We start from the raw sequence: 111,116 nt of genomic DNA, 5'->3' as shown, positions 1-111,116 counted from the left end.
AGTAGCCCCCGCTTGCCACAACTAGAGAAAGCCCGGGCACAGTGACAAATACCCAGCACAGTCAAAACAAAACAAAACAAAAAACTGTGTTCTTACTAACATCCCACCTCGTTTGGGGCCAGATTGTCCTCTGATAGTCCATGATCAGGCAGGGTGTCACCATGCTGTCTCTGTGCTGGGGTCTCCCTAGCAGGTGTGAATTCAGGTAATGTATTAGTTACCTATGGCTGCATAACAAATTATCCCCAAATTTAGCAGCTTTAAAGAAGGAATATGTAACACCTCACACAATTTCTGTGGGTCAGGAATTGGAGCATGACCTAGCTGGCTGAGTCTGGCGCTGGGGTCTCTCACAAGGTTCAGTTAAGACGTCTTTTGGTGCTGCTGTTGTCTAGAGGCTTGACTGGCTGGAGAACCTGCTCCCTGGAGGCTCAGTCACATGGTAGGTAAATGAAGTGTTGGCTGTGGGTGGAGGCATCAGTCCCTTGCCATATGGACTCCCTCACAGGGTGGCTTGAGTATCCTTACACCATGGCAGCTCATCTTCCCCAGAGCGAGGGATCCAAGAGAGAGCATGGTGGAAGGCACGGTACCTTTTATGATCTAGAGTCTGAAGTCACTGTGTCATTTCCACAACATCCTATTGGCTGCACAGTTCAGCTCTAGTCACCACACCAGGATGTGAATACCAGGAGATAAGGACCACTCGGGCCATCTTGGAGACTGGCCAGCACAGACACATCTCCCCTAAGCTTATCTCTGAACAAGAAAGGAGATGCTTTGAAGAGCATCATGTCAAGTCACAGAAAGGCCAGTACTCACATTTTCAGGGAGGTTTTTTTTTTTTTTACCAAGAAGGGAAGGAGAAAGGCATATAGGCTGTATCTTGCATACCTTTGCATGTTGATTGGCAGTGGCTGTCTGGAAGAGTGGGATGAGAAGAATGAATTCTGGGCTCAGCAATCGAGTATGGCAATTGACTGGTGATGTCTGCCATGAGCATTGGGCTGGAGACTGACATAGAAGCACCTTCATTACTCTGCCAAACTCGGCAGGGAAAACGCGAGCAGTCAGACACGGTAACAAACCACAAGCACTGGGTTGATTAGGATGCAAGATGAGTCACAGGACACCACCACCGGACAGTGGAGGTGACCCTCCCCTGATATTCTTGTCCCTGAAGTTCCCAGATTCACAATCTCCTGGAGAATAGATTCAGAAACATCCTCAGAAGCCATTAAGTCGAGCGTATTTTAGTTTTTGGTTTAGATTCCCTTTATCTCTCCCTCCCTTCCCCACAACATACAAAACAGATAAAGGTAGAATTGTTTGGGTGGGGGACTTCCCTGGCGGTCCAGCAGCTAAGACTTCACACTCCCAGGGCAGGGGGCCCAGGTTTGATCCCTGGTCAGGGAACCAGATCCCACATGCTGTAACTGAGAGTTCACATGCTGCAGCTAAAAGATTCTGAACGCCACAATGAAGATTAAGATTCTATGTGCTGCAACTGAGAGCTGGAGCAGCCAAATAAATAAATAAAAATAAATATTTTTTTAAAAAATTGTTCGAGTGGAAATCAAGGTGGAGAGCTTGGAGCCCCTGGATCACCACAGGAGTCGCTGAGGTGCCTCTGCTAGGGTTCCTTGGGGCACAGTTTGAAAACCACCGATTTCCCCACCACTTTACAGCTAAATTAACTGAGTCCAAGAGAAACGAAGGAATTCTCAGGATCACCGTGGAGAGGGGTTACCGGCTTGGTTTGCCGTGTAGATCCCCAGATGGTCATTGCTCCAAAGCAGGTGTTACGCACATGGACATTCTGCTGTGGCCAGTCCTGAGACTGGCTGACTCTGGTCTCCAGCAGTAGGACCGGAGGACAGGCGGGAGGCGGGCTGTGATGGGGACCAACAGCGCCTGGGCGGGTACCGAAGGCGCCTCTCACTTCCAGCCTCCGCGCTCAGCTTCACGGGTGCACACGTGTGCACATGCGCAAGTGTCAGTTACGCCTAACGGGGAGCACGCACTGGGGATTTTTTAAAGCCGGATGAGTCAGTGTTCCAAGTATGTCTTTACCTTTCCCTTCCTCGCTGAGTTAAAGCAGCAGGCAGGGCTCCGCGCAGCTTCCGCGGAGGGCTAATGTAGTGGTGATTTGTGGCGAACATTTATGGTTTAATAAAGTGACTTTCCAGCTGCTGTTTTGATCACAACTCAAGTGAGCAGTCTCACTGGTGGAGCGTCTGGTGCTAATGATTATTAAAATAAAACACATCGGTGAGCCATCTTGTCAAGCTCCTTCAGTGTGACTCAACCTCCCCCAGTCCCGAAGGTAAGAAAAGAGTGAAAAGGCTCAGGGCTGGAGAGGTGGATGCCCAGGGAGGGGCTCTTGTCCGGGAGGGTCTCAGTGGGGCAGGGGAACGGGGAGGACAGAGCCCTCCTCCCCACGACTCAGGGGGCCACCCCACATGCCACCTCCTTAGACCCCAGAAGTAACACCATACTGTTTGCAGAGCATGTGGAAATGACTTTGTTTCACTTGTCTTGTGGTACCCAGGAGACCATAGGAGCTGCTATAGCTTTCTGGGTATAGGCTCCATTTCAATGAATGGGGACTCACAACTCCTTGGAAATCAGAAATTTCTCTCTTTTAAAAAAACATTTATTTGTTTACGTGGCTGCTCTGAGTCTTAGTTGCAGGATTCAGGATGTTTAGATGTGGCAGTCAAACTCTTAGTCACAGCATGTGGGATCTGGTTCCCTGACCAGGGAGCGAACCCAGGCCCCCTGCGTTGAGAGCCGCATCTTAGCCACTGGACCACCAGGGAAGTCCCGCGGGTGGCACCTCTCAGTTTGGATGCGCCACTTTTCATGAGCTCAGTGGACACATGTGACCGACGGCTGCCACGTTTGACAGCAGAGCTCTCGATAATCAAATGGGGAAGCCGTGCAGGCCATGGAATATCAGCCATCGTGTGACCACAGTGAGCGGAGAGGGCAACTTATCACCCTCCCCACCCCCACAGGCAAGCACAGAGGAGGGTAACTCAGGCCTGGGGGTGGAGTGTGGGGCCTGACCACAGAGGAGGGCCAGGACCTGGGTCTGGTGAGTGGCACCCACCTCAGATACTCAACTGAAGGGGTGCCCTAAACTCAGCAACTGAGCTAAATATCATTTTAATGCAATAGTTTTTTTTTTTAAATTAAAGTAATGAAAAAACTACTCACACTGACAAAGACAGCAAAATGTAAAACAGGATCGGATCCTACCTGTGCACTGACTGCGCTCACTCCCCTCCCCTTAACATCTCCTCAGGCCCCATAACATCTATTGGCATCAATGTCTTGTTCCTTCCTTCCCATTCAGGCCTGAGGTTTGGGTAGCAAGGCCCACAAGCTTGGCTCTGGGGCTAAGCTTGTGACCAGGGCCTTTCCAATTAAGGGCATCATTTGTATTCATTATCTGTTGCTGCATGAAAAGTTACATCAGAATAGCGGCTTAAAAGAACAAACGAATATCTATTATGTCATGTTTCTGTGATTCGGGAACTCAAGGACCTCTTTGCTGGGTGGTTCTGGCTCCAGGTCTCTCATGAGGCCGCAGGCGGGCGGCCGGGCCAGGCCTGATGTCTACCTGAAGTCTTGACTAGGGCTGGGAGAGTCACGCGTGTGACTGGCACGTTGGTGTTGACGATTGGTGTGAGGCCTCAGCCCTTTTCAACGACAACCTCTCCACAGGAGGGACTGCTTGAGTGTCCTTACAACACAGTGCCTGACTTTGCCCGGAGTCGGTGATCTAAGATGAACAAGGCAGAGGTACAACGTTCTTTATAGCCTAGCCCCAGAAGTCATGTTCCAGAGACTTCCCTGGTGGTCCAGTGGCTAAGAGTCTGCACTCCCAATGCAGGGAGCTGGATTCGATCCCTGGTCAGGGAATTAGATCCCACATGCCGAAACTAAGACCCGGCTCAGCCAAATAAATAAATATCAGAAACAAAAAAAAACCAGAAGTCACTTTCCATCATTTCCACAACATCCTCTTGTTTACATAGATCAGCACTGTTTGTGGAGAGAGGGGTCACACAGTACAAACACCAGGAGGCAAGAGAGACTGGGCGCCATCTTGGAGGCTGATGACCACCCCGCTTCAGTTTCAGGGGCATGTCTGTGTCCCGTGGTGGTTCTAGGACTTTCTCTGAAATCCCTGAGAACGAGGTGGTCTTCTTTGCTGCAAGGCTGGTCACTTAGGTCGAAGGCCTGCCCAGCATTGATCCTGGAGGGCTTTCTCAGGCCTTCTTATCCTTTCTGTCTTTACTTAACACATACTCTTTTCTGATTATAAAAAATAATACATATTCTTTATAAAGATATTTTAAGATTATCCCTAATCTTGAGACCTGGAGGAAATCTCTTGCTCACACTTTGATATATTTCTTCTCTTCTTTCTCCTCATCTCTGTCCGTCCAGGTCTGTCTGACTTTTTCCTCTCTTCTCCCCCACCCCCTCCCACCGCCCTTTTACTCCCCATCGGCCTTTTTATATAGCAAGACATTTAAGCTGATCTCCTTACTGCGCATCTTCTGTGGCATAAAACTAAAAATAAAAGCTAATGAGTCATGTAATCTTCAGGCCCTGGTTCCCCAGGAGCGTGGATGGTGGGGGTCTTGGAGCAGCCTCGCTGATGGCTCCTGAAGAGTCACCTGGGCCCTGGTCTATCTGCTTCCCGTGGGGCCTTCAGCCTCTGTCGGGGTCAGGGTGACAGCCCAGAGGCCACACGCATCGTTATGACTGAGGGGCGTGGGCTGCCTGCCTCCAGCCTTCTGCCAGCCAGGGCGGGGGCGGGGCAGAGCCCGGGAAGCCCCGCCTCCAAGGGGCGGGGCTCCTGGTGGCCCTTCTGCCCTGGCTTCTAAGGCTGGTCTCTTCCCTGGGGTCAGCCACAACGGCGGCGCTCTTGGACCAAACTCCGGGTGCCTCTGATGGCAGCTGGACTGACCGACCGTCCTGACCTTGCGCCTGGCCACCTTCGTGACTCTGCTCTCTGGGTCCCTGCCTCTGGTAGCCGTGTGGGCCTGGTGGCCCTCCGCTCTCCTCTCTCGGCAAAGCTGAGTGCCCGCCCAAGGGAGGGGCCCTTCTGGGCCATCTGGGGCTCCTGGTCTGGCCGGCTGCCCCCCTGATGCCAGCCTCTGCACAGCCCACTCTCCCTTCGCCTCTTCCTCCACTTTTGGTGCCCAGGTCCATCCTCCCCACCCCCGCTTCAGGCCCTCCCAGCTCATGGCCATGCCTCCATCCTGACCTCCCCCGTCTTCCAGGACTCCTGCCTCTCCCACCCCCTTCCAGGAGCGCGGGTCACTCCCTGCTATGATCCCTTTTCCACCACACCTGAATTTACACCACTGAGGTGACCCAGGTGGTAAAGAATCTGCCTGCAATGCAGGAGACCCAGGTTTGATCCCTGGATCAGGAAGATTCCCTGGACAAGGGAATGGCTACCCACTCCAATATTCTTGCCTGGAGAATCCCCTGGACAAAGGAGCCTGGCAGGCTACAGATCATAAGGGGCCCCAAAGAGTCTGACATAATGGAGCGACTAACACTTTCACATTTTTCTTTCTAGGTGGGGCTCTACCCTAGGTAGTAGCTTCAGGATGGGGCTGGTCACCAGAAAGAACAAACATAGGATCAGGGGCTGGGAACTTTCAGCCTTACCGCCACAGCTAACCTCTGGGGAGGGGAAGGAGAGGGAGATTGAGCTATAAACAGGTAACTGAGGTTTTGTGAGCTTCTGGTTTGGTGAATACTGTTGACTTATGGGAGGGCAGTGCACCTGGAGGGCGTGGAGGCTCTGTGCCCCTCCCCCATACTTGCCCTGTGCATCTCTTCCATTGGCAGTTCCTTGTATCTTTTATAATAAACCAGTAAATGTAAACAAAGTGTTCTCCCGAGTTGTGTGAGTTGTTGTAGTGAATTATCGAACCTGAGGAGAAGGCATGGAAACTTCTGGGTTTATAACCCATTGGCCAAAAGTACAGGTGGTTCCTAGAATTTGCCAGTGGCAGTCTCGTGGGGCTGGGTCCTTAACCTCAGGGACACCCATTTAGTGGGGGAGGGGGGAGATGGAGAATTGGCTGGTGTTGGAAAAGACATCTGGTTTTGGTGTCAGGAAGGAAACAGGCATTAGAAAGCCCCAGCAAAGGAACAATGTGGAAGTGGACTGGAGAGAGAAGGAGGGAGATCTGGGGGCTTCTGACACGCAATGACGGGCCCCAGTCCCGACCCCTGCGTGTTTGTGCCTTCCTGGTTCTTCCTAGAAGGGACCAGGGTCGTTGGCCCTACACAGGTGGCATCATGGCGTGTGAGCAATGGAGCTGGAGACGCCGATCCTCTGGGAAATTTATTGAGTCAGTTGATCCAGCAGCCCCTCCACGCAGCAGCCTGAGTGCTCCCCTCTTTCTTTGGTTGTTGATGAGGTTCTGACGCTAACTCTGCTCGAAGTGTCTCATGCTGCCCGTATTTGGAAACTAGCTTTTTATGTTGCTCATTTAGAGGAGAACGCAGGCTTCCTAGGAACCCAGGTTGCAATTATTAAGTCACAGCCAAGGAAACACAGCCAATATCTCAAATTTGCAAGAAAGCAGAAGCTGAGCTATTCATCCGGATCCAGTCTAGCCAAGCCCTTGGTAACCTCGCCCCTCGGTTCCTGCCATGAAATCACGCACCCACTCCAGTAGGGGCCCATTTTTCATCCAAGTAATTCTTGGCTCTGTCAAAATAATAATATAACCCCCCAACATCTCAGCATGAGTTCTGGCCAAGAAAAGCAAAGAAATTTCTGCTCTCAAATTCTTCCCCTGAGCTAAGTAGGCCAGCATTCATCAAAAAGTATGCAGAATTTGTTTCCTTAAAAAAAAAAAAATGGTTTGCCTTCCTTCTTGTTTTTTCAAAGAAAGTGCTTGTTTTCCAAAGGAGAATGAAAGGAGAGAATGGAGGATAGAGGAGCGAAAAGGAAAAAAAGAGCAGGAAAGAGGGAGGGGGGAGGAAAGGGACTGGATGCTGATTGTGGCTCAGAGCACAAGCTCAGAGGGCAAGCAGGCCTGGCTGGGCACGGGTCCGGGGCAGGGGAGAGGGGCCTGGGACCAGCCGCATGGCCTGTGACATCACAGTCTCATTTCCTCATGTATAAAATATGAGTCATCAAATCTGCCTCACAGGTACAGGACTTCAAAAGGAAGGAAATAAAAAAAACATCTATAGTACAGATTATCATGGTAAAGAATCTGCCTGCAATGCAGGACACCTGGGTTTGATCCCTGGGTCAGGAAGATCCCCTGGAGAAGGGAATGGCAACCTGCTCCAGTATTCTTGCCTGGAAAATCCCATGGACAGAGAAGCCTGGCAGACTACAGTCCATGGAGTCTCAAAGAGTTGGACATGACTAAGTGACTAACACTTTCTCTTTTACTTTCAGAGATTATCATACTAAGTGAAGTAAGTCAGACAGAGAAAGACAAATATCAGATGATATCACTTAGATGTGGAATCTAAAAAAGTGATACAAATGAGATTATTTACAAAACAGCAATAGACTTGCAGACATAGAAAACAAACTCATGGTTACCAAAAGGGACCCTGACCTACTCCTTTGAAACACAAGCTGGAATCAAGATTGCCGGGAGAAATATCAATAACCTCAGATATGCAGATGACACCACCCTTAGGGCAGAAAGTGAAGAAGAACTAAAGAGCCTCTTGATGAAAGTGAAAGAGGAGACTGAAAAAGCTGGCTTATAATTCAACATTCAAAAATGAAGATCATAGCATCCGGTCCCATCACTTCATGGCAAATAGATGGGAAAACAATGAAAACCATGACAGATTTTATTTTCTTGGACTCCAAAATCACTGCAGATGGTGACTGCAGCCATGAAATTAAAAGACACTTGCTCTTTGGAAGAAAAACTATGATCAGCGTAGACAGCATATTAAAAAGCAGAGACATTACTTTGCCAACAAAGGTCCGTCTAGCCAAAGCCATGGTTTTTCCAGTAGTCATATATGGATGTGAGAGTTGGACTATAACGAAGGCTGAGTGCCGAAGAATTGATGCTTTTGAACTGTGGCGTTGGAGAAGGCTCTTGAAAGTGCCTTGGACAGCAAGGAGATCCAACCAATCAATCCTAAAGGAAATCAGTCCTGAATATTCATTGGAAGGACTGATGCTGAAGCTGAAGCTCCAATAGTTTGGCCACCTGACATGAAGAACTGACTCATTTGAAAAACCCTTGATGTTAGGAAAGATTGAAGATAGGAGGAGAAGGGAACAACAGAGGATGAGATGGTTGGATGGCATCACTGACTTGATGGACATGAGTTTGAGCAAGCTCTGGGAGTTGGTGATGGACAGGGAAGCCTGGCGTGCTGCAGTCTATGGGATCGCAAAGAGTGAACTGAATTGAACCAAAAGGGAAGGGGGAGGGATACATTAAGAGTTTTGGATTAAAATATGCACAGTATTATATAAAAAAATAGATAACCAACAAGAACCTACTGTATAGCACAGGGAACTATATCCAATATCGTATAATAAACTACAAAGGAAAATAATATAAAAAAGAATATATATATATATATGAATCACTTTACTATATTCCTGAAACTAACACAATATTGTAAATTAACTACATTTAAATAAAAATTAAAAAGATTTTTAAAATGTTTGTAGTAAGAAAACAACTCAATTAAACATGGGCAAAAGATTTGAACAGACACTTCATTAAAGTAAGTACATGGATGGCCAATAAGCACATAAATAGACACTCAACATCATCAGTCACCAGGGAAATTAAACCACAAGGAGACACTATGACACACCTCTTATTACCTATTAGCAGAGCACAAATCTTAAACAGAGAGAGAAACCATCTAATGCTGATGAGGATGTGAAGCAATGGGAACACTCACTGTTGATGCAAAATCGTACCACCACTTTGGGAGGCATGTTGGAAGCTTCTTAAAAAGTTAAAGTTGGACTTCTTTCTTCATCTTTTTTTTTTTAAAGAAATATTCTTAAATTTATTTTATTTGGCCACCCGTGAACATGTGGGATTCTAGTTCTCCAACCAGGGATCAAACCTAGGTCCACTGCATTGGGAGCGTGGAGCCTTAACTGCTGGACTTCCAGGGAAGTCCCTATTACCCTAAGCTCTATTGACATTTGGGCCCGATGGTTTTCTATTTGGGGCCTGCCATGTAGGCTGTATGATGTTTAGCATCGCTCCATCCCCTGCCCTGACCCCCAGGTGTGACAACCAAAGGTGACCCTAGCATCCCTGAATGTCCCCTAAGAGTCAAGGTCACCCAGAGTTGAGAACCACTAAGTGAAACTTAGTTAGCATCCCACCCAGCCGTGCCTTCCTGGGCGTCTGTCCAAGAGAAATGAAGCCTCGGTCCTCTGATCTCCACAGCAGTTCTAGTCATCACTGCAAAAACTGGAAACAACCCCGAGATCCCTGAGCTGAGGATGAGATAAACAATCTGTGGGACATACGTGAAATCGCGTATGTATTCTGCTGAGTGAAGGAGGCCAGGCCCCAAAGGCAACATATTGTATGATTCCATTTATAGGGCAGTCTGGAAAAGGAAACACTCCAGGCTTGGAGAATGCATCGGTGGTTGCCAGGACGGGGGAGGTGGAGGGGTCGATTCCAGGGGGATGAGGGGGGATTTTTTAGCATGATGAAAATACACTATATCTTGACTGTGGCAGTTACACCCTGTGGGTGTTTGTCCAAACTCACAGAAACGCAGAAGATAGAAATGCACGAGAAGAAGAGTGAGTTTTATTGTCTGTGAATTATGCCTCCATAAGTCTAGTCTCGAAAAAAAGAGAAAAGAAAAGAAAGGAGAAAATGAAGCAGCAGGGGAGGGGAGAGAGCGCAAGACAGAGACAGAGACTGAAAACCGTTGCAGCCTAGGGCCAGGCGGCACATACTCCACTAATTGAAGCTTTTAAAATCAACTTTTTATTTTACAGATTTATTTTCTGTAACGTCTTACAGAAAAACTCGAACGTTTCGGCCAACCCAGTACCAGACAGACAAGAAGACAAGGACAGTTGGACAAATCTCATAACCTGACGAAGCCCAGTGTTAGACTCTGGTTTAGGTTGGGGAGCCAAGGGGCACCCACCTGGGGAGGTCCCATAGTCGGGAACACTGGGGGATGAGCCCCCCAACAATCTGAAACTTATCTGACATCATGTTTTAAGGAGACCCAGTTCTGGAAGGTGAGGGTCAGCGTCTGGGGAACCCTCGGCGATCTGCGTCTCCCAACCCCCCACCATGTCCAAATGGGCAGACACGTCCAGGGCTTGGATTTCCATGCCAGACAGGGGGTAGGGGTTGTCGTTTACCTGCCTGCATTCCCTTCCCCATGGTGAGGTCCCTGAAGACAGGAGACCCTCCGGCCTCACCCTTGTTTCCACCAGTGCTCAGTTCACGGTGGGGAAAATGTAGGAGGTGGAAACCCAGTGAATGCCCCATTCTCCACTGACAACGAATAAAGAAATGAACACATGACTCAGCTAATCGATACATGAAATGGGTTTCAGCTCTGCTGATGACAATCGCCAAGTAGCTCTGTTAGAAACATCTCTGGGGCTCCCCTGGTGACTCAGTGGTAAGAATCCACCTGTCAATGCAGGAGACAAGGGTTATCCCCGATCCAGGAAGATCCCACATGCCGCAGAGCAACTAAGCCCATGCACCACAACTACTGAGCCTGTGCTCTAGAGCCCGAGAGCCAAAACCACTGAAGCCTGCATGCCTAGAGCCCACGCTCTGCAAGGAGGAAGTCACAGCAGTGAGAAGCCGGTGCTCCACAACCACAGAGTAGCCCTTGCTCTCTGCAACTAGAGAAAAGCCCGTGCAACAACAAGGACCCAGCCGAGTCAAAAACAAATACAATTTTTTTTTTAAAGAAAGAAACAACTTGAAAACTTGGGCCAGCTGATGGTTGGCACCATAGAGGTAAAGCCTGCTTGGCCTCCCATCTTTAATCATTGGCTTGGGCTTCACATAGTGACAGCCACCATGGGTTTCCCAGTCCAGCAGTCCGCCACCATTCAGCATCACGTCTTCCCTCCTGTAACCGGCGGATTGCAGTGGGCAGGCCCTGGAGACAGAGAAGAGAGGGGTCTGGGTGAGGTAGTCCCCCATCGATCCACGCGCTCACCTGACTGGTGATCGAAGGCAAAGTTCAGAGAGCTCCTGCACCCTTGTCTTAACCAGGACACACAGGGGCTCTGAGGGGATCAGTTTCCTGGACTGTTCTCAGCTTGAGAAGGCAACTGCAATGAAAGTTTCCTTTATCAGCCATGCCTTTTGAAGACGATTTTTCTCGTTTCACAGCATAAAGAAAAGTCTCTCTGCCTCTACCTGGACCCGTACTCAGTGCAGAGGGAGAGCAGTGCAAATCCGAGTGCTTCCAATACCGAGCTTTAGTCTGCTTGAAATAAGGCCATTTGATGATGTCAGCCGATGGAAATGTTTTTGATGATGGACCGTGATGTTAATTTCAGCACACAACTCTGAAGGAGTTCAAATCATCAAACGAAACCCCTTCCATTCCCATCTCATTTTATGAACCTGTATATTTTTTAAGGGCTTCCTTGATGGCTCAGTGGTAAAGAATCTGTCTGCCAATGCAGGATACACGAGTCTGATCCCTGGGTCGGGAAGATCCCCTGGAGTAAGAAATGGCACCCTACTCCAGTATTCTTGCAATCCAATGGACAGAGGAATCTGGGGGGCTACAGTTCATGGGGTCACAAAAGAGTCGGACACAACTTAGTGACTAGCCAATATACTTTTTAAAGCTTACATTAAAAAACATTGAAAAATTGATGTTGAATTTCGGCCCCTCAAAGCAAGAGTAATGCTCAATCATGGACTCATGAACTAAGAGCCAGGGGAGAAAACAGACAGCCCCCATCTAACTTACTGAGAGATGCAATTCTAAGGAAATTTTGTTTTTATGCTTAATAATTATTTATAAAAATGTGTAGTGAATTGGTTTTGATAGGTGGTGCCGTGCGCTGTGCTGAGTCGCTCAGCGTATCAGACTCTGTGACCTCATGGACTGGAGCCGCCAGGCTCCTCTGCCCATGGGGATGCTCCAGGCAAGAGTACTGGAGTGGGTTGCCATGTCCTCCTCCAGGGGATCTTCTCAACCCAGGGGTAAAACCCAGGTCTACCACATGGCAAGTGGATTCTTGACTGTCTGAGCCACTAGGGAAGCCCTTTGATAGGTTGGCTACTCACAATTACACAATTAGCTTGAAATAGAAATCAAACAATTTTTTGTAACTCCAGAGTTTACGATCACAGGTAATTTAAAAAATGTAATTTTAACTTCCTGGCTTTTTGTTGAGAGAATTATAATAGAGTGATTAATAAAATACTTTCAAGCGTTAAAATATATTACATTAGAATGCAATTCTGTGGGGGAAATGGAGTGGAAGTGAATTCAAGGAGAGACATGAAAGTTACAAAATTTGTGCTGGAATAGAGATTGTCCATGTATCTTCCAAATGAATGACAATGGACCTTGGCCATTAGGCTTTACTGGGGGAAATCCAGAGCCTGGCTTCTGGGGTCAGGTGGAAGTATTAGATTCCAACTGATACAAGTGTGATACAAATTTTCTTTTTAAAATGTCAATATTTACAATGCATAGGAAATTTTATCCTTTGCAACCATTTGCATTTATGAAACAGTTTAGATATCAATTACAAATATGTGAAAGGATACAAAGTGTTTCAAATTCTTTGTGATGGTGGAGGAAGGTACTTAGGCAAAGGATGATAATGATGATAATAATAATAATAATAGTCCTGGAGAATGGCTCAGAATCTTACCTCGATACTATTAACCTTTTTTTTTTTTTTTCAAAAAGTGGTAACAAACTTCAGTTATCTTGCTTCCTAGTCCCCAGGTATTAGAAGCAGCAAAATAAAATGATGGGGATATCTGCCTGTAGGATGGATATCTGCAGAGGAAAATTCAAAATCAGAACCCAGTGTCATATGGACATGGTGTATTCAGCTTGGAGCAGACACTCACCACCTCTCCCCCTCATAGGCTGGTCCAGTGACAGGTGTGCACAAGGATCACATGACAAGAATCGGATGTTGGCTAAAAAAGACTGAGCTACAGTCCTAAGACTATTGGGGAATACACAGCACATTCCAGCAACATTTCCACAGAAGATCTAAACACACAGGCATTTCAAAGGGCAAGCTTCAATGCTTCAGAAAATGTTTACTCCAACAAACTCTGGTGGACAGCTTTGCTTTATTGCCGGCAGGCACGAGTGTCTGTATGCGATATAATCCTTCATCCCCTGGGGACTGCACGAAGCAGGCTCCTCTGGACAATAGTCAGGCTCCCAGCCCCAAGGACAGGGGGCTCATGAGACTCGAATGGAGAAGAGGGTGCTGGGAGAAACTCAGAGCATGTCCTCAGTGACACATAGAGATGCTGAAGGAAAGCCCAGAATAGTCAAATACTGAGAAACAGCTGAGAAGGTTTGGAAAGGGTGATACCTCCAAGGGGGCTGAGACACTGGGTAACAGCACAGGGACCCCCTTGGAGGGGCAGAAGCTTTCCAGTGAAATTATTGCAAGAGTAGGTGTGAACATTAGGACCAAGGTCCTCAAGCTGGTCATATACATATGCTATTTAATAAACATAAGCTATTTCCCTAGGGGGTGGAGGTTGGAATCACGTTTCTCCCCAGAAAAAAAAAGTCTATTGTTGATAAGGCATTTCTAGCAAGCCAATTCAAAAACTGACTTTTGAGCTTGATTAAAAAGTCATCACTGAACCAGAATTGAAAGAGACGCATGTACCCCAATGTTCATCGCAGCTCTGTTTACAATAGCCAGGACATGGAAGCAACCTAGATGTCCATCAGCAGACGAATGAATAAGGAAGCTGTGGTACATATACACAATGGAATATTACTCAGCCATTAAAAAAAATACATTTGAATCGGTTCTATTGAGATGGATGAAACTGGAGCCCATTATACAGAGTGAAGTAAGCCAGAAAGAAAAACACCAATACAGTATACTAATGCATATATACAGAATTTGAAAGATGGTAACGATAACCCTATATGCGAGAATAAGAGACACAGATGCATAGAACAGTCTTATGGACTCTGAGGGAGAAGGTGAGGGTGGGACGTTCTAGGACAATAGCATTGAAACATGTATATTACCATATGTGAAACAGAACACCATTCCATGTTCGATGCATGAGACAAATGCTCAGGGCTGGGGCAATGGGATGACCCAGAGGGATGGGATGGGAAGGGAGGTGGGAGGGGGGTTCAGGATGGGGAACACATGTAAACCCATGGCTGATTCATGTCAATGTATGGCAAAAACTACTACAATATTGTAAAGTAATTAGCCCCCAACTAAAAAAAAAAAAAAAAAAAAAGCTAGACTAAATCAAATAAATAAATTTACACACACACACACACCAAAAATGTCATCACTGGCCTGTGAACTTCATTGCATCTGGTGTACTAAATCCAAGCACATCATTTTGTGTAGCAGTTGAAAGAAAACCCAGAAATTACTGAATTTCAACTGCTACACAAAACGATGCGCTTGGATTTAGTACATAAATTATATCCTTACAGTGCAAACGATTACTAGCACAATAAGAAGCCTGCTTTCATTGCATTATAGAGAAGTGGATCCGTTTGCCAAAACCTTATGCTTTGGTGAAAGTGTCCAAACCTCTTTACAGTTCTGAAACCTGTATTTATGGGTGGGTTCTGTTAATTTTGCAGTTTGAATCTCACCAGAACACAAAAAGTCATTTCCTGATTTTGACACACGATTCGCTTAAACTGAGAGACAGCTGTTCATATCTTTAATGCATTCTCTTTGCTGTGTGACAAAAGTCGTTCCTTGGTAATTGCTGTAACGTCAATCTATTTATTTAATTTAAATGCTTAACTACATTTTCCTTCTTGAAATAAATGGGACCACACGAAGTATTCCTTTACATGGAGCCCTGGTACGTGATGTGATTAATTTCCTGCCTTGAGATGAAACACAAATCTCAGCTTTAATAATCCAGTGGCGTGGGAAAGAAATCACTCACTGCTAAGTGAAATTGACCTGGAGCTTATATTTATGGCAAATCCTTCTTTCTGGTGCCAAAGGGTCGGCTGGATTCCCAAAACACAATTCAGTAAAGGGATTGTGTTTCATGGCAGAACATCAGCCATGATTAAATAGTGTTTCTCACATTCTCAATTATTTCTGTAATTTTGGTGTGGCATATGGAGTATTCTGTTAAAAGGAAATCACCCCTTTCCCTTCATTTGCAATGTTTAGTGTAAGTGATAAACTTTGACTCCAGCTTATTACAGAATGACTAACGAGCATTTATTTTGAGCCACAGAGATGGATGATCACCAAATTACGTGAAAATTAGTCTTTTCCAATGTAAAATGTCATTTGGTTTGAGATTTTTAAAAAATCCGTTTGAGGGACGTCCCTGGTGGTCCAGTGGCTGAGACTCCACGTTTCCCAATGCAGGGGGCCATGTTTGATCCTAGGTCAGGGAACTAGATCCTACTTGCTGCAATTAAAAGCCACACATGCTGCAACTAAGACCCAGTACAGCCAAATAAGTAAATAAATAAGTAAATAAAGTCTTAGAAAGAAGCTCAAATCTTAAGGTCTGGGATTCTTTTTTTGTAACTGTAATAACATTTCAGCTAAATGGAAATAACAATAAATTGCATACTTGCCTGCATTTGAAGGAAGGTTGGCTTATTGACTTCCTGTGTGCTAAGCTTGTTCCAGAAAACACACGATGTTCTCAGGGCAGCAGTAAAATTTACTGTATTGCGTTTAATTCTCAAAGGTGATACATGGCAAATTACACGCAAACTTTTTATCTCCAAACGCAGTCATCTTTGTCGATAAGTACCTGTCTGACATGGCTTCTCCTATGAAGATGAAGTCAGTGCCAGAAATGCTGTTAAGCTTCACTTATATGAAGCTGAAAACCAGGGAAGACAAATCTTAGGCCATAGAGGTCAGGATGGTGGTTACCTACGGGGATGCTGACTAAGAAGGGACCTAGAAGTCCCTCCGGGGCAACAAATGTTCTACATCTTCATCTGGTGGCAGTTAAATGGCCCACATGCATAAACATCCACCCACCTGGACACTTAAATCTGTCCACTTAATCGAAAGTTTTTTTCTCAATTAAAGGAAAATCAAAAGGAGAGAGTGGGATGAATGAAGAAAGTAGCATCGACGTATCTACACTATTGTGTGTAAAACAGATGGCTGCTGAGAAGTTGCTGTATAACGCAGGGAGCCCAGCCTGGTTCTCTGTGATGACCTAGAGGGGTGGGGGTGGGGGGATGCTCAAGAGGGAGGTGATATATGTGTAATTATGGCTGGTTTGGTTATTGTACGCTAGAAACCAACACAACGCTGTAGCAATTTTCCTCCAATTAAAAAATAAGCAAATTAAAAATCAAGTTGTTAGGGGAAAAAAGGAAGTGGAAAGAAAGGAGGAAAGAGAGAGAGAGAAGAAGAACAGTGTGCGACTCTGAATCCACGAGCTTCCCAGGCGGTGCAGGTGGTAAAGAATCCACCTGCCAATGCAGGAGACACGGGAGATGCTGGTTCGATCCCTGGGTGGGGAAGATCCCCTAGAGGAGGAAACAGCAACCCACTCTGGTATTCTTGCCTGGAGCACCCCATGGACAGGAGTCTGGCGGGCTACATTCCATGGGGTCGCAAAGAGTCGGACAAGACTGAGCACTTGCATAGCCCACCCTGAATCCAGTTTACACCAACTATCTTGGGCTTAGTGCCAGCTAGACCCTGGTATCACCCATCTCCAGGTCAGAGGGGTCAGTGTCCCTGCCCTCACAGGGACAATCAAATTCTCTCTTAGGATGGGCTGAGTCCCCCCCGCTCCTGTGTCCTGCCTCCCGACAGGGCACCTGATGATAGCACTTTGTGCTTGTAAAACTTGAAAGGAAATGAATGAAAATATCAAGGCGGTAGAAATGAGTATTTAAAACACGAAATGCACCCAAACATCAGTCTGAGTTTGGAAATCAAGTCTGACTTTCTCGAACATTGATGTTAAGAGCTGGGGTAGCTCCCTTTCATGAAAGGGCCGTTTAAATATTGCATGCAGGGCCCCCATCTCCTCGGGATTTGAGGCAGCCTGCGTTTCATCTTCTGTTTCCATCAAAGGCGCGATGGCTTCATCACAGATTCAGAGCTTGCGTGTTGTCTGTCCCCTGGGGGCCAGCCCGCAGAATTAGCATTTTCTGCATGCAACCGATGAAATGTGGAATAAAACAAGGCAGCTGTGATGAAGAGAGAAACGAGGGCTGCAGCCAACAGATGCTGTGGCTTTGTAGGGGAGGGTGGTCTCAGCTGTGGATGCAGTCAGAGGAGGCTTCCTGGAAGAGGTGGTGATGGAGATGGGACCCTATTTACTAATATAATCAGGCACCAGGCTAATGCTTTACCAGTACTTCCCATTTCCTCCTGGCAGCATCCCACATGAAGACATTATATGAAGAAATCCAGCCCCAGAGAGGATGAGAAGCTGGCCCAGGTTGGAACATTGGGATTGGTCTCCAGTCCGTGTAAGCCACAGGTTCAAACCACGGGACATGCTAAAAAGTGTGGGCCATCTTCCCTCCATCCCCATCCCCAGCTGTTCTTCCTCATCTTCGGCAGACCTTCTCTACTGCAGACCCGGAATGTCCCCAGGACAGACTTTGAGTCCTGATCAAGGAAAAGGTGTCATCTGAGGCTGTGAGACAGCTTCAGGGCCTCTTTCAGCACAAGTGAAATTTGTTCTGAAACAAAGAGGTGCCAGAATAGAAGCCTAAGCGAGGACCTGCCTGACACCAATCCAATAGATGAAATGATTACTGGAGAGGGCAGGACAGAGGTGTCTGGGCTGGGAATGAGCTGCTATGACCCTGTGGTACCATTTGTAATAATATAATGAAAGTCGCTCAGTCGTGTCCGACTCTTTGTGACCACGTGGACTGTAGCCCGCCAGGCTCCTCTGTCCATAGGGTTCTCAGGCAAGAGTACTGGAGTGGGTTGCCATTTCCTTCTCTGGGGGAATCTTCCTAACCCAGGGATGGAACTCATATCTCCTGCATTGCAGAAGGATTCTTCACCACTGAGCTACCAGGGAAGCCCAACGTGGCTCTTAGAGAAGCAAATAAACGTTTGTTGCCCTTCCCCCTACTCCTCCCCCAAATCTATTAAGAGATGATTAAAAAACACACAGCCGGTCAGAAACCATGGCCAGAGGTGTCAGATTTCCCTCGCCCCACCTTGGAAGAAGCAATGGGTGGCAAGTTAAAACCTGGACCCATTGAAAGGTAAACCTTGGCCCTTCATCAGAATCTAGAATTCATTGCTGATGTTTGAAGAATAGCAGTGGTTGCTAGAGACAGACATACCGAGAAGCGAATGGAATTCATTTGTTCTCTCTCTTTAAAGAGAGACCCCCACCCCCACCAGATCCTATACGCTTCAGATCTGGCAAAACCTGCACCCACCCCTGGGGAATGCTCCCATCAGGTACTTAAGGACTGTGTCAAGTGCACGGTCTACCTTTGAAACTTGCAGCAATTCCCAAAGGAAAAATCCTGGAGAAACTCACACAGCTGCATCTTCAGTTAGTGAGCCTTTGTTCTCTTGTTCTTATTCTGTCCAGAGCACAGAGGTTAGCGAAGGGAAAGAAGTTGGGAAATGGAAAATGTATTTGCATGCTATCAGATTATTAAAAAATAAATACTTACGATTCTGTATTGATTTTCCAAATCCAAATGCAAATGAGGGCAGAGATCCAGGCCTTGGAAGACAGCCCTCTTAAAAAAGGCAATTATAAGATTTCATTTGCAACAGTGTCTTTTATTGTCGAGGCCTTTGGCAAAGAGTTTGAAAGCAAGCCGGCAATGGCCATGGTGATGGGCAGCACGCTAATTCAACAGTTCGCATTCTCAGGGAGAAAGTCAGAGTCTTCCACGTTCCCAGGACACCAGGAATTTGACAGATTCAACTCTCCACTGGGAGAGACTCATGCTCAAGGCCACCTACCGTGTGTTCAATGCTGTGCCCGAATAGAGAGGATAGAAATGGACTTGGTGGATGTGGCTGATGCAAGAAGGAAAGGAGGTTGGGTGATTCCAGGATCAAAGGCGGGACCTGGGGAGGCTGGCTCAGCGTCAGCCACAGAGCTGGCTTGGTGACACTGCAGCTGGGCCCCCCAAATCCAGCAGGTTGGCCTCCACTTTTATGCTTGACTCAGGTCACTGGCCTCTGGATGTGGCCATTGGTATCATGGCAGCTACTGTTCCCCTTGATGCTAAAACGGACCCTACCGGCCTCACTTGATCCGTCCATCAGCTCCTGAAGTACATACTGGGCTGGGTGCATCTGATTGGTCAAGCCTAGATCACATGACTACAGGTTAGTTACAAGCAGGGCCAGGAAAGTGACTACAACACTTTTTTTTTTTTGGCTTATGTAGGAGGCAGACTTCAAAAACATTAATGCATGAAAGGCCAATAAACACATGAAGAGATGGTGAAGCTCATTAGTCACCAGGGAACCACAACATAAAACCACAAAGAGACGCTGCTATATAGCCCCTTGAGCGGCTAAAATGTCAAACTGACCATGACAAATATTGATAAGGAGCTGGAGCAACTAGAATTCTCATATGCTGTTGGTCGGAGTGTAAGATGTACAACCGGTTTGGAAAACAGTCTATCTTATAACGTCAAACATACACTTACCACACAACTCAATGATTTCACTCCTAGGCATTTACCTAAGAGAAATGAAAATATACGTCCACACAAAGACCTGTACATGAATGTTCGTGGAAACTTTATTCTTAATAGCTCAATATTCTTAATATTCAAATCAGGGATAGTTCAAACGTCCATCAACAAATGAACAGACATACAAGTTACAAAGTGTGATGTATTCATGAACTGGAGTACTATGCAGTCTTAACAGGTGGTGATAGTGGTAAAAAACCCACCTGCCAACACAGGAGATGTAAGCGACACGAGTTCGATCCTTGGGTTGGGAAGATCCCCTGGAGGAGGGGATCTAGTGTTCATGCCTGGAGAATCCCATGGAGAGAGGGGCCTGGTGGTCTATGGTCCACAGCGTTGCAGAGAGTTGGCCATAACTGAAGTGACCTAGCATGGATGCAGTCTCAGCAAGGAACGTAACCACACGGATGGATCTGTAGGAGGACAATGCTGTACATGCCGCCTTGCACAATGAGAGTATGTCACAGCAAGTCACAGTTGAAAGTAGTAACATCATTTATTGTGCACTTACTACATGCCAGGCATTTTTACATACATTATCCAACTGAATGCCCCCTAAAAATCCTATGGTTGTATTATCCACCTCTCCTTATGAATGAAGAAGCAGGGTATAAAGAGGCGAGGTTGTATTTCACAAGGCTTACCATTAACCTGAGGCAGACTCATGATTTGAAAGCTGATCTGTCTTTATGTGTCACGGTTACAACTTTCTGATTATGATTGTGTGTGTGTGTGTGTGTGCTCAGTTGTATCTGACACTTTGCAACCCCTTAGACTATAGCCCACCAGCCTCCTCTGTCCATGGAATTTTCCAGGCAAGAATCCTGGAGTGGGTTGCCGTTTCCTACTCCAGGGGATCTTCTCAGTCCAGGCATCGAACCCGGGTCTCCTGTATTGCAGGTGGGTTCTTTACCACTGCACCACCAGGGAAGCTCTTTGATTATAAGAGCAAACTTCCATTGGTCCTAGAGGGCTCACCTATCAGGGCCCCAGGGTTGCTGAGGAAGCAGGTCTGACCCCTTGCTGACAGCTTGTCTGGTCCTGTAGGTCCCGGGGGGAGATGTAGCCAGGAGTCAAGTTGCCACCCAGCACCCAGGGCCACCCTATTAGAGTATGGGGTTCCCCTTCTGTCCGTGGACCCTCTTCCAAGCTCTTCCACGCTGCTCTCTGCCAAGGGCTGCCCTGTGAGGCCACACCTGTTGGCTCCCTACCCTCTGGCTTCTCATTTGGTTCAGTGATGGGGAGCCCAGCTGGTGATAGAGAGTGGAAGGTCTGTGTACGGAATCCTCAGCTCTCTTTAGGCAGAGTCACCACAGGCTGGCTGCTTCCTATGACCAGGGCCAGGCCCTCTCCCCTCGAGCCTCTGCGGTGTCAGTCTCAGTGATCACGGCTGTCTCCTGTTAGAGTGTGGGATTCTCTCTGCTGCCTCTGGACTCTCTGGAAATCATGGGGTCCAGGGCACTGCCCCAGCCTCCTGGTTTTCCTGTCCCCAGCTCACGCCTTTGACAAGTCCCTGGCAAGCTCTCCTCAGATAATCCTGTTGTTTAATGTTTCTAAATATTGTCGGTATCAATACATTCCTCCTTTCTCATCACACTCAGCATTTGCTTCTCCTGGTGTGGCCCCTTGAGTTGGTACAGATCTGGGTCAGCCACCTACCCCAATCAAAACCCAGCTATGGTGATATAATCAGAGCAGAGTATAGGACATTTTGACTTTGGTTGTGGGAAGCTATTCTCTAACTCACCCTCCACATCCTCTCCCTTCCCACCCCTCACCATGAGAAGAATGACACCTGCAGCTGCAAGTCTGCTGGCAGCTATCTTGTGACCATGAGGGAAACCAGCCCAAGGAATACGCCAAAAAGCAGAGGAGAGAAGATGAGAGAACAGCAGAGAAACTGGGTCAGAGCCTGCTCAGACGGCCTGCTGCAGAACACTTCCATTTCATAAGATAACCAATCTTGCTTAGCTCAAGCTTGTTTGTATTGGATTTTCCACCATCTGCAAAATATACCCTCAGGTGATTTACTAAGGACAGTCCCTAAACCTCTTTACCTTCCTCATCTTTTCTCCTAATGGATTCTACTCTTCTTTTCATTTGCATTTCTCTCTTAGATACACAGCTGATTATTTCACTTCTAGAATGAAAACCCGGTGCTTATCTTGTTTAAGTAACCACTTTCATTTCAGGACTTTATAATCACGTTTATTCTTACCCCAGAGTCTGGCACCATCTTCCATTAATGTGTCAGCATCGAGTTCCCTGAAATAAAGTACCAGAGCCCAGTTGTTGAGTTGGGCTAATTAAAGATGTGTATCATGGGTGGGATTGTCTCTTTGGAACCAAGAAATTAATTATGTTTCTTTGGCCTGGTGACCAGATTTGGAAAACAAACCAGCAGATACACATAATTGTTTGCTATCTACAGTCCTCCCAATAAATTATCTCTGGTCCTCATTTACTTCCTCAGATTCTAGGGGTGCCTGAGGATGAAAGTCTGATGGGCTCTAAGGAGACTGACTTCAGATGGGAGCTTCTCGGAAACACTCTTTCCTCCCAGGACACGTGACCGAGGAGGAGGGGGAGCAATCTGGAACCAAAGGGTGAGGCTCGCAGGGAGAGAGGGTCCACGGAGGGTCCATCTCTCAGTGCCTCAGAAATGGGTCTGCTTGTTTGCTGAAATCAACAGAGAAGTGGGACTTTGTGATGAGACCCAGGTGGTAGCCCCCTGAGGTTCTGAAGAGGGGTAGCTGCTGCAAAGGCCCCCGAGGGACTCCTCCCCACCCTCCGTCATGTGCTCCACGGTCAGGTGTTCAGTGTGTGCCTTGGGAATGGGCCGCAAGACCACGCGCTTCTTTTTTGAAAACAATTTATTTATGATTATTTCTTGCTTGGCTGTGCCGGGTCTCCGTTGCTGCGCCCAGGCTTTCTCTGGTTGTGGTGGGTGAGGGCCACCCTCTGGTGTATGGTGCGCAGGCTGTTCGTTGCGGTGACTTCTCTCGTGGCGCACGGGCTCTAGGGTGCACTGGCTTTGGTAGTTGGAGCACCCCAGCTCCCCTTGTTGCCCTGTGAGGGCTTAGTTGCCCTGTAGCATGTGGAATCTTCCCAGATCAGGGATTGAGCCCAGGTCCCCTGCGTTGGCAGACAGATCCTTAATCCCTGAGCCAGCAGGGAAGTCCCACTCTCACTTCTGACACTGGCAAGCCCCAAGAACACCCTCTGGTTGGGTAATTCACTAGAAGAATGCGTGGAACACACTCGGCACTGTTACATGCCTAGTTGGGATCTGTTGCATACAGCAAAGGACACAAATCCATGAAAGGAAAAGGCTCCTGGGCAGAATCTTAGAAATCCCAAACATGGAGCTTCCAGCTGTCCCCACCCAGGGGAGGCGGGACAGTGCTGACATCTCCCAGTAACAACGGGCAGGGGTACTGCCCACTGGGGGAGCCCCCCGAGCCCTGGTGTCCAGTCTTTATCAGGCCGCATCACACAGACACAATTGACTCGGCATGACTGACCTCAGTCTCCAGCCCCTCTGGAGGTCGAGCTGACCCCATATGAACCCAAACCTCTCCCTAAATCACATTGTTAGACCATCTGGTATGGCCCAAGGCCCCCCAGGTAAATGAAGACACTCTTATCACGCAGAACATTCTAGGAGCTTAAAGATCACTTCCCAGGAGCTAAAGGCAAAGACCAGACCTCTCTGAGCAAAAGTTAAAATTCTTCAGTATATACCATCCCATTGTTTTTTTTTTTTCCACCCATATTTATCAGGGTTTAACTCACCTACAATAAAGCACATAAACCTTAAGAGAGGAGCTTAATGAATTTTCACACAAATACTATCAGGCAGTCATCACCCACAGGAAAACACAGAGTATTTTCAGCCCCTAGAAGGCCCTGCAGATGGGGGCACCCCCACCCAGTCACCCCCCGAGAGGCAGCCACTATCTTGGCTTCTATCACCACGAAATAGCTTTGCCTGTGGTCTCAGGTGGCTCAGCGGTAAAGAATCAGCCTGCAGTGCAGGAGACACAGGTTCAATCCCTGTGTCGGGAAGGTCTCCCGGAGGAGGAAACGGCAACCCACTCCAGTATTCTTGCTGGGGAAATCCCATGGACAGAGGAGACTGGCGGGCTAGAGTCTAGGGGGTCACACAGAGGCAGACACAACTGAGTACAACTTTCAAATAACCACCCCGTGGTTTGGGATCCTCGCGCTTGGTTTCACCGGCTCAGCATCCAGCCTGTGAGATTCAGCTGGGCTGTTGTGTCTATTGGTGCTTTGTTCCCTGTGATGGCTCACGTGGTTTTCCACTTGCATGAAAGCCCCACAATATGTCATGCATTCTGCTGTGGATGGACGTTTGAGTTCGTTCCGGCTTGGAGCAGTTCATACAAAAGCTGCTGAGAATGCTGGTGGCCCGGTCTGTGGAGTGGAATCACTGGGCCACGGGGCAGGGTGAGCGTCAGTAGGTACTGATGGTTTTCTAAACTGGTTCTACCGATTTACTTATCTGATGCTGCTTGGAGCCATATTCCAGGATGAGTTGGGATAAGGGGACCTGAAGTCAGAAGTGGATTAATTTGCTGGGGCAAGGTGGAGCCCCCACTGCTGGAGGCGAGGTATGGACCCTGGAGCACCAGGAGACCAGCTCCTCTTCAGGGCCCATTTCTGCCATGGACTGTCCTCCTGGGGGAGGACACCTGGAAAGCGGTTCCTCCCCAGCCGACCAGGCTCAGCACCTTGAGTGCACCACTGGAGACGTCCCTCTCCTTCCTTCACTTGCCTTAAGGAAGGTCCTGGTCCAGAGGGGTGTCCTAGGGGTGTCTGGCTGTGACTTGTTTTTTTTTTTAATTTATATAAAATTAGATTATATAATTATATAAATATTTTATATAATTATATAAAAATTTACTATTTTTTATTTTATTTATTTGGCTGCATTTGTTCTGAGTTTCCTCACCCAGATCTTCACTGAGTCAGGCGGCACATGGACTCTCTAGTTGTGGCTCGTGAGCTTAGTTCCTCTGTGGCATGTGGGATCTTAGCTCCCAGGCCAGGGATTGAACCTGAGTCCCCTGCATTGCAAGGCAGATTCTTAACCACTGGACCACCAGGGAAGTCCCATGTGACTTGCTTCTTTAAACGAACCCACGACTCTAAGTAGGCACACCAGCCAAAAGTTCTTGGGTCTTTTCCACTTGCAACCCTTCACTCACGCTGCTTTTCTTCTCCAAAATCCTTGTCTCTTTCCATCTATCCAGTCAATCCCACCCATCTGATGAGGTTACCCTAACCTACCTCCTGCTAGAAGGCCTCAGAGACCCTCTTCAGCCTGGTTTCCTCCCCACAACCTCCCCAGAGGACAGCTTATCTTGCTTCTGCAAGAACAGCTACAAAAGGCACCGGGAAATTTGCCCAGAAGGTGACCCCAAATGCCCCAGCTCATCCCCTAAACAGACTCTCTCCAGGATTTCAGAGTCTGTTTGAGTGCTGGGAATGAGTAACAGCATTCCCCCAGAGTTATTTGAGCATGGCATAGCCAGAATGTCCCAGGAGTCTGTGTTTCAGCTTTTCCACCAATGTCCAAATCCACTCATACAACATGGGGCTAAGACAAGCTACAGAAGTCATGTCCTGAGGAGTAAATTGGAGTTTTAGAATTTTAAGGGGTCTTACACGGAGAGTACTTATATGCAGAGTACATCATGAGAATCGCTGGGCTGGATGAAGCACAAGCTGGAATCAAGATTGCCGGGAGAAATATCAATACCCTCAGATATGCAGATGACACCACCCTTATGGCAGAAATTGAAGAACTAAAGAGCCTCTTGATGAAAGTGAAAGAGGAGAGTGAAAAAGTTGGCTTAAAAACTTAACATTCAGAAAACTAAGATCATGGCATCTGGTCCCATCAGTTCATGGCAAATAGATGGGGAAACAGTGGAAACAGTGACAGATTTTATTTTTGGGGGCTCCAAAATCTCTACAGATGGTGACTGAAGCCATGAAATTAAAAGACTCTTGCTGCTTGGAAGAAAAGTTATGACCCACCTAGATAGCATATTAAAAAGCAGAGACATTACTTTGCCAACAAAAGTCCGTAATAGTCAAAGCTATGGTTTTTCCAGAAGTTATGTATGGATGTGAGAGTTGGATCATAAAGAAAGCTGAGCGCCAAAGAATTGATGCTTTTGAACTGTGGTGTTGGAGAAGACTCTTGAGAGTCCCTTGGACTGCAAGGAGATCCAACCAGTCCATCCTAAAGGAAATCAGTCCTGAATATTCATGGGAAGGACTGATGTTGAAGCTGAAACTCCAATACTTTGGCTACCTGATGCAAAGAACTGACTCACTGGAAAAGACCCTGATGCTGGGAAAGATTGAAGGTGGGAGGAGAAGGGGACAACAGAGGATGAGATGGTTGGATGGCATTACCGACTCAATGGACATGAGTTTGAGTAAGCTCTGGGAGTTGGTGATGGACAGGGAAGCCTGGCATGCTGCAGTCCGTGGGGTCACAAAGAGACAGACACGACTGAGCAACTGAACTGAACTGAACGAGGAGAGAGCCTGGACCCAGCCCCTCATTTATATAGATGAAGAAAGTGGGCTCAGACGAGGACTCAGGCTTACCACCAATTCCTCCCCACCAGCCTCTATCTGTTTGCAGATAGAATCCGAAGTTAAAGGGTTTTACAATTAATGTAATGAATGTCATTCTGTGGGCCTTCTGCAAAATTGCCAGCTTAGAAAGGCTAAAGTGAGATCTTAGTCTGATCACATTTTAAGCTCTTTAATTACCCAACAACACGGCTCGAAGCCATGGGAAGTACAAGAATTGCTCCCAGCTAGCACGGAGCTTTCATGGACACTGGTGGCTGAGACATGGGGAGACCCCCAAGACTGGGCCACTGTCCGACTTTAAGAAGGAAGGGTCAGATTGGGGAGTAACAGAAGAGATCCCAGATGACAGAGTTCGTGGAAACAGACACTCCATCACGGCGGCTTTCATGCACATGTGCTAGGCACCGAGCATCTTTTGATGGCTTTGTTATTATTTTGCATTTGTTACCAAAAGCATCCTTTTCAGCTTTGGGTCCAATTTAAGGACACACATGTATAATTAGGCCGGTGTTATATGGTTGCACATAAAACCTGGTGACTGCGGAATCTCATTAGTTTTCACTTTGGTAAATCACCAACCTCGGTCCACTTACCAAAGCGGCGGTGTGTCCTCTAAGTACCTGTCAGCGGGAAGACTGCCCACTGGAAACTCCTTAATTATGAAGCACTCTCAAGAGCTCATTAGGAAATAAATTACATCCTAGTCACCGAGGAAGCCAACTTCTTGGTTTGCAAAGAAGCGCACTGGTTGGATGAAGGCTCAGCTTTGCTGTATTGCTCACGCACTCATTCATTTATTCATTTACACGATATCAAATTGGGTATTGCTTCCTGTGCCTGGAACGTCTTTTCCTAGCAAAACTCATTTCTCCTGCTCCTTCCAGACTAAGATCAAGTATTCATGTCTATGACGCCTTCCTGATGGAAAGAAGTCCTTATTCTAAGGTGGAACAGAGCATTCAGAAAGGGAGACAGAAACACAAGCAGCAACAGCCAGACCGACTAGGAGAAATAGAATTCACCTAAACCACAGCCTGAGACGGCTGGGACTTTATCTCCTGGCAACTTCCCTAATTTTGTCCAATTAGAGCCAACCAAAGAAAGCCAAATATACTCCCCAAACTAATCACATAGGATGCCTGCTCCCATGAGCCTCCCCCAGCTTCCAGGCCAACTGGTGCATGTCTGCGCCTTCCCTTTTGTCCACTCTAAATCTTTCCTAATAACTTCTGCTAAGTCAGTTCGGTCACGTCCGACTCTGTGTGACCCCATGGACTACAGCACGCCAGGCTTCCCTGTCCTTCACTATCTTCCAAAGTCTGCTCAAACTCATGTCCATCGAGTTGGTGATGCCATCCAACCATCTCATCCTCTGTTGCCCCCTTCTCCTCCTGCCCTCAATCTTTCCCAGCATCAGGGTCTTTCCAATGAGACGGCTCTTCACATCAGGTGGCCAAAGTAGCGGAGCTTCGGCTTCAGCATCAGTCCTTTCAATGAATATTAAGGACTGATTTCCTTTAAGATTGACTGGTTTGATCTCCTTGCAGTCCAAGGGACACACAAGAGTCTTCTCCAGCATGACAGTTCGAAAGCATCAGTTCTTCAGCTCTCTTTATGGTACAACTCACATCCATACATGACTACTGCAAAAACCATAGCTTTTACTATATGAACCTTTGTTGGCAAAGTAACGTCTCTGCTTTTCAATATGCTGTCTAGGTTTGTCATAGCTTTTCTTTCAAGGAGCAAGTGTTTTTTGTTTTTTTTGTATTTCGTGGCTGTTGTCACCATCTGCAGTGATTTTGGAGCCCAAGAAAATAAAATCTGTCACTGCTTCTACTTTTTCACCATCTATCTGCCAGCTTCCATAGGCACATCATAAAAGTCAGCCACACAGGGCAGTCTTGAGGATTCTGAGTGAATGCATGGAGGACTAACATGTTTCTGAGGATCTCTAAGTAGGGTTGTAATTCCATCACTGATCTGCACCCCCAGGGGACACCAATGACCAATTTTCCCCCATTCCCACCCCATCCCACTCCTCCGAGGCTGGGCCTGACCCAGGGGGCAGAGGCCAGAGCGGGGCATTCGTTCTGCCAAGGCTGGGAGCCTCTGTTGAAAACAGCCTCAAATGCCAAGCACCACCAATTATTCTGTGAATTTTACAGGAACCATAAATATTACATAGCACATCACTTCAGTTCTGCCAGCCCTGGAAGCAGGTGCTACACACACTCCAACACAGTAATTAGGCAGACTCGGCCAGGGAACAGCCTTGGCCATAAAAATATAGCCACTCATCACCTCCAGACTCGTCATTAGGAAAGACCAGAGTGAGAAGGGTCCGGGGTTGGACAATGTCCGGAGTCAAAGAGTCGAGTTTTTGGTTGTCTCCTAAGAACTCCAAATTTTATTTTAATTCTGATGCTGTCCAAGTCTGGTAACAGCCTCACCAAATCCAAATTAAATAGACATTTTAGGGATTTTTAATCTAAGCCATTCCAGCAAATGTGCCGCTTTGGGGATGAATTATTTATTTGTTTGGGTCTGAGGGGAGATTCCCAGCGGTAGACCAAGCCCCTGGGACAGTGGTCAATAAATTAAAAGGGTGGCCTGCGGCCGGCACCAAGTGCTGTCTGCCACTGGCTTGAGATCCTGACAACCCATCTGGCCACCCTCAGGTGTCATGGAAAATGGACCACTTGGCTCCGGCCAAGAATTGCTTACAGAAGTGCTCATCTCAGACTTGGCTTTTCCATGTGTTCTTGGAAGCATTTGTCTCTCAAAAGCGGACTTAAAATTTTTAGGCTTTGAATCCCCATCAATTCGAGGAAAAAACTTCTAGAGAGAATATCAGATCAATCTGCCTTCTCATTCTGAGCTGGAAAGGATCTGTTTTCTCACCCATGCAGTTTGCAGAATTTTGTTGGGGTTTTGTCAAAGCATTGCAAGTTTAGGTGGGGGCAGTTTGGGACCACGTGGAGTGTGTGCCCTGATCCCAAAACCCCTGAGAGTCTGGATCAACGTCCAGATGTGTCTTCATCATTAATCAGTCATGTCTGACTCTTTGTGACCCCATGGACTACAGCACACCAGGCTTCGCTGTCCTTCACTATCTGCCGGAGTTTGCTCAAACTCATGTCCGCTGAGTCAGTGATGCTATCCAACCATCTCATCCTCTGCCGCCCTCTTCTCCTTCAGCCCTCAATATTTCCCACCACCAGGGTCTTTTCCAGTGAGTCGGCTCTTTGCATCAGGTGGCCGAAGTACTGAAGCTTCAGCTTCAGCATTAGTCCTTCCAATGTATATTCGGGGTTGACTTCCTTTAGGATTGACTGGTTTGATCTCCCTGCAGTTCAAGGGACTCTCAAGAGTCTTCTCCAACACCACAGTTCAAAAGCATCAGTTCTTCGGCACTCAGCTTTCTTTATGGTCCAACTCTCACAGCTGCACGTGACTACTGGATGAACCAGCAGTCAGTGCCCCAGCCCAAAGAACACAAAAGCCCGGATTTACTCTGTCCAACAAAGCTTCCTGCCCCAGTGGAGCATTCTGCATCTGCACTATACAGCACACTGGCCACCTGTGGCTACTGGACACTTGAAATGCCAGATCGTGTGACCAAGGAGCTGAATTTTTCATTTTTAAATTTCAGTTGTTTTTAGTTCATTTAAATTTTAGAAGAGCTACTTGATATACTTATTGGAACACTCTTAAGAATGCTTGGGACAACTTGGACATTTGAATCTCCTTTTTCTCAACTGCAAAGTTTGTGGAGTCTAAATACAGACCAAGAATTTCTAATGAAAATTTAGGTCTGAATTGAGATACTCAGTGAGTATAAAATGTTTTGTTAATCATTCTTATATTGATTATATGTTGAGGTGATGAATGTTTTGGATAGATTGAGTTAAAGAAAATGTACTATTAAAATTCATCTCTTCTGTTTCATTTTGCTGTTTTCACGTGGCTCCTGGAGAATTCGGACCACCTGTATGGTTTGTACAATGGCTCTGGTGGCAGTATTGATGGCTCAGCCTCAGCCAGGCTCTGGGCACAGAGGTGATGAGGTCTCAGCACTGTGGGGGAGAGAGACAAAAATAAACAATCATGAAAATAGTAGGAAATAAGAATGTTCTGAAGAAACCCTCCATATGATTGGAACCCATGAGTCTTCAACCTGAGCAACTGTACACGGCAGAACTTGCTGGGGGCCCTGGACACTGCTTCCTAAAGAAAAAGAGGGAAAATCAACAGCTAAGGCCCCGTGGAAGTCCTGACACCAAGGCCTCAGTGCCCTCATTTTCAGAACGAAAATCAAACCCCAAGTCTAACAGCAAGATCTCCATTTGTAGTCTTAGCTCCTTTGGAAAACACGGACATCATATGTATTAATAAGATGGCCTGGGTGGAGAGTACCATCCCCTGCCTCCCAACTCCCCTCCTGACCTGACCCTGCCCATGACTGTCACCACAGTGACGCGTAGGGGCCTATGTTGCAACAGGTGGTCCCACTCTTTATAATGGGGTGGCCCCTTGGTGACGTCAGGAAAATCCACGTAATAGCCAAGGATGGCGGCTGTGCTCCAAGCATCTGTGCATTTAGACACTAGTAGAGAACAAAGTGTGACTGTGAATTAATTCAGGCACATTTTTAAAATAATTTGAAAGTTATTTATTGCAGCATTTACATACACTTGAGAATTAATCCCTGGTGGGCACACTTTCTCTGTACCAGCTGCAGAATGGTGGGGCGGATTTGGGAAGCCTGGTGGTAAGCCCTGGGCTCAGGTAAGGGGAGGGAGCTGTGAGCCGGAGGGAAGCTGGAAGGAGCCCAGGATACCCTTGGGACCCCCAAGCTGAGTGCTGACGCCTCAGCTTGGATTCAGGAGGCATTTTTTTTCTTTCCAAGGACCCCAGGAAGAGGGAAGATTCCTGGGAGGTGTGTTACCTGAAGGAGAAACTGGGCCCAGGACTCAGGGTCCATGGGGCTGGACAAGCTGTGTCCAGACGTGGTCTCTGTAAAAGCCATGGTTGAGTCAGTGATGCTGAGCCAAGGCCTCGGGGAGGAGCCTTTGAGCTCTCCGCATGTCTTGGGTTGGGGTCCCTAGAAGCCGGCTCTGAGACAAGAATTTGAGGACAAAGTGGTTTATTGGCAGAGAAAGTGAGGAAATGAGATGCGGGGATTAATCCCATGAGGGGACCCCAGGACCCCATCAGAGCCCAGTGCTGTCTCGTGGAGTATTTACACACTGTATTAGTTACCTATTACTGCAGGAAAAAAATCATCCCAACTCATAACAGTTTAAAACAACGAACATTTACCATCATGCTCTCTGTACTTGGGGAATTCAAGAGCGATGCAGTCAGTAGTTCTGACTTAGGGTCTCTTAGGAGGTTGCAGTTAAGATAGCAGCTGGAAAGTTCAGCTGGGGCAAGAGGATGTGTCCCTAAAATGGCCCCAAGGCTCGTGAGTCAGTGCTCCGTCACCTGGCTCCAGGGTTATCTCGGCAGAGCACTGGAGCTCAAAGAAAATAGGAGCCTCTGCCCAGGAATCCAGGAAGGCTTCTCAGAGGAGGTGGTCATGGAGAGAGGTTTTCCAAAGGAAGAAGGTGTTCCCACCAGGGGAACACAATTCTTCAACTGGTTGACTTCAGGTACTGTGTCAGGTGCTGTGGCCGAGGGGAGCGTAGTGACAAGGGTGAGAGATGTCACGTGGCCACACGGCCAGAGCTGGCTGAGAGCGCAGGCTGTCCCGACAGTGACGTTGGTTTTTTGCTACCCTGTGTTGAGCTTGGTTCTGAGGCTCCCTGTGTATGGTCTCACTTAACGTTTTGTTGTTGTGGTTTAGTCTTTCAGCAGTGTCCAACTCTTTTGCGACCCCGTGGACTGCAGCCCACCAGGCTCCTCTGTCCATGAGATTTCACAGGCAAGAATACTGGAGTGAGTTGCTATTTTCTTCTTCACGGGATCTTCCCGACCCAAGGATCAGACTCATGTCTCCTGCTTGGCAGGAGGATTCTTTACCACTGTGTCACCTGGGAAGCCACACTTAACATTTACGCACACTCTGAGACAAGCAACATTACTATCACCCCCCAATTTACAGTAGGAGACACTGAGGCATAGAAAGGTTAAGTGGCTTGTGTACAAGTTCAAGTTCATTATGGTTGCCGGCAGCGGGGGTGGCAGGGGGAAGGAATAGTTAGGGAGTTAGGGAAGGTCACGTACACACTGCTATATTTAAAATCGATGACCAACAAGGGTCTATCATACAGCACAGGGAACTCTGCTCAGTGTTCTGTGGCAGCCTGGATGGGAGGGAGGTTTGGGGGAGAATGGATACATATATGCATGTGGCTGAATCCCTTCGATGTCCACCCGACATACCACAGCATTGTTCATTGGCTATACCCCAATACAAAATAAAAAGTTTAAAGTTTGAAAAAAATTTTTTTTAAGTTCTGCCTTTCCTTGGCTGAGAGAAAAACAAATGCAAAGACCCTGAGGCAGGAATGACCTTGGGGGTTAAAGAGAATTTCAAACAAGTGGGTCGAATCTGGTTATAGGTCAGGCTCTGGGGGTGGGTGGGGGGCTGCTAGGGGGGATGGGCTGAGGGACAGTTGTTCCCGGGAGCAGCTCAGCCCACAGACCTCAGACAGAGGACTCATGTATTGGGCAAAAGCCTCTGATTCCCTCCCCCGATCCAGCCCTACATGGGGAGGCTGATTTCCCAAGAGCCAGCTGCGTCCTATCTGTTTGGATTTGCCGTTAGGACTCTTTTACTTCTGATTTAATTTTTCCTTTGCGTCTCTCTCCTAGTGACTGAACTCCGAGCCGTTTCTAAAGCAAACGTGCCAGAGGTGAAAATCAGTGGATTTTAAATGAAAATCGAGAGCTGCGTACAGACACTTGGCAGCCTCCGAGGCTGGCCGGCGAGCCTGTCTGGCCCGGGGCAGAGCACACAGTCGGTGTTCAATGTATGCTGAGTGTCCATGAACGACATCACCGGATAGGACGCTCTGTCTGGTCCCTCATAGAGCTTCCTACTGCAAAGGAGCGTTGGGCAGAGGGAGGACAGGCCCTGGAGGTTTCAAGACACAGGACGCACGCCAGAGTGAGTCAGGACGAGCATCGGGCCAGCTTCCTAGCGGCCCTGTCCATCTCTGGGGCAGCACCGGACACCTTCCACCCAATCTGAATTTCAGGAGCACCTGCCAGGTCCCTCCCGCTTGGGACACAGGGGTTGCGGCTGCTGCCTCCACACAACCCTGGGATGTATCCACGTTTATGGCCCCAGGACCAGGGGCTGACGAGGTTCTAGGATGCAAGCCCCAGCCAGGATGGTCTTGGGTGGCCCAGGGCTCATCAGTCTCGTCCACTCTCCCTCTCTTGGTCCCTTTGAGGGGCTCTTTGAGGCAATCGGACCAGATAAGTCAGGGCCGGAGCAGGAATTGTGTCTGCCTGGTCTTCTTACTCCCGGGTCCTCATCCCCCCAGGACCCCCGGGCTGCCCTGACCACAGCCCCCAGCTCCCGAGTGAAGCCAGCTCCTCCGCTGCTTCCTGCGTTCTGCACGTGAGCGTCAGAGCAGAAATGAGACGCTCCCACGGGGGATCCGCAGCCTCCAGCTTTCTTTTCATCTTTCTCCTGTTTGTTCAAAAACAGAAGAAACAAACTCAAACATAGGAAGTGAGGGTCGGGGTAGGGCCGGGGAGGGTTCTGGCTCCAAGAGGGAAAAGGGTGGGCAGGGCGTGCATCTGGGGATTCCAGCTCCGCGATGCTCCCAGGCAGGCCTCTCACGTGGCCCCAGGAGCTCGAGGGTCACACCCCTGCTCTGCTCACTGGAAGACAGGGTAGCAGTTTCCACCCTCCTCCGCCTCAGGCCTCGTCAAGTAAGACACCACGCTGCTTCGGCAGGGACACTTGAGAATATATTTCAGTGTCATTTGGGACAGTTCAGTAATTTTCCAGAAGTACATTAACTAAGCCTGCTGCCTGCCTTTCATGTAAATATTGTTTTCCCATTATAATAATTATCATGATATTTATCATGCATTAAATATGTACTGTATTCCAGGCACTGCCATCCTGGAAGGGAGGTGTTGCTACTGTCCTCATTTTCCAAATGAATAAACAGAAGTTCAAATGAATCCTCTGTGCAAGGTCATGTTCTAAGTGATGTTGCCAGATCTGCCCATCTCTGGCAGACAGTGAGGGTCGGATGCCCAAAGCCAATCACAACACCTTTTCTCTTGTCTTCTGCTGCTGCTGCTAAGCCGCTTCAGTCATGTCCAGCTCTTTGCAACCCCATGGACTATAGCCCACCAGGCTGCAGACCATGGCATTCTCCAGGCAAGAATACTGGGGTGGGTTGCCATGCCCTCCTCCAGGCGATCTTACCAACCCAGAGATCAAATCCACGTCTCTTATGTCTCCTTCATTGGCAGGAGGGTTGTTTACCACCAGAGCCACCTGGGAAGCCCATATCAGCAGGTATGAAAGGCAAAAGGGCCCGAGGGAGGGGCCCACACAACAAGGTCATGTGACCTGCTGCTGCCTGCTCTTCCATCAAAATACCTGATGAGCTCGGTGGGACAGAAAGAACAAACATCACCCATTTGGCCATCAGAAGGTGAAGGACCAGGTGCACCTCCCCCCTGCTCCCCAGGAAGTGCTCAGTGCAGACAGGTGCCAACACCAGCTTTGGACCTCACGACACCAGATGTCACAGAGCTCTGCCCCCATTTAACAGATGAGAACACAGAGGCCCAGAGATGCCAAGTCCCAACCAAGTCACATGGCTGTTTAGGCGGTCAGAGTAAGTTTCAAACCCAGGGCTGCCGAACGCAAAGCCTATTCTTCTGAAAGTGAAGTGAAAGTGAAAGTGAAGTCATTCAGTCATGTCTGACTCTTTGTGACCCCATGGACTGTAGCCCACCAGGCTCCTCCGTCCATGGGACTTTCCAGGCAAGAACACTGGAATGGGTGGCTTAAGGTCGGCGGCGGGCTGGACTGCTGGCAGGGGGATCCCTACCTCAGTGATCCAGAAGGCTGGCAGCATTCTGGGGGAAATGGATCAAAAGGGATCTGGACAAGGTCTGGAACAATGATTTAGGCTCGAGTCTGAAACCCCAGGGTGGTCCCCAGCCCGCCTTAGCCCTGGGAAGCAGAGAGAAACCTGAAGTACATGGTTGCACAGAACCAGCCCGGGCTTCAGAGACCCACCTGCAGGGGACAGATGGACTCAGGTGCTTGGTGAACCCTGCGTGCCTGACATTCCTTCTACAGCCTGTTAGCTGAAGGCCTGGCCCATTTCCCTTGGTACCTTTGCATTAAAATATTGTCTGCATATGGCAGACATAAATGAATGTCCCTTTTCCTTTTTGGAGCTTTAATGACTTAATATGCAACAAAAGGAGAATTTTTCTCCTGGGAGATACTAACAGATGCTGCTATTTCAATCCAGGCTGTGCGTTCCCTTCCAGCTGCTGATCCCAAATAATGTGGACACCACACTCCGGTGTCAGAGCAGAATCAGGACGTGGCTCAGCCTCGCAGTGGGGACTTGGAATCCAATCCGAGCTCTTTGTTTAAGGGAAGGAGATTTGAGCTTCTGTCAGGTGTTCCTGGTCTCCTCCCAAATTGAAAGGACAATAGAGTCAACGGGGATGCCGGCTCAGAACAGCTGTCTTGGGGACTCCTCGGCTGGCTGCAGAAAGTTCTAGATAAACAGACTTCCCAACTCCCACCCACTCCCCGTGACAGCCTTCCTCCTGGCCTCACCTCTGTTCAGATGGTGGTGTTTGCAGTCGCTCTCCCCTGAGTTCTTCCGATGACGCATGAGCAAATGTTCGGCTGCAGAGAGGAGATCTGGTTGTCAAGTGACAATGAAGGCTTGGAAATGAGCTGATCTAAGATTTCAAATCTTCTTCTGAGTGACCTGGGCCGAGTTCCTGTATTGAGAGCGGGTGATGCAGACATTTAAACATCCGGAGCCTTGTTGACCTTGGAGGGATGGCCCACAAATTCCTAGAGACGGTAAAGGACTCACCCTTTACTTCTATATGCAAACCAACCCATCCAGAGCTCATATTCTCAATCCTCTCCTCTGTGATGCTCTCACACTCTGGTCCAGAATCCATCTGCCCTCATCGCTCCAGGACCAGGTGCCAGGCAAGTAGGGACAGCCCTATTGCTTCAGAGCCACTGGAATTATCCACATTAGCCCATCCTAAGCCTGCCTCCCTGTGGAAACCACCCGAAGATTCTTGCCCATGGTTTTCCCTCATTCTCTCTGCTGCTTGGCTGACCCTGGTGCTCCCCATGTGGCCCTGCAGGACATGCCCCCTCCTCTTGGAAACTTCGTGTGACAAGCTCTCTTTTCTTTTTTTTTTTTTAATTTGGCTGCCCTGGATCTCAGTTGCAGCACGCAGGATTTAGTTCCCTGACCAGGGATCGAACCCGGGCCCCATGCATTGGGAACATGGAGTCTTAGCCACTGGACCACCAGGGAATTTCCCAAACTATCTTTCCAGTGGCAGTTGTCTCTTAAGCTGCTGGTCTCACCATATCTGAATAATAATAAAGTGTTAGTTGCTCAGTTGTGTCCAACTCTGCGACCTCATGGACTGTAGCCTGCCAGGCTCCTCTGTCCGTGGAATTCTCCAGGCATGAACACTGGAGTGGTTAGCCATTCCCTTCTCCAGGGGATCTTCCTGACCCACGAATCAAACCTGGGTCTCCCGTACTGTAGGCAGTTTCTTTACCATCTGAACCACCAGGGGATCCCAATTTTAAAACAGTCCCTTAGCTATCTGGGCCTTAATTTCCTCATCCTTAAAATGGGGATAAAAATAGTATTTGCTGGCTAGGGTTGTGATTAGGATCAGAGTTATTGACTGTAAATGCTAACCACACAGTCCAGCACACAGTAAGTGCTCAGTAAATGTTAGTGATGATGATAACAACTAATAGTACATTGGCTGGGCGCTTATTGTAGAAACAGCAGGATTCTGAGGTCACAAGTTCACTTCCTGACTCTAGCACTCCCGAGTGGGACGACCGGGAACTTAACCTTTGGGGCTTCAGTTTTCTCACCGGGAAAGTGGAAATGAGAACCATCAACTGCACAGTATTAGTGAGAGGATGAGATCACCTAAAGTGTCTGCTGAATGCTGGCACCTAGACCCGCTCATAAAAGCAAGTGCTGTGATGGAAACAGAGTATGTTTTTGGCAAATACAAAAGAACAGGTTTCAAGTCCAAAATATTGGCTGAGAGTTTATTTTGATCTCAGTCCCCAAGGGGCAGAGTTGATCTTTCTTTCATCCTTGGGCCTGATTTTTGCCACTTGGGATTTCTGAAAGCCAGCCTCTTGAGGGATGCGATAACTCAGGCTTCCCACCACCTGGTGGTTATAAAAAGCTCTCACCTTCCAGAAGAGTGACTCAGGGTGTTTACTCTAGAAGCACTGGAAAGTGAAAGTGTTAGGCGCTCAGTCGTGTCCTACTCTTTGTGACCCCGTGGATTGCAGCCCACTAGCTTCTTTTGTCCATAGGATTCTCCAGGCAAGAATTCTGGACTGGGTTGCCATCCCTTCTCTGGGGGATCATCCTGACCCAGGGATCGAATCTGGGTCTCCTGCATTGCAGGCAGATTACCGTCTGAGCCATGGGTTCAAATCCTATCTCTGACATTCTGAAGGTGCCATGTGGAGAAGGTGACTTTATCTCACTGTGCCTTGGTTTACCCATCTGTAAAATGGGCTCTGGGGAGGCCAAGATTTTCCAACCTTACAAAGTGCCCAGCGCAACACTGGCCTGTCACAGGCCCTGGTGTGTGTGGGTCAGCACGTCCTCTGGCCTTTCTGTTCCCCAGAGACTCAGAGCTCAGAGCACTGGTGGGGGATTAAGCAATGTTCAGCCTCTCGCTTCATAAGCGAAACTGCAGGACCTGGGGGTACTTAATCTGGAAGAGAAAAGGCTCCCAAACAAACATTTACTGAGCACCTTGTTGTTGTTGTTTAATTGCTAAGTAATGTCCGACTCTTCTATGACCCTCCGGAATGTAGCCCACCAGGCTCTGCTCTCCATGGGTTTTCCCAAGCAAGAATACTGGAGTGGGTAGCCATTTCCTTCTCCAGGGAATCTTCTTGACCTAGGGATCGAACCTGCATCTCCTGCATTGGCTCATTACCACTGAGCCACCAGTGAAGTCCTTGTTGTGGACCTACGATGTGCTAATTGCTGTTCTGGGTGCTGGATTTCAAACAGATGAGCCCAGTTTCTGCTCACATGGAGATGACAACCTATCAGAGGAGACAGGCAATAAAGAAACAAGTGAAACCCACAGAAGCATCACCTAAGGATAAGAGCTCTGGCTTCTAAGAGAAAGTGACGTGGAGGGGACAGTGTGAGATGAGAAAGGAGGGGGACCAAGACTGAGGCTGCCACCCCAGATGACCAGGATCCAAGTCCGATTCCTATTCTCAGCCTGTCCGGGAAGCAGGGCAGGATCACGTCCACCTTCCCTGCGGGGGCCTCCAGCCAGGTCAGGGTGGAGGAGCCCAGAAGGCCCCAGGAGAGCGCGAGAAGCCCCTCAGAGCTGTTTTAATTGAAAGATGGCTTCTTCCCTGTGTTCTCTGTAGGCAGCGAGGGCTTTGAATTAAACATGAGCCGTGATTTATTTATCAAGTCTTTGAAAAAGTCTCTCTCTGACTGTGACTCGGTGCGGCCCTCCAGTTAACCCTTCCTGGCCTCTGATCGGGGGTGCTGAGAGCCTCCCCATCAGATCCATCTGCAGAGAGGCATGGGGGTTGGGGGGGAGGGGGTGATGCTGACTCACCCTGGAGGAGTGAAGAGGAGGCTGATGAGGGCATCAAGCTGCCAGCTACTCTCTTTGATCAGCCCTCGGATCTCCACCGCTCCCTGGGTGCCGGAGCCTGACTCCGAAGACTTACCCCACCCTCCGAGTAGGCTCACTTCTGGGTCATGATTCTTCACTCCCCTGTAGCAGAAACACACTGCCAAACCCTTGCCGGGGTCCAGGGGCAGACAGAGTGGGCTTGCCCCCTACTAGCTGTGGGCATGGCCAAAGGCAGGCTAGCGCAGGAGCTGTACAGGGGGCAGACAGAGTGGGCTTGCCCCCTACTAGCTGTGGGCATGGCCAAGGGCAGGCTAGTACAGGAGCTATACAGGGGGCAGACAGAGTGGGCTTGCCCCCTACTAGCTGTGGGCACGGCCAAGGGCAGGCTAGTACAGGAGCTGTACAGGGGGCAGACAGAGTGGGCTTGCCCCCTACTAGCTGTGGGCACGGCCAAGGGCAGGAGCTGTACAGAAACCCCTACTGTGCTTGTGCAGCTCAGCCTGCCTTCTCAGGCTCCTGCCTTTCATGGAAAGAACACTCCCTGGGCAGCTGCAGCCCCTCAGCCCGGGCCACAGGAGGAGATACGAGATGTGAGTGAAGAGCTGCTGAGCGGTGAGAATGAGTGATTGTTCTGTAAGCCACTGAGACCTGGGGTTGTTTGTTACAGCCTCAACATGGCAACATCTGACTAATACACTCAGCGTCCACCGGAAGGCCCCAGTGGATCCGAGAGCTGGAGGAGACGTCCAGGGATCATTGCCGCATCAGCAGTGGCCTTGCTCCCTGTCTGCTTTGCTGCAGTTCTAGAAGCTACAGTTCCCCGCCCTTGCCCATCAGGCCTGGAGGTGGTGACGGCTTTCCACTTTCGGGAGTCTTGTGTGTGTATCAGCCTTCCTGGTTGATTCCTCAGTCCTGCCTCAACCTCTGTACACAGCCCCTCATTCGAAAATGCCAGGAAAGCACACCCATGCCATCGCAGCATTATTCACAGCAGCCAAAATGTGGATGCAACTCACGTGTCCCTCAACAGATGAACAGGTAAACAAAACGTGGTCCACTCACACAATGGACTATTACGCAGCCTTAAAAGGAAGGGATCTGTGGCACACGTGGCTGAATCCTGAAGACATCACGCTAAATAAAATAAACCAGTCATACACACACAAATCGAATACTGTATGATTCCACTTACATGACGTCCCTAGAGGAGTCAGAGTCCTAGAGACAAAAGGCAGAATGGTGGTGGCCAGCGGCTGAGATGAGGAAGAATGGAGAGTAGTGTTTAATGGGTATGGAGTTTCCATTTCAGAAGATGGAAAGAGTTCTGGGGATGATGGTAGTGATGGCTGTACAACGTTATGACTGTATTTATTTAACAATTCTTTTTGGTCGCATGGTGCTGCATGTGGGATCTCAGTTCTCCGACCAAGGATCGAACCTGGGACCTGGCAGTGAAACTGCCAACTCCTAACGCCTGGACCAGCAGGGAATTTCCCATTTTGACTGTGTTCGATATCACCGAACTGTTGGCTTAAAAATGGTTCAGATGGCAAATTTTAAGTTGTGCATATTTTACCACAATAAAAGAATTGGAAAAAAAAAAATCCCAGAGGAGGGTGTGCCTGGTTCCTGTGCAGACCCTGAGTGATCTCTGGGTGCCCTGAGTGCCCTCTCTCATCTCCAGTCTCCATCTCCTACCCCACCTGAGGTCAGGTCTCAGGGCCAGAAGCTGAAAGGGACCATGTGAGACTCCAGGCTCAAGCAGGGCTCTTTGGGGCCTGGAGACCGGCCCAGAGTGTCGCCCTCATACATCCTCCCCGACGCTGGTACCCAGCCACTCGGAGAGCTGAACTGTAGCCATGAGAATCTGCTGGTGCAGCAGGTGACACTGGTCACCCAGTGATGGACCCCGCCCCAAGGAGCCCAAGAGTCAGTCCTAAGGATCCCCATTTCGAGTGGTGAGAAGAAAGGTGTGAACCTGACCGTGTGATGGGAGAAGTTCTAGGGATGCCCTCATTGATGGCGGACTTCGGGTTACTCCTGTTTACTATCCTTTTGGCCTGCCAGGACCCACGGCCTGGGAGTCACAGACCTGCTGAGTCCCCACCCGTGAGAACATTTGAAATAAAGGGTCATATGAGTCAGAGCTCTTTAAGTGGTAAGGAACAGAAACCTCACTTATACTTCCTTAAACTAAAAGGGTCTTTAATGTGAGAGTGAAAGCATTAGTCACTCGGTCATGTCCGACTCTTTGCGACCCCTTGGACTGTAGCCCGCAAGGCTCCTCTGACCACGGAAATCTCCAGGCAAGAATACTGGAGTGGGTTGCCATTTCCCTCTCCAGGGGATCTTCCCGACCCAGGAAATCGAACCTGAGTCTCCTGCATTGCAGGCAGATTCTTTACCGTCTAAACCACCAGGGAAGCCCCCCAAAGGGTCTTTATTAACTGACAAAACTGAGAAATGTTGAGGAGGTGGGCTTTGAAGTTGGGCTCAGTTCAGCTGTTGGACCACACCAAGGACCCGGATTCTTCTGCCTCTCTGCTCTGTCCTGGGCTTCAGCCAAGGCTGGCTTCCCTCTAGATGGGGAGTCGGGCAGCCAGGGAACTTGGCGGGATGTGGGGGGGCATAGCCCTGCAGCTGAGAGGCGGTTATTCCCTAAGTTCCCAATTCTATGTGGACTGCCTCCCCCGCCTGGAATATCAGCCCTGTGAGGACAGGGACCGTCCAGCTGCCCCACTGCCTGGGGGTGGGGGTGGGGGGAGTTGGGAGCAGAGAGCAAGGGCTCCAGAGACGTGGTGGAAGGGCAGCGTCTGGGGGTCTAGCTTGAAGGCAGAGGAGTGTGAGAGCCGATGGGGGCTCCTGACCAACGCCGCTCCTCCCGGGCGTGGGATGATGAACTCCCAGTCCTCCTGTCCCGTTCCCTGGCCCAGCATCGCTCAGGGAGGGCCAGATGGCTCCCAGGAGAGGCGAGGCATGGTCGGGCAATTTGATTAACTTGCCTAATGAACTCTGAATTCGTTCCATTTTTTTTCCCCATGACAACTGCACTGTCTCCCTAAAATTGTTATTGACTCCTCGTACGTGGGGACGTAGATGTAACAGGAAAGCGTGTTCTGCACAAGGCCGACGAGAAACCGACTGGTGTGGGTGGGGGGAGGCAGAGGCGGGTGAGGGGCTGCATTGAGTCAAATGACAGTTGGGTAGCGTCTTCAGGAGACCAGCGTGGACCCGGCCACAAAGCCTAGATGCCAGATACAAGTGGAGAGGTGAGCAGGGTTGCTATATTGAGCAAATAAAAACACAGAGGGCCCAGTTAAATCCGAACTCAGATAAACAACAAAGTATTTTTTTAGTAAAAGTATAGCACATGTCGTTACGGCCGTTCATCCAGTAAGGAATCAAGGCAGGAAAGGGGCTCGCTGAAAAGCGGCAGAGCGGGACCCCAGCCCTGGCCCCCTGGACACAGAGGTCACCGGTGACCCCTACAGAGTCTCCCCACCGAGGGTCACTAGTATCCCAGCTGCAGAGGAGGGCCAGGGGGCCACCCTCTGGCTAAGGACGTCCCCTGGGGTGGACTGGGGTCACCTGGGTACCCACCTGTTACATTCCTAGGGCTGCAGGAACAAAGCATGTTCAAAACTGGGTGGATTAAAACAACAGGCATTTGTTCTCTCAGTGCTGGAGGCCAGAAGGCCACAGCAGGACGCTGTTGGGGCCACTCTCCCCCTCCAGACTCTGATGGAGCACCCTCCCCAGGCCTCGTCCGGCTTCTGGGGGCCCCCGGCAGCCCTTGGTGTCCTCGGCTTGTGGACGCATCACTCTGATCTCTACCTCTGTCATCACCTCCCTTCTTCTCTGTGTCTCTGTATGTCCTCTCCTCTTCTAATAAGATGCCAAGCAGGGCTTCCCTGGTGGCTCAGTGGTAAAGAATCTGCCTGCCAATGCAGGAGACACAAGTTCGGTCCCTGGTCAGGGAAGATCCCACCTGCCATGGGGCAACTCCGCCTGTGCGCCACAACTACTGAAGCCCATGCTCCACAACAAGAGAAACCACTGCAAAGAGAAGACGCACACACAACGAACCATAGGCCCCACTCTCTGCAACTAGAGAAAAGCCCACGCAGCCATGAAGACCCAGCCAAAATCAAAACAAAACAAAAAAGACGCCAGTCACTGGACGGAGGGCCCACCCTGATCCTGTGTGATCTCATCTTAACTGATCACACCTGCAAAGACGCTTTGTCTACGGTCACATGCTGAGCCTCCAGGTGGGTGTAAATTTGGAGGGGGTATGCCTTCCAGCGCAGGTTTCTCTCTCCTTCCAGAAACATGCTGAGTGCTTTTTCCCAGGACTCTACCCTCCACCTGTTCTTTCTGTGACCAGCAGCTCCTGCGCTGTTCCTCTGCTGTCCTGATCTCTCACCCAGGAGCACCCACCAGGACCCAGTGCCGCACCTCGACTCTATTCAATGCAACCTCCATGCCTGGACCTCCCACATTCCTAACCACGGCCAGACTCTCTCCCAAACTCTGGACACCTGCAGGCACACCTGTGCACACCTGCGCACACCTCCACCTGATGCCAACAAACACCTCTGTCTCCACAGCCGACACTTGACCATATCACCCCCCCTCAGTGCCCGGTCTCAGCTGATGGCATCGCATCGCTGTCCCCCGAGCTCCAGCCCAAGCCTGAGTCATCCTCACGCCCTCCTCCTCTCGCACCCACAGCCGATCTGCCAGGAAACCCTGTCAGTTCTACTTTCAGAATCGATCCAGAACCCAAGCCCTTCTCGCCACCCCCACTGCCGCCTCCCTGGGCTCAGCCACCGTCACTTCCCTCCTGAATCGGTAGGACAGGCTCCTCGTCCTCTTTGCGGACTCCCTGTCCTCACGGCAACGAGGACGGTCCCATGAACACCTGTCAGATGACACTGGGGTCTCCACCCTCCAGCGGCTTCCACGACGCTGAATAGAATCCAGAGCCCTCACTGGGGTGCCCCAGAAGCTTCGGCCTTGGAGACCTCCCCCACTCTCGTCTCACCACCTCCCTCCTTCTGCCACGCGGGTTCTTCCTACTCCGTGTTCTCGCTGCAGGGTCTCGGCACCTGCTGTTCCATTTATTTATATCCTGTTGGTTGTTTCTCTAGAGAACCCTGACTAGTACAATTACCAGCTGACAATTTTACTACATCTATGATAGACAGATAGATAGATGGATAGATAGATGGATATTGCATACATATCATCATGCAATACATTTACTAGAATATGAACTCCATCATAGCAGGAATTTCTTGGTTTGTTTTTTTTTTTTTACTCCACCGCATGGCTTGTGGGATCTTAGTTCCCCAACCAAGGATCAAACCTGCGCCCCCCTGCATTGGAAGCATGGGGTCTTCGCCACTGGATGGCCAGGGAAGTCCAGGGATTTCTTTTAATTTTCTGAAATAGTGCCTGGAACATAGTAGGTGCTCCAGTGTTGGCTAAAGTCATCATTATTGTCTTATTCTGCCCAGGCTGTCAGAACAGAACACCAAAGACTGGGGCCCTTAAACAACAGAAACTGACTTCTCCCAGTTCTGGAGGCTGGAAGTCCAAGATCAAAGTGCTGGCCACACAGGTTTCGTCCTGAAGCTTCTCTTGGCTTGCAGACGGCTCCCTTCTCACCGTGTCTTCATATGGCAAAGGGAGGGAGCACTGGTGTCTGTTCTTCTCTTTCCTTTTTTTTTAAAAAAAAATTTTATTGAAGTATAGTTGATTTACAATGTTTCAGGAGAACAGCAAAGTGATTCAGGTATACATATTCTTTTTCAGATTCTTTTCCATTATAGGTTATTAGAAGTTATTGACTATACTGTTCCTCTTTTTTAAAGACTTTTTTTTTTAATGTGGACCATTTTTAAAGTCTTTATTGAATTTGTTACAATATTGCTTTTGATTTTTTATGTTTTGTCTTTTTTGGCCGAGAGGCAGGTGGGATCTTTGCTCCCCTACCAAGGATGGAAATTGGACCCACCGCACAGTAAGATGAAGTCTTAATCACTGGAACTACCAGGGACGCCCCTGTTTCTTTTCTTTTTTTTTAAAAAAAGAAATATTTACTTTTATTTATTTATTTGGCTGCACTGGGTCCCAGTTACAGCACATGGGATGTTTAGTAGCGGCATGTGGGTCTTTTAGCTGTGGCATGTAGGATCCAGTTCCCCGACCAGGGATTGAACCCGGGCCCCCTGCATTGGGAGCTCAGAATCTTAGCCACTGGACCACCAGGGAAGTCTCCCTGTTCCTCTTCTTATAAGAGAGCAATCTTATCAGATTAGGGCCCCCACACTTGTGACCCCACTGACCCTCCTCAAGACCTCATCTCCAAATACACTGAGAGCCATGCAGCACAAGGTTTATACAGTCACCAAAGCGTGGAGAAGGGGAACTTTGTTCACAGATCAACTTCTTGCCCACTTGGCGATGGGGACTTAATTTTAAAGAGTAGAGACAAAAGGAGGAGGAGTGGGACTCATAGTAAGGAGGCACAAACGTTAGTCTGTGGGGGAGGGAGCGGGGCTTTTCGATGGAGTGGGGTGCCCCTCCTTTTATCCTTGTTTGGTCTTCACTGTCTGGTCTGTGTCGTTCAATACACTCGTGTAGTAAAATCAGTGTGAGACTCAGGGTCTGTTGGAGGTCAGATTCGTCCCCATCTTGGTCTGTTTGGTTCCACCTGGATTTTTTTGTTTGTCTCTCTCTATTGCTTCCTTTCTTATGTCTGGACCCTGCAACCTAAAGAGTTATGCTAATTCCTGCTAAAGGTGGGGGTTGGCGAATTTTGAGCAAAGACCTAGGACAGCACTGGCCACATTCCCTAGCTCTGATTCCCCACAAAGAGAGGCGCTGGGGCAGTCAGCACTGCTGGGAACGGCACGGGTCAGCCACCTGTGGGGGGCACCTAGGGAGGCCAGCCAAGGCTGTTAGAGCCCCAAGCCCAGCGTCCTTCCCAGGGGGCTTGAGACCCCATCCTCATGCCATTGCCCAGTGGGTCCAGGGCGGAATGTGTGGCACAGTCCCTGAGGCCCTTTCCTGCCTCTCCTCAGTAAGGAAGTGACCTCAGGGCAGAGGGAGGTCAGGGGCTCAGCCAGCCTCCTTCCTGGATGTATCCATGATCCCAGGAAGGCCCCCTCCAAAAGAAAGCAGCCCCTGGCTGTGTCTGGGGCAAGGCCCAAAGAAAGCAGGTCCACGCTCAGGTCATAGCCACTCCTGGGGCCCTGGTAACGCCTGCAGGTAGAGTCTCTGGCCCACCCACACAGGACAGGGCCAGTTTCTCGGAGACAACAGAAGCCTGATGACACACTTTCGGCCTCCAGCGTGCCCAGCACCCAGCGGGGTTCCTCTAATTGGCTTAGGACAGCCAGGGCCCAGCCCTGGGGGCAGGTGTGGCCTCCCCTGCCGGACACAGTGGAGAAGGGGGTTAAAGAATGCTGGGGGCCAGAGGATCCAGCACACTGTGAACCGCTGTGCGGATGCAGGGGAGAAGTCAGTGTTCAGGGACACTTCCTGGAGGAGGCGGAAAGCAGCAGGGTCTGAGGATGCGCTGAGTTTAGAGTTTGGAGGGATGGGGACGTTCACTTGGAGCCATAGCCTGAGCAGCCCTGACATCTTGGGACCTTACCAGGACCTTCTCTGGGGCTTAGCACACAGCAAGCGCTTAATAGTTGCTCAGCTGGCAATTGTACCCACAGTAGCCAGATGGCAGACCAGTAGCGCCTTCATTCTTCTTGCTAAGTTACACTGCTTCCCCCACTTTTACCGGCGATCGCCCATATTTAACCAATAGAAAAGCCTGGAAACTCAGTGGGCTGAAAGAAAGGCTGTTAAAACGTTCATGTTGATGCAGGGAACATGATTGACATTCCAGCAAAGCTGGTGTTTGTCTCCTTTTTCCCTTTGCTTCCCTGCTAATTGGGGTTTAGTATTTGTTGCCCCCGCCACTCATTTGGGGGTGATTATGAGTCTGCATGCTAAGTCGCTTCACTCCTGTCCAATTCTTTGCAGCCCCTTTTGTAGCCCGCCAGGCTTCTCTGTCCATGGGATTCTCCAGGCAACAATACTGGAGTGGGTAGCCATTCCCTCCGCCAGGGGATCTTCCCGACCCAGGGATTGAACCTGCATCTCTTATGTCTCCTGCATTGGTAGGCAGGTTCTTTACCACTAGCGCCAATGGAGATGGAAATGGGGCAGCTTCTCCTGTGACTTAAAGGCAACATGGTCTGGGTCTGAAATTGTAGCTGGAAAAACTGATCCCAGGTACCCTCAGAGGTCATGCTGGTCCTTGTCCCTGTCTCAAAATGTAACAGCCACTCCATCGGGCCTGGCAGGCGTTCTTCCCACCTAGAAGGTGTGACCTCTTCCCTCCTTCATTCACTCTCTGCAGACACTTACATGAGAACTTGCTAGGTGCTGCACGGGGCTGGGCTCTGGGGAGGCGGGATGGACAATACAGACCTGCTTCCTGCTTCTCCAGGAGTCTCCAGTCCCAGAGGAGACAATAATGATCAAGGCATCAATCAATCAATCAAAAACAAGCAATCGATATATCACTATATCACTTCATGGCAAATAGATGGGGAAACAATGGAAACAGTGACAGACTTGACTTTCTTGGGCTCCATAATCACTGCAGATGGTGATTGCAGCCATGAAATTAGAAGACGCTTGCTTTTTGAACGAAAAGCTATGACCAACTTAGACAGCATATTAAAAAGCAGAGACATTACTTTGCCAACAAACGTCCATCTAGTCAAAGCTATGGTTTTTCCACTAGTCATGTATGGATGTGAATTGGACCATAAAGAAAGCTGAGTGCTGAAGAATTGATGCTTTTGAACTGTGGTGTTGGAGAAGACTCTTGAGAGTCCCTTGGACTGCAAGGAGATCAAACCAGTCAATCCTAAAGGAAATCAACCCTAATTATTCATTGGAAGGACTCATACTGAAGCTGAAACTCCAATACCTTGGCCACCTGATGGGAAGAGCTGACTCATTTGAAAAGACCCTGATGCTGGGAAAGACTGAAGGCAGGAGGAGAAGGGAAGGACAGAGGATGAGATGGTTGGATGGCATCACTGACTTGATGGACATGAATTTGAGCAATCTCTGGGAGTTGGTGATGGACAGGGAAGCCTAGTGTGCTGCAATCTGTGGGGTCGCAAAAAATCAGACACGACTGAGTGACTGAACTGACTGACATGAGGGAATAGTGCAGAGTAGTCTGCTCTGGAGAAGGCAAAACAAAGTCGAAGTTAGAAAGCATGGTGCATTTGAGACACGGTCCAGGAGAGCCTCTCTGGGGCCATGTCATTTGAGTGGAGTCTCAGGCTATGGGAGGGCATTGGTGCATGGAGAGAATCTCATTCCAGGCTCCTGGCATCTCCCCGGCACTTCGATAATTATTGGATTCATTCCTGGGCCCTAAGGAGGGTGAATGATGCGGCAGGAACACAGGCAAGTAATGAGGCACTCAGGAAACTGTGGGCAAGGGGGCTGCTGCCTGAGGCTTGGCGCAGACTCGCACCAGAAAGCAACGGTCAGAAAGCAAGCAGGGCCGGCTCATCGGGCTGCACGTGAGCGTGGACAGAGCACACACAGCGACCAGGACTGTCTGCAGGGTGACGGGCAACTTCAGAGAGCGTCTCCAAGGACAAGAGGGTCCAGCCTGCCTTCCTGCTCCCAGAGTGCCCTCTGGGCTTTGGCCACTTTGGGAGAAGACGAGGCGGAGTGATTCCCCCCCGGCTTCTCGGCCATAACTGACCCAGGCTGCCTGATTCTACCTGCTCTCTGACTCCTGCTAGTCGTTCCTTGCTGGGGGGCAGCTCCTGCGTCTTCACTCCGGCCCTTGATCTGGTGGCCAGGTCTCTTGGCCTGGCCCAGGGAATTGTGCCTCTGTTGGGCCTGGAGCCCCAGTTGTGGGTCTGGTCTTTTCTTCCTGCCTAAGTCTCCAGCCTAAGTCATTTATCTTCTCCAGCCTGAGACGTTCCAGGGTCTGGGTTTGCCCCCTGCATAACGACTGGACCGCCCCCACATACTAAGCATTCACTTTGTACCAGTACCAGTCTTCCCTTGGGTGGCAGCCAACCTTGAAGGTGGCCCCCATGAATGCCACCTCCTGTGTGCGAGGCCTTGAGCAGACTCCTCCCATGTGTGGCGCCAAGGTTGGTCTGCGGGACCCGTAGAAGACAGCAGATGTGCCAGCATGCCGTTTCTGAGATTAGGTTACAGAAGATTCCAGGTGCTTGGAATAGCCGTTGTGGGAAGTCAGCTGCCCTGTCTGGAGCAACCCACTTGGTGACAGACTGAGGCCTCCTGCCCACAGCCATGTGAGGGTGACCTCTTGGAAAGGAGGTCTTCCAGCCCAGTGGGGCCTTCAGAGACTGCAGCCGGGCCGACATCCCAGTTGTGACGTCATGAAGGATGCTGAACAAGAACCACGTAGCTAAGCCACTCCCAGATTCCTGACCCATGGAGACTGTGCGATAATAAAGGTTTGCTGTCTTCAGCTGCTCAGTTTGGGAGGAATTTGTTATGTGGCAAGGGATGACTAACACATTCATCTCAGCTCTTACAATCCTCAGAGCAAGTCTACGCTGTGTAGTGATGGCTGTCTGATTATACAGGCAGGAAACGGCTGCTCCAACATGTCAAATCACTGGCCCCCAGTCTCTCAGAGAAGTTGTATAGAGGAGTAACCTTGGGCATTTGCGTCCATTGTAACCAGACCTCTGGATTTCTATCCACTTACAGCCACATGTTCCCACTCAGCGAGTATGTTCTCAGCTGAGGGCTTTACTCCTCAAAATAAGCCCCGGGGAAATACTATCATTTGCAGCAACATGGATGCAACTAGAGATTATCATACTAACTAAAGTAAGTCAGACAGAGAAAGACAAATACCATATGATATCACTTACACGTGGAATCTAAAATATAGCTCAACAACCCTGAATATTCATTGGAGGGACTGATGCTGAGGCTGAAGCTTCAATACTTTGGCCACCTGATGCAAAGAGCCGACTCATTGGAAAAGACCCTGATGCTGGGAAAGATTGAAGGCAAGAGCAGAAGGGGACGACAGAGGATGAGATGGTTAGATGGCATCACCGACTCAATGGACAGGAGTTTGAGCAAACTCTGGGAGATAGTGAAGGTCAGGGAATGCCTGGTGTGCTACAATCCACGGGGTCGTAAATAGTCGGACACGACTTAGTGACTGAACAACAACAACAAACAGAAACAGCCTCATAGATACAGAGAACAGACTTGTGACTGCCAAAGGGGAGGGAGGAAGGAGAGGGATGGACTGGGAGTTTGGGGTTGGTAGATGGAAATTATTACATTTATTTATTTATTATTTTTAAAATATTTATTTATTTGGCTGCATTGGGTCTTAGATGCAGCACTCAGAATTATTGATCTGCAACAGCAGCAGTCAGGATTTCTTCTTTTGTTTTTTAAGTTGTGGCATGTGGGATCTAATTTCCTGACCAGGGCTCGAACCTGGGCCCTTTGCACTAGGAGCTCAGAGTCTTAGTCACTGGATCTCCTGGGAAGTCCCTGAAAACTATTACATTTAAAATGGATAAACAACAAGGTCCTACTGTACAGCACAGTAAACTATATTCAATACCCTGTGATCAACCAAAAAGGAAAAGAATATAAAGAAAGGAATCTACGGAATGTACATGCATGTATAACTGGGTCACTTTGCTGTACAGCAGAGATTGGCACAACAATGTTTATCCACTATACTTCAAAAGAACAGTCCTGGGGGTGCTTATTTTATAATCACCCTTATTTTATGGATGAGCAAACTAAGGCTCAAAGAACCATGACTCACTCAGGATCCATAGCTGAGGTGGAGGGAGTCTCATTAGAACTCAGTCCCCTGGGGTCACTGGAAGCTGCCTAGGGGAGGCACTTTTCAGAGCAGGGGTCAACCCTGGGCTGGAAGTGGGGCCTGTGTGACCTCAGGCTCTCTTTCCCCTACTCAAGGCTATGGGGTCCCTCCTTCACCTCTCCCACACCTCAGCCAGCAAAGGGCTCAAAGTCTGGCATGATGGGGACTGTCATCTGCAAGACTGAGGTTTTGAGAAGCTGTTTACTCTAGGTCTTGAATTTTAAAGAGTTTAAAGTCCATCTAGGACCCTCAGCTCCCGGGATGCCTGTAACCATGGCAGCCGCTCAGGAGCAATAGCAAATATTTGCTGATGAGAGAGAGAAAGAGCCAGGTAGGGAGGGAAACAGGGAACAGGGCTTTGTCCTGGGTGCCTACAGATAGCCTGGGGGCTGTCCCCAGGGGGCACTCAGATGCTTTCAGTAACAACTCCTCTACCGAGGGGAGCACATGCCCCGTCTCTGGCCCATCCCCTGGGTTTCTGCATGAAACATGCCTTCAGGACAGCATGTCCAGGGCCAGATTCCAGGTAGGCCTCTGCACTAATAAGTTCCTTGTTTTTCTCAAGCCTCAGTTTTTCCATCTGTGAAATGGGAATAACAGACTTGTCTGCCTTTTTAGGGAAAGTCCAGTAGCTTAACTAAAGTCCAGCCACCCTGGAGCATCATCATGAGGAACTGCTGTAAAGACCACCCCTCAATCGGATTCCAGATTGAAGAGATGTCAGGAGCTCCAGGCTACCATCCAGGTGGCCCAGAGAGGAGCAGTGGCTTGCTCAAGGACACACAGCAAGAGCAGCTGGACCCAGAACCCAGCCACCCAGGCCTACTGTCACCTCAGGCCAGGAGGCCCTCCCTGACCAGCTGTTACCAGCTGAGAGGTTGTGAATAATGTCTGTCGGGTGCTTCCTCGTGGACATGCTTAGAGCTTAACTGGAATCTGGGTCAGGGCCTGGACAGTGTCTCAGCAGAGAGAAGCCAGAGAAGCAGACTCTGAGCTGCTGAGAAGGGGTTCGGCGTTCCCTGCAGAAGCCTGAGGAAGGAATCAGAGCTCTCCCCACAGGCCAGCCCCCTCACCTGGGGTTTCCAGGTCAGCCGCTTCATGTACACACCTTGATTTGTAAATAAGCCAATATTTTAAATTACATTCTAGTGGAAAAAAAAAAGATTGGCCTCCCTGGTGGCTCAGTGGTAAAGAATTCACCTGCCAAGAAGGAGACGCGGGTTCGATCCCTGGGTTGGGAAGATGCCCTGGAGAAGGAAATGGCTCCCACTCCAGTATTCTTGCCTAGAGAATCCCACAGGCAGAGGAGCCTGGTGTGCTACAGTCCATGGGGTGGCAAAGAGCCAGGCATGACTTAGCAACAAAACAGCAAACAAACAACAAAAAGGCTACATCATATTATTAAGAGAACACGGTGTACAGACCAAGCACACAGAATGTACTAAAGGCCTGGAATTGAATCTTAGCTGTTTTAGAAATTTGGGGCCTCAGTCTCCCCACAGGTAAACAGGGCCCCCGACTTGCCAGAGATGCGAGCGAGTCTGAATGTTCTCAGGAGACACTGCTCTGAAAGTTTCCTTGGAGCCCTCTCCACTCTGCCTCCTCTCTCGGCTGGAAGCAAGAATATATTTATTTATTCCATTTTCCATTTATTCCATATTTCCATTTGTTATTCTTGCACTGGAAACTCCTAAAATAGAACGGGAGGTGGGGCTATGAAGAGAGGTCCCTGAGCTCTGAAGCTCCTCTCTGAGGGACCACAAGCACCTGGGACTCTGTCCACGAGGTCGGGGGTGAGGGCGGGTGGAGGTGGGGGTGTTACCTGAGCTCACCCCGCCACACCCACGCCACACAGACCTGCCCTGGGTCCAGGAAGATATGACATTTTTGGTTGCAAACTATGGCCACGCCATACCTGGATTCTTCCACTTTGCCAGAGGCCCTGGCTTCTGGGTGGCTTGGGAACCAGTGCTGCTGCCCTGGGGAAAATGCAGCTGTGTCTGCAGCAACAGTGTGGCCCTGGTCCCCGGCGAGCCCGTGTCTCCAGGGGGCGTGACCGCACCTCCAGGGGCGTGGCCAATCTCTAGGGGCGTGGCCGGCCCCAGGGCCCACCCCCCTTTCCCCCCTACCCCCCAACTCCAACCCCAGGCCTTCCGGCCAGTAGGGACTCCAAGGGCTCATAGTGCCTGTGCCCAAAGGAAGGACTTCGGAGAGCCCCTCCCCCTAGTCAGATCCATTGCCCTTTTGGAGGCAGACAGACACCGCTCAGTCATTCCACTGTCCCTAGACAGGGACGCCTGGCCTGCTGCAGTCCATGGGGTTGCAAAGAGTCAGATACGACTTAGCGACTGAACAACAAGAGACAGGCAGGAACTCAGACTCCCTGCCTTGGGAGCACGGAGTCTTAGGCACCGGACCACCAGGGAAGTTCCCGGAACAAACATTTTCTTAAATAGAGTTATTGGTTGTTGGTATGCAATTTATGATTACTTTTTAAACTGTGCCTATGCATTACATGTCTGTTATATATATGGTATCTTATGATAAATAGCCTTCAAAGAAAGTAAATGCAGTATTTCTTGCCAGTCTTGAGTCTTGAGCCAAGATACAGACCCTTCATGACCCATGCCACTCCCTTAAGCACAGAAAGCCAGGGTTTGGGGTGCATTATTCCCGCAGGACATGGTCTCTGGTATATGATGAGTGACAGGAAAATGTCAATCTACCCACAAGCTTTAGTCTTCTGTGTTTTATTTCTGCTTGAACAGGGTTTTAAAATGTGCTCATGAATATTTGCACTGACAACTACAGAGACCAGGACTACTGCTTTGTAGAGAGAAGTAAAACCATCCGGTAAATTTGCCTAGTGCTTCCCGGAGAAAACAATGGGAAGCTAGCAGCCTGTCAAGGCCAAAGTCACATAACCAAACGCGCGCAGTCCTGGCCTTGACAGGCTGCCTTATTATATTGAAATCCCCGGTAACGATCAAATTGCTTCCATGTAACTGCGCAACACCAACCCCAGGCAGTCAACTGGTGGTTCTCTGAGCCATCGAGGTTGAGGTCAATGACTGGGTTGGTTCATTCGTAGCTGAATGTGGAGCAAGGAATCATTAAGGAAGAGGTCCCCCATGGAAAATGCCCAGCCCCCAGCACTGACCACCTACAGCCTTTTTTTTTTTTTTGGCTTTGTCAAGTCTCAGCTGTGGCACAGGATCTTTGATCTTTGTTGCAGTATGTGGGATTCTTGGTTGTGGCAGAGCTAAGTGTTCTGGAAGGAGTACTTTGTTCCCATGTTCTGGGTTCAGAGCTTCTCCAACTGCAGGAAGGGAATAACCTGACTCAGTAGGGGTTCAAAGCCCTGATGCAAAGGTTCACTCCTGGAAGAGGCAATGTCAGGGAATCAGGTAAGGTGAGCCCAGTGCCTGGCATGGGTAAGAAATAAGAAAACTCCTCAGCACTGTTCAGGGGGAGATCTGAGTAGCTGCTGATTTCATCATGAAGGAGCTTCCACATAAACCACTCTCCACCTGATCTCAGCACCTTGGATTCCACAGGCCCCCCAAGCAGGGAATCTGGCCCAATTTCATGTTCCGCCCAACACGAATGATTGAGTTCCTGCCAAGTCATAATACACAACGTTGAAAGTGGACTCCAGGGACCTCAGTGACCCAGGGATGAGCTTGGTTTTAGAAGTCACAGCTTCCATTGAGGCCTCAGTATCGAGTACACCCAGCACACGGTGTCGTTTGGTTCTAAGACTGAACTCTGTTCCCTTAAAACAGACATTCAGATACTTCCATTTGGGGAAGGGACAAACTGAGTTACACTCTGCAGCTACTGAAATGGAATAAAGGTGCAAAATAGAAAGTGCTGGTGAGGGGGGCATTCCTAACCTTGGGGGAGATGAGGAAAAAGATGGACACACCTGCCAGGGCCAGGTGGACACCGAGAGGGGCACTGGCAGGGCATGTTGGCACTAGGTCCCCTCAGTGGTGGGGGTGGAGGGACCTTCAGAGCCACAGGCTGGCTTGGGTCCCAGCTCCGCCCTGGGTCAGTTGTGTGTTCCCAAAGTCACTTTTAAATGGTTCCACATATTCACCTGTCAATTGGGATGAACTCTTTCAGGGAGTTGTGAACAGGATTAAATGAGATTTTACGGCAGAGCATACACACAGCAGGCCTCCTCTGTGGCTCAGTGGTAAAGAACCTGTCTGCCAGTGTTGGAGATGTGTGTTCGATCCCCGGGTCAGGAAGATCCCCTGGAGAAGGAAATGGAACCCTCTCGGCTATTCTTGCCTGGGAAATCCCGTGGACAGAGGAGCCCGGAGGGCTACAGTCCATGGGGTCGCAAAGAGTCGGACACGATTTAGCAACTAAACAACAAGAACAATACACAGAGTAGGTCCTGAACAGGTGTCCCATCTAGGACACGGTCATCAAGTGAAGCCGGATTCCCAGTTGAGAGGACACGGACAGGCTGGGGACAGAGAGACTGGGTGGAGCCTGATTGCACCCCCAGACTGAACCTGGCTGGGGTTGAGAAGGTGAGGGCAGTCCAGCGCCATAGCCTCCCCCAAGTGTTCTCCGCTCCCCTGGGGCTGCCCACTGGGGCCCAGCCCAGGCTGACCAGAGAAGCCGTCCTTCTGTCAGGGGTCGCGAAGCCCCATCCCTCCCTGCCCTCAGCCCCAGACATGGAGAAAGCAGACACCGAGGCTGTCTTCCAGTGCATTTTAATCAAAATTCCATCATCAGAAGAGTTCTTGTAGCATACAGTGTTAGGATGGGCATGTCAGCTTGGTCCTACAAATGGAACTTCCACAGATTTGCACTTTGAACATGTATGAAAAATAAAATATATAATATTTAGCTGTATAAATTTCTCCACTGAACCACATCTATCTTTTAAAATAAATGACGAACTCTGTCCAATAAATTAAGCAGCCTGGAGTCACTGAGCAGTCACCAGCCCAACGACATCCGTTTCCTGAAGAAGTTGTCCTGGGGGAAATAGTGGAGACAGTCGGATGCTCACAGGAATCCATGTGAATAAAAATGAGCACGTGCCTCACAGTGGGGCGAGACATCAAAAAAACGAGAGTGGGTTAATGGCTGCTCTTTTCTGTTTTGGGGGGGGTTAAAAAAAAAATCAGTTCCCCAAACCACATGGCATGATTGTAAAAGCTGCAACTGAACTTTTGGCCCCAGTGAGAAAAAGACACCTTTCGAAGCCAGCCAGGATTCCGCCAAAGCGCGGGTCAGAGGGTGAGCTGACGGGAGGTGGCAGGGGTAACAGTGGCCCCAGGCCCTTCTGTGTCCAGGTTCCCGTTCACAGCCCCCTCCCTGGAGCCTCGGACGCACCTTCCACCTTGGAGAAAACAGGGCAGTGTCCGGGCAGCCTGCCTTTCTCCGCAAGCTCAGGAGTTCCTGGGACAGAAAGATTCACAGCGTAAAGAACACCAAGAGAAAGGCCCTTTTTTGGGGGGGAGGGGTTGGGGGAGAAGGAAGGAGCTTCACTGCGTGCTCAGCTGACAGCAAGGGTGTACGCGACACACAAGGGACACGGCCACTCCGGCAGGACGATGCACAGCCTTCGAAGGAGACGGACAGACGGCACACACGAGACACCAAGGATCCGTGAGAGCGGGCAGGGCTGGGGTGCGCTAGCATTTACAGGGGTTTTTAGCAGGAGCCCCTCCACAGCAGGAGTCAAGAATCCGTCCACCTGTGGCTCAGGGCTTCCTCCCCACCCCAGACCAACAAAACTGTGGTTTGGAACAGATAAGCTGGTGACAGATGCCGCCACAGAGCCTCAGGCTTGGAGGTGCTCTGGGAGGGGGCTTCGGGGGCCCCCCGCCCACTGTGGCAGGAGGTTCGCACGCAGTTCCACTGGGGGCGTGAGGGGAACGGCCTGGCCCCTGCCTCCTGGACAGAGGGGCGGGTGGCTACAAGTCAAGGAGACGCTCCTCGCAGGTCTCCACCGGCCACTTGGAAGCCCCTCCGAACACATCCACGTTGTTATCCACCCAGGGGATGATGTTGCCTGGCATGTTCGTGGAGCAGTTGGCGATGTTGATGATCTCTTGCGCACGGAGAACGCGGTCCCAGATGTTGAACTGGCTGAGCTCCCCAACAAATGCCTGCGTGGCGTCGAACCTGCCGCCGACCGTGTCCTGGGGAAGGGGGACAGAGTGTATTGGGGCAGGCTCAGGGCAGACTTGTCTGTCCCCTCTCCCAAGCATGTGACTGGCCTGGCGGAGGAGCGCCAGCTTGGGAGGGATGTGGGGCAGGGGTGGACTTCCCTGACTCAGATGGCACCCCGTGACCACTGAGTTCTGCTGCTTTCAAAGCTCTAGGGCTTGTGAGGCCCGGGAGAGGGTGTGGCTCAAACCACCCCACTTTACAGAGGGAAGACTAATGAGAGAGATCCTTGCCCAAGGCCCCTGAGCTGGAACTGGACCTGGGTCGCTCGACTCCCAGCCCCTCCCAGGGGAGAAGTAACAGGGAATTTGGGGGGGGGGGCTGCGGAGAGAGCCAAGAGCCCCAACTCAAAGCCCCCAGAGGACCGGGGTCTATTCCCTTGATTTCCACCAGCAAACCCCAAACACCAGCTGAGACGTGAACTCTTCTCTGCCGGAAAGCAGACGGCCTCTGCCCCAGGGGCAAGCTTTCCGAGGGCAGCCTCTGAGGCCCCGCCCTACCTCGACCACAGATGTGATTCCCTAGGGGGCCATGCTGGGGATCAAGGTCATGACCCTGAGCCGGGAGTCCCTGGAAGATGCCAGTACCAGCCAGGGCCCGGCATCCCAAGTCAATACAGCGGCAGGCAGAGGCCAAAGGCCCGGAGATGGCCTGGGGTCCCTGGGGCTCCAGGGACACTCCTGCCCACCTGTGTTGGACAGACTCCACTCTAGAATCCGCCAGAACCCACCACACCAACCTGGTCCCTGCTAGGAAGGGCAGGATGTGTTCCCATCCCCACCCTCACCCTCTCAGGCCACAGGACAGCCCGAGCTAGGCTTGTGGGGACCCCAGGTGTCCAGCCTGGCTGTCGTGCCGCGGTGACCAAGGCCAGGTCCGGCACTCACCGCACTCACCTGCTCCTGCCCGAGGATGAGCACACCGCCCGGCTTGATGGGGTGCCACGGGGCCAGGTTCTCCCCGGTGCCCAGCTTCTCCCCATCCTGGAAGGCCTCCCACATGCCGTCCCGCGTCGTCCAGGTGACACAGATGTGGTGCCACTTGCCGTCACTGACAAACAGGGGCAGCTGGGCGACCTGCGGGCGGCAACATGCAGGTGAGGGCCCCTCGGGGTTCCCAGGAGTCGGACCTGGGGGGACTGGAGGCCCTGAGCCCACTGCTGCTCTCATCGGGGAGGGGGGTCCCTTCTGATCTCCCCCTGTCTCTGCTCTGTGGGTAACACGCCCGACCCTGCCAGCTCACGGGGACCCTTGAACTAGAAGACACCATATATGTCACAGACTCTTAAGGGGAAAGGGGCAGCCTGGGTACAAGCCCCTGACCCCAGGGTGGCCCTGCTCTCGACTGGACATGCCTGGATCCTGGCTTGGCTGAGGGTCTGGGATATTGTGCAGACCAAGCAGATGTGACGGACAGCTCCCTGCCCCCATGTGGGTCCTGAATGCCCCTGGCTGGAGAACCCAAAGGGAAGTCAGAGCTCTACTGGGCAACTTTGGGAAACAGACCAGGCATCTACACTCTGCTGGTAGGGTCCCAACAGCCATCCCACCCCACACCGTCTCCCCGCGGTCCTGTAAGTCCTCTACAGACCAGCTCTGCTGTCAAGCATCATGTTGTTACTGTTGGTGTCCTAGCAACCCCGAGCTCCCTCCCAGGAATTGGCTGTTTACACGACATGGAAACCGAGAGGAAAACAAGGCTCTCGGCTCTGCTTCATCCAAGCGCGTTACTTAGAACAATTAATCCCCAGCTCAAGGACGTGGTCACTGCCGGAAGGAGCCATGCAGGTGGATTCTGTAGCATTTCCCACTTAAACTCCAGCCAGAGCAGTTCAGGAGACAGGCAGGGTGGGGGCCAAGGGCCCGGTGAGCCCTCTGGGGCTGTGCAGCCGTCTACCACTCAGCCCCAGGAAGGAGGGTGTGAGGCTGCATTTTGGGTGATGTACAGCCCGCTTGACGTTTAAGTGAGGCTGCAGGAGGGTCCCACAGACACCCAGAGCTGATCTCTTAAGGAGACCATGTTCCTGAGTGTTGAAATAAGCCAGTCTATCAAAAAGGGACATTTACTCTGGAAAAGGCAGGACTGTAGGGACAGGGGACAGATGGGTGGTTGCCACTGGCTGCGGTACGAGCAGAAGGTGGCTATAAACGGGAATGAAAATCAACACAACATTGTAAAGCAATTATCTTCCAATTTAAAAAAGGGGAAGAAGGAAATTTGGGGAAAGAGGAAACTGTTTTATATTTTAATTGTGGTGGTTACACAGCTATGCATTTGTCAAAACTGGTTGAACTAAAAAGTATAAATTTTACTGTATGTAAATATATTTCAAGCCCTGCCCCACCTCCCTGCTGAAAGACATGCTCATGAGAAATATCACACAATTGTACACACATACACACCCTCCCCTATTTCTGGGGAACCGCCCTGACTGACTGGCCTGAGGGCCCGTGAAACCTCAGGCTGCCCCAAGGAGGCCCAGTTCATTCTGATCCTTCGTGGCTTCTGTGCCTGGACCCTCTGCAGCTTCTTGGTGGGACTCACAGCTTGGATCCCCACAAGCTACAGCTGCTTGGCCCCCTGTCCCCTGCCTGGTCACCTGCCCAGAGTGGGACTGAGTCAGGGCCAAACCGTCCCCTTTGGGGAGAGGACAGCCTTGAGGTCAGATGTCAGACTTCCTGCAAGATCCCAACTTTGGTGGCTGCCGGGATGGGGGGAAGGTGGCGGCCGACCCAGTGGGCTCACCTTGTCGTTGATGAGCAGCTCGATGGGGTTGTTGCCCCACTCAATCAGCACGATCTCGTTGGCCTGCCCAGGCACAGCATAAGAGAATGGGGTGCCAATGCCCGGCGAGGCACTGGACCGCAACCACAGGCAGATGGTGAAGGCGTACAGCTCAGGCAGCGTTTTCTTGATCTTGCCATATAGGTAGTTCGTGCGGAGGGGCAGGGACACTTTGAACGCATCCGGCGACTTGAAAGCACTGTTGCCTGGGGGGGGGGAGGAGGAGGGGTTGATAGCATGTGAGTGCCCCCCTTCTCTTTCCCCACAACCAGCACAGCCCAGAGCAGCAGCTGACCTGGTCCCCCTCCCTGCAAGCCAGTCCCCCAAGCACTGTGCACCGGCTACAGACCGGCCACTGTCCAAGGTGCTGAAGTGGGAAACTGGCATATCCTTGCTCTTGGAAGCTCGAGGAAGGGGGAAGAGGCACGCTGGATTTAACCTTCTGGTTAAATTAAGCCAGAAAGCCCTTCCTCAGCCAAGTCCTGTTGCCTCTGCTGTTTCCTGGAAATCTCAGCCCCTTCAGCAGGGCTGGGCGTGGGCCTGATGGACTTGGGCTTGGAGGCGGGACCCCAGCGCTCCATAGACACTCGTCCACCAAAGAGTTCCTGTCACTTCTCCCCCGGAAGAATTGCCACCACCCGAGGTGAAGGAGTCAAGCACCTGTGACTTGACACTACAGCTGAACTCAGAAGTGGCTTTTGGACTAAATCCCTGAGTGAATTGCTTTGTTCAGGATCTGCCCTTCCCTTCTCGAGAGAAAACCAAGTTTACTGACTGGTTTCCTGCAGTCAGGAACCAGCAGGAGGCAGAGACTCCTGACCCATCGAGGTGAGCCCACCCGCCCTGAGCCTTGATCCCTTGGGGACTACCTGGGGCTGTCCCCAAGCACATGGCACTTCCGAAATCTTTGGCAAACAATCAAAACTCTTAAACAGGTCTAAGTCATTTTCAATACAGTTTTGGTTGAAGCTCGAAATTAACAACATCATAACTAAACACACAGAGGACAAGCCCCTGTCTGCTCATCACAGATCCCAGCGTTTGCAGGGGACTGCAGACTCCATGAATTATCACAACAAAAGCTTCTCTCTTGTTAGGGACCAGATGCTGCTGGGGAAGGAATCTAAATGCCCGTCACTCCTTCAACAAGTATTTATTAAGCACTGACGAGGGGCCAGAGGATCCTCATTTCCATCAAAGACAGGCAGCCTCTCTCAGCCTGGAACCACACTGCCTGTGTCACTAGTGGATGAAATCTGCTCCTTCCTCACCCCGCTCTATAGAACAGGAGCCAGAATGGATGAACCATTCTCCACCACGAGCCCCCAGACTCATTTTTTTAAAAAAGATTTTTGATGTGGGCCATTTTTAAAGCCTTTATTGAGTTTGTTACAATACTGTTTCTGTGTTTTATGTTTTGGTTTTTTGGCCACGAGTCATGTGGGATTTTAGCTCCCCCAACCAGGGATTGAACCTGCACCGCCTCCATTGGAAAGCAGAGTCTTAACCACTGGACTGCAAGGGATGTCCCACCCCAGACTCATTTTCTGCCACAGTGAGGAACACAGACACGTGAGAGAAGCTCTTTGATGTCACAGTTCACACCCCACTCAAGGACCTTCCACCAAGGAAGGCTGCAGGGCCCACTGTCACCCTTCTGACCTCTCTGGAACAGGCAATGTAGAAACATCAGAGTCTAAGCCTCACACATAGTATTTATTTCTATCTGTTGACTATGCAGTCTTGCCTGATCCCTCCTGACCTTCCAAAGCTGTGGAGCACTGGGTGAGGCATGGGAAGACCTTGTTGCCTGGGGAAGCTGAGGGCAGGGCCAGGCCAGAGGTTACGCTGAGATGGGCCCCACGTAAGGCTGAAGCAAAGCTGAGAGACCCAGAAAGTCCCAACTCCCTGATTTTGCAAATTGCTCAGTGGAGGCACCAAGGCTCAGAGAAGGGCACCAACTTACCCCAGGTCACACAGCCCGCAAATGACAGAGCAAGGAATGGAAGATGCGCTTCCCAAGACATGCAACTGCAAATACTTAATCATATCTCATGAAAACACAAGATTTGCACATTATCTAATAGAGAGAAATGGCTTCTCTCCTTGCAGGTGGGCAGGCTTGCTAATTTGATCAGGCTCGGGGTCGGTAATATCGTTAGCCCAGTGATAACAGATTGGTTCCATCAGGGCTGGGAGAGCCGAGGGGTGGCCATACCCTGAAAGCCGGCGCCCTCTATTCATATAAAACAGCTTGGAGGTTCAGAGGAAACTTAGTTAAAACCAATTAAGGAATTAAAAGGCCTGACCGATAAATCAGAGACTGCAGGTGGCCGACAAGCCAAGGATGGGGAGCAGCCTGGGGCTAAGAGACAAGCGTTCCAGTGTTTACTTCAGCTCTGAGCTGGGCTCTGCCTGGCTGGGGCGCCCAGAGTCCAGAGGCCCCCACAGATGAGCAGGTTTCCCAGAAAAGAAAACGAGCACCCTTGGAACCTGGGTGGCAGGAACATCCACACGCAGGGTTGGAAGCTCAGCACTGGGCTAGGAGGAGCCTCCCACCCAGCAGAGCTGAGGCCTACGTGCTGCTTCAGGCTGCAGCCTCTGTGACTCTGGTCCTCGGGGGTCGCCGCTAACCGCCACCTCAGCTCTGCAGTCTGCCGGCCACGTGAATGCGGGCATCACTCCGCTCTGACTCAGCCCCTCATCTAACCAAATCCCATCTCACTGGGTTGTCACAGGGATTACAGAAGACACAGAACGTGGAGCTCAGAGCCCAGCATCTGGCACAGAACAGGCACTTAACAGGCAGCAGATGATGCCTCGAAGGCCAGAGCACCCCAAGGGCCCCACTCCGTGTGTGGTTGAGGTCCGTCTCCCCTGGGCTCAGCAGGATACTTCTAAGGAATACAGTGTGCTTTCTACTCATGGTACATTTGGGGGCTGGCAGCTTACGTCTCTGCTCACACCTGTCACATACATGACAGACACAGAGAACTGCTCAGAAGACAAATGATCACCTTCCTCAAAGACTCACCCTGGGGCTGGGTGGAGCACACAGGATTCCAGAGCTCTCGTCCAGGGGTGGAGAGGCAGCGGACCCTGAGCCACTGCTCAGTGCCAGGCTCTGCAGAGTGGCTCTGGCCTTGTGGAGTCCGGCTCTAGTTTGGACATGGACCTCCCCTCTGTGCCAGGTGAGCTCTGCGGGCTTTCTGAAGCACCCAAGAGCGTGGGTGCAGGAATCAGACTGGCTGAGGAGAGGGCCAACTGCGGCTTTCTGGCTGTGAACAGACACACCAAGGACGGGAGGGAGAGTCACAAAGAGGCAGCTCCTGGGTGGCCAAAGCCATGATGAAGGAGTTTGGAGGAAGCCATGTGAAACTCAGAACTGCCCTGGAGTCACAGAACAAGATGGGGAGGGGCAGGGTTATGCGCTTGTTGCCGTCCATTAGCTGGTGGCCTGGGCGCCACCTCGACCCCCTCTCCCCAAACAGATGACAGGTCTGGCTGAGAACCTCAGCGCACTCTTTCTCATCTGTGAAATGGGTATAACAAAGAGTCCTGTCTCCACACTCGAACTCAGCAGATTTCAACTAACCTGCTTCTGTTAACCCACTTCCTCGTAGCAACTCAGCCACCATGCCAAGCGAGGTACACCACCACCAAGGTCTCTGGCAAAGCCGTCCCCTTACTCTGCAGCCATCCCCTCCCATCAAGATACTGAGTGACTGCAGTGTGCCCACTCCCTCGGCCTGCAGGTCCCAGGTCCCACGAGGGCGAAGCTGGGCAAGGGAAGGTGAGCCACCCATCCCTGGCCCCAACGGTGCCTTCCTCTCCTCCTGCCCTGTGACAGAGACCTAAGCTGCAGCTGCTCTGCCTTTGGGGAAGCCCCTTGAGACCTAAGGAGCTTCCTGAGGTCACCCAGCAACAGAAGTGAGGCAGAGAGGACTTTTTTTTTAACTCAAGAATCCAAGTGCAATAATAATGGTAAGGAGGGAAGGATAGGCTTTTCTGGAAGAAGAGAACAGGAAAGGGATGAAGGAACCCTGTGACTTTTGGGATGCTGCTGAAAAAGCGACTAAATCAAATGAAACAAACACTTTCCCCTTGGATGACTCCATCTGGCCCAGCTGAACTGACGTGGCTGGAAGAGTACATGGACATTCTGCCACTGGACATTCACCTGCCAATTCATACAACTGAGTCATCAGAAACTGCCCTTGTCGGGTTAGTGCATTTGAAAGGTTATAATCCTATACCCACAACCAGCAAACCTAAAACTTCACACCCAGCACAGTCTGAATGATCTAGGGCTCTTGATCCCTCCCCTTCCTGTTTCCTGTGGGAGAAACTCACCCACCAGAATCTGAGCAGAGAAGAGACTCAGAGTCCGCTGCAGTCCCTAGTTAAGAAGGGACTGAAATGCCCGCGTGGCAGGAGGTCAGGAATCAGACTGGCCGAGCTGATCCTGAGTGTCTTGGTTTCTCATGGACACTGCCAGTGGGGCTGGGGGCGGGGTTAATTCCAGAGACGGCTGTTGTCAGTCACCCCGACTGTTGGCTCAAAAGCCAGGAACCACCAGGCAGGGCCACAATCACTGCTGACAACCCGGTCTCAGCACAGGTGATGAAAACCAGGACCCTCCCAGCCACTAGCAGCGCTCCCTCCATCTCCACTGAGTCTCTGACCAGTGTCGACAGGGCAAACTCTTTGTGCACCACGAGATGACTCAGGTTGAAACAGCAACACCTGGCCTGAGAGGTGAGAGGCAGAAGGGAGAGGCGGGCTGCGGCTGGGATGGTAAGGAGTCAGGTGGTTTTCTGCCCCCAGCATTGGAGGATCAGAGGTAAGGTCGGGAGAGCAGTCTCAGAACGGAGCAAACTCAGGAGCAGACTCCCCCCGCCAAGAGTCAGCAGGCGGGGTCTAGCAGCGACCACTCCCTCAGGGGCCCAAGTGGCCGCGTCTGTCAGGGGGCAAGATGGCAGTGCCGCGGGCCCTTCCGGGCCTGCCCTCCCTTGCTCTGAGCCCCGCTTACCCCCCTCACACGGGGCAGCCAAGTACCAAGACGATGGGCTGGGGGCGGGGGTTGTGGGGGTGGAGAGGCGCCTGATGGACAGCCGCCAGGGGGCGGCAGAGACACCAGCCAGCGCTCACCTCGTTCCAGCTCCGTCACCCTCTGCAGTAGCGCGTTCAGGGCGCTCTCCGTCTTCTGGCGGTGAGCTGAGGTCTCGTTGTGGAGCAGGGACTTCTCGTCCTCCAGCTCGGCCACCTTGTGCAGCAGCTGTCTCTCCAGCTCCCCCAGCCGCCGCTGGAGCACCTCCCGAAAGTCGCCGGGCAGCACCGCGTTGGACACGTTCGCTCGGAGCTGGTGCTTTCGGTGGTGGAGGGAAGAGGGTGGCGGGGAGGCACAGGTGGGAGAAGTATTAGGGCCAGTTTAAAAAGAAACTGAAATGGAGCTCTAGTGGCCCCCACCACACAGGGAGAAGCTTCCCAATGGGAATATTAAATCGTGCCAATGGCGGGAACGGGAGCATTTCGCTGATTTTTTTTTTTTTTTTTGGTACGGAAAGGATTTCAAAGTCAGACAGCAATTACTCTGCTGCAATATTTGAAATTTAGGAATCTCATTTCCCCTCTCAGGAAGCTGTGTTCCTCCTCTCACTAAAAAGTCAAAAATTTAACCAACATCTATCATTCTCAAGTAAGGACCAAAATACAGCTAGGATTTTTTTTTTTTAAGAGGTAATCAAATGGTCCTCAAAGCTGACGAGCTTTCATTTGGCCGCCCCCACCCCCAACCTCCAAGTTTCAGTAGAGCACAAAAGTGCATGACTATGCTTGCCGAGATGTTGCTGGGAAATGAGAACTCTAAAACAGGGCTAGTCTGAATTCCAGGAATCTTCACTTTTAATGCTGCTTTTAAATCCTCACTTCCTATTTCTTTTGTTCCCCTACCATTCTGCTGGCTCTGGAGGATGCCGGCTGCTGTCTAGCCACCAGTCCTTGGCAAGCTGTCTACCCCTCCCTCTAAGTGTTCCAAATTGTAAAATAGATTATAGGATCTGCCTGGGGGGTTGTTGCACGGGTTAAAATTAGATAATATGCCTGGCGCATATTTAGTGTTCCAGAAACGTTAGCTCTTATTAATCATAATGAATAGAGGGATATACAGATGCTGGAGATACTGTATTTAGCCATCATGCCAGAGGAAACTCTCAAATAATTTTGCAATAATTACCACCTGTAATTGAAATCTAGTTTTGCTAAGAAGTATTTTGGTGAGCGTGTGTAACAGAAACATCCACACTTCTTAAACGGGGCGGAGAGTGAAGATGGAAATTAAATGAAGATTTCTCTCAAAGTTCCAAACTGCAGACGCCTTCCGAGAAGGGAAGAAGGTCTCTTCCCCCAGAGCAATCGGGACGGGCACCCTAGGACCCGCGAGCGCAATTGGGGGACGGTGTCTTTGAAGTTAACCAGCTTCGAGGTGCGCCTGGTGTGAACCGTGACCAGCCCACGCTCGCCTTCCGCTGAGCCCACTCCCCACCCGGGCCTCCGCCTGCTCTGGTCCAGCCCAATTTGATTTATAAAAGGTAACACCGGACGCCCGGGGCTGCTGACCTTCCGTGGAAGCCCCCTGTCCCCTGAGACAAGATCCAGGAGCGCGTCTGGCTCGGGGAGACTGGGAGATTTGTAAAGCGAAAGAGGGGGCCGTCCTCATTCGCCAGGCTGGACTTCGGGGAGTGAACTGCCCCACAGCTGGCAGGCCTGGCACGGCTGGATGGGGTGGGCGGGAATTTAACCCTTTTCTTCCAGCAAAGGGGTGGGAAGGAGGAATGCGAGCCACGCAAGTGAAGTTTTGGAGCCGGACCGAGAGCGCCCCTGACCCCAAACCCAGGTCTTCTGGCGTCCGAGCGCGCCCGGGCGGCGGTGTCCCGCGCAGCCCAGAGGGCAGGACCACGCGCCCCTCTTCTGCCCCGAGCCTCGGGGGCGTCCTCCCAGCGACCCCGCGCCCTACTACCTCCAGGCTCTCCAGGCGATCTTTGAGGGTCTGCAGAGAGCGGCTGAGCTGCTCCACAACGTGGCCGGGGTCCCGCGGCAGGTCGCCCATGGTGTCCTTGCCCGAGGCCGCCCGCCCCGGCGCCTTGCCCCCCGTCAGCCCCTCGCAGCGCGCCAGCTTGGCCGTGAGCTCGCGGATGGCCTCGCGCTGCGAGCCCAGCGTCTCCTTCTGCTGCACGACGGTCTCACGCAGCTGCAGCACCGCGGCCCGTAGCTCCTCCTCGGGGCTCAGCGCGCCGCCCTGCATGGGCATCGCGGGCAGCGGGCAGCCAGCGCGCGCCGCCTCCGGGGGCAATGCCGTGCACACGAAACGGTTGCCGGGCGCCAGGCCGTCCTGGGCTGCGGTGGCCACGGCGAGCGCCACGCCGGCGGCCAGCAACGCCAGCATCCCGCCGCTGCCGCCGCGCTCACTCCAGCGTCCGCGGGCGGGCTGGCGAGCCGGTGCCGTCGGGGCGCGCGGCTGGAGGCGCCTGCGCGGCGGGCTGCGGCCGGGCTCGCGGCTGGAGGGTAGCGTGAGTGCAGAAGCCCACGAGAGCCGCGCTCCGTCCGGCTCTGCGCTCTGACCTGGCAGGGCCCGCGCGCCCTTTCTTAAGCTGGAGGGGCGGGGGCCCCGGCGCGTGGGGCGCGGCGCCGCGAGCTCTGATTGGCCCGGCCCGGCGCGCGTCACGCAGGGGCGGGGCGGGGGCGCCTACTCGCCGAGCGGCGTACCAGCTGGAGGGCGGGCGCGTGGGCTGGAGCCCGGGGCGCGAGCCTGGGGCCCGCGGCCCTCAGGAGGGGACGGCTGAGGTAAAAAAAAAAAAAGAGGTCCTGGGTGCCTTCAGGAGCCTCGGCCGACGTGTCCAGGCGCCCCCTCGGACCCATCCGAGGACGCCCGCGTCGTGGGCTGTGAAGAAGCCAAGAGCCCCTTGATGCCCCGGCGGCCCCTGAGGCGGCTCTGAGGGCGCCAGGCCTCGCTCTGCGGTCGCCTCAGCCCCCGAGCGGGGACGACACCCGTTTCACAAATGAGGAGGCGCCCCGGGCGGGACTCGAACCTTGGGCTGCCATCGCCTCCCGCCCGCGGCCGGCGTGGACCATCTGGGGCGGGGCCGCGGCCACCTCACCCCAAAGGCGGGAAACAGAGGCACGACGGGTCGCGTCCGCAGTCCCGTCTCGGAAAGAATTCTCAGGTCTGTGGGGACCAGAAACAGGTGGCAGATGCCGACGGCAAGGAGGGGTCGCCCGCGCACCCTCGCGCCACGTTCCGTCCAGCTTGGGGCGCGGAGTCGCGAGGCCACTCGCAGGGCTGCACGGCGCGGGTCCCGGCGACAGCCCGCCGGGTGGTGATCTTCGCAGCAAGGCCTGGGCCACAAGGGCCTTGATCCGACCCGCAGTCGTCGCCATGGTGCCAGCGTGGTGAAACAGCGCCCCACCCTCGGGAACAGGCTGCCCACCGTGTCCAGTGTACCCGTTAGAGACGCTTTCCTCAGATTCTTGGAGGGAACAGAGACAGACAGAACCCCCCCAAAGCAGGAGCAAATTGGTCTCAGAATCTGGGCTGTGGTTTGCAAACATGTTCACAGAGATTTTGATGCAAAGCAACAGACAGAGCTGGTTTACTGCACATTATAAATGGAAATCTTTTACTTTTTTTCTCCGTTTTTAAGAAATCCTGTGGCAAGGTCATTAATCATATTATCCATTATACCAGAAACAAATGGATTTGTCATTTCTGCACAGAAGCTGAGGTTGATTCTGAAAACAAACTATATCAAAATAAATGAAATTATTATGATAATATAAAATAGACTGCAGTGATTAATCTCCAGAAACCGAATTTTTGACCTGCTTTGCACTTCAAACAATAGCTTCTGTTATGTAAATAGTTGTGGTATTTTCAAGGATAATGTTGCTAAATTACCAGAAAAGTTCTATACATGAAAATCTCTTTGTGGATAAACATTAGAGACAGGAAATCTGGTCTACATAACACCCGAGGCAGAGGACAGTGGAAGTAATGATGGCTCAGGTAAGACTATTCATTAGTGGAAAATGTAGGGGATGGGGGTGGATGATGGGCTAATGTTTCTTGGTCAGCAACACCTGGAAGTATCCCTTTCAAGTTGTAAGTATGACCTTGAATAGATTCATTCCTCCCACATCCTTCTTACTTCAGCTCCTTAAAAAACTCCCCAAGTTCAAATGAGCCCTCTTATACACAAATTGCAAAATGAAGGTAACAAGGTTGCAAAGCACTTAAAATGTTACATTTTAAATGATTCCACAATGCACCAAATCCAGACATGTACATGTTCAGAATTATTCAGATAAGGCTTTGACTTTTCAAATTTTCACTCACAGGTTTGATGTTTTTTTAACTCACAGACCTTGGTGGATCTTAATTGGATGTGACAATTAGGGTAATATGCCTGTATTTTTCCATATAGCCTTTCTTGGCATAGACTGATAAAGTCATATTTGCAACTTGAAATAGAGGCTTGTTCCTTTAATAATTAAATAAAATCGACTGTATTTCCAGAATTCTAATTTCCTCCTGAATAAAGAAAACAGTGGACAAGAAGACTCAGAAATAACAAAGCATATATCCCAAAGTATTCACTCTTAAGTTCTCCAAAGATTTTCAATATGAGAAGTTACCAGTGAAACTGCCAAGGCCCAGATGGAACGACCCAGGCATTTAAGATGTTATACTCTTCGGAGGCAGTATAATTAGAGGGCTTACTGAGCAGGTTTTATGCTATTTGGGGCTTTGTTTTGTTTTCCTGGTGCAGTGGAAAGTCTGCTGGCTCAGGAATGAGCCCTCATACCAACTTTGTCACTAGCTAAGTGGTTTGGGAGGAGTCATTTCTCCTCTCTGGACATCAGTTTCTTTGTGTATGAGAAGAAGGAATTAGAGTAGACTCTCCAAAGGCCCTTCTAATGATGCTCAAGGACTGGTAATTTGAGAAAGAATCACTGTTCGGTATGATGAACGTTCCAGAGCATTGTTCTTTCTTGTTGTGTTGTGAACCACCTGTAACCAAGGGTGCTATGGGAAGGCAGGGCATTTGTGATACAGCAGGTAAGCCTTCACACAAGGAGAGACCATAGCTGGGGTTGAAATCTGCTCTCGACAACATGGAGGTTCATCCTCGATTTACTAACAGTACAGCAACCTCGTCTACCTGAAGGACCCTGCATAGCTGACTCATGCCACCCATGAGGGTGGTTACATGTGTGGCAGAGATCAGGGCCCACAGAATCTCCTTCACTTGAAAAGTCGTGCAGATCTGCAGCTGTGAATCAGCTCCACCTAATCTCTTAGTGTAACATGCTGCAACATAGTAACCACCCACTCATTCACTATGTCTCCTGGCTCCCAGGTTAGCTGAGAGCCCACTATGGAGGTAAACCGTGTGCTGGGAATCCTGATGAGCTCATTCCGCCTCCATTTTATTGCCCCATCTGTTTGGTTCTCCGGTTCTTCTCACATGCATTTTTATCTTGGTCTTCTGGGAAATGTGCTAATTTCCACCATGGTGTCAGAGGATCCCATCTTATACTTTTTTACATTTCCTCCTCTCTTTCTTAGTGCCACTTGGGAAGTCAAGAATGGGGGTGTGAGCTCACTAACAGAATCCAAGGACAAGTTCCTGCAAACATGACTCAGGAACTGTCCTCGGTTCTGAATTTCAATTAAGAGGGAGGACTAAGAGTGTGTGGTTGGTGGTGGCTGGTTCTTCCCCCCAACCAAATGTAGGATTCAGTGCAGATATAATAGAATTTGGAGGTTCCAGAGAATCCTAACTAATAATCTTTAAAAAATTCTAAATAATAATCTTTTATGCTTAAAATGCTAAGACCCTCTCAAGAGTGGATTTTTGATTAGAATGAACTGCATGGTCAAGTAGAAAGTGCTTGAGCTTTAGAGTCAGACAGCACTTACTTCAATTCTAGTTTTAACAACTTGCCATTTGACCTTGAGAGGATAGCTTAACCCCTGTGAGCCCCAGTTTTCTCAACTTGAACATCAAAGCTTAATTTACTACAAAGTATTGTCAGGCTTAAGATAATGTATGTGAACATGTTTGGCATAGAACAGGTGCAGAAAAGATCCTGACTATCTTTTTCTTCCCTCTTTCACCACTGAATTCAAAGATGAATTATATGTATTTAAAAAAAAAACTTTAAAACATTTCCTTTATTTTCTATGACACCAAGTAAGGAAGGATTCTTAGGAAAGAACACACCACTATCTTTGGAGGAAAGACAAGATGAGAATTTCAGAAAAATTTACTGGTGTCTCAACAAGAGAATGTTTTCCTAACTTGTGTGCGTTTATTTAAGATCGGTTCAGTTCAGTCGCTCAGTCGTGTCTGACTCTTTGCGACCCCATGAACTGCAGCACTCCAGGCCTCCCCCTCCATCACCAACTCCCAGAGTTTACCCAAACTCATATCCATCAAGTCAGTGATGCCATCCAGCCATCTCATCCTCTGTTGTCCCCTTCTCCTCCTGCCCCCAATCCTTCCCAGCATCAGGGTCTTTTCCAATGAGTCAACTCTTCGCATGAGGTAGCCAAAGTATTGAAGTTTCAGCTTCAGCATCAGTCCTTCCAATGAACACCCGGGACTGATCTCCTTTAGGATGGACTGGTTGGATCTCCTTGCAGTCCAAGGGACTCTCAAGAGTCTTCTCCAACACCACAGTTCAAAAGCATCAATTTTTCGTTGCTCAGCATTCTTTATAGTCCAGCTCTCACATCCATACATGACTACTGGAAAAACCATAGCCTTGACTAGACGGACCTTTGTTGACAAAGTAATGTCTCTGCTTTTCAATATGCTATCTAGGTTGGTCATAACTTTCCTTCCAAGGAGTAAGCGTTTTTTAATTTCATGGCTGCAGTCACCATCTGCAGTGATTTTGGAGCTCAAAAAAATGAAGTCTGACACTGTTTCCATTATTTCCCCATCTATTTCCCATGAAGTGATGGGACCAGATGCCATGATCTTAGTTTTCTGAATGTTGAGTTTTAAGCCAACTTTTTCACTCTCCTCTTTCACTTTCATCAAGAGGCTTTTTAGTTCCTCTTCACTTTCTGCCATAAGGGTGATGTCATCAGCATATCTGAGGTTATTGATATTTCTCCTGGCAATCTTGATTCCAGCTTGTGCTTCTTCCAGCCCAGTGTTTCTCATGATGTACTCTGCATAGAAGTTAAATAAGCAGGGTGACAATATACAGCCTTGATGTAATCCTTTTCCTATTTGGAACCAGTCTGTTGTTCCATGTCCACTTCTAACTGTTGCTTCCTGACCTGCATACAGGTTTCTCAAGAGACAGATCAGGTGATCTGGTATTCCCATCTCTTTCAGAATTTTCCACAGTTTATTGTGATCCACACACTCAAAGGCTTTGGCATAGTCAATAAAGCAGAAGTAGGTGTTTTTCTGGAACTCTCTTGCTTTTTCGATGATCCATCGGATGTCGGCAATTTGATCTCTGGTTCCTCGGCCGTTTCTAAAACCAGCCTGAACATCTGGAAGTTCACGGTTCACGTACTGTTGAAGCCTGGCTTGGAGAATTTTGAGCATTACTTCACTAGTGTGTGAGACGAGTGCAATTGTGTAGTAGTTTGAGCATTCTTTGGCATTGCCTTTCTTTGGGATTGGGATGAAAACTGACCTTTTCCAGTCCTGTGGCCACTGCTGAGCTTTCCAAATTTGCTGGCATATCAAGTGCAGCACTTTCAGAGCATCATCTTTGAGGATTTGAAATAGCTCAACTGGAATTCCATCACCTCCACTAGCTTTGTTCGTAGTGATGCTTTCTAAGGCCCACTTGACTTCACATTCCAGGATGTCTGGCTCTAGGTGAGTGATCACATCATCATGATTATCTGGGTCATGAAGATCTTTTTTGTACAGTTCTTCTGTGTATTCTTGCCACCTCTTCTTAATATCTTCTGCTTCTGTTAGGTCCATACCATTTCTGTCTTTTATGGTGCCCATCTTTGCATGAAATGTTCCCTCGGTATCTCTAATTTTCTTGAAGAGATCTCTAGTCTTTCCCATTCTGTTGTTTTCCTCTATTTCTTTGCATTGATCACTGAGGAAGGCTTTCTCATCTCTCCTTGTTATTCTTTGGAACTCTGCATTCAAATGGGAATATCTTTCCTTTTCTCCTTTGCTTTTCACTTCTCTTCTTTTCACAGCTATATGTTAGGCCTCCTCAGATAGCCATTTTGCTTTTTTGCATTTCTTTTCCATGAGGATGGTCTTGATCCCTGTCTCCTGTACAACGTCACGAACCTCTGTCTATAGTTCATCAGGCACTCTGTCTATCAGATCTAGTCCCTTAAATCTATTTCTCACTTCCACTGTATAATCATAAGGGATTTGATTTAGGTCATACCTGAATAGCCTAGTGTTTTCCCTACTTTCTTCAATTTAAGTCTGAATTTGGCAATAAGGAGCTCATGATCTGAGCCACAGTCAGCTCCTGGTTTTGTTTTTGCTGACTGTATAGAGCTTCTCCATCTTTGGCTGCAAAGAATATAATCAATCTGATTTTGGTGTTGACCATCTAGTGATGTCCATGTGCAGAGTCTTCTCTTGTGTTGTTGGAAGAGGGTGTTTGCTATGACCAGTGCATTCGATAAGCCAGTGTATTTATTAACTTTAATCAGAGGATTCAGTCAAAATGAACTATTTTACATCAACATTAACTTAATATATGTGCCACTTGATGCAAAGAGTCCACTCATTGAAAAAAACTCTAATGTTGGGGGGAAATGAGGGCAGGAGGAGAAGGGGGAGGTAGAAGATGAGATGGTTGGATAGCATCACTGACTCAATGGACATGAATTTGAGCAAACTCCAGGAGATAGTGGAGGACAGAGAAGCCTGACGTACTGCAGTCCATGGGGTCGCAAAGAGTCAGACACAACTTAATGACTGAACAACAACAAAAATAAATGTGCCTGGGCCTAAATAAAAGATTTGTAATCATTAACATTTCAGTGACTCTGAGTTTGTATTGCTAAGGGATCCCAGTAGAAACAGGGCCATCAAATAAAGCGAATGTTCTTTCTTCAGTGCATCTGGATTCTTCTCTGATAACATATTTGTGGTGTAATTTTTGGAGCATGTGATATGAGACACTGAGTTTCAGGAAGTGTCCCTGTACTAGCGTATGATCACATATGACTGGAAAGCCATGGTTTAGGGGGACTGATTATTAATATTACCCAACTGATTTCAACAAACGAAAAAGGGGCTTTTGGTGGCATTCTCTGATTTCAAGCATTAGAACAAGACACTGGATAAACTGAGGATAATGTCTTAGCTCAGTTTTTAAAAGTAAAGGATGATAGGGGATGGGAGGAACTGGACAAGGAAACCTCATCATCTTGATTTTCTTGGAGGAAATGCTCTGAGAACACAGTCTCAGTTTTTCTATATTAGGAACCAGAAAGGGCCTCGGTTTTACACAGACTACAGCTAATGAAATTGACACATATCTAATAAATATTTGTAGCTCAGTGTCACCGTGTGGTTTAGGCACATGAGTAGCTTACTTCAACCTCTGAAAGTGAGAGTTGACAGAGATTTTATAGAATTTTGAAGTTTAGAAAATAGTTTGAGAAAGGTCAAAAGGTCATATGGCCGCTTAACAGCAGAGCCAAGCTGACACTGAGGTTCTCTGGTTCCCAGTCAAGGGCTCTTTTCTCTGTACCCCTCCCTAGCTTACTAATTAACCCTTTAAAAGGCTTGGCTTGTTCAAAAATAGCTTTCTTAAAATTAATAATTTGCCATGCCTGATCCAATGATCATTTTCATATATTTCTCCTGGAACTCATTACAGCATTCAACATTGCTGGCTAAGTCTCTCTCTCTTTTTCAAATTAAAACTTTCTATTATTGGTTTCTATGATATTGTATTCTTCTGATTTCTTTTTCTTGCTTTCTGGGAATTTATTCTTTCTTCTCTGGATCTTCTTTCATTACCTGTACATGTGTCCAAACAGTTTTGCGCTTTTAGCTCTGGTCTCTATGTGACTCTTTTCCCTGATTTTTACAGAGTTTCATGATAAACATGATAAACCAATTGCATGCTGGACATCTCAAGGATATGCTACCAGCAGTCCTAACTCAATATGTCCTCAACTAAATTAATTTTTCTCTCCCCCATCTCTCTTTTCTTCATCTTTTCTTCATGTATTAATGCTTCTCAAGTCATCCAAATTTAAAACTTTGGAGTCTCCTTTCCAATGTTCCAAATCCATTCAAATTCTAGTCAGTTTCTAAGTTCTAATTCTACTTTTACAATATGTCAACTCTATCTTCACTGATACAACCTCATTACTTTTATTCTAAACTATATGGTTACCTCCTAACTAAACTCTGCAAGTCTGCCACCTCCATTTCAGCTAACATTCTATTACCAGATCAGTTTTCCTGAAGCACAACTCTAAAGCACTTAACCCTTCTGCTTAGAAGCCTCAGTATCTCCTTATGCATGTTTGTAAACTCTTTAGTCTCCATTATCTGTCTCCCAACTTCTTAGTCATCCCTTTCCCTACTATGTCTCTTAATTGACCCTTCACTCTAATCAAAGTAAACCATGCTTTTCATACATGACGCACACTTTCCATCCTTCAGATTTGGAGCTCTGGTCTTATCTACATCTGTAATGACCTTCCCACCAATTCTGAAGACACAAAACTCATCCATCCTACACATCTCTGCCATATGTGTCATCTTGTCCACAAAGTTTACTTGATTTTACTCAGTCTGAAATGACATTATAAAGGACAGTAGTTTGTCTTTATTCCTTATTTCTCTTGCTCCTTCAGCCTCTATTATATTTACTTGCTATACTGGGCTACGAGCTCCTTAAGGGCAACATCTAGGTCTGATGTACGTTCTCTTTTCAATAAACATTTTGTTGGGTATCTTTGTGCACAACAGTGGTGTGTGTTTGTGTATGCGTGCTCAGTCATGTCCTACTCTTTTCAACGCCATGGACTGTAGCCCACCAAGCTCCTCTGGAGCTTGGAATTTTCCAGGCAAGAATACTGGAGTGGGTTGCCATTTCCTTCTCCAGGGGTTCTTCCTGACCCAGGGATCAAACCCATATCTCCTGCATCCCCTGCATTGGCAGGCAGATTCTTTGCCACTGCGCCACCTGGGAAGTCCTCAACAGGGGCAGTGCTATGAAAGAGAACAAAGTTTTGCTCAATACATAACCAGTGTTTTTTGCAGGAAGAAAGTCATAGTATTGGAATTGCAAGGGACATTTTCATGGAGAAGTTGGGAATTAACACTTGAAAGGAATAATGAAAGGCATAGCAGATAGAAAGTGTTGAGGATCTGAAGGAGCAAGCAAGAGAAGGGAAGTTAAAACCGCTGGGAAGAAAACAAGAGATGTAGTTGGTAATCCCTGACTTTTAGTCCTCTGTTCCAAGTCTGTTCTCTGTTTCCAAGGATACCTTAAGATAAATTTATCTCATTTTGAATAGATATCACTTATCTAGCGTCCATAAGGAAAGACAGGGTCGTTATTTTGGCTAGGTGACCACAATTGTTACTTTCAAGAATGGACAAAGTGTGAGTAGTAACAATTTTTTTTTTAATTGAGCAAAGGAAAGTGTGTCTGAATTTGTGTCTGAAATGTCTACACATTCCAGACTTTCTGAAATGCTCCCATCTGGATACCCAGATGGAAGTGTCACAGAAATGGTGGGGAAGGGGGGAGGGTTAGTGATTTTTTTTTCTTCTGGGGGTTAATGTGAAATTACAAAAGAATGAAACTCTCTCCCAGCACTGTCAGAGGTTCTGAGCCCTAGGAGCGATTGAAGTTAGAGGGTCAGAGATAAAATAAATTCTCCAGTGACGTTTATTCTCAACACATTAGGTTCAATGCATCCTTGAGCTCCAAGCTAAAATTTTTATTGCCTCTTTCATCTCAGCTGAATCAGTTATTCCCCCTAGAATCCTGATGTTCATACCTGGAACAGACTCTTCCTTTGCTGGAAAAAAAAAAAACAAGGTGCAAAGAGACTGCATATTTTATATTGCTAATCAGAAAGGAACTGCACTATTACCTGCTTCCATCAGGGATGTAGGCTCATGTGTGTTCCAGATGTCTCGTCGCCATCTCCACTCAGCCCTGGACCACATGAAGGAAGTTAAGCCCTTCGTGTACATCCCTGCTTTTGTTGCAGAGATGGCAGCCTATTCCATCCAGACTCTTTCTTTTGCTCTGTGATTCAGTCCAGCTAATGAACAACCCTTCTGGGTGAAGAGAAGAGAGGACATTTTTCCTTAAACTTAAGAAACCTAAAACAAATAAATTCCCCAGCCATTTTTTTCCCCTCTTCAATAAGAACCAGTTAGACCATCTCTATTTTACTCCCCAACTCAAATGAATCCCAGCTGGGATTTATTAAGAAATATTTAAAAGTGCTTAGGACAAAGGAAAAATCTTTTGTGGAAAGAGATACTGTGTTATGATTGGTTTTTAAGTCTAGCTTCCTAAAAACTACATAAAGTAGTAAAAGAGTTCTGAGAACAAAGGAATAATGCTGTACTGCAGGCTTGAGTCTTTGGATTTGACAGATAAGGTCAATTTAATGCTAAAAAAAAAAAAAAAAGACCAAAAACCTCTCATGACATATGAAAGCAAAAGAATCTGAGTCAATGTGTGGTATTTTGGGTCAAAGCTTAGGCCTCATTCTTTTTATTATATTTCATATTTTTCTTTGCCATTTTGGCCCTGGAAAGAATTCTCTCAATTTCAAAACCCCATAACAAAATAAATATGTATTTAGTATACTACTTGAAATTGCAGTTCATGCTTTGATGTTTAATCCTTATTTTTAAACAAATAAGCAGAATCATGAGTCCTGATTTGAAAACAACCTAGGCCAGGAAGTGTAAAGAATGTGTGTTTGCTGAGGGCTATGGCAGGGGTGGGTGGTGGGGTGGGGAAACTGTAATTTCCTTTGCAATTGAAGTCAACATTAATCTTCAAATTATTGCATAAAAGCAATTCATGTTGCTTCAAATCTTGCTGAAGTTTTTGCTTATAGAGTAAACTGGCTAGGAAATATTACCTCAATTGACAATGATAAAGGATTAATACTTTGTTTAGTTCTGTGTCTCTAGCACTAGAATATTGCCTGGCACATCATAAGTACTCAATGAATATTTGTTGTGAAAGGTGTGTTGTGTAGAGGGGCTGTATGCTTCACCCAATATTTCCATGAACAGGTGGTATCCTAGCTTCTTGAGACAGAGGATTACTCGGTGGTCTGATTTGCTTCTGAAAACTTCAGGCAAGACTACCATGTTGCATTTTTAATTACATAGTGGAAATGTGTAAGTCCAGGAAAAACTAGAGAAACAGAAGCCCTCTTAATTTTGACTTCCTCTTAGGGAATTAGAGAATGGAGAAATGGCCTCACCCAAGAGTATCCTTTGGAAGGAGGGATCCAAAAACAGAATAAGCCTGAAAAGCCTTTTCCATGGGCATAAGCCTCAATTATTCTGTCTACATAATTGTAATTAACACTCCTTATGGAACCTCAGGCTTCCCTGGTGGCTCAGTGGTAAAGAATCTGCCTGCAATGCAGGAGACACACGTTCAATCTCTGGGTCAGGAAGACCCCCTGGAGAAGGAAATGGCAATGCACTCCAGTATTCTTGCCTGGAAAATCCCATGGACAGAGCAGCCTGGTGGGGGGCTACAGTCCGTGGGGTCCTGAAAGAGTCAGACACGACTTAGTGACTAAACAACAACAACAACAATATGGAACCTCAGCCACCACCCAAGCTACAAAGACACACAGACATTGCAAGTGGAATTTTGGAACTACAAAGCAAAATGATGATTTATCTCCAATATTTCTTGTACCCTGGTTGCTCTTATTCTGGAGCTGTAATGTTTATTATAAACACAACACTTGGGTTGACTTGGGTTGAACAGGAGTTTTTTCCTATGACCCTCCTATCCCCATGGGCCAATATTGATAGCGCGAAGATACAAAGGGCTTGTGTGTCCTCTTAGCCTAAATTAAAAGTGGTCCCCCCCTTAAGTCTTGAATCATCAATCATCATCACATGCCTTTAGAAGGCTATTTTGACAAATCTAAAACAGAAATGGTTTTGTTAAGAGCTAGCACATTGACCTGTATTCTGATCAGTATATGAGCTGATAATTTGGAAAAGAATGGTATTGAAACTCAATTTCACAACATGTCTTACTGGTGGAAGAAATGAAAAGCAACCAGAAAAGTAAGCAGCAGAATGAGGGGGAGGGCCTGCCCATCGAAATTTGACATCTTTTCTAGTATCTGTAGAAGGACTAGGGAATATGGTTTAAGAATTGACTGTGAAATAAGAACTTGAGATCATGTCAAGTAGTTGATGATCTAAAAGCTCAGCCAGTACCCTCTTATATAATGCCAATTTTCATTCCAAACTGAACGTCCTAATCTTTGAACACAACTAACACTAAATAAGGGATTCATTGTGGAAGTGGAGCCTGTTCTTTCGGTCATTATCGCATAAGTTGGGTGAAGATAAATTATGCCATCAAATTCCCAGTCACTGGAACACCCCTATCGTTAGGGACTTAGGGCAGTAATAAATCAATTCCCTTAGTGGGCAAGTGCGGTCTCGGTATTCTGCATGTTTCTCTCAGTTTCTGATTTCCCTAGGACTTCTTACTATCTTCTCAGGCTCTTTGATGTTTTAAAGGAGTTTTTAAAAAAACTGAAGTATAGGGATTTCCCTGGTGGTTCAGTGGCTAAGACTCCACACTCCCAATGCAGGGGCCCTGGGTTTGATCCCTGGTCAGGGAACTAGATCCCACATGCCACAACTAAGACCCAGTTCAACCAAATACATAAATAAATAATAAATAATTCTTAAAAATTGAAGTATAGTTGATTTACAATGTTGTATTAGATGCCAGTGTACAACAAGTTCAGTTCAGTCGCTCAGTCATGTCTGACTCTTTGCGACCTCATGGACTGCAGTATGCCAGACTTCCCTGTCCATCACCAACTCCCAGAGTTTACTCAAACTCATGTCCATTGAGTCAGTGATGCCATCCAATCATCTCATTCTCTGTCATCCCCTTCTCCTCCCACCTCCAATCTTTCCCAGCATCAAGGTCTTTTCAAATGAGTTAGTTCTTCACATCAGGTGGCCAAAGGATTGGAGTTTCAGCTTCACCATCAGTCCCTCCAATGAATATTCAGGATTGATTTCCTTTAGGATTGACTGGTTGGATCTCCTTGTAGTCCAAGGGACTCTCAAGAGTCTTCTCCAACACCACAGTTCAAAAGCATCAGTTCTTCGGTGCTCAGCTTTCTTTATAGTCCAACTCTCACATCCATACATGACTACTGGAAAAACCATAGCTTTGACTAGATGGACCTTTATTGGCAAAGTAATGTCTCTGCTTTTTAATATGCTACTTTTTAATGCTGTCTTTTTAATATACTGGCCATAACTTTTCTTCCAAGGAGCCAGTATCTTTTAATTTCATGACTACAGTGACCATCTGTAGTGATTTTGGAGCCCCCAAAAATAAAGCCTGTCACTATTTCCACTGTTTCCCCATCTATTTGCCATGAACTGATGGGACTAGATGCCATGATCTTAGTTTTCTGAATGTTGAGTTTTAAGCCAATTTTTTCACTCTCCTCTTTCACATTCACCAAGAGGCTCTTAAGTTCTTCTTGGCTTTCTGCCATAAGGGTGGTATCATCTGCATATCTGAGGTTATTGATATTTCTCCTGGCAATCTGGATTCCAGCTTGTGCTTCTTCCAGCCCAGGGTTTCTCATGATGTACTCTGCATATAAGTTAAATAAGCAGGGTGACAATATACAGTCTTGACATACTCCTTTCCCAATTTGGAACCAGTCTGTTGTTCCATGTCCACTTCTAACTGTTGCTTCTTAACCTGCATACAGATTTCTCAAGAGGCAGGTCAGGTGGTCTGGTATTTCCATGTCTTTAAGAATTTTCCACAGTTTGTTGTGATCCACACAGTCAAAGGCTTTGGCATAGTCAACAAAGCAGAAGTAGGTGTTTTTCTGGAACTCTCTTGCTTTTTTGATGATCCATCGGATGTCGGCAATTTGATCTCTGGTTCCTCGGCCTTTTCTAAAACCAGCCTGAACATCTAGAAGTTCACGGTTCACATACTGTTGAAGCCTGGCTTGGAGAATTTTGAGCATTACTTTACTAGCGTGTGAGATGAGTGCAGTTGTGCAGTAGTTTGAGCATTCTTTGGCATTGCCTTTCTTTGGGATTGGGATGAAAACTGACCTTTTCCAGTCCTGTGGCCACTGCTGAGTTTTCCAAATTTGCTGGCATACTGAGTGCAGCACTTTCACAGCATCATCTTTTAGGATTTGAAAAAGCTCAACTGGAATTCCATCACCTCCACTAGCTTTGTTCGTAGTGATGCTTTCTAAGGCCTACTTGCCTTCACATTCCAGGATGTCTGGCTCTAGATGAGTGATCACACCATCATGATTATATGGGTCATGAAGATCTTTTTTGTACAGTTCTTCTGTGTATTCTTGCCACCTCTTCTTAATATCTTCTGCTTCTGTTAGGTCCCTACCATTTCTGTCCTTTATAGTGCCCATCTTTGCATGAAATGTTCCCTTGGTATCTCTAATTTTCTTGAAGAGATCTTTAGCCTCTCCCATTCTATTGTTTTCCTATATTTCTTTGCATTGATCGCTGAGGAAGGCTTTCTTATATATCCTTCCCATTCTTTGGAACTCTGCATTCAAATGGATATATCTTTCTTTTTCTCCTTTGCCTTTTTCTTCTCTTCTTTTCATAGCTATTTGTAAGGCCTCCTCAGCCAGCCATTTTGCCTTTTTGCATTTCTTTTTCTGGGGGATGGTCTAGATCACTGCCCCCTGTACAATGTCATGAACCTCCATCCATAATTCTTCAAGCACTCTGTCTATCAGATCTAATCCCTTGAATCTATTTGTCACTTCCACTGTAAAATCGTAAGGGATTTGATTTAGGTCATACCTGGATGGTCTAGTGGTTTTCCCTACTTTCTTCAATTTAAGTCTGAATTTGGCAATAAGGAGTTCATGATCTGAGCCACAGTCACTCCTGGTCTTGTTTTTGTTGACTGCATAGAGCTTCTCCATCTTTGGCTGGAAAGAATATAATCAGTCCAACTTCAGTATTGACCATCTGGTGATGTCCATGTGTGGAGTGTTCTCTTGTGTTGTTGGAAGAAGGTATTTGCTATAACCAGTGCATTCCTTTGGCAAAACTCTATTAGCCTTTGCTGTGCTTCATTCTGTACTCCAGGGCCAAATTTGCCTGTTACTCCAGGTATTTCTTGACTTCCTACTTTTGTATTCCACTCTCCTATGATGAAAATGACATCTTTTGGGGGGTGTTAGTTGAAGAAGGTCTTGTAGGTCTTCATAGAACCATTCAACTTCAGCTTTTTCAGCATTACTGTCAGGCCATAGACTTGGATTACTTTGATATTGAATGGTTTGCCTTGGAAATAAACAGAGATCATTCTGTTGTTTTTGAGATTGCACCCAAGTACTGCATTTTGGACTCTTGTTGACTATGAGGGCTACTCCACTTCCTCTAAGGGATTCTTGCCCACAGTAGTAGGTATAATGGTCATCTGAGTTAAATTCACCCATTCCAGTCCATTTTAGTTCACTGATTCCTAAAATGTCAATGTTCACTCTTACCATCTCCTATTTGACCACTTCTAATTTGCCTTGATTCATGGACCTAACATTCCAGGTTCCTATGCAATATTGCTCTTTATAGCATCAGACTTTACTTCCATCACCAGTCACATCCACAACTGGGTATTGTTTTTTATTTGGCTCCATCTCTTCATTCTTACTGGAGTTATTTCCCCACTGATCTCCAGTAGCATATTGGGCACGTACCAACCTGGGGAGTTCATCTTTCAGTGTCCTATCTTTTTGCTTTTTCATACTGTTCATGGGGTTCTCAAGGCAAGAATACTGAAGTGGTTTGCCATTCCCTTCTCCAGTGTATAGCAAAGTGATTTATAATAGTTTAATATATAGTATATATATATATATATATATATATATATATATACTTCAGATTTTTTTCTATTATAGCTTATTACAAAATATTAAATATTGTTCCCCATGTTTAGCTATTTGTATCTGCTAATCCCAAACTCTTAATATATCTCTCCCCCTGAAAGGAATTTTTAAAAGCAGCTTTTAGTTGTTTTCAGTGATAAGATTGATCCAAATACTCTAGTTCCCTAACTCTGTTGAGCTCAAATTGTTCAGATTAGTTAACTCAGAGGGGAGAAGATGAACAGATGCTAGGCATGTGTGAGGATATGAGATTGCCATTCTTTCCTTCCCTCTCCTCTCACCAAAATTTACCCAGAATCAAAAATGGTGTAAATTAGAGGGAAGCTTGGGTGTCATTTGGAACCACTCCCAGAATGGAAACACGTGTACATGTGGCTGAGTCCCTTGGATGATTACCTGAAACTACTATAACATTGTTAATTGGTTATATCCCAATACAAAATAAAACATTTAAAGTTTGAAAAATAAAATAAAAGCAGACTTGTAAATGAGAAAAAGAAAAGAACTACTCCCAGATTCTAGGGTTGAGAATGTTGAGATCCAGAAAGATATAGGGACTAACCTAAAGCCACATAGTTAATTTGGTGCAGTTTGAACAAGGAACTTTGGACTTTTCATCCAGCATGTTTCCCATCTCACCTTGATTATTTCTTTGTCCACCTCTTCTGCAAGGATGTATCAAAGACCAATTGCATTGACTTCACTATGTCTTCTCTGTGGACTACAGTTGTTTCTCTTTTGGGTCATCTAAAATAAGCCAGTGAAGTCATTGGAGTCTGGGACAGAGAGAAGAAAGAAAGGGGGAAGAAAAAAATGTTTGAAGAAATGATAGCCCAAAAGTTTCCAAAATTGACAAAAACTATAAATGCATAGATCAAGGAACTCAGTGAATCCAAGGCATGATAAATATGAATACAATTACACTGAGACACATAGTCAAATTTCTTAAAACCAGTGATAAAGAGAAAAGTATTAAAAGCTATCAGGGAAGCCCTAAAAGCAGCTAGGACATCTTTAAATTACTGAGAGAAAAATCTGTCAATCTAGAATTCTATAACCCAATAAAGTATCTTTCAAAGACTAAAGAAAAATATAGACTTCTTCAGACATTTGAAATCACAGAAAATTATCACCAGCAGATCTCAGTATAAGAAATGCTAAAAGAGGGGACTTCCCTGGTGGTCAGTGGTTAAGAATCCAACTTGCAACACAGGGGATGCAGGCTCGATCCCTGGTTGGTGAACTAAGATTCCACATGCCGAGGGGAAGCTAAGTCTGTGTGCCCACTAGAGAGCCTGCGTGCCACCCTGCTGAAGCCCGTGCTCTCTGCAGCCCACGTGCCACAAGTAAGACCTGAGGCAGCCAAGTAAATTTTAAAAAGAAAATAAATGTTAAAGGAAATCTTTAAGCATAAGAAGAAATATTCCAGGTGGCTATATAGATATAAATGAAGGAATGAAGGGATAGTGAGCACCAGAAATGGTAACTATGTAGACTACATGATTGTCTATGGAGAAAATCCTATGGAATCTACAAAAAAAAAAATAGCTACTGGAACTAAAAAGTGAGTTGAAGATTTCAGGATTCAAGATCAATGTACACAACTCTGTGATATTTCTATATACGAGCAGCAATTGGGAATTTTAAATTTATAAGAGTGCCACAAGTATGAAACACTTAGAAATATCTGTCAAAAGATGTGCAAGACTAGTACACTAAAAACTACAAAATGTTGCTGAGAAAAAAATTAAAGAATGCCCTAGTAAATGGAGAAATATGCCATGTTTGTGGACTGGAAGACTCACTGTTGTTAAGATGTCAGTTCTCTAAGGTTTCACCTCAAGATTCAGTGTAATCCTAATAAAAATTCTAGAAAGCTATTTTGTAGAAATCAATAACCTACTTAGAAAACTCATATGAGATTCAAAGGACCTATAACAGACAAAACATTTTTGAAAAAAAAAAGAACAAAGTTAGAGGACTTACACTATCTGATTGCAGCTCTTATTTTAAAGCTACAAGTAAGCAGGAAAATGTGGTTTTGGAATAATGCTAGGTAAATAGATCAATGATACAGAGTAAAAAGTCCATAAATAGTCCCCGCATATATAGTCAATGGATTTCTGACAAAGGTGCAAAGTCTAATGGAGAAAGGAAAAGTTAAAAAAAGTTTTTTTGATTCCCATGCCAAAAAAATAAAACGAACTTTGGTCCATTCCCCACATAATATTAAAAATAGATTATAAATCTAAATATTATGCCTAAAGACCAACCTAGACAGCATATTAAAAAGCAGAGACGTTATTTTGCCAATAAAGGTCCATCTAGTCAAAGCTATGGTTTTTCCAGTAGTCATGTTTGGATGTGAGACTTGGACTATAAAGAAAGCTGAGTGCTGAAGAATTGATGCTTTTGAACTGTGGTGATGGAGAAGACTCTTGAGAATCTCTTGGACTTCAAGGAGATCCAACCAGTCAATCCTAAAGGAAATCAGTCCTGAATATTCATTGGAAGGACTGATGCTGAAGCTGAAACTCCAGTACTTTGGCCACCTGATGCATAGAGTCAACTCATTAGAAAAGACCCTGATGCTGAGGAAAATTGAAGGTGGGAGGAGAAGGGGATGACAGAGGATGAGATGGTTAGATGGCATCACCGACTCAATGGACATGAGTTTAAGTAAGCTCTGGGAGTTGATGATGGACAGGGAAGCCTGGCGTACTGCAGTCTATGGGGTCACAAAGAGTCAGACACGACTGAGCAACTGAACTGAACTGAAAGCTATAAAAATTTCCAGAAGAAACATAGAAAATCTTTGTGACCTTGGGTTAGGCAAAGATTGCTTAAATACAACACCAATAGCACAATCCATTTTTTAAGAATAATCAATTAGATTTCACACAAATTGAGAACTTTTGCTCTTTAAAAGGCACTAGTAAATGAGTTTTTTTAAAAGCCATAGACTTGGAGAAAATATTTTCCCTTTATAAATCTGACCAAACACTTGTATTCAGAATATATAAAGAATTGTTAAAACTTTAATCATAAGGAACAAAAACCCAGTTAATAAGTAGCAAAAGATTTAAACAGATACCTCACCAAAGATACATATATATACATATGGCTAATAAGCATATGAAAAGATATACAGCATTCATTAGTCATTGAGGAAATGCATGTTTATACCACGAGATACCACTCACACCCACCAGAATGTCTAAAATAAAGAGACTTACCCTATCAAGTGTTGGCAAGGATGTGGAACAGCCTGAACTCTCATACACTGCTATAGAGTATAAAATGGTACAATCACTGTGGAAAGGTTTTGTTTCCTAAAAAGTTAAACATATGCTGTACATATGGTCCAGCCATTCTGCTGCAAGGTATTTACCAAAGAGACATTAAAGCTATGTTCACACAAAAACATTGTACATAAATGTTTATCACAGCTTGATTTGTAATAGTTGGAAAGTGAAAATAATCCAAATGTGCATGAGTAAATTGATGGGTAAGTGAAAGGCGTTCAGTCGTGTCTGACTATTTTTGACCCCATGGACTGTATAGTCCATGGAATTCTCCAGGCCAGAATATTGGAGTGGGTAGCCTTTCCTTTCTCCAGGGGATCTTCCCAACCCAGGGATTGAACCCAGGTCTCCTACATTGCAAGTGGATTCTTTACCAGCTGAGCCACAAAGAAAGCCCTGATGGGTAAGTAAATTATGGTTAATACTGATCAATAAGTTGGAATGAGCTATCAGTATAGATGCATCAATAGGGGTGAATCTCAAAATAATTATGCTGACTGAAAGGAGCTAGAGAAAGAAGAGTAAGCCTTGTGATGCCATTTATATAAAATTCTACAAAGTGCAAAATTAAAGCAGATAAGCAAGGAGAAGGCAAAGCAAAGAAGGGCAGTGCCAAACAATGTTCAGACTACCACACAATTGCGCTCATTTCACATGCTAGCAAGGTAATGCTCAAAATCCTTCAAGCTAGGCTTCGAAAGTATGTGAACAGAGAACTTTAAGATGTACAACTGGATTTAGAAAAGGCAGAGGAACCAGAAATCAAATTGCCAACATCTGCTGGATCATAGAGAAGGAAAGGGAATTCCAGACAACCATCTACTTCTGCTTCATTGACTACACTAAAGCCTTTGACTGTGTGGATGAAAATTCTTAAAGAGGTGGGAGTACCAGACCACCTTACCTGCCTCCTGAGAAACCTGTATGTGGGTCAAGAAGCAACGTTAGAACCGGACATGGAGCCGCAGACTGGTTCAAAATTGGCAAAGGACTACGTCAAGGCTGTATATTATCACCCTGCTTATTTAATTTCTATGCAGAGTACATTATGTGAAATGCTGGGCTGGATGAAGCACAATCTGGAATCAAGATCGTAGAGAGAAATATCACAGCCTCAGATATGCAAATTATGCCACCCTAATGGTTAGAAAGTGAAGAGGAACTAAAGAGCCTCTTGATGAAGGTGAAAGAGGAGAGTGAAAAAGCTGGCTTAAAACTCAACATTCAAAAAACTAAGGTCATGACATCTGGTCTCATCACTTCATGGCAAATAGATGGGTAAAAAATGGCAACAGTGGCAGATTTTATTTTCTTGGGCTCCAAAGTCACTGCGGATGATGACTGCATCCATGAAATTAAAAGGTGCTTGCTCCTTGGAAGAAAAGCTATGACAAACATAGACCACATATTAAAAAGCAGAGACATCACTTTGGCAACAAAGGTCCATATAGATATGGACCTCAGATATGCAAATGATGCCACCCTAATGGTTTTTCCAGTGGTCATGTATGAATATGAGAGTTGGACTGTAAAGAAGGCTCAGAGCCAAAGAATTGATGCTTTCAAATTATGGTATTGAAGAAGACTCTTGAGAGTCCCGTGGACAGCAAGGAGATCAAACCAGTCAATTCTAAAGGAAATCAACCCTGAATATTCATTGGAAGGACTGAAACTGAAGCTGAAGCTCCAATACTTTGGCCACATGATGTGAAGAACCAACTCACTGAAAAAGACCTTGATGCTGGGAAAGATTGAAGGCAAGAGGAAAAGGGGATGACAGAGGATGAGATGGTTGGATGGCATCACCAATTTAAGACATGAGTCCATTTGAGAAAACTCTGGAAGATAGTCAAGGTCAGGGAAGCCTGGTGTGCTGCAGTCCATGGGGTCGCAAAGAGTCGGACACAACTCAGCAACTGAACAACAACAAGAAGCAAGGAGAATAGGGTACTAGAAAGGGGCTAAGAGGGATTACACGTGGCTAACAGAAGACTTCTAGAAGTGATGATATATTCATTATATCAATAGTGGTGATGGTTTCACGGGTGTATATGTATGTAAAAACTTAACCAAATTGCATGTTTTAAATATGTGAAGTTTATTTCATGTGAAGTTTATTTCATGTCAATTATACCTCAATGTGGCTTCCCTGGTAGTTCAGCAATAAAGAACTCACCTGCAATGCAGGAGACTCGAGTTAGATTCCTGGGTCAAGAAGATCCCCTGGAAAGGAAATGACAGCCCACTCCAGTATTCTTGCCTCAGAAATCCCCTGGATAGAGGGGCCTGGCAGGCTACAGTAGATAGGGTCAAGAAAGAGTCGGATGTGCCTTAGCCACTAAACAACACCAACAACATACCTCAATAAAGCATCATGAAAAATGGAGGAAAAACATAAGCCAATGATCATGTTGGTACATCTAATATAACATGGATAAACATGACATCAGGTGAATGAGATGCACTTTTGTGCATATGAGATTATGTAAATCTAAATAATGCAATATATGATATAACTGTACATAAAGGTTAATAGATACACTGGAGAAGCCATAAATATGCATTTGAGATAACATATCACATTCTGTGACATTTGTTGTGGGGCCTAGCATGGAAATGTAATGTGATTTTAATAGAGGAAAACCAAAGAATACATTTTCATCCAATGAGCGTTAATTTCCTTCCTCCCTCCTGAACTAACAGTCCCAGCTCATGACATGAGTAACCTATTTCCTGCTGTGAGCCACCTTGTCTTATTACTCACTTAGACCTCGATAAGAAAAACACAATAGTCAAGGCTTCCACGGCTCTCAGATATAAGCTGGGAGCCTGTTCACACAGCACACCATTTGTTCAGGGACATTGCAGGTTAAGTCAAGAGGATTACTCCCTGAAACAAAATACTTTCAATAAAGCCACAAAGGAGAAAACGCCACCTCTTAGAGAAGCACATTGGGTAAAAGATGTAGAATTTTTTTAAAAAAATTATTCTTTGCTTTCTGCAAGAGGCCAAGTCCAGGACTTGAGTTAGTGCAAACCCACAAGGAAACAGAGATGAGCAATTCTCAACAATTCATTTGGACCTTGCCTGATGTTTTTTTTCAAGGTTAGTAAAACCGATCTTTAGAGAAACTTCCTGACATAATACAGGAAAAGACAGTTATATAAAATTGTGACAGTAATACAAGTCTTCTATACCATTCGCTTTCCCTCCTTCCTTCTCTCTCTCCCTCCCTTTCTCCCCCCAACTCACTCTCAGCACACACATTCCTTCTGCCACTCTTTCTTTCCTCCCTACCCACCCCAATACAGTAAATCTGTGAAAGAATACTTCGGGGTGACATTCCCTCATCTGTAAAATGAAGAGCTGCAGTATCTCTGAGGCCCATGAGAGAGCATCCAGCTTGGAAATGCTCTGAGATACACTGTTCAGTTAATCACTGGGATTCTAGCAAAGGCTATATATTGAGGCACAGACTAAAAACTTCCACGAGATCGTGCCGTGTGATGTCAGAAAGTTGAAGAATTTTTTAAAAATTTAGTAACTCAACCTGTCTTTAAGATCTGAGTGGCATCAGCTGGTTTAACTGATTTTTTTTCAATGGATTAAAATCATATCTGCATAAATGGGTCTCAACCCTGCCTGTCCATTAGAATCACCTAGGGATTTAGTTAGTCTGATGGTGGGGCCATGAGGGATTTTTTCATTGTTTCTGCTACTCATATTCTTAGGCATTCAGGGCAAGTCTAATGTGCAGTCAGGGCTGATAACCCTTCGTTTATACTTCACCAAATATCAGGTTAAAAACAGGCCACAGTCCAGCTCTCAGAAACTTGAATATTTGGGTCTTGCTGGCTTTGTGTAGATACAGCCTGAATCTGAGACAACACATGGGAGTTTTGACTGTTTCGTCCCTGAAACCCAGGCCTGTCATCCCCTGGATGGGTCACACAGGTCACTGTGTAAATCAAAACGTCAGTTTGTGCAAAGCAAGTATCTTTTCAATATTTTTAAAATTTCACAGGTAATTCTTGCTCTTTGTAACAGTTCAAATAACTCAGGGGTAAGTAAATTTATTTATTTATTTGTTTCAGTGTAGTACCCATAGAAATTTCTTCGGTGGTCTAGATGGAAGAAAGGGTCAGCAGGGCTATTGACTGTACCTTTTTTCTTGTCCCTATTTTTGCTAAAAAAAAAAAAAAAAAAGTGCTAGTTTCGGATTCATTGTCCACTGCTCAGCAAAGCACTTCCAAGATTTATTTATTTTATTTTGGCTACCCCACGAGGCATGTGGGATCCTAGTTCCCTCACCAGGGATTGAACCTGCACTTCCTAAATTGGAAGCACAGAGTCTTAACCACTGAATCAGCAGGGAAGTCCCAAGGGGCAAATAAATTTTAAAATAATAGTGTTCCCCCTCCTCTCTAACACAACTTCCCTGGTATAACTAATAACTAACGTCGGTGGCAGGGAGTTATTGAAATTCACATACAAGCACATACAAATATATGCATTCATGTATTATAGTTTTGTTCTTTTCTCTTTCTCCCTTTGTCGTACACAGAAAAGAGACATCTTTGTATTTTTTTCCCCTGCTGTGCTTTATTCACTTAATCTATATCCTGAGAGTTCAGTAAAACCTGGTGGATTAAATACCCTCCCGCAACCTCACTTAAAATGGCAGCAGAGGGACTAAAAAGGACATGAGCTGCAAGGATAAAGAGACAGCAAAGGAGACGAGAACAATAAAATCTCGGAGCTGGAAAGCAGACCGGAGTGGGGGGTGGGGTGGGGGTGCAGTTGTCTCAGGAAACGGAGACATGAGAACTGGACCTTGGAGAGAAGCACCCAAACCCTGCTGCTTTCCAAGACAAAACCCGAGGCCGCGGAATCAGGGGCCCGGGCCCTTCTGCTGGTGGGCGTGCAGGTGATGCTGAAAATTGGAAGCCTGGCCGGGAGTCTCCACAAGGAGCTCTGGATGCCTGGCTTCCCTTCCCCACCCTGAACAAGGCAGTGGAACAACGCCTTCAGAATTCTGGGGAAAAAATCGTTACCAGCCTAGAATTCCACCCGGCATAAGAATAGACTAACAAAGGGCTGAAATCCATCAGCTAATGCCCAGGTGAATGAAGAATATGCACACGTTATTCTGAAAGTCTATAACACTAGGCATTTTTTTTTAAGGCAAGAGTGTAAATTATGCTCACACTGAAGCTGGCTGCCCAACCAGTAACCTCCACATTTCAGGGTAGGGATTCTGTTGTTTTCCGTCTTCATGTAGCCAGTGTTTCTCACCAAGTGAAGAATAACTGTTCAGTTGTGAACGTGATGTTGAAAAAGAAAGCCTATGGCTAGCAGTGGTGTTGTATACAGTTGGAGAATCCAGGCTTCAGATTAAACAGCCTGTGTTCAAACCCTGGCTTCATCTCTACCAGTCTTGTAACTTGGGGCCAATTTACCTAACTGCTGATATTCAATTTCCTCTCCTGTTCGTTGTTGCTCAGTCACTCAGTCATGTCCAACTCTGTTCAACACCTTGGATTGCACCACACCAGGCTTCCCTGTCCTTCACCATCTCCCGGAGCTTGCTCAAACTCATGTCCATTGAGTCAGTGATGCCATGAAACTATCTCAACCTCTGTCGTCCCCTTATCCTCTTCAATCTTTCCCAGCATCAGGGTCTTTTCTACTGAGTCACCTCTTCACATCAGGTGGCTAAAGTATTGGAGTTTCAGCTTCACCATCAGTCCTTCCAATGAATATTCAGGATTGATTTCCTTTAGGATTGACTGGTTTGATCTCCTTGCAGTTCAAGGGACTCTCAAGAGTCTTCTCCAACACCACAGTTCAAAAGCATCAATTCTTCAACACTCAGCCTTCTTTATGGTCCAACTCTCACATCTATACATGACTACTGGAAAAACCATAGCTTTGACTATTACGGACCTTTGTTGGCAAAGTAATGTCTCTGCTTTTTACTATGCTGTCTAGGTTTAAAGCGTCTTTTCATTTCATGGTTGCCGTCACCATCTGCAACCGCTCCTGTTAAGAGGTTACTAATTAACATCATCTCATTGGGTTGTTTTGGGGGTTAGATGAAATACTCTCTGTTTATACCAGAGCATGGTACTTGGTAAAGAGCAGCAGTAATAATAATAATTAGTAGTAGTAGTAGTAATACTAAACTAGTATTACTGGTACTAGTAGTAGTAGTAGTGGTAACCACAAAAATGAAGAGATCTGATAAAGTGATATCATCGACCAATTTGGTGACTCGTAAATGTCAAGGACTTGTACATTTTCGGTGTTCAGTTTGCCCTTTATTATACCAATACTGTGTCAAAAAAAGAATCCTATTTCTTATTTTTCTTTCATCTATGGTGAGATGGATTTTTCATTCTACATATGGCCTTTTGGGAAAAGGCCTAATAGCTTATATCTCTATCTGTAACTATTCTGAAACACAGCTTCAAGGTTTGAAAGCCTTCTCTTATCTACTTCTCATTGTTAACATCACACTAAATGGTGTCTGGAAAAGATTGGAGTTCAGGTTTATAGGGGTGATCTGTCTGTTCCAGGCATATATAGTACAGGGCAGAGAGGGGGCCTGGGTTCAGAAGAGGGTACCGTACATTCGTAGGAATTCATGGCTCTGGGGCTTGTCCTTTACTGCGTTGCAACACTGAAAATACCATGAACCAAACACCTGGTTAATGTCGGGGAAGCAATTCAGATACAAAGTCTATTGTCAAGAGATAAGAAAAACACCCCAGATAAGAGTGAGCACGTGGAAGCAAGTGGTTTTCTATTTGCGTAGCATCCCTAGTGTAAGAAGAGGATTCCACCTCTGCCAGACCAGAGGCACATTCTGAGATGGCTATGGCAGGACATAGCTATTATCCTTATGGAGTCAGGGTCTGACAGACTGGGAATGGTGACAGACGAGAGAGGTGATATTCCTGCTTTTTTACCATTTTACCATTATCCTTACTCCATAGAGGGACACAAAAAGGCTGCCTCCAGGGGTCTGTGCATGGGCTTGTCCACATGGCTTTGGTATCGCCACTCTGCCTACTTATCTATCCTCTCCTCAGAAAACATCCACCAAGCATCACTCCCAGTCTCAAATGATCATCTTAAAAGACACAGACACTCAAAAAAACTGCTGAAAGGAGCACACACATGCACACGCCTGTTCTAATTCAGCGTGCTTATGAGTGCTCAGTTGTGTCCAGCTCTTTGTGACCCCATAGACTGTATGTAGCCAGCCAGGCTGCTCTGTCCATGGGATTCTTCAGGCAAGAATACTGGAGTGGGTTGCCATTTCCTCCTCCAGGGGACCTTCCTGACCCAGGGATCAAACCTGAATCTCCTGGGTCTCCTGCACTGGCAGGCAGGTTCTTTACCACTGAGCCACCTGGGAAGGCCCTCTAACTCACAGACAGCACTTTAAAACACATGCAGAATTTTCTTAGACGTTTTGCTATTTGATACCAATAACAACCCTGCAGAGAGTACTTTCTTAGAGTTGAGGAAGCCAAAGAGATAAATGGCTGAATGAGCTCTCATAATTAGTAAGTTGTGGAGCCAGCATTTGAAGCCACATCTCTAGAGATGATATATCTTTTCCATGATGCCATGCTGCTTCTTCTAAAGTAAAAGAATAATTGCATATATAAATATTTATTAAGCACTTACTGTGTGCCAAGTATATGGCTCTAAGCACTTCACATATATTAAGTTATTTAATCCTTAAAACAATCCAGTTTTACAGAGAAGGAAACTGGGGCATGGAGGAATGAAATTTTTTTTCCTTCAAAATAATAGATGACTGTCCAGGGAGGTTATGTCACATTCAAAAGGGATTCAGTACTCTTAAAGACCCCACTTTGAGTTTATTTTCTACTAAAAGCCAAAGTATTCTGCCAAATTATTTATGTCATTTCAGTAGCTGAAAGACCTGTTAGCAAATGCCAACCAGATGCTTCTCTGGATGCTTCCAAGGCTGTGTGGGGCTCTTGAAAGGAGCAACTCCAGAGAGGAGTGACCCCTCTGTATAGTGCTCCCCCGACCTTTGTAGAAGGGGCGAGGCAGAGATGAGACTCCCCAGGTCTTCTCAAAGTGATGGATGTGCTCATTTTTGCCTCTGCACACACGTCTTCTTCCTGCCGTACAAAGTGTTTACTGCATCCTCACATCCCTGTCCTCAAGGCCTCAGGGACACCCGGGATTCCAGTGCTTCCTGCCTCACACCTCAGTCTGTGCACACGTGTCCTACATTATTTCAGAGACTTCCACCCTGTGCCCCGGGGCCTCCACCTTCTAAGCCAGGTCGCTAACTTGTTCAGTCTCTCTTTCTGCAGGAATCACTTCAACTCTTCACCTATTTGGTTGGCTTCTTTGAGATGCCCTCCAGATCCCTGGCCTTTCGCCCACAGTTCCGCAGCCAGAGCGGCACCGAGCGCTTCTGTAAAGGTCAGTGTTGAATCCCATTTCTGCCGGATGAGTTCGTCTTCCCCTCGTGCTCGGTGGACACAGCTGTCCTTTGTGCTCAGAGAGAATCCACACTGAGAACAAGTCCCACTCTCTCTCTGACCAAAGGTGCAATTGCCTGCCAGAGCATCCATCTATCTCTTCCTTCTGTTCAGAGCTCCACTGCCCACCCTCATATATTCACTCATTCATTCAGGAGACTATGAGCGGGGCACCCCACGAGGAGCTAGAAATACAGTGATGGATGAGACAGCGACTGTCATTGTCTCCCAGGGAGGCTGAGCAGCAGACAATTAAAACACATCGTGTGGTTGGTGGACACATGCAAGCGGATGAGAGGCACAGAAGAGGAGCACCCGGCTTACACTGGGGCCTCGCGGTCCTCAACCTTGTTGGCACAGGAACCAGTTTCGTGGAAGACAATTTTTCCACAGAGGAGGCAGGGGGATGATTCTCATAAGGAGCACACAACCTAAATCCCTCGGAAATCCCTCACATGCACAGTTCATAGTAGGGTTCAAGATCCTATGAGAATCTAATGCCACCACTGATCTGACCGGAGGTGGAGCTCAGATGGTAATTTGAGGGATGGGGACTGGCTGTAAATACAGAGGATGCTTTGCTGCTCACTCACCCGCCGCTCACCTCCTGCTGTGCGGCCACATTCCTAACAGGCCTAAGGCCAGTACTGGTCTCTGGCCCCGGGGGCTGGGGACCCCTGTTCTAGAGAACACAAGAAGTAGAGAGTGAAGAAGAGGAAGTGTCAGCAGGTCAAATGTGCTTGAGCGAGAGGTTATGAGGAGGAAGGAGGTGAGGGCAGAAGGGGCATTACACTCATGCGCACGCATGTGTGTGCACAGGATTGGTACAGCCATGAAACTAAAAGGCTTCCTAAGGTCAGAAGTAGGACATTCAAAGGACATGTCCAAAAATGAGGCTGCAAAGATAAGCAGAAGTCAGATCATGCAAAGCCTTATGAGCCATGATAAGGCAACCGGACTATTCTGAGGTCCCTGGGAAGCCGTGAAAGGGTTTTAGGCAGGATGGCAATCTTGGGGTCAGATTTGCCTTTAGAAAAGGTCACTGGCTGGAAAACGAGGAGGGGTCTAGGGTGGAGGGAGGTGATGAGGGGCCGGCTACACCAACAAATGAAGGCCGCTCCACATGTGCGCACCCCTAGGGGGCCCCAAGGGCCAACCGGTCACTCAGCTGCTTGGGGAGATGGCCGACCTTAGCCCTCAGCCCAGTCCCTGTCTGGGAAGAGTCGCCTCCCCCCAAAGCCACGCTGCTCCTCCAGGGCAGCCACGTCAGACGACCAGTTGAGGGGAAGACATCGAGCCTCAGGCCCTGTCTCCTCAGGACAACTTTGCGCGTCCCAGCCCCAGAGCGTCTGTGGTGCAGTGTGTCCCAGTTCAGAGTCCTCATCCTTCCTTCCCCACCCCACCCCCAGGTTCCCCAGGAAACTTCCTGCCTGCTCCACTCAGCGTCTCAGAGCCTGTTTCCCGGGAAAGAGCTGGGATCAGGGGTGGTCCAGGGAAGACCTCCATCCCCCACCAGGTGGCCGGCCTGAGGCGGTTCACAGGCGGTGGTGCTCTGCCGGCCCTGGTGAGCTGAGGCCCCGCAGCTGTGAAGGCTTGTGGCTGGTGAAGGGGGCTGGGTGGGGTAGGGTGTCCTGGCAGGGCCAATGAATAGCTCAGCTTTTGAGAGGTCAAGGGCATGAGATAATATTATAACGAAACGAATGAGCTCAACGAAATGAGACGCTTTCTAATGAGTGCCATTGATGCCTTGGAGAAAGACTATACAAAGCCAACTGTGAAATTCAGAGTGCCTTCAAAACAGTATATAAAGAGACTCTTATCTCCTGCATCCAGAAGGCAGGAGAAGCCAGGCCCGGGACTTCACGTGGCAGTAGCCCCAGTCCTCCAGAGCACAGTGGAGTCTCAGCCCCAGCAAGTCTGCTGTGTCCGCACAAGCCCTGAGTCAGAAGGCGCGGGACCCTGAGGACTGAGATGGGGTCATCTGGGCAGATGCACTTGAAGGCCCTGAAGCCCCAGACCCCTGGAAACCTCCTACCCTGCAGCTGTGGCCCACGGCTTTGCTTAGAGGCTAGCTGGGAGACCACACAGAAGGCTCAGCCTTTAAGGCAGTGTGTGCCCGCTCCCCAGGATGTGCCCTCCCCTCCCCTCCCCTCTGGGCACCAGGCCGACCTCAGGGGTCAAGTCCTAACACAACCCATCTGGGGAAGCACAGGGCCTGCTCAGGGATGAAGGGGACTGCCCCCCCTAGAGGAAAGGGCTATAGGACTAGATCCAGGGGGTGCTGACAGGGGAGGGAGCATCAGACTGGATGAGGGAGAGCTTGCTGATGTGAAAACATGTCTACAGACGCTCTGCACTCAACGCCTCGGCAAGGACCCCTGGTGAAGGTGCCAGCATGCTAGCGGGACACGTCTTGGGAGCTCAGAGGAAAGCAAGAGTGCGCATTCAGTAAGGTAGGAATACCCGAGCTGTTATGGCAGGTGTGGGAGAACAACCCAAAAGGCACAGAAGTTCACACTGCCCAGTAGACTTTCTGCAGCAGGAATCCAACCTCAGACCAGAGGCTTCAGATAGCTGAGAAAGTGTGTTCATGTTAATAGCTTACAATGAATTAATTCTACTTTGGGGGGAAAAGGTTTGTTTGTTTTTTATTTGACTGTGCTGAGTCTTAGTGGCAACACGCAGGATTTTGTTGCCATGTGCTGGATCTTTATTGTGGCATGGGGAATCCTTTTTTTTTTTTCTTAGTTGTGACGGGTGGGATCTAGTTCCTTGACCAAGGATTCAACCCAGGCCCCCTACATTGGGAGCACAGTCTTAGCCACTGGACCACCAGGGAAGTCCCAAAAGTTTTTAATTTATAAGAAACTTTCTCAGTTCACTTGAGGAAAAATGCCCCTCAGTTCACTTGAGGAAAAATGCCTTTTGTGGCTCATGATCATTTTGAATATGAAGTATTTACTAAAGGAAATTTTCTTTCCTAAGAGGTCTCAGAATGCAGATTGTTCAATTTTTGTTTTTCAGAGAAAGCTCTCTGCTGTATCTTTCTCAAGAACAAATTTGCTCAATTCTTATCTTCCTGGCTGGTGAATAGGTTTACCCTGGATAGCATTACTGCTTGGCTTTCATTATTCTATTTTCCTGGCTGTGCTGTATAATTTCTCTCCTTGTAATTTTCCTTAGTATGCCGGATGGATCACATACAAAGCTTGCTTTGAGTCATTTGCCATTAGTTCAGCTTCTGGGTAACATTTTCATTTTACCAATCGTGTCTTAGAACGTGTCAAACGATAATATTGACACAACAACACTACAGTGATAACTTATACTGAGTGAGTACTTACTCTGCATTAGGCACTGTTCCCAGGGTTTTCCATAATCGACTCATTTCATCTGCACATTGGCCTTGTCTCTAGTCCCCTACCCGTTTAAGAAACCTCTCATGACATAAAGTAGACAGACTGGGAGGCTTCATCTCCAGGTTACAGATGGAGACACTGAGCCACGGAAGTTGCCCTGCCTGTATGTGAGCCCTTCCCATGGTGGGAAGAAAGCTCAGCCTTTCTCAGACAGTCCCAAAAAGGTGGGGCTTGGTGTCAACACTCTGAAGGTTTGGTAGTCAGAAATCTCACAATATCCATCGCCTGCCCCCAACAGATAATGAGTTAGGCTGTGTGGGGTTGCCAACCACGGATGGAGATTTAGGTAACCAGGCCTCTAGTCCTGGTCTAGGAACAGGTAACGTTTCCCCCGGGACTCAGTCTCTCCATCTGTCACATGAGGGCGTAGACCAGATCAGGAACTGTGTATTGGTGGCATGAGGGGCACTTGGTGCCCACAGATGTGTTTTGTTTAGGCTACCCATTTCATTTTGCTTTGATTTGGTTTTTCAGGGTGAATTCCTTTAGGAGGTAGCCAGTTCAGACCGTGCTCCATGACACCTTATGGTCTTAAACAAGTCGGAATTACATATTTATGTACTTGTCTGGTCCCTATAGACTTTTGAGATTACAAATGCAAATGTGGGATTAAATTATCTCTGAGACTCACCAAGTCGATCGTGTATATTTCCCTCTGGAGTCCCTGAGCCAAGGAGATAGGAGACCCCCAAATGAGGGGGGGGTGTAAATGAGGGAGCAGAAGTGGTTGCTGGCCCTCCACATTCTTAGTGTCCTGGGATCTGAGACGCCCGGCCGGCCTTGCCCAGTGCTGCCCACTCCGCAGTGCCAAGGAGGACAATGCAGCAGTGTGTCCTGGCTGGGAAGCTGGAGAGGTGTGTGATGCCCTACTCTCATTCACGGCAGGTGGGCGACGGGTGGCAGGCCTGCTGTGGGAGGCAGACCTCAGCAACGAGCAGAGACACTGTCTGGCAGCCCCTGCAGTTGCTGGGACCCCTGCACCGGGGCATGTGGGAGCCTCCTGCAGTCTTCAAATCACATGAGGCTGTGGGAACTGTCGCACTGGGTGTGGGCCAGCCTCACCTGTGTACTGTTGGCCTTGACAGATCCAGCTCACCTCTGGCTTTTGCTCTCTGTGGTTGTCACAGTTACAAGGTTTCATTGCCCCCGATTCCTCCTCTTCATGGCAGAGGGGCTCAAACCCACTTCTGACCAGGGGCAAACACTGAGGTCACCCCAAGATTGCACTGGTAACACCAGTTTGGCCCCATACTTCCTGGAACATAGTAAGGCCCCCATTTCTTTAACGCACATGAACGACCTTGACTTTATGTTAGAGTCTGTCTTCACTTACTTATTCCATGCCCAGCTCTGTGACTGACACAATCAGAGCTGGTATTATCTCTCAAGCAAGATGACATTTCAAAACACACAGGCCTCAGATGGACGGAGATAATGTCAGGGGAGCTCAGCAGGGTTCCTCTCAGGCCGTAATGAGAAACACAAAGGAGCAAATTATGGAGACTGTCTATAGAGCCCTTTGGTGCGTGCAGGAAGAGAGAGGGGAGAGAAAAAGAATCCTAGCAGTAATGATGGCCTTTTTGAGAGGAGCTAGTGTTATTCCTCTGCTCTCAAATCCAGATTGAGTTCGGTAGGTGAGAGAACACCGTTCTCTCTTGGTGGATTTCTCCATGTGAGCTTTGGGAAAACATTTCAAGCCTAAGAGAGAATTAGATCAGCCAAAGACAGTGTGCACGTATACCCCTGGCAGAGGAGCCCGTGAGTGAATTTTGTTCCTTTGTTTTGGCTCTCAGCTAGAATACCACTTTTAAATGAATGTTTTTAACAGCATTGTTTAAGCTCTGCCAACATTTTACAAGCTAGTCTTAAGGTCAGAACATTGTTTTAATTGCTCATTTCCACAGAACTTCTTTGAGGTGCAATTGTAAATAGGGGAAACTGAGTCCTACAGATACAATGTATAAGCTGATTTAAAAAAAAAAGAAACTATGTGTTTTTACATTATTGTGACATAAAATACTTGAGAAGCCAAGAGTCCTTGATAAACTGTGTTTTTCTTTTCTCATAAACCTCGTAGCACTGAGCATTATGCCTTATACATACATAGTAGGCACTCAGTGGATGTAAGTAGAATTGAGTTTATCAAATATTTATTATGTCTTCTACATTTAATTATACAATTTTGCTAGAGTAGGAATCCTACTGTAATAGCTTCATTCCAATTCAAGTTTTGCAGGGCAGGCTTAATTTGCTTAATTTATCGCAAATAGCTTGAAAAATTATGAAATGCTTTGTCATTAACATAAGTCATTGGGAACTAGACCTAGGCTGAACATTTTTCTTACACAGTGCAGTTGGTACGTAGTTTAAAGTTAAGCCAGCAGAATCCTTAAACAGGTTTTTATAAACAGTCTTCTCCTTGATTATTGAATAGCATTAGTCTGATCCTTTAGAGTCCCAGCCATCTTAGAGCTTAAAATAAGCGTGTGAACACTGCAAAGCAAAAGAAGAAAAAAAGAAAAAAGAAGCTCACCATCTCGCCAGCCGCGTGAAGAGGAACTCCATTCCCATTTGTTTGAACCTTTATGAACTGCCAATGCCACACACTCAGGAGGAACTGGATTAAAGACCTACAGGAGATGCCTTATAGATCTTCCTAGACAGGTGCTCTTCACACCTCTGCAGCTTTTCTGAGGCTCGATTCACAGAGTCGTGGAGGGAGCTCTGCCCTTCCTGAAGCACATGAAGTCAAATAAACCCAGAGCTGAAAAAATGAGATGTGCAGATTCAAACCCCAAGTTGTGGAAATGACAGACAAAAGGTGGAGAGTAAGTTGTTTTTTTAATTATTATTATTAAAAGCCTGTGTATTGGGGGGATTTCCCTGGTGGTGCAATGGATAAAGTTCTACCTGCCAATGCAGGGGACCACGGGTTTGATCCCTGGTCCAGGAAGATTCCACATGCCGCAGAGCAACTAAGCCTATGGGCCACAACTATCAAGCCTGTGGTCTAGAGCCCAGAAACTGCAACTATTGAGCCCAGATGCCCTACAGCCCATGCTCTGCAACAAGAAAAGTCACTGCAATGAGAAGCCTGCTTACTGCAACTTGAGAAAGGAATGAAGACCCAGTTGCAGCCATAAATAAATATGAATAAAAATTTAAAAAATCCTGTGTATTTGGCCTTCACCATTTTCAGCAGAAGCCATCATCATTCACTCACTCATGTGTTCATCCACTCATTTATTCATCCCGTTTAGGTGGTGCACCTACTTTGTGCATGTCAGGAGCTTAAGTGGTCTCTGACAGGGCTGTCGGAATGACTCCCTAGCCTGCATGTCTATGACAGGTCCTGGAGGTCTGAATAGTGTGTGGACCCACCTCACTGATTCACACCTCGTATATTTGGAAATATAAGGTCTTTAATTCAGTTTGCCCAGTTGTCCCACAGACTTTAGGTGAGGGTGAATGTGTTAGCCAAAGGAAAATCTCACTTGGACTAAAAGTATTTGTGATTCAAATTCTTTAAAAAAAAAAATCTTAAAATTCCAGAAGGAAACTGTTATTGACTGAATTGTGTCCTCCAAAATTTATGTGTTGAAGCCCTAGTCCCCAATGTGATTGTATTTGGAGATAGGGCCTTTACAGAGGTAATAAGGTTATAAGCAATCACAAGGATAGGACCCTAATCTGATGGGACCTACGTCCTTATAAGAAGAGGAAGAGACATCAGAGATCTCTGTGAGGGCAAAGGAAAGGTAGCCTTCTCCAAGCCAGAATGAGAGGCTTCACCAGAAACCAACCTGCTGGCACCTTGATCTTGGAATTCTAGCTCCCAGAACTATGAGAAAACAAATATCTGTTGTTTAAGCTACCCAGTCTGTGATACTTTATGGCTGCCCTAGCAGACTAGTGAAGAAATGTTGCAAAAATCCACTAAGCTGTTTTCACAGGATTGTGACACTTAGTACAATGCTGAGCACACAGGGTGGACAATAAGCACTTGCCAAGCAAGGGGTGAAAAAAGTGGGAGCTGTGACCAATTTTTATTTTCTTGGGCTCCAAAATCACTGTGGATGGTTTCTGTAGCCATGAAATTAAAAGACACTTGCTCCTTGGAAGGAAAGCTATGACCAACCTAGACAGCGTATTAAAAAGCAGAGATATCACTTTGCCAACAAATGTCCACTATAGTCAAAGCTATGGTTTTCCTAGTAGTCATGTATGGATGTGAGAGATGGACCATAAAGAAGGCTGAGCGCCGAAGAATTGATGCTTTCGAGCTAGGGTGCTGGAGAAGACTCTTGAGAGTCCCTTGGACTGCAAGGAGATCAAACCAGTCAATCCTACAGGACGTCAATCTTGAATATTCATTGGAAGGACTGATGCTGAAGCCAAAGCTCCAGTACTTTGACCATCTGGTGGGAAGACCCAACTCATTGAAAATTAGTGAATTAGACCCTGATGCTGGGAAAGATTGAAGGTAAAAGGAGAAGAGGGTGACAGAGAATGAGATGGTTAGGTAGCATCACCAACTCAATGGACATGAATTTGAGCAAACTCTGTGAGATAGTGGAGGACAAAGGAGCCTAGCGTTCTGCAGTCCACAGGGTCACAACATAGTGACTGCACACAGCGAGCGGTAAAGAGAGAACTCAGGGCAGATTCTCTGACAGAACTCAGAGAACCTGATCCACGAGGTCCTTCCATGGATGGGGAGACAGGAACAGTGACCCAGTGATGGATTTTCATGCTTCCTCTCCCCTCTCTGGAAACCACAGTTGCTCATCCATCTCTGCTTTATGGGAAGACTCCAAAAAAGGCTGGATGATGACCTAAAATAGCTTAAATTTGAAAACAAAAAGAAATGAAACACTTAATCTCTAGCTCCATGCACTCTCTGCTGCCTGCTTCCTCCTTTTGCTGAAGAGTAAAGAGCAGAATGACAAGTCTGGGTCACCCGCGTTTCTTGACCCGCATGTTCACGGCAGCCCCCTCTTACAGAAAGGTGCTCTGTCAATCCTTTGGTACCGCATGAGTTACACGTAATGATCTCTATGGATATCAAAAAGATACCTGCATCAGGCAAAACTATAAAGATGGCTTTGCTGGTCTTCTCCTTCCTACCCCTCAAGCTGTGCCAACTGATCCCAGGTTACCTGATGTCCCTCAGCACATTGATCTGACAAAAGAATCCTCATAAGGTCTTAGAGATTAAGATTAACTAACACTTTCCACACTATAGGTTGTGTTTGACAAAGTTTACACACAGGAGCTATTTCTTTCTTTCTAGGTTTCGTACCTGAAGTTTGGAACACTTCCAGCAGATAAATAATGATGCTTAATCTAGAGACATGGCCCAATTGGCCAGAATTTCTGAATAAAAAGCCCACACACAAGAAAACCCCAAATTAGCACTTTTTCCACCCAGTTGAATAATTTCTATTAAAACAAGATTCATTAAAGTGATCAGTCTATTCACTAATTGTCATATTACTAATGTTACCATGATTACACCCCACCCTCCAACTCCCCTCACTAGGACCTTGCCACTGGGAACGAAGAGATTTTATAGCATATCATCTCTCTGAACTGAGAGCCACTACTATAACCTGGCATGACTATCTCATCTTGGTGATGCTATCTGGTGTTACAGTGATTTGTGAACTTGGCTTCGAGGAGTGTCTTCTGGCTGAGCCGTGTGGCTTAAGGCAGTCTGGCCAGCCATCAAACCACAAAGAGGCTGCTTGGACATAGCCTCAGGGCTTTTGCTGGCGTGCACCGCTCAGCCGCACACTGCGCGGTCCTCCCAAAGAACATTTTGGGGTCTCAGAGGGGATCAGCCTCAGGCCTCTCTCTCTTAACCATCACAAGACTGATGTGGAAAGCCAGCATGATCATTCATGAGGAGAAATCGAACTAATAATATTAACACAGGCCCAACCAGCTCCTTCTCTCTTATCAGCACACTGTATAGGAAGCTAAACTATAAGTGGAAGGTGGCTTAGAGAGCCAGGAGCCAGAGCAGAAGGGAGCAGTTAAACCCATTCTGCAATTAGAGCTTTCACCCACATCAGGTTCTGTGTATGAGTCAGGTTTCCAGAATCGTGATGCTGTGTAACAAGCCTAATAGCTCAGTAACCTAAAAACAACAGCATTCATTTTCCATTCACATGTTTTCAGGTAGACTGTGGAGGCTTTATTTCTTCAGGCTGAAGGTAGGGTTCAGGTCGTCTCCACGTGTACCTTATTCTGGAACCAGACTAAAAGGGTTACAGGGGGGAACTCTTCTGGCAAATGACAGGAGCGTAAGAGGCAGGCAAGCCATGTGAGGCTGTTGAAAGCCCTGCTCACATCACGCCCACTAGCATTCCATTGGTTGAAGCAGGCCAAGGTCAAAGACAACCAGTGGGGAGTAGATTCCCTCTCAGGGAACCACAGTTAAGGGCAGAAAAGGAAGGACGAGCTGTGCACAAATAATGCCACCTGCCCCCCACAGGTAGCCCAGGAAGTGCCTCTGAGCCACAAGAAGTCCCTGCACTGGGGACTAAGCCAGGGTGTCACTGAATCACCAGACAGTGCCAGGGCGGGTGGGGGAGGGGGACCTCTCAGGTGACTTTCCTTCTGCTCAACACAATCCTTCTTTATAGAAGTTATGCATTAAATTCAATTACAGTCCTGCTGACTGACGACTGTCTCTTAAGGTGACTTTGCCTCCTCAGCTCTGACGCAGGAGGTCTCAAGTCCATAATTCAGCTCCAAGGTGAACCTTCTTTCCCTCACTGTCCAGTTCCTTTGGAGTGCTTCACTCCTGCCCCGCTGGCTCCTCTACAAGACAGCTGGACCTCGTGGGCAGGGACCGTGGATTATTCATCTTAGAATTTGCTGTGGAGACCCGGGTTCAATCCCTGAGTCATGAAGATTCCCCGGGAGAAGGGAATGGCTACCCACCCCAGTATTCTTGCCTGGAGAATTCCATAGACAGGGGAGCCTGGCGGGCTACAGTCCACAGGGTCACAAAGAGTCAGACACAACTGAGGTACTACTAGCACATGCGTGGTTTGCTTGGTTGCGTCCACCCCAAATTTACATGTTGAGACCTTACCAGCAGAGGCGATGTAATTAGAAGATGGAGCCTTTGGGGGGTGATTAGGTCATGAGGACGGAGCCCAGATACATCGGACTTTTGCCCTAATAAAAGACCCCACAGAGCACCCAGCCCCTTCCACCAAGCAAAGAGCCAGGGAGAAGGTGCCATCTGGGAACCAGGAAGCTCTCACTAAACACCAAATCTGTTGGCGCCATGATCCTGGAGTTCTCAGCTTCCAGAACTGTAAGAAAGATACGTTTGTTGTTCATAAGGCGCCCAGCCTACAGTATCTTATTATAACAGCCCAAATGGACTAAGACAGGATTTTTCCAACGATCTCAACACACCTATGTGGAACTGAGTACTGGCTTCCAGGAGCTTCAGGAAAAGTAACATGACTGGGCCCGTCTTCACTGTCTGTGTCCCCACGAAGTGCCGGGAGAAGGACGGTGTCTCAACCGCTAGGGTGACTGCAGTGCCTAGAACGGTGCTTGTCAGAGAGAGAGGTTGTTAATCTGCTCCTCCCATTGTGAGGTGGCAGCGACTCCCTCCCTCCTCTCAGCCTGACAGTCTGAGAATTCTCAAGGGCGTCTCCTGTATCACCGTCCCCGCCAGGACTCTGGAAACAGGCTGTTCTCACCGAGGGCAGAACAGGACATTCTCTCCGACACCTTCTTCCATTGATTTCCCCGCTCGCCTCCCTCAGACTCAACAACGGCTGATTCAAGGCCATGAGTCACGCCGGCCCCGAGCATGAATTCACGGGGGGCCGGTGTGCGGACGTCAGAGGACTCGCCCCCCCGCAACAAGGTGGATGCTCTCTCTATCTGCTCGGAGACCAACAAAGAAAAGCTCTTCTGTCTGGGTGGCCAGAACTCCAGCCCCAACGCCCGCCGTCCCCAGCCGATCGCCCACCCAGCCCCCCCGCCTTCCTCCCGTGGCACATCTGCGAACACTGCTTCCCACCTGAGAGCCCCCCCACAAGCGGGCGTGCCACCCGAGGAGGCCGCGGTGTCCCACTCATCTCTGAAGACGGTGCTGTGTCCGTGAGCAGACGCCGTGCCCGCTGCCTGAGCACCATTCAGAAGCAAACACTTGAGCCTCCACTGACTGTTCTGTTCGGCTTTTACTCATTTTTTTCTTTTTCTTTTTTTGCTATGCATTCAATAAGCGAGCAGAATGTGCCCTCTTCATCTCCAAGTCCCTGGTGGGGAGGGGATGGGGAGGGGGCGGGAATCCATCTCGCTGTGGTGCTTCGCCCTTCCCGCTCCCTTTTCTGAAGTTAATTGGTGTCCGTCCGTGTCTGCTGGAGCATTTTCAACAGCATTTTACTGGTCAGGGGGCATCTTTTGCTCACAGGAAATCAGATAGCAATGAGAAACAGCTTTCACCTCCTGGGGGGGCCCTTGGGGTCTCAGCTGCTCCTCCAGCAAAGCGGTCAAGGGGACCACAATGGGCCACACATGGGCCGAGCAGCCTGGCTCCTGCCGTCGAGTTGTTCAATGTCTTTGGCTACGAGAGAGGGACCCAAACAGTGAACTGCCCCCATGTGGGAGCCCTTAATTCAGTTCCAGAAGAAGCAGGAGATTCCTTAGCCTTTCATTTTCACTCTTGTTTTAGGGTTTGTTTTTCTTTTTTAATAATTTTATTTATTTATTTTATGTTTTATTGTGCTGGGTCTTCGTTGCCGCGAGGGCTTTTTCTCTAGTTTCAGCGAGCAGGGCTACTCTCTAGTTGTGGTATGCAGGCTTCTCATTGCAGTGGCTTCTCTTCTTGCAGAGCACGGGTTCTAGGCCATGCAGGTTTCAGTAGTCGTGGCACATGGGCTCAGTAATTGCAGCTCCCAGGCTCTAGAGCACAGGCTCAGTACTTGTGGCGCACGGGCTTCATTGCTCCGCAGCATGTGGGATCTTCCCAGATCAGCGATCAAACCTGTGTCTCCTGCATTGGCAGGCGGGTTCTTTACCACTGAGCCACCAGGAAAGCCCTCAGTCTCACCTTTTCAGGAAGGTGGAAGAATTCTGATTCGGGTCGAGAATGGCTGTCAGAACACCCTCAGGACTCTAGTGACTGGGCCAGGAGGAGAAGACACTGCTGGGTATCAGAAGAATGTTCTGCTCCCCTTGGACTCCCCCCACTCCATTCTTCTTTCCAAAGGTGCCCTTGACACGGCACAGCAGGCAGCAGCCAAGAACAACAGTAAGAGCACTGTACGGCTTCTGATTTCACATGTTACCTTATTTAATCCTCACTACCGATTAACACAGGTAGTGATGTAAACGGTTCGTTACTGTGCCCATTTTATAGATGACAAAACTGAGGCTCACTGAGGGTAAAGGATCTGTCCAAAGCTAATGAGCAGGGAAGTCATGACCCAGCTTCATCTTGGGTCAGCCTGTTACGTGCAGATCATTTCCATCGTCCCCAGTGCAGGAGGAAGGGTGATGCTGGGCCCATGAGGCCATGCTCATCCACAGCCCTGTGGGGGAGGCTCCTCCCAGCTGTGAACTGTGGGGCATGCACCACCGATGGGAGGAGCAAGCCATACAAGGGGCGCTTGGGAACCAAGACCTCAGCTTCTCAGGGCAGGGAGACAGCCCTGGGCCTTCTACGAAGCCCTGCTCAGGCCGGTCGACAAGGGCACAACTGATTATTCTGCTCCCACAGCTCATGAATCCCCATTAACTTGGCTACCTGGGAAGTGTGCCCCCAGCCTCCCGCCAGAGAGGTCCCCTCCACCTCCCCCAAAGTTTTTCCTTATTTCCAAATTAATCTACATCCTGCCACTGCTGCAGTAATTGGGGGCAAACACTTCAAAACCTTATACTGCGTGAAGATGGCACATTTTTTAAAAAACTGCTTCTCCAACCAATGGTGCCCATAATGGAGTTAGAAAAATGAGCTCCTCTCACTGGCCTCTCAGATCCATCTCCCAGCCCTCGGCTTCTTTGTCAGAGGAGTCGTCTTGTTGCCTTTGAGTGTGTCTTGTCGAACACCCAGCCAGGGTTTGGGGGCAGGGAAGGAGTCGGACAGAAATGAAGAGATCTGGGCTCCTTTGTGCTAAGCAGACAGGCGCCTGAGAACTTCCCGGTGCCGATGAAAGGAAAGTCTATCTAGTCACGAGGCTAGTCTATTAATTTCGTCAAGCCTACAAAGCAAGTTCCTCATCCGACTGTTTTCTTCTTTTCTGATAATTGCTGCAGCGCCTGGCTCTGACAGAAAGAAGCTACCGCTCCGCCTTAGAAATAGTTGTGGTGCCAGTGTCCTAATGACACAAGGGTGGCAGCCCTTTGTGGAGAAGAGAAGACAAATGTCAATTAGCACAGACTCTTGAATGCGAGCCAGCAGTGTCTCAAAGCCAAGGCCAGCAGCCATGGATCAAGGGATCCTCCAACATACGCAGTTTTGTTTTGCCTTCTCTTAAATTAGCCAACCTATATATATATATATATATATATAAATTGGAGCCAATACACCCTCACCCCTGCCATCAATTAGTGGTTCCTCTAGAACGCAAGATCTAAGACATCTCAAAGCCAGTGTGACCTCCAAACATCACCAAATTAGTTAACGATTTTTAAATACAATTGTCCCCACTTCAGTTCCTCATCTCTGGCCTGAACTCTTTCCTCTCCCTCCCCTGAACAGAGCAGGCCTGCCCCAGTGGATTCTTCTGGGAATTTCCTGGTCTTTAGGATCACAATGGGAAGAATGCAGTTTGGACCCCACTCCCTTCAAGGACCTTGGAGGTCCTGGCTGAAGCCACCAAAGTCACATCCTTATTTGTCCCCCCCACCCCAGTGCCCCATGTCTCTCTCTCTCCCAAGCCTGTTGTAGATACTCCCTGCCTGGGCAAGGGGGGAGTAAGGAGGCAGCGGGGGCAGGGGGGGCTCACTCTGTTGATTGCCATGGAAAGAAAGATTAATTGGATTAATTGGATTTCAATTCTGACATTGCCAGTGTGTCTCAGCAATGGTCTTTGGCAATAGTTCTCCCAGGTGGCATGACTTTCTCAAATAAAGAATGCCCATGGTCTGCCCTGCTCCACCCGGCACTTCCTTCCCTGTGTGTCATCTTAAGATTTTCCCTAGTGTGTTACAAACCTTCCAGGAAGTGGTCCACTCTACCCTGGGCAGGATCTAATAAACTGCTCAAAAGGGAAGCGTCCGCTGTTGTCTGAGACACAAAGTCTACTTGGGTTTAAATTCTCCCCCGGGCCCTGGGCTGTCTTTTCTGCTAGCAAAACTGAGCTAAAACACAAAGAAGCAAAGCTGCTCATAGCGAACCAGGAAGTCCTCATGCCTCACCTGGTGTTGGTAAGATGTTCACACACTGTAAGTGACTCTACCTAAGCATTTACAGTGTGGACCAGACAGGACGGGTAAGTGAAAATGCTGCCAGTTGGTTACAACGCAGCAAGGAAATGTGGGGAATCCTGTGATGACTTGAGGACAGGACACATGTCCTGCTCTTCATTCATTCATTCATCCATCTACCCATCCAACCCTCCATCCAGGGTGCATGATTAGCCCCTTCAGCAATTAGCATGAAGTCAAGTCCACGGTGAGGGGTTAATTACGCTGGTAAATGAAGAACCTGCCAAATATACTGTGGACAGAATACCTGCCAGAGCCTCAGGGATCCTCAGACGCGCGCCTCTTGCTTCACTGGCATTATTAAAGGGGTAAGCCAAACCCTCTACTTAGTATTCATCTGATGAGGTGTCAGAGAAGCTGTACAGAATACAACTGATGTGGGCAAACCAGATGTTACTGAATATTTTCACTGGAAGAATCCTCACCACTGATCCCCTGTCCATCCCTTGAATTCTGGATCGTCTTTCGGGAACAGTCTTTGGGGTCTGACTGAGGCTGCAGCTAAACAGATCCTGGTGCTCTGGACACACAGAGGCCCTGGGGAAGGACCCCAGGCAGTCCCAGCCCCTTAGTCCTGTCTGCCCCATGGTTAATGCAAGCCCTTTGCTACTGCCTCTCCCTTACTGCCACTGGACTCACGAGTCACCAAAGCAGGAGATTTGGATCAGCCGTTCCGCTGGACCAGGTGCACACTTCTTATTGCCTAAAGCAAACTGTCTGAATACCCAAGCAGTGCCTGTCACTCCCGAGGGCCAGACACAAGCTCCCTTCGACCGAAGCACTGATGCATCAGTGTGTTGGTGCTGGTGTCACGTTGGAGAACA

The 111,116-nt window shown here is 48.0% G+C and overlaps 1 protein-coding gene and 1 long non-coding RNA gene across 2 annotated transcripts; one reads left to right on the top strand and one right to left on the bottom strand.

Moving 5' to 3' along the window:
* Positions 1-56,096: 56,096 nt before the first annotated feature.
* On the bottom strand, positions 56,097-67,998 carry NPTX2 (neuronal pentraxin 2). Its single transcript, XM_081552962.1, has 5 exons — positions 67,383-67,998; positions 65,516-65,732; positions 60,326-60,570; positions 58,477-58,656; positions 56,097-57,552 (listed from the first exon to the last, which is right to left on the bottom strand). The coding sequence occupies exons 1-5, from the start codon at positions 67,806-67,808 to the stop codon at positions 57,325-57,327; spliced, it is 1,296 nt and encodes a 431-aa protein (XP_081409088.1). The 5' UTR covers positions 67,809-67,998; the 3' UTR covers positions 56,097-57,324.
* Positions 67,999-68,089: 91 nt separating this feature from the next.
* Positions 68,090-100,855, top strand: LOC145531189 (uncharacterized). Its single transcript, XR_014072259.1, has 4 exons — positions 68,090-69,425; positions 95,237-95,348; positions 97,754-97,860; positions 99,301-100,855. It is a non-coding gene; the product is annotated as an uncharacterized LOC145531189 (long non-coding RNA).
* Positions 100,856-111,116: the final 10,261 nt, after the last annotated feature.

This window comes from Giraffa tippelskirchi, chromosome 13, assembly GCF_054371585.1.
Source record: "Giraffa tippelskirchi isolate mGirTip1 chromosome 13, T2T-mGirTip1v1.2.pri, whole genome shotgun sequence".
Lineage (NCBI taxonomy): Eukaryota > Metazoa > Chordata > Mammalia > Artiodactyla > Giraffidae > Giraffa > Giraffa tippelskirchi.
The sequence above is the reverse complement of the archived record's forward strand: the minus strand, read 5'-3'. Positions and strand labels throughout refer to the sequence as shown.

Bases quoted from the DNA above. Each gene is read 5' to 3' on its own strand.
- NPTX2 (XM_081552962.1), bottom strand. From the start codon at position 67,808: ATGCTGGCGTTGCTGGCCGCCGGCGTGGCGCTCGCCGTGGCCACCGCA. The intron at 65,733-67,382 runs GTAGTAGGGCGC...CACCACCGAAAG, and splicing joins ATCGCCTGGAGAGCCTGGAG to CACCAGCTCCGAGCGAACGT. The intron at 57,553-58,476 runs GTGAGTGCGGTG...CCCCTTCCCCAG, and splicing joins TCATCCTCGGGCAGGAGCAG to GACACGGTCGGCGGCAGGTT.